The sequence below is a fragment of the Oncorhynchus mykiss genome, chromosome 6, assembly GCF_013265735.2.
Source record: "Oncorhynchus mykiss isolate Arlee chromosome 6, USDA_OmykA_1.1, whole genome shotgun sequence".
Taxonomy (NCBI): domain Eukaryota; kingdom Metazoa; phylum Chordata; class Actinopteri; order Salmoniformes; family Salmonidae; genus Oncorhynchus; species Oncorhynchus mykiss.
Window position 1 is genome coordinate 2,341,938 of NC_048570.1, and position 144,179 is coordinate 2,486,116.

The 144,179-nt window shown below is 44.8% G+C and overlaps 3 protein-coding genes across 12 annotated transcripts in view; all 3 read left to right on the plus strand.

The window, feature by feature from the left end:
* The first annotated feature begins 16,684 nt into the window (after nucleotides 1-16,684).
* Nucleotides 16,685-67,324, plus strand: zfr (zinc finger RNA binding protein). Of its 10 annotated transcripts, none has more exons than XM_036979200.1 (22): nucleotides 16,685-16,801; nucleotides 17,034-17,115; nucleotides 24,670-24,723; nucleotides 31,843-32,134; nucleotides 33,314-33,506; nucleotides 33,992-34,327; nucleotides 34,621-34,775; nucleotides 37,329-37,415; nucleotides 38,087-38,290; nucleotides 39,699-39,975; nucleotides 45,132-45,298; nucleotides 49,523-49,642; nucleotides 50,199-50,359; nucleotides 50,700-50,874; nucleotides 54,204-54,424; nucleotides 54,586-54,736; nucleotides 54,884-55,046; nucleotides 58,118-58,209; nucleotides 59,168-59,263; nucleotides 62,402-62,513; nucleotides 62,688-62,785; nucleotides 65,187-67,324. In XM_036979200.1, exons 1-22 carry the CDS (start codon nucleotides 16,765-16,767, stop codon nucleotides 65,388-65,390), a joined length of 3,477 nt encoding a protein of 1,158 aa, XP_036835095.1. In that variant the 5' UTR covers nucleotides 16,685-16,764; the 3' UTR covers nucleotides 65,391-67,324. The 10 variants fall into 10 exon arrangements, with proteins under 10 accessions (XP_036835095.1, XP_036835098.1, XP_036835097.1 ...); XM_036979203.1 differs by having other exon boundaries at nucleotides 65,245-67,324; XM_036979202.1 differs by having other exon boundaries at nucleotides 50,199-50,344.
* A 969-nt stretch (nucleotides 67,325-68,293) lies between these two features.
* On the plus strand, nucleotides 68,294-104,533 carry mtmr12 (myotubularin related protein 12). The gene is made up of 16 exons (XM_036979210.1): nucleotides 68,294-68,485; nucleotides 72,966-73,023; nucleotides 73,556-73,695; nucleotides 74,703-74,775; nucleotides 74,996-75,132; nucleotides 75,230-75,320; nucleotides 93,338-93,461; nucleotides 93,645-93,720; nucleotides 93,879-93,976; nucleotides 94,182-94,385; nucleotides 95,594-95,664; nucleotides 96,582-96,754; nucleotides 97,036-97,212; nucleotides 102,056-102,214; nucleotides 102,484-102,746; nucleotides 103,733-104,533. Exons 1-16 carry the CDS (start codon nucleotides 68,294-68,296, stop codon nucleotides 104,085-104,087), a joined length of 2,391 nt encoding a protein of 796 aa, XP_036835105.1. The 3' UTR covers nucleotides 104,088-104,533.
* A 20,003-nt stretch (nucleotides 104,534-124,536) lies between these two features.
* Nucleotides 124,537-144,179, plus strand: part of LOC110525158 (Golgi phosphoprotein 3) — a 22,766-nt gene continuing 3,123 nt past the window's right edge. Inside the window, exons 1-3 of the mRNA XM_036979211.1 lie at nucleotides 124,537-125,008; nucleotides 132,694-132,825; nucleotides 137,245-137,359. Coding sequence (XP_036835106.1) covers nucleotides 124,787-125,008; nucleotides 132,694-132,825; nucleotides 137,245-137,359 — 469 coding nt within the window. The 5' untranslated portion in view covers nucleotides 124,537-124,786. The remainder of the gene's footprint in view (nucleotides 125,009-132,693; nucleotides 132,826-137,244; nucleotides 137,360-144,179) is intronic.

Genomic DNA, 144,179 nt, shown 5'->3' on the forward strand with positions numbered 1-144,179 from the left:
AGCTTGGAAAGACAGTACCGTGTAGTATCGAAGAGCCCTCACTGCTGCTCCACCAAACTGGAAGTCTTCCGATTAGCTTGGAAAGACAGTGCAGTACCGAAGAGCCCTCACTGCTGCTTGATCATCCTATTTTTCCCATCTTCATTGAGGAAAATAAGAACAATCTGAAATTTCTTTTTGATACTGTCGCAAAGCTAACTAAAAAGCAGCATTCCCCAAGAGAGGATTACTTTCACTTCAGCAGTAATACATTCATGAACTTCTTTGAGGAAAAGATCATGATTATTAGAAAGCAAATTACAGACTCCTCTTTAAATCTGTGTTTTCCTTCAAAGCTCAGTTGTCCTGAGTCTGCACAACTCTGCCAGGACCTAGGATCAAGAGAGACACTCAAGTGTTTTAGTACTATATCACTTGATACAACGATGAAAATAATCATGGCCTCTAAACCTTCAAGCTGCATACTGGACCCTATTCCAACTAAACTACTTAAAGAGCTGCTTCCTGTGCTTGGCCCTCCTATGTTGAACATAATAAACGGCTCTCTATCATACTCACTGAAAGTGGCAGTAATAAAGACTCTCTTGAAAAAGCCAAACCGACCCAGAAAATATAAAAAACTATCGGCCTATATCTAATCTTCCATTCCTCTCAAAAATGTTTGAAAAGGCTGTTGAGCAGCAACTCACTGCCTTCCTGAAGACAAACAATGTATACAAAATGCTTCAGTCTGGTTTTCGACCCCATCATAGCACTGAGACGGCACTTGTGAATGTGGTAAATGACCTTTTAATGGAGTCAGACTGAGGCTCTGCATCTGTCCTCGTGCTCCTAGACCTTAGTGCTGCTTTTGATACCATCGATCACCACATTCTTTTGGAGAGATCGGAAACCCAAATTGGTCTACACGGACAAGTTCTGGCCTGGTTTAGATCTTATCTGTCGGAAAGATATCAGTTTGTCTCTGTGAATGGGTTGTCCTCTGCCAAATCAACTGTAAATGTTGGTGTTCCTCAAGGTTCCGTTTTAGGACCACTATTGTTTTCACTATATATTTTACCTCTTGGGGATGTCATTCGAAAACATAATGTTAACTTTCACTGCTATGCGGATGACACACAGCTGTACATTTCAATGAAACATGGTGAAGCCCCAAAATTGCCCTTGCTAGAAGCCTGTGTTTCAGACATAAGGAAGTGGATGGCTGCAAACCTTCTACTTTTAAACTCGGACAAAACAGAGATGCTTGTTCTAGGTCCCAAGAAACAAAGAAATCTTCTGTTGAATCTGACAATTAATCTTGATGGTTGTACAGTCGTCTCAAATAAAACTGTGAAGGACCTCGGCGTTACTCTGGACCCTGATCTCTCTTTTGACGAACATATCAAGACTGTTTCAAGGACAGCTTTTTTCCATCTACGTAACATTGCAAAAATCAGAAACTTTCTGTCCAAAAATGTTGCAGAAAAATTAATCCATGCTTTTGTTACTTCTAGGTTAGACTACTGCAATGCTCTACTTTCCGGCTACCTGGATAAAGCACTAAATTAACTTCAGTTAGTGCTAAACACGGCTGCTAGAATCCTGACTAGAACCAAAAAAATTTGATCATATTACTCCAGTGCTAGCCTCCCTACACTGGCTTCCTGTCAAGGCAAGGGCTGATTTCAAGGTTTTACTGCTAACCTACAAAGCATTACATGGGCTTGCTCCTACCTATCTCTCTGATTTGGTCCTGCCGTACATACCTACACGTACGCTACGGTCACAAGACGCAGGCCTCCTAGCGACATCTCAAGACATCAGTCAGAAAGTTAAAGCTTGGTCGCAAATGGGTCTTCCAAATGGATAATGACTCCAAGCATGCTTCCAAAGTTGTGGCAAAATGGCTAAGGACAACAAAGTCAAGGTATTGGAGTGGCCATCATAAAGCCTTGATCTCAATCCTATAGAATTTTTTTGGGTAGAACTGAAAAAGCATGTGCGAGCAAGGAGGCCTAAAAACCTGACTCAGTTACACCAGCTCTGTCAGGAGGAATGGGCTGAAATGTACCCAATTTATTGTGGGAAGCTTGTGGAAGGCTACCTGAAACGTTTGACCCAAGATAAACAATTTAAAGGCAATGCTACCAAATACTAATTGAGTGTATGTAAACTTCTGACCCACTGGGAATGTGATGAAAGAAATAAAAACTGAAATAAATCACTCTCTACTATTATTCTGACATTTCACATTCTTAAAATAAAGTGGTGATCCTAACTGACCTAAGACAGGGAATTTTTACTAGGATTAAATGTCAGAAATTGTGAAAAACTGAGTTTAAACGTATTTGGCTAAGGTGTATGTACACTTCCGACTTCAATTCTATCTGTAGTGTACTATGTGGTCTAATTCAATTCGCATCCAGACATTCAGTATGATGATGATGATGATGATGATGTTGATGACGTGTTGACGGGTTGCGTTTGACTGAAGAGCGTCAGTATGACTTCCGTATTCTGTCCAGATGTTGATACGTAAGGTCAAAGGGTAAAGTTAGCCGCCACACAAACACCTCAGGGCTTTTAACACCGCCATGCAACACTGAGACAAGCTCAGAGCTTCCGGGTCACACTAAATTAAACACTCCCAACACATCTGCAGTCAAACCAAGACTAAAGCTACATGAAGGCAGGAGATTTAAAGGCAGAACGAACACTCTGAAATGCCTCGGTTGGAATGATTACATACGCACATCCAATGTCTATGAATAGATATCAACAACAACAAAAAATCAATAAATGCTGAAAAAAGAGACTAACTGCAAACTACATTATATTCTTCCATTTGACCAGGGGCGTATTCATTATGTAAATTCTGTTGCAAAACGTTTCTAAAACGGAAGCAAACGGAACAAAACAGGGAGGGGCCAACTGAATTTGTTCACTCAGGTCTTCATTAACTCTTGAATCTCTTGAATCACTCAAGTTAGAATCAATCTCAGATGTTGTATTTCATCAACCGTTTTGGTCTTAGTTTCTTATGCATATGATTATTCTTTAAAAAAAAAAAAATACCCGGAGAGAGAGGCTTTAAGAGCAGTGCCAGGCTACATCCAGGGGGTCGGTCGGATGCCCTGGGGCATGTCATTCGGTAATCCGACCCTGTTTTAAGAGGTGTGATCAAACAGAATCATCCATCTGTGATTTTATTTTCAAAGTATCTGAACTAGCCGGGAACCAAGCAGCCTGCAGCTCATCATTACACTCAAACAGCATCTCATCATATCGTTAGGAGCTCTGCCATCTGCTCTCACAGCTTTAGAGGACATTGGTTTGTTTTGATCAGCTGCCCAATGCTGTACAGGCCTTCAACACATATACATACTACTATGATATCTCTCCCTCTCTCTGTGTGTGTGTCTCTCTCTCTCTCTCTCTCTCTCTCTCTCTCTCTCTCCCTCTCCCTCTCCCTCTCCCTCTCCCTCTCCCTCTCCCTCTCTCCCTCCCTCTCTCCCTCCCTCCCTTCCTCCCATAGCAACTTGTAAAAAAAGTTACTGTGCGTTCTTGCTTTTACGCACTACAATTTCCGCTGTTTAAAACCACAAAGGAATTGAATTGACAGAGAAGCGGTATTATATATATCAGATATACAGTATTTATCAAATATAACATATTATATAATATAATATAGATAATATAATAACATAATATAATATATATATGTAATATAATAATATATATAACATCATAATATAGTATAATACTATAATAATAACACTATTATAATAATATAATATATATAATAGAATAATAGAATGTATAAAATCATCGATGCGGTTAGAGCGTTGGGGAAGTAATCAAAAGGTCACTGGTTCGAATCCCCTAGTTCAAAAATCTGCTGATGTTCCCTTGAGCAAGGCACCCTTTTTTTATCCTGTAAGTCGCTCTGGATAAGAGCGTCTGCTAAATGACTAACATGTAAATGTGGTAAAGAGGTCAACGGAACTCAACCATGACAATGGAAATGCCATGGAAACGCAGTGGGGGAAAGATGCTGTGCGGGGAAAGTTCTCAAATCTCCCTGCACAATTAGCCTTGATTTAGGCTATTGTTTCTATGTGTATTTCCCACGATGTCGAGGTTAAAATCTGAGTATAATGGTATTGATGCCAACACCAACACAGGTTCATGTCATCATCACCAATCAACTGAATTACAGCTAAAATAACGACTTTGACTACCACCACCAATCTCTGTATGCTAGCTATGCTACCAGCTTCTACAAATGGGAGTTAGCATTTAGCAGTCACTTCTTCTATAACTGAGAAAGGGATTACTTCTAAATGTTATGCAGTGAAAACAGCCAATCAGGATGGATTTGGTCTGTGTTCCATTGACCTCTTTACTGCATCTATGCTTCCTGTTCTCTCTCTCTCTCTCTCCCTCTCTCCCTCTCTCTCTATCTATGCTTCCTGTTCTCTCTCCCTATCTCTCTCTCTCCATCTATGCTTCCTGTTCTCTATCTCTCTCTCTCTCCATCTATGCTTCCTGTTCTCAGTCTCTCACTCCATCTCTATTTCTCTTTCTCCCCCCCTCGCTTTCCGGCGAAGTGTTTTCGGGGCTGTAAACTTTCAGATATCATTTGTCCGTCACTAAGATAATAAAAGTGCAGACTTTTGTCGAGCCGGTGTGGCTAGTTAATAACTAAAGATGGTCGCGCCCGTAGCATCGGCGTCACAGACAGGAAACTGAAGTCCCATAATCAATATGCACTTCACATCTCAATGGACCAACACATTCCTTCCATGGAACCGGATCACTTACTGTACATTAGCAACCATTCTGAGAACAACACTCACCACAAATAAGAAACAGAACAAGGACCTTTCCTTTCTCTCTCCTTCCCTCATCCCTTTCTCCTTTCCTCTCTCTCTCTTCTCTCTCTCTCTCTCTCTCTCTCTCTCTCTCTCTCTCTCTCTCTCTCTCTCTCTCTCTCTCTCTCTCTCTCTCTCTCTCTCTCTCTCTCTCTCTCTCTCTCTCTCTCTCTCTCTCTCTCTCTCTCTCTCTCTCTCTCTCTCTCTCTCTCTCTCTCTCTCTCTCTCTCTCTCTCTCTCTCTCTCTCTCTCTCTCTCTCTCACTCACTCACTCACCTTAATGTCAGTTTGTGGTAAAATAATCAAGATGAGCGTTCCCATGCTCTTAGCAGGTTACCATCAGACGCCTGAGTCTAGGTCTGGAGTCAGAGTAGATCCTAACCTGGGTTTGATGTAGTGAGTCTATAGGTCTGGAGTCAGAGTAGACCCTAACCTGGGTTTGATGTATTGAGTCTATAGGTCTGGATTCAGAGTAGATCCTAACCTGGGTTTGATGTAGTGAGTCTATAGGTCTGGATTCAGAGTAGATCCTAACCTGGGTTTGATGTAGTGAGTCTATAGGTCTGGATTCAGAGTAGATCCTAACCTGGGTTTGATGTAGTGAGTCTATAGGTCTGGATTCAGAGTAGATCCTAACCTGGGTTTGATGTAGTGAGTCTATAGGTCTGGAGTCAGAGTAGATCCTAACCTGGGTTTGATGTAGTGAGTCTATAGGTCTGGATTCAAAGTAGATCCTAACCTGGGTTTGATGTAGTGAGTCTAGCTACTAGCAATGGAACACCAGTCATGGAGGGAATACTGGGGTCTCGAGTGACAGGAGCTTCCGTGTTTCAACAACCTCAAGGAAGCCTGTGGATGTTTCAGGGCTCGACGCACAGTATGTCAGTGCCCTGAAATATAAGCAGATGTCGAGCACACACCCTCTCTCTCTCTCTCTCTCTCACTCTCTCTTTTTCTCTCTCCCTCTCTCCTTCCCTCCCGTCTCTCCTCCTAGATTTTTGACAGGATATTCTTCACATGCTTCAATCCACCATAGAACCATCCGAGAACCGACTCATCTAGGTCCCAAGTGCTGGTTGCAGGATCAGCCGGTCCCTCCAAACTACTTCATGCTACCACTGGAAACAAACAATTCTCTGTTTATTAGCCACATGCTACCACTGGAAACAAACGATTCTCTATTTATTAGCCACATGCTACCACTGGAAACAAACGATTCTCTATTTATTAGCCACATGCTACCACTGGAAACAAACGATTCTCTATTTATTAGTCACATGCTACCACTGGAAACAAACAATTCTCTATTTATTAGCCACATGCTACCACTGGAAACAAACAATTCTCTATTTATTAGTCACATGCTACCACTGGAAACAAACGATTCTCTATTTATTAGAAACATGCTACCACCGGAAACAAACGACTCTATTTATTAGCCACATGCTACCAATGGAAACAAATGATTCTTTATTTATTAGCCACATGCTACCACTGGAAACAAACAATTCTTTATTTATTAGCCACATGCTATCACTGGAAACAAACGATTCTCTGTTTATTAGCCACATGCTACCACTGGAAACAAACAATTCTTTACTGTACTATGTGCTATTATTAGCATGATGGCTTCTGAAGCATGCAGCGTGTTTGAATTCCATTTGTTATCAAGTTTTGTGAAACAATCAACACCAGGTCATTATGACGAAAACTGCTTTGCCAAGAGATCTTTCAGACTCAAACCTGAATTCGTAGCACTTTTCGAAATGCCCATTAGCCCCCTGTTAATGGGTGGGATCCAGGTTCACAGTGAGTGAAAGGGATCCAGGTTCACAGTGAGTGAATGGGATCCTGGTTCAGTGTGAGTGAATGGGATCCTGGTTCAGTGTGAGTGAATGGGATCCTGGTTCAGTGTAATTGAATGGGATCCTGGTTCAGTGTGAGTGAATGGGATCCTGGTTCACAGTGAGTGAATGGGATCCTGGTTCACAGTGAGTGAATGGGATCCTGGTTCACAGTGGGTGAATGGGATCCTGGTTCACAGTGAGTGAATGGGATCCTGGCTCAGTGTGAGTGAATGGGATCCTGGTTCAGTGTGAGTGAATGGAATCCTGGTTCACAGTGAGTAGATGGGATCCTGGCTCAGTGTGAGTGAATGGGATCCTGGTTCACAGTGAGTAGATGGGATCCTGGTTCAGTGTGAGTGAATGGGATCCTGGTTCACAGTGAGTAGATGGGATCCTGGTTCAGTGTGAGTGAATGGGATCCTGGTTCACAGTGAGTGAATGGGATCCTGGTTCACAGTGAGTGAATGGGATCCTGGTTCACAGTGAGTGAATGGGATCCTGGTTCACAGTGAGTGAATGGGATCCTGGTTCACAGTGAGTGAATGGGATCCTGGTTCACAGTGAGTGAATGGGATCCTGGCTCACAGTGAGTGAATGGGATCCTGGTTCACAGTGAGTGAATCGGATCCTGGTTCACAGTGAGTGAATGGGATCCTGGTTCACAGTGAGTGAATGGGAATCTGGTTCACAGTGAGTGAATGGGATTCTGGTTCACAGTGAGTGAATGGGATCCTGGTTCACGGTGAGTGAATGGGATCCTGGTTCACAGTGAGTGAATGGGATCCTGGCTCAGTGTGAGTGGATGGGATCCTGGCTCAGTGTGAGTGAATGGGATCCTGGCTCAGTGTGAGTGAATGGGATCTTGGCTCAGTGTGAGTGGATGGGATCCTGGTTCAGTGTGAGTGAATGGGATCCTGGTTCAGTGTGAGTGAATGGGATCCTGGCTCAGTGTGAGTGGATGGGATCCTGGTTCACAGTTAGTGAATGGGATCCTGGCTCAGTGTGAGTGAATGGGATCCTGGCTCAGTGTGAGTGAATGGGATCCTGGTTCACAGTGAGTGAATGGGATCCTGGCTCAGTGTGAGTGAATGGGATCCTGGTTCACAGTGAGTGAATGGGATCCTGGCTCCGTGTGAGTGAATGGGATCCTGGCTCCATGTGAGTGAATGGGATCCTGGCTGAACGGGATCCACTCACACTGAGCCAGGATCCCATTCACTCACACTGAGCCAGGATCCCACCCACTCACACTGAGCCAGGATCCCATTCACTCACTGTGAACCAGGATCCCATTCACTCACCGTGAACCAGGATCCCATTCACTCACCGTGAACCAGGATCCCATTCACTCACACTGAACCAGGATCCCATTCACTCACACTGAACCAGGGTCCCATTCACTCACACTGATCCAGGATCCCATTCACTCACTGTGAACCAGGATCCCATTCACTCACTGTGAACCAGGATCCCATTCACTCACTGTGAGCCAGGATCCCATTCACTCACTGTGAACAAGGATCCCATTCACTCACTGTGAACCAGGATCCCATTCACTTACTGCGAACCAGGATCCAGGATCCCATTCACTCACACTGAACCAGGTTCAATTCCCGCAGGGATCACATGCTAAAAATGTATGCAGTCCCTGTCCTGTAAGTTGCTTTGGATATAAGTGTCTGCTCAATGGCATATATTGTTAAATGTTATCATCAATAATCATTATTGTTAAAAGGATTTTGAAAACAGTAATTTGCTGAAGAGTTAGTTGCCCCTGTTTGAGGATAGAACTGATCAAGCACTGCTGCCCACAATACTGATGTAGCAGCACTGAGCCAGGATCCCATCCACTCACACTGAGCCAGGATCTCATTCACTCACACTGAGCCAGGATCCCATTCACTCACACTGAGCCAGGATCCCATTCACTCACACTGAGCCAGGATCCCATCCACTCACACTGAGCCAGGATCCCATTCACTCACACTGAGCCAGGATCCCATCCACTCACACTGAGCCAGGATCCCATTCACTCACACTGAACCAGGATCCCATTCACTCACTGTGAACCAAGGATCCCATCCACTCACACTGAGCCAGGATCCCATTAACTCACACTGAGCCAGGATCCCATTAACTCACACTGAGCCAGGATCCCATTCACTCAATGTGAACCAGGATCCCATTCATTCACACTGAACCAGGATCCCATTCACTCACTGTGAACCAGGATCCCATTCACTCAATGTGAACCAGGATCCCATTCACTCACTGTGAACCAGGATCCCATTCACTCACTGTGAACCAGGATCCCATTCACTCACTGTGAGCCAGGATCCCATTCACTCACACTGAGCCAGGATCCCATTCACTCACACTGAGCCAGGATCCCATTCACTCACTGTGAACCAGGATCCTGGCTCAGTGTGAGTGGATGGGATCCTTGGTTCACAGTGAGTGAATGGGATCCTGGCTCAGTGTGAGTGAATGGGATCCTGGCTCACTGTGAGTGAATGGGATCCTGGTTCAGTGTGAGTGAATGGGATCCTGGCTCAGTGTGAGTGGATGGGATCCTGGCTCAGTGTGAGTGAATGGGATCCTGGCTCAGTGTGAGTGGATGGGATCCTGGCTCAGTGCTGCTACATCAGTATTGTGGGCAGCAGTGCTTGATCAGTTCTATCCTCAAACAGGGGCAACTAACTCTTCAGCAAATTACTGTTTTCAAAATCCTTTTAACAATAATGATTATTGATGATAACATTTAACAATATATGCCATTGAGCAGACACTTATATCCAAAGCAACTTACAGGACAGGGACTGCATACATTTTTAGCATGTGATCCCTGCGGGAATTGAACCTACGACTTCGGTGTTACCACCGCCACACTTGTGCCAACTGAGCTACACAGGAGAATGACAATGAAGGCCTACATGTATACAAGACAGTAAGCAGAGACCTCTCAGCCTAGCGTCTTCTAAAGCAGTGTACCTGTAGAGTGCACGGTGTTCCACAAATATTACGATGAGAGATCCACTCCGTAGTCTATACATCTGCATATTTAAGTGGTAATCTGGTCCCAATTGAAGAAAACTGTATTCAAGTAAACAGAAAGCAAAGATGAGCAGCTGGCGCCATCTGCTGATTTGGTACGTTCTCAATATTTGACTCTTGGTAGATGTAAAACGTTCTCAATATTTGACTCTCTTGGCAGGTGTAAAACGTTCTCAATATTTGACTCTCTTGGTAGATGTAAAACGTTCTCAATATTTGACTCTCTTGGCAGGTGTAAAACGTTCTCAATATTTGACTCTCTTGGTAGGTGTTAAACATTCTCAGTATTTGACTCTTGGTAGATGTAAAACGTTCTCAATATTTGACTCTCTTGGTAGATGTAAAACGTTCTCAATATTTGACTCTCTTGGTAGGTGTAAAACCTTCTCAATATTTGACTCTCTTGGTAGGTGTAAAACGTTCTCAATATTTGACTCTCTTGGTAGGTGTAAAACGTTCTCAATATTTGACTCTCTTGGTAGGTGTAAAACGTTCTCAATATTTGACTCTCTTGGTAGATGTAAAACGTTCTCAATATTTGACTCTCTTGGTAGGTGTAAAATGTTCTCAATATTTGACTCTCTTGGTAGGTGTAAAACGTTCAATATTTGACTCTCTTGGTAGATGTAAAACGTTCTCAATATTTGACTCTCTTGGCAGGTGTAAAACATTCTCAATATTTGACTCTCTTGGTAGATGTAAAACGTTCTCAATATTTGACTCTCTTGGTAGGTGTAAAACGTTCTCAATATTTGACTCTCTTGGTAGGTGTAAAATGTTCTCAATATTTGACTCTCTTGGTAGGTGTAAAACGTTCTCAATATTTGACTCTCTTGGTAGGTGTAAAACGTTCTCAATATTTGACTCTCTTGGTAGGTGTTAAACGTTCTCAATATTTGACTCTCTTGGTAGATGTAAAACGTTCTCAATATTTGACTCTCTTGGTAGGTGTAAAACGTTCTCAATATTTGACTCTCTTGGCAGGTGTAAAACGTTCTCAATATTTGACTCTCTTGGTAGGTGTAAAATGTTCTCAATATTTGACTCTCTTGGTAGGTGTAAAACCTTCTCAATATTTGACTCTCTTGGTAGATGTAAAACGTTCTCAATATTTGACTCTTGGTAGGTTTTAAACATTCTCAGTATTTGAATATTTTGGTAGGTGTAAAATGTTCTCAATATTTGACTCTTGGTAGGTGTAAAACGTTCTCAATATTTGACTCTCTTGGTAGGTGTAAAACGTTCTCAATATTTGACTCTCTTGGTAGATGTAAAATGTGTAATAATGTTTACTCCGTCAGCTTTGGGACAAATGGCGGAGGTGCGTGTGAACACTCAAATGGAGGGCCAAGGGAAAGGGGGTGATTTAGGATTCAGTCACACACACAAACTAGTGTCATGAAATGCATGCACCAGGAACAGGGTACACTGACTTATCAGATAAATATCAGCAAGCTAGGCTAGCTGTGAGCATCAAGCTAGCCTAGTTATGTGCAGCAAGCTAGGCTAGCTGTGAGCAACAAACTAGCCTAGCTAGGTGCAGCAAGCTAGACTAGCTATGTGCAGCAAGCTAGGCCAGCTATGTGCAGAAAAATGGCTAGCTAGCTGCTTGGCTAAACACAGAAAGTCAGCGCACTGTTCTCTGATTGCAAAAAAAAATGGATCTGTCTAGTCACAAGACTTTAGCTAAATATTTGACATGTTATTTCTTGACAATATGAGAGGTTTTAAAACTATATCGTTCAGATCAAACAAACTTTTTTTTCTAAAACTCCTGAAGACCGTGGAGTCTCATCTTATGTATTACAGGGCTGGGGAGGCCCGGGGCCGCCCGGGGAGGCCCGGGGAGGCCCAGAGACCTCACAATATGATATTATCATGAAACTTAGGTGCCGATACGATACACACTGAGTGTACAAAACATTAGGAACACCTTCCTAATATTGAGTTGCCCCCGCTTTTCCCCTCAGAACAGCCTCAATTCGTCAGGGCATGGACCTCAACAAGGTGTCTAAAGCGTTCCACAGGGATGCTGGCCCCATGTTGACTCTACAAGGTGTCTACAGCGTTCCACAGGGATGCTGGCCCCATGTTGACTCTACAAGGTGTCTACAGCGTTCCACAGGGATGCTGGCCCCATGTTGACTCTACAAGGTGTCTACAGCGTTCCACAGGGATGCTGGCCCCATGTTGACTCTACAAGGTGTCTACAGCGTTCCACAGGGATGCTGGCCCCATGTTGACTCTACAAGGTGTCTACAGCGTTCCACAGGGATGCTGGCCCCATGTTGACTCTACAAGGTGTCTAAAGCGTTCCACAGGGATGCTGGCCCACGTTGACTTCAATACTTCCCACAGTTGTGTCCAGTCGGCTGGATGTCCTTTTGTTGGTGGACAATTCTTGATACACACGTGAACGTGAAAAACCAAGCAGCGCTGCAGTTCTTGACACAAATCGGTGCTTCTGGCACCAATTACCGTACTCTATTCAAAGGCACTTAAATATTTTATCTTGCCCGGTTCGAGCCCAGGCTCTGTCGCAGCCGGGCCGAAAGCGGCGGCTGCGCAGCGGCGCACAATTGGCCTAGCGTCGTCCGGGTTAGGGAGGGTTTGTCCGGCAGGGATATCCTTGTCTCATCGCGCACTACGCATGGCTCTCGACCTTCGCCTCTCCCGAGTCTGTGTGGGAGCTGTAGAAATGAGACAAGACAGTAACTACCAGCAATTGGATACAACGAAAATTGGGGAGAAGAAAGGGTGTAAAATAAAAATATATATAAAACAATATTTTGTCTTGCCCATTCACCCTCTGAACGGCACACGTACACAATCCATGTCTCCATTGTCTCAAGGCTTAAAAATCCTTCTTCAACCCGTCTCCTCCCCTTCATCTACACTGATTGAAGTGGATTTAACAGGTGACATCAATAAGCGATCATAGCTTTCCCCTGGATTCCCCCAGCCAGTCTACAGTTATGGGAAAAGAGCAAGTGTTCTTCATGTTTTGTACAGTCAGTGTATATTGTGATTCTTACGATTCCATATTGTATTGCGATTCGATCCTGTGATTTTATTGCAATTTGATGTTCCAAACATATTGCTCACCATATGACCCCCCCCCCCCCCCGACCCCCCCATCACTATTATGCATCTGAACTGGGCTTAGCAGTACATGCCTGCCCTAACTGTCAATTTGCCAGGGTTAGAGGTGTCAAGGCCCTTTCTATGACTAACCTGGAACATGACCGTCGTCTGGCCGGCGGAACCGTCCTGCTCCAGGTGTAGAGATCTTCTCAGGTGGCGCACTGGGCTTCTTCTCCTCGGGATGAAACGTATGTTCAGTTAGGAATATTCACAACACACAGACCTTTATTTCTGCTTTACCTCAAGCTTTCAGACACAGACCGACAGGACTGCATACCTTGGTGTCCACCTCACTGTCAGAGTTTGCTGCCAGATGTGGACGACAACATTTCCTTTAATTTGGGCATTTTGCTGGGAAACATAGAAGGGCGTCAACATTACAGTAGCATATTAAGTACAACACTGCCACCAAGTGGCCACAATGTACATCATGTACAGTACCAGTCAACAGTTTGGACACACCTACTCATTCAAGGGTTTTTCTTTATTTTGTATTATGTTCTACGTTGTAGAATAATAGTGAAGACAACAAAACTATGAAATAACACACATGGAATCATGTAGTAACCAAAAAAGTGTTAAACAAATCCCCAAAATATTTTTGATTTGATATTCTTCAAAGTATCCAACCTTTGCCTTGATGACAGCTTTGCACACTCTTGGCATTCTCTCAACCAGCTTCATGAGGTAGTCACCTGGAATGCATTTCAATTAACAGGTGTGCCTTGTTAAAAGTTCATTTGTATAATTTCTTTCCTTCGTAATGCATTTGATCCAATCAGTTGTGTTGTGACAAGGTATGAGGTGGTATACAGAAGAAAGCCCTATTTGGTAAAATACCAAGTCCATATTATGGCAAGAACAGCTCAAATAAGCAAAGAGAAATGACAGTCCATCATTACTTTAAGACATGAAGGTCAGTCAATGCGGAAAATTGCAAGAACTTTGAAAGTTTCTTTAAGTTCAGTCGCAAAAACCATCACGCTCTATGATGAAACTGGCTCTCATGAGGACCGCCTCTGCTGCAGAGCAATAGGGAACTCAGACTGGGGCAAAAGTTCACCTTCCTACAGGACAACAACCCTAAACACACATCCAAGACAACGCAGGAGTTACTTGGGGACAAGTCTGAATGAGTGGCCAGCCAGAGCCCGGACTTGAACCCGATCGAACATCGAAGAGATTCAACGGCGGTTGGCATCCAATGTTCATTGTTCATTACGAAAGCTGAAGAACAGGTACTTTCCCGCAGGAAACTGAACTGCTGGAGGTCAGGGTCAGTAGTTGTAGACAAACTCATAGAAAACAGAAAGGAACACAAACCGGTGCCGACAGAGATGGCCGCCTCGCTTCGCGTTCTCATCCATATATTTATTTATTTTACCTTTATTTAACTAGGCAAGTCAGTTAAGAACAAATTCTAATTTACAATGACGGCCTAGGAACAGTGGGTTAACTCCCTTGTTCAGGGGCAGAACAATAGATTGGGGGTTTGAACTTGCAACCTTCCGGTTACTAGTCCAACTCTCTAACCATGCCTCCCCATGTACACATTCTTATTCACTCCTTTACACTTGTGTGTATAGGGTAGTTGTTGTGAAATTGTTCGATTACTCGTTAGATGTTACTGCACGGTCGGAAGTAGAAGCACAAGCATTTCGCTACACTAGCATTAACATCTGCTAACATCTGCTCACGCTCTTAGATTATATTTATGTAACATTTAGACCCTTAAGTCTTCCTCGGGCATCCATATCCCTGGTGGGGGGTGGAAGGTCCTACACATAGGGGCAGTACTCAGTGACATCACTTCCTGAAACACGTAAAAAAAGATTATATATAGCATAGTTTCACAATATTATCATTCAATGTATCAAAATATATGATCATACACAGGGAATGTGATCAATTTACAGTTGAAGTCGGAAGTTTACATACACTTAGGTTGGTGTCATTAAAACTCATTTTTCACCCCCTCCACAAATGATGTACACCTTAGCCAATGATGAATCGAGTCATGCTTCTTCAGTAGTGGAATAAAGACAATTAGCACTTGAATGTTGTATATAAATGCTGTGTGCAAATACTGGAGTGATCTATTATTATTATAGAATTGTTCATAGACCAATTTTTGACGCTGCATTCACGTGTAAAGGCTGCAAGTACACCGAAATTAAGTCGAACTGAACGTAGACGGAAGGAAGTCTTTGTATAGTTGTCTTTTCAACTACCTGAAAAATACATATTTTCAACTTTTACTTTCGACCGAAATAACATCGAATAACATTTTGTTAGGTGGGAAAGCATTAGCTTTGGTGAGGGGGAGCTAATGCAAGTCTTTAAAATCTCTGTCATGGTTCCTCACAGAAGTGTAGCTCAGAACTACAGTACTGCTACACTTCACCCCCATTTGACCTCCACCCTGTAGAGACAGATCACAGTCATGTCACCATTGTGACCAACTTGGGCTTCAAAACCTGAGTCTCCTGCTATTCACATGACTGTTGCCCACTGAGCTAAAGACAGTCTTCAGCACTGCAGGCAAGGGACACTCATCATCGTCATCATCATCATTCATAGCTCCGAACCACCAGTCATACGAGTGTCTGCTAAATTGAATATTGTTGCGACCTCATTCTGGAATTCTTGGCGTAGCGGTTAATTAAGGTGTTGGCTTGACAGTTGCTGGACCTGGGACGAGTCAGTGGAGGCTATTGAGGGAAGGAGGACGGCTCATAATAATGTCTGGAACGGAGCTAATGGAATGGCATCAAACACCTGGAAACCATGGAAACCATGTGTTTGATGTATTTGATACCGTTCCACTGATTCCACTGGATCCACTCCAGCCATTATCACCAGCCCGTCCTCTACAATTAAGTGCCTGCCAACCTCCTGTGGTACTAGCCCCAGTGGGGCTACCCCCTGAATTTGCTGTAATAGTTTTCTAAGAGAAAAAATATAACCACATTATGTTAATTTCCTTATAATAGTTCAACACAATGCATAGATACATTTCATATAAATAATCTATTTCTTTGCAGTGGTGCAAAGTACTTAAGTAAAAATACTTGAAAGAACCACTTAAGGAGTTTACTTTACTATCTATATTTTTTGACAATTTACTTTTACTTCACTACATTCCTAAAGAAAATAAAGTACTTTTTACAACATACATTTCCCTGACACCCATAAGTACTAGTTACATTTTGAATGCTGAGCAGGACAGGAACATGGTCCAATTAACACACTAATCAAGAGAACATCCCAAAATGCATCTGCCTCTGATCTGGCAGAGTAGACTCACTAAACACAAATGCTTCGTTTGTAAATTATGTCTGAGTGTTGGAGTGTGCCTCTGGTTATCCATTCATTAAAAAAAAAAAAAATGGTACCGTCTCGTTTGCGTAATATAAGGAATTTGAAATGATTCATGCTTTTACCTTTGATACTTAATATTTTAGAAATTAAATTTACTTTCGATACTGAAAAATCAAATCAAATGTTATTTGTCACATACACATGTTTAGCAGATGTTATTGCCGGTGTAGCGAAAATATCAAATACTTTTTTACTTTTACTCAAGTAATATTTTAATGGCTGACTTTCACATTTACTTGAGTCATTCTCTATTAAAGTATGACAACTGGGTACTTTTTCCACCCTGATAATTTGATATTATGGTTTGGCCAAGTCCGTCGACATCAGAAAAAAATAAAAATAATCAGAGGCCTAATAGAACTACAATTCCCATGTATATCTGCAGGCAGTGCGCATGTGCGCCTGGTCCATTTCCTGGTCCGACCTTCTCATATAAATACGCAGGGTTACAAGACAAGAGTTCGTCAGAAAATACGAACCCAATGATTCCTATATGTCCAGTGGTCTCCTTCACCTATGGTGAGTTAACGTTAATAAAAACGATTAAATTAGGTAACAAGACTTAACAATTAATAATTTATAACATTTACGAGGAAAGCTGGGGGTGGGTTTGTCGGTGTGTCCTTGAAGTGCTCTTTCTGCCTGTTTTAACGCCTCTGCAGTGTACTGTATGCGGGGGTCTTGCTTCAAACAGTAGCTAGCTACCTAACCCACCGTTCACCCTCGATGTATCTTTGTCCCCTTTCTGCAGTGCCCAGCCGGCTTGGTGAAGATGCCAAAATGGCTACCGGCAACTACTTTGGATTTACCCACGGTGGTGCTGCACAGTACAGGTAGGATATGACTCCTTGGAATTGGAAATATGCGATCCATCACTGCGGGAACCCAATTTTAAAGGACGGTCGGTGCTATCAGGGATCCTAGGGACCTTCACTACCTTTAACCCTAACCTAGCCAATAAAAAAATATATATACACTTCAATGGGGGGGAGGGCACACGTCCCAAGGATCCCGGACCTTTAAAGGATTCCCCAAAGGAAGTTGCGGCCTCCACTTTGCCGTAATATCCTGTCCTCGTTGGGAAATGCACGTTTTGGTTCCACCTCCGATTTAATTTGAAGGTTACTTATACATATTCAATAATTGGTTGTGGGAAATTAAGCATGGAGTTAATAATCAATCAAATTGTATAAAGCCCTTTTTTATATATATATATATATATAAGCAAAGAGAAATATATATATATTTTTACATCAGCTGATGTCACAGTGCTGTACAGACACCCAGCCTAAAACCCCAAACAGTAAGCAATGTAGAAGCATGGTGGCTAGGAATAAACATCAACAAATGGGGCACTGACAGCTGTCAGTGTAGCTAGCATGGTAACATTAGCAAACTAGCTATCTTGCTAACCATATCTAATTTAGCTAACTAGCTAATCAAATTCAAGTTTATTTGTCACATGCGCCGAACACAACAGGTGTAGTAGACCTTATAGTGAAATGCTTACTAACCAATAGTGATTTTCAAGTTTTAAAAAAAAGGTATTAGGTGAACAACATAAGTAAAGAAATAAAAACAGTGAAAAATAACAGTAGGGAGGCTATAATGTTATCTGTTGCTGTTAAAAAAAATTGACAAGATTAGGTTCTGGAGCTGGATTTGTTAAGTCTCTTTTTGGTAAAACGTCGTCACCGATGGAAACTACCGGCGTATCTTTTGAATTTGCCATCTATATTTATCTCAAGTTTTGTCATCTTCCATAAATTGGCAAATCTGCCAGTTTATGCTTGATCCAAAAATAGGGTCAGGGGCTTCGTCTGGAGGGGGTGAGCGGCGCATGCACAGGCCTAATTGATCTCCATACCCCACATTGTGTGACGGTGCAGCTCTGCTCTGTTAGCTCCACATTGACATGATTGGTTGATGGTAGGTGTGGGCGTCAGTTCCAGTATAAACACTCAACAGCTCTGCTCAGTATTCAGGACCTGACTTCTGTAGATACAGCAGAGCCTTCAACTTCGCAGCGGTTTCTGATTTAATAAACAATGGCTGGTAGGCGGTAACATTAAAATAAAACCCAGTCCTGAAACTAAATGCAGCTGGAAAAATAAAATACTTTTATTTTATTTAACTAGGCAAGTCGGTTAAGAACAAATTCTTATTTACAATGACGGCCTACCAAAAGACCTCCTGCGGGGAGTGCTGGGATAAAAAATTACTATATAAAACACGCATCATGACAAGACAGACAACACTACATAAAAAGAGACCTAAGATGGCAACACAGCATGGTGGCAACACAGCATGGTGGCAACACAGCATGGTGGCAACACAGCAACAGCACAAAGGGCAAGAAGGTAGAGACTACAATACGCAACGCAGCCACAACTGTCAGTGTCCATGATTGAGTCTTTGAATGAAGAGACTGAGATAAAACTGTCCAGTTTGAGTGTTTGTTGCAGCTCGTTCTAGTCGCTAGCTGCGGCGAACTGAAAAGAAGAGTGACCCAGGGATGTGTGTGCTTTGGGGACCTTTAACAGAATGTGACTGTCAGAACGGGTGTTGTATGTGAAGGATGAGGGCTGCAGTAGATATCTCAGATAGGGGGGGGGTTTATAAATAAGCATCAACCAGTGAGTCTTGCGACGGGTATACAGAGATGACCAGTTTACAGAGGAGTATAGAGTGCAGTGATGTGTCCTATAAGGAGCATTGGTGGCAAATCTGATGGCCGAATAGTGAAGAACATCTAGCCGTTCCAGAGCACCCTTACCTGCCGAGCTATAAATAATGTCATCTAGCATGGGTAGGATGGTCATCTGAATCAGGGTTAGTTTGGCAGCTGGGGTGAAAGAGGAGCGACTACGATAGAGGAAACCAAATCTAGATTTAACTTTAGCCTGCTTCTTTGATAAGTGCTGAGAGAAGGACAGTGTACCGTCTAGCCATACACCTAAGTACTTGTATGAGGTGACTACCTCGAGCTCTAAACCCTCAGAGGTAGGAATCACACCTGTGGGGAGAGGGGCATTCTTCTTACCAAAGAGAGAGCTTGTTGGACACTAAGAAAGCTTTGTAGAGCATTTAACACAAAATCCGGGGAGGGGCCAGCTTAGTATAAGACTATCTTCTGCATATACAGTTGACGTTGAAAGTTTAAGTGTTATTTGTTAGACTGTAACCTACAGTTGAAGTCGGAAGTTTACATACACCTTAGCCAAATACATTTAAACTCTGTTTTTCACAATTCGTGACATTTAATCCTAGTAAAAATTCCCTGTTTTAGGTCAGTTAGTCACCACTTTATTTTAAGAATGTGAAATGTCACAATAATAGTAGAGTGAATGATTTATATCAGCTTTTTTTTTTCATCACATTCCCAGTGGGTCAGAAGTTTACATACACTCAATTAATGTTTGGTAGCATTGCCTTTAAATTGTTTAACTTGGGTCAAACGTTTCGGGTAGCTTTCCACAAATTTCCCAGAATAAGTTGGGTGAATTTTGGCCCATTCCTCCTGACAGAGCTGGTGTAACCGAGTCAGGTTTGTAGGCCTCCTTGCTTGCACATGCTTTTTCAGTTCTGCCTACAAATGTTCTATAGGTGTGAGGTTATGGCTTTGTGATGGCCACTCCAATACCTTGACTTTGTCCTTAAGCCATTTTGACACAATTTTGGAAGTATGCTTGGGGTCATTGTCCATTTGGAAGACCCATTTGCAACCAAGCTTTAACTTCCTGACTGATGTCTTGAGATGCTGCTTCAATATATCCACATAGTTTTCCATCCTCATGAAGCCATCTATTTTGTGACGTGCACCACGGTTTTGATGGTGTCCTTTGGCTCGCAAGTCTCCCCCTTTTTCCTCCAAACATAACGATGGTCATTATGGCCAAACAGTTCTATTTTTGTTTAATCAGACCAGAGGACATTTCTCCAAAAAGTACGATCTTTGTCCCATGTGCAGTTGCAAACCGTAGTCAGGCTTTTTTATGGAGGATTTGGTGCAGTGGCTTCTTCCTTGCTGAGCGGCCTTTCAGGTTATGTCGATATAGGACTGGTTTTACTGTGGATATAGTTACTTTTGTACTTGTTTCCTCCAGCATCTTCACAAGGTCCTTTGCTGTTGTTCTGGGATTGATTTGCACTTTTCGCACCAAAGTACGTTCATCTCTAGGAGACAGAACGGGTCTCCTTCCTGAGCGGTATGACGGCTGCTTGGTCCCATGGTGTTTATACTTGTGTACTATTGTTTGTTCAGATGAACGTGGTACCTTTAGGCGTTTTGGAAATTGCTCCCAAGGATGAACCAGACTTGTGGAGGTCTACAATTTTGTTTCTGAGGTCTTGGCTGATTTTCTTTTGATTTTCCCATGATGTCAAGCAAAGAGGCACTGAGTTTGAAGGTAGGCCTTGAAATACATCCACAGGTACACCTCCAATTGACTCAAATTAAGTCAATTAGAATATCAGAAGCTTCTAATGACATAATCTTCTAGAATTTTCCAAGCTGTTTAAAGGCACAGCCAAGTTAGTGTATGTAAACTTCTGAACCACTGGAATTATGATACAGTGAGTTATAAGTTAAGTAATCTGTCTTTAAACAATTGTTGGAAAAATTACTTGTCATGCATACAGTAGATGTCCTATTGCCAAAACTATAGTTTGTTAAAAAGACATTTGTGGAGTGGTTGAAAAACGAGTTTTAATGACTCCAACCTAAGTGGATGTAAACCTCCGACTTCAACTGTAAATGGATGAGAGGTTCCTACTGCCTGCTATGTTGATGTAAATTGAGAAGAGCGTGGGGCCTAGGATCGAGCCTTGGTGTCCTCCCTTGGTGACAGGCAGTGGCTGAGACAACATATGTTCTGACTTTATACACTGCAGTCTTTGAGAGAGGTAGTTGGCAAACCAGGCCATAGACCCCTCCGAGACACCAATACTCGTTCGCCGGCCCACAAGAATGGAATGGTCTACCGTATCAAAAGCTTTGGCCAAGTCAATAAAAATAGCAGCACAACATTGCTTAGAATCAAGGGGCAATGGTGACATCATTGAGAACCTTTAAGGTTGCAGTGATACATCCTTAACCTGAGCGGAAACCTTCATGACTTGTGAACATCGACGTGATACGGTCACCACATCAGCCCCAATGACAGCCCACTTGGAGTTAGCCAAAAAAGCACTTATAGGTGTCTCAGACAAGATTCTCTGGTCTGATGAAACCAAGATGAAACAATTTGGCCTAAATGCCAAGCGTCACATCTGGAGGAAACCAGTCACCATCCCTACGGTGAAGCATGGTGCATGCTGTGGGATGTTTTTCAGCGTCAGGAACTGGGATACTAGTCCGGATCGAGGGATAGATGAACGGAGCAAAGTACAGAGAGATGGAATCCTGCCCCAGAGTGCTCAGGACCTCGGTCTGGGCGACAGTTCACCTTCCAAAAGAACAGTGACCCTAAGCACAAAGTCTCTGAATGTTCTTGAGTTGCCCAGCTAGAGCCCAGACTTGAACCTAATCGAACATCTCTGGAGAGACCTGAAAATAGCTGTGCAGCGACGCTCCCCATCCAACCTGACAGAGCTTGAGATGATCTGCAGAGAAGAATGGGAGAAACTCCCCAAATACAGCTGTGCCAAGCTTGTAGCGTCATACCCAAGAAGACTCGAGGCTGTAATCGCTGCCAAAAGTACTGACTAAAGGGTTTGAATACTTGTCATATTTCAGTGTTTTTTATTTGTAAAAATGTATCTATTGTGTGTAGGTTGACAAGGGGGAAAATTAAATGCATTTTAGAATAAGGCTGTAATGTTACAAAATGTGGAAAATGGTCTGAATTCTTTCCAAATGAACTGACTGAGTTATTTTATTTGTTTTAATCTTATTTTTTTTAATAGAATTTCTTCCACTTTGACATTTTAGCGTATTTTGTGTAGATTGTTGACACAAAATGAATTTTTTTTTTAAATCTCACTTTTTAACACAATGTCAAATCTAAGGGGTTTGAATACTTTTGCAAGACCCTGTATCTTGCTGTCACCTATCGTACACAAACCTACCAAAAGCACAGCTAATCTAGAGTCCTTTAGAATGATTTGGTTTTACTAGAACACAGCTGTAGTAGGCTACCCAATATTTCTATCCAAATCAACTTTAGTCGACAACTTAGATGGCTGTTGTCGTACCAAGAGGATTGTGCCATTTAACCCATAAACACACAACAGTATTTATGAGAAACAGTTCGGCCTATTAGGTGGTAATGTTTTAATGACCATTTTAGTTGTGGGGTGCTGTTTTAAATGTTTTTCAGGGCAATTTTCCTGCGTCTCTTTTTGAGAGCACGTTTCCTGTAGCAGCAGCTTAGAGCTCATTGATGGAAAGCCAAGACTATTCTTCATGGCATTAGCAGGCAGAGCATGGTGGCTCTTTCTGACCTGTCAGCATGCTGACCACTGGACAAAATGGCTCCCCCCCCCCTTCCCTCTGTTGTCAGAGAGACCAATGGTGTGAAATCATCCATTAGGAAATGAATGGGACAACGGTACACCATATCTTCAGTGATTTTAATTTGTGTAGAAAACTTTATTTTAATAACTTTTCAAATGAGACAAATCACTAATTTTAAGCATTTAATCTATCAATTTTTCCAGATATATTACACCAGAAAAGGAAATGTGCTATTTAGTTGTCTTACTGAGTTTGGTGCCAATTCCCTCGTAGTTAAAACCAAACTACTTTTGACTAATTCTGAGTGCGCATGTTTCTCGACAGAATTCTACTCTACCATTGTGTGGAATGGTCTGTTATGATATCTGGTTCATATATGACCAAAATGCTGCCTGTGACACTCAATGTTTCTGTTGCTTTGCAGTTGGCTGTTTTGGGTAGAGATCAGGTATAACTGAAATGTCTGCTTTTTATTTATTTATTTTTAAATGCTAAATCTACCTCTAAGTATTATTTGACATGGGCTAAAGCAGCGGGTGCTCTTCCTGGGGTCCACATTTAGATGTAGCTAAAGCAGCGGGTGCTCTTCCTGGGGTCCACATTTAGATGTTGCTAAAGCAGCGGGTGCTCTTCCTGGGGTCCACATTTAGATGTAGCTAAAGCAGCTGGTGCTCTTCCTGGGGTCCACATTTAGATGTTGCTAAAGCAGCGGGTGCTCTTCCTGGGATCCACATTTAGATGTAGCTAAAGCAGCGGGTGCTCTTCCTGGGGTCCACATTTAGATGTTGCTAAAGCAGCGGGTGCTCTTCCTGGGGTCCACATTTAGATGTAGCTAAAGCAGCGGGTGCTCTTCCTGGGGTCCACATTTAGATGTAGCTAAAGCAGCGGGTGCTCTTCCTGGGGTCCACATTTAGATGTTGCTAAAGCAGCGGGTGCTCTTCCTGGGGTCCACATTTAGATGTAGCTAAAGCAGCGGGTGCTCTTCCTGGGGATGAAACAGGACATAAAACAGAACATTAATAGACCAGAAAGGACAGAACTCCACAGAACAGAACTCCACAGAACAGAACTCCACAGAACTCCACAGAACAGAACTCCACAGAACAGAACTCCACAGAGCTCCGACAGGGACATTGACCCACGTTGTTGTTGTGACTCTGTACTGCAGCACTGTAATGATACAATGTGACTGAGGTTTAAGTGCAGATTGTCAGCTTTTTAATTTGAGGGTATTTTCATATCAGGTGAGCTGTTTAGAAAATTACAGCATGTCTCCCTATTTTTTTTATTTTTTAGGTGTAGTAAAAAGTTTAGTATTTGTTCACATTCATACCAATCGACGTCTACGTCAAGCTTGTGAGTACAAATGTTCTGTTTTTGTTTTGGTTATATTTCAGGTAAAAACATTTTTGTTGCACCGATATAAATAAATAGTTGATATTGTGTCGCTTTTAAAAAAATTGTAAATAAGAATATAATATATTTCTAAACACTTCATTTAAAGTGGCTGCTACCATGATTTACAGATAATCCTGACTGAATCACGAATACTGGAGTGAGGAAAGTTAGACGCACAAATATCATATGCCAGAGACATGTTACCCCCTCACCATTACAGTAACAGGGAATGCAATCCTTCCCATCTCAGAGGGATGTTAACCCCTCATACATTCCCTGTTACTGTAATGGTGAGGGGGTAACATCCCTCTGAGATGGGAAGGTTTGCTCTGAGTTAAGTTTTATTTAGGGAGAAAGTTAGAGGCATAAATATCATACAGCCAACAAATATACATTCCCTGTTACTGTAATGGTATTTGTTGGCTGTATGATATTTATGCCTCTAACTTTCTCCCTAAATAAACTTTAACTCGGAGCAAACCTTCCAGAGGGATGTTGGGGAATTTTATTTTATTTTTTTATTTTTTTACAGACACTTGACTGCTATTCAACCAGATTTTCCACATGGATCGAACTGTTGCTTCTGGTAAGGGTAACTAGGGTAACTAGCTGCTACCTCTAGCAGGCTTGTAACTGCATGTCACTAGTCGAACACTGAACTCATCACTGAAACAGGAAAAGCTGAAACATCAATCAATGGTCGAGTCATTTCCACTTTCAGTTTTTTTTTTGTTTTTTGCAGCAACATTTTTAAATGGGGGAAAAAGTTACTGCAAATTCAGCAGGGTAGCCTAGTGGTTAGAGTGTAGGGGCGGCAGGGTAGCCTAGTGGTTAGAGTGGAGGGGCGGCAGGGTAGCCTAGTGGTTAGAGTGGAGGGGCGGCAGGGTAGCCTAGTGGTTAGAGTGGAGGGGCGGCAGGGTAGCCTAGTGGTTAGAGTGTTGGACTAGTAACCGGAAGGCTCAGTGCAGTGGGCAGCTGGGAGGAGTTGCTCTTGTTCTCCATGGACTTTACAGTGTCCCAAAATGTTTTGGAGTTAGAGCTACAGGATGTGAATTTCTGCTTGAAAAAGCTAGCCTTTGACTGCGTGTATTGGTTCCTGACTTCCCTGAACAGGTGCATATCGTGGGGACTATTTGATGCTATTGCAGTCCACCACAGGATGTTTTTGTGCTGGTTGATGGCAGTTAGCACTGGAGTGAACCAAGAGCTATATCTGTTCTTAGTTTTGCATTTTTTGAACGGGGCATGCTTATCTAAGATAGTGAGGAAATTACTTTTTAAGGAATGACCAGGCATGCTCGACTGATGGGATGAGATCAGTATCCTTCCAGGATACCCGGGCCAGGTCGACTAGAAAGACCTGTTCGCTGAAGTGCAAAACAGCTCGAGCTCAGTGAGGTTGGATGGAGAGCATTTGTGAACAGCAGTTTTCAGTTCTTTCCACAGATTCTCGATTGGATTCAGGTCTGGACTTTGACTTGGCCATTCTAACACCTGGATATGTTTATTTTTGAACCATTCCATTGTAGATTTTGCTTTATGTTTTGGATCATTGTCTTGTTGGAAGACAAATCTCCGTCCCAGTCTCAGGTCTTTTGCAGACTCCATCAGGTTTTCTTCCAGAATGGTCCTGTATTTGGCTCCATCCAGCTTCCCATCAATTTTAACCATCTTCCCTGTCCCTGCTGAAGAAAAGCAGGCCCAAACCATGATGCTGCCACCACCATGTTTGACAGTGGGGATGGTGTGTTCAGCTGTGTTGCTTTTACGCCAAACATAACGTTTTGCATTGTTGCCAAAAAGTTCAATTTTGGTTTCATCTGACCAGAGCACCTTCTTCCACATGTTTGGTGTGTCTCCCAGGTGGCTTGTGGCAAACTTTAAACAACACTTTTTATGGATATCTTTAAGAAATGGCTTTCTTTTTGCCACTCTTCCATAAAGGCCAGATTTGTGCAATATACGACTGATTGTCGACTGATTGTTGTCCTATGGACAGAGTCTCCCACCTCAGCTGTAGATCTCTGCAGTTCATCCAGAGTGATCATGGGCCTCTTGGCTGCATCTCTGATCAGTCTTCTCCTTGTATGAGCTGAAAGTTTAGAGGGACGGCCAGGTCTTGGTAGATTTGCAGTGGTCTGATACTCCTTCCATTTCAATATTATCGCTTGCACAGTGCTCCTTGGGATGTTTAAAGCTTGGGAAATCTTTTTGTATCCAAATCCGGCTTTAAACTTCTTCACAACAGTATCTCGGACCTGCCTGGTGTGTTCCTTGTTCTTCATGATGCTCTCTGCGCTTTTAACGGACCTCTGAGACTATCACAGTGCAGGTGCATTTATACGGAGACTTGATTACACACAGGTGGATTGTATTTATCATCATTAATCATTTAGGTCAACATTGGATCATTCAGAGATCCTCACTGAACTTCTGGAGAGAGTTTGCTGCACTGAAAGTAAAGGGGCTGAATAATTTTGCACGCCCAATTTTTCAGTTTTTGATTTGTTAAAAAAGTTTGAAATATCCAATAAATGTCGTTCCACTTCATGATTGTGTCCCACTTGTTGTTGATTCTTCACAAAAAAATACAGTTTTATATCTTTATGTTTGAAGCCTGAAATGTGGCAAAAGATCGCAAAGTTCAAGGGGGCCGAATACTTTCGCGAGGCACTGTATATTGGAAGTTCACTGTCATTATGGTGTATTGTGTGTAAATTGGGTGATTGATTTAATTCACTTTAAATTCATGCTGTAATACAACATTGTGGGATAAATTTAATGGGTCTGAATACTTTCTGAAGGCTACAAATATGTGTGTAAAAAAAAAAAATCCGTCCCCCCCCTTCGGCCAATCAGATCACGTCTCTCGGTTCCTACTCTCCGCCTACAAGCAGCAACTTGAGGTAGTCACCAACACACAGAACTGTTAGGCGCTGGACAGAGGATGCAGACTTAATGCTGCAGGACTGTTTTTGAGAATACTGATTGGAGTAGGTTCAAAGATTCATCCACCCAGGACTCCTGAACGTCGTTAGTGACAGGCCTCATTAAGACATGTGTTTTTATGTACTAGGGCTGATCCTATCCAACGTAAGGCTGGGTGATATATCGATATCATGTTTTGAGGGCGACTATTCCTTTGCTTCTTCTGTGCTGTATGCAATGACTGTTGGCTGTGTGCGCCTTCCCATTTGTTTTATATAACACCAAGCCCCTCCCCTGCCACTCACAACAACAACAACAAAGATGAGAGATCACTTCTTCCTCGCTGACAAGCAGTTTCAACTCTATTTGAAGTTTGAGTTTTCGCCCAAACATAATGGGTCATATGGACACAAACACATTGAAACATGACTTTACTGTAATACAGAACTTAACTTTTCTAGCGATTTTAAAAAAACGATATTATATATTTATTTTATTTTTAATATATATATTATTATTTTAAATGTATTTCCCCCCCCCCTGTCTCAACTCCTCAAATCGCCAAGCAGACGCTACTAAAACGGGATTAGGAATGAACATTTTTGGTGGTTTCTTGTACCGCTAGCAACATTTCAGCCAAAGGCTGTTATACTAGCTGTCTGTTATACTAGCTGTCTGTTATACTAGCTGTCTGTTATACTAGCTGTCTGTTATACTAGCTGTCTGTTATACTAGCTGTCTGTGCTATACTAGCTGTCTGTGCTATACTAGCTGTCGGTGCTATACTAGCTGTCGATGCTATACTAGCTGAACCCTGGTGACCCAGTGACGCGTGACGATTACAAGGCAGGCAGGTACGACCTCTTTCAAAACCATTAGGGGCGCATAAAGACAATAGACTTGAATTGAAGTTTGACAACACACACTACGCATCTGCAAGGACTACAGACCCTATCACAGACGAGCTAAACACATTCTATTCCCGCTTCGAGGCAGACGATGCAGAGCCATCCAGGAAGACTCTCCGGACGACCAGGTGCTTCCGCCTTCCAAAATTCTATCTCTCGAGTGAATCACAAAGCCACGGGCCCAGATGGCATCCCTGGCCACGTCCTCCCGAGTAGTCCGTGCTGACCCTTTTGGCGGGCATCTTCTCTGACATATTCCAACGGTGTCCCTCTCCCAGGCTGTCGTCCCCACCTGTTTTCCAAGGACACCATCACAGTGTCCAATATGATCAATCAAGGTAACTGTCGCACTCACCTCGGTCATCATGAAGTGCTTTGAGAGGCTGGTCATTAAGGCCAGCATGTCAGGCCCACTGGACCCATTCCAATCAGCCTCCCGCTCCAGCAGATCCACGGAAGATGCTATTTCCATCACTATTCACACAGCCCTAACACACCTGGACAACAGGAACACCTATATGAGAATGTTGTTCATTGACTACAGTTCAGCATTCAACGCCATTGTTTCCCTCCAAGCTCAGAGCTCTGGACACCACCCTCTGCCACTGGGTCCTGTTCTTCCTGACGGGCAGACCACCGGCCGACGTGAAGATCGGCAAAACCTCCTCCACTCGTAACACAGAGGTGTACTCCTGGTTCACCCACGACTACGAGGTGATGCGTAACAAACTCCGTCAAGTGTGCTGACAACACCACTGTTATAGGCCTGATGATCAATGACGAGTCGGCCTATAGAAAGTAGGGGTCTACTTATCTCCCAGGACAAATTTTAGCTAACTAGCTAGCTAAATTTCCATTTTTATATATATATTTTTTTATATATATATTTTTTTTAGTTATAGTTGGTTCAGAGTGTTTTTTTTGATATTTCAACCTGCGTGTCCTGACCTCGTCTGGTGTGGATGGACAAAATCAACATGGCGTACGTGCCCGGTGTAGTCAGCATCGTCAAAGACCCCACACATCCCAGCCACGAGCTGTTCACTCCCTTAGCGCCTGCCCAACGGTATCAGAACATGATACCATTTAGGCTCTGAGTTTCTGTCTACAAGCCATCAGACTGCTGAACAGTTAAACTGGACTGACCTGCTCTGATTCCACACACACACACACACACACACACACACACATCACAACTGCTACTACTAACGTTTGGTTCTTCGTCTTCACAATTTTAAAAACTTGCTCCTTTTCCCAAAACGAGTGTAAATATTGGACTATAAATTGTGCCTTCCTGTGTTATACTTTATGCTAAAAATATTTGTTCTATTCTACCGAGACATTTTACTTTTATCTTTCATGAATGTATTGTTGCGTTGTCCAGAAGGAAGCGTTTCATTGGCTGGTGTATCCCGTACATACGATTTTAATAAAACATGAAGCGTGACCAGCCATTTTGAATTATTAAAACGGGCTCATTGAGACTGACATCAAGATGGATGCCCTTCTTCTTATAGACCAGACCTCTCTGCACATCTTGGAATTCAGAGGCAAGAGGAATTAGTTGGCATTTAGAAAGGCATTGTTTGTGGGCGCATGGTGACACGACTTACATGTGAACATTGTGTAGTTGATTTTATTCTGTGTTTTGAGGAATGGTCACGCAAGTGCGAGGCTATATGGGTAATAAAACCAAGGCTATATGGGTAATAAAACCAAGGCTATATGGGTAATAAATCCATACTGTGATTTAAATTGACTGAGTTGACGCATTAATGAATAAAAACTTGTAGACATTTTTTTTTTTTTAACTACTACCATACAAAAATTAACGCAACATGCAACAATTTCAATTTATTTTGTAATTTAACCTTTTTTTGTTTAGCTTGGCAAGTCTGTTATTAAGAACTAATTCTTATTGACAATGACTGCCTACTCCGGGCCAAACCCGGACGACGCTGGGCCAATTGTGTGCCGCCCTATGGACTCCCAATCACGGCCAGATGTGATACAGGCTGGATTTGAACCAGGGTCTGTCTAAGACACTGAGATGCAGTGTCTTAGATCTCCAATCGGGAGCCCACTAGACAGACCTGGTCAACGGTAGTGCTTAGTCTGTGTGTTGGAAGGAGTAGGCCAGGGGCTACACACTGCACTCTCCTCCACTCAGAGACCTCTTTTGGTCTGCTGCTCATCAGGGAAATAATCAAAGGACTTTCCTGAATACCTCCATTCTCTCGCCTCCGCTTTGCCTTGCTCGCTCGCTCTGTCGCTCGTTCTCTTTCCTGTTCTTTCTTTCCTTTCCTATTTCAACACCTGTCTCCCCATTTTTGATGCAGTGATTTGTCTCTTGCTCGCTCAGTGAGTGTTGTCAAATATTCAAGGCATTCCTTAAATCATTCTTCATTTTTAAACATGCCGACGGCCTGCCATCTTTCTACAGGGTAATTTTTAGAAACCTAAGGAAGCATACAAGGCTGACTTTCATTTCCTAAATTGATAAAACATTTATCTTATTAAATTGATGAATGATATAGGTCCTTCAAACTGGATGCCAGTGCATTTGTTTTCATTGTTCCCCTCTAAACAGGGACTCATTTAGACCTCCTGGGACACCAGAGGCGATTGCCCTCTAATTGTAGTTGACACATTGTGGTCTTTGACTCAACCGTCTTGAAGTGGGAGTTGAGCCAATCAGTGTACTTGTGGCGAGGAGAAACAACTATCTCGCTCTTCCCCCCCCCGTAGTACTATGACTATCAAAGATGGTGGATAAGAAGGTTACCATGGGGGGGGTGGTCTGTTCCTGTCTACTTAAAGGGGTGGCTCCCCTGTAGGCACCAATGCGATAGGTCGACTTACTAAATGGATTTGAATTTGAGCCAGAAAGACGGGAAAAAAAAGCAGTGAGTGGGGTGTCTCGCTTCCTCTTCCGAGCTTGATGGCAGCAGCCCACTTTGTCCTTTGATTCCATCTTATTTGAGGGAGGGTAGAGATAATTTTGCCAAAAGTGTATATTTGTCAAGCAAATAACCACTATTTTGTAGTTAGCTACAGTGTTTTTTTAGTTAAATAACACACATGCTTTGATATCATCGGTAAGTAGGCGTGTGAGCGTATTAACGAGCAGGGAAAAGTGCCCGCCGCGGCGTTGTGCTAGTTAGGGTGCCCGCCGCGGCGTTGCGCTAGTTAGGGTGCCCGCCGCGGCAGAGAGCTGTTCCGGCTAATACCTGTCCTTCACAGAAAGTTATGCTAGTCTGGATGTTTTAATCAGTTGTGGATCTTGACCTCTTCGTATAGCTTGGAGGTCAACAAGTAGGCCGCTAGTGATGTCATAATAGTCAAGTCACCGATGACGACAACAAGGCATGTCGTCAGATCTGATGGCTAAGGTCAGGGATGGCCATCTGAAACAAGCTCCATATAGCCCTAGTTGAGTTCAGTTTCCACATTTTCTACAGTAAAATGGACATTGACTCCAGTAATTAAATTATTCAGAACAAAATTTTAAGCAAGTTTACATTTTTCGCTAGATTATCCACATAAAGACACCGACTAATTTAGAATAATCATTAGCCCTAAATTTAACCCCCCAAAAATGTGTCTTTGAGACCATCTCAATTTAATTTAGGATTCACCATTGTTTAAGACTCTGTACTCTAGGTTTCAGGAAATGACAATTAAATGTAAAAAAAATAAATGCTCCAAATTCCTTAGGGGGAAGTTGACTCACACACTCCGGACCCCCCCTACCCATCCTTAGGCCTACATCAGCACCACCACAATGTTGCCACCGCCTCGATACTGACTTTCCTTCTCAGCAGAGTCAGACCTGATCTCTCTCTCTCTCTCTCTCTCTCCCTCTCCAGTCAGCAGCCAGCTGCGGGGGTGGCCTACACCCACCCTACCACCGTGGCCAGCTACACCGTACACCAGGCACCGATGGCGGCCCACTCCGTGGCAGCAGCCTACGCTCCCACCGGCGCCACAGTCGCCGTAGCCAGGCCTGCCCCTGTCGCCGTGGCAGCAGCAGCCACTGCCGCAGCCTACGGAGGGTACCAGGCGGCGCACGCCACCGCTGACTACGGCTACGCACGCCAGCCGGACGTCCCCCCGCCGCCCCCCCCTGTCACGTCCCAGAACTACCAGGTAGGATACCAGGTAACTAACGTCCCACCTCAATGTTATATTCAACATGTTAGTGTTTTGGAGTCCATTTCATCTTTAAAGCTTTCTTAAACCCGGGCTGGGCGGTGTTCTGAGGCAGTTTTAACACTAGCCCAAAAAGGGTTGCAAAACAGCATTGGGGAGAATTTGAAGCTTCAGGATTTGTTTTTGAGAACGTCTCCTCCATTTTTTTATTTTTTTAATGTTTTTTTTTAAAATATATATTTGTAAAATATTTAAAGTCACACAGAAGTTGTTATTCCTCACCCCAAGAATCCTCAAGTTGATTGAATCAAGGTGTTGGACCTCACATCTGCTTGTTTGTTATTCTGTGAAAGTCTGCGTCAATCTGGAGCCCAGATGCTGTTGGGCTGAACGATGGAGTGAACTACTTTGGTTTAAACTGCAGCTTGTGATTTTATTTTTTTAACCCCAGATAGATAACTCCTCTGTCAGTAGTGATCACAACTCTACTGATAGATGGTTTATTTTAATTACTATTCATTCATATGCTGTGATGACTAGACTAATGATGTATTTAATTAAGCACATTGTCTGTGTCTGCTAGTCTAAAGAAGTCCCCTAATGAACTCGTGACCTCTACCTAAAGGGTCCTTCGTACCTTCTCCTAGTGTGCAGCTGAACATTCCCCAGCATGGATTAAACAAAGTGAAATAATCAGGATGCTGAATGTACTGAAACAGCCCAACATCTCTGTGGTGTTTGTTTCCCCTCCTCCTCCGTGTTTATTTTCCCTGACTCCACTGTGTCTCTGTTTTACAGGACTCCTCCTCCTCCTCCGTGTTTCTTTTCCCTGACTCCACTGTCTCTGTTTTACAGGACTCCTCCTCCTCCTCCGTGTTTCTTTTCCCTGACTCCACTGTCTCTGTTTTACAGGACTCCTCCTCCTCCTCCGTGTTTCTTTTCCCTGACTCCACTGTGTCTCTGTTTTACAGGACTCCTCCTCCTCCTCCGTGTTTCTTTTCCCTGACTCCACTGTGTCTCTGTTTTACAGGACTCCTCCTCCGTGTTTCTTTTCCCTGACTCCACTGTCTCTGTTTTACAGCACTCCTCCTCCGTGCTTCTTTTCCCTGACTCCACTGTGTCTCTGTTTTACAGGACTCCTACTCCTCCGTGTTTCTTTTCCCTGACTCCACTCTCTCTGTTTTTCAGGACTCCTACTCCTACGTACGGTCCACGGCCCCAGCGGTAACCTACGACCCCAAGCAGTACTATCAGCAACCCGTAGCCAGCTCTGCAGTCGCCGCTGCGGTAGCCGTACAGCCCCAACCCACCGCTGAGTCCTATTACCAGGCCGCCTCCCTTAACACCTCCTGGGACACCACGTGGAAGAAATCCCTACCAGGTGATGGCGGTCAGATAGTTACTAGATCAATTAAATGTGTTTTTCCAGAAAGCCCCTTTTTTTTTTCGTCAACAGATGCCACAAAGTGCTTTACGGTCACCCTGCCTAAAACCCCAGAGCGAAAGCAATGCTCAGCTACACTCCTTTTCCTTTGTGATTTTTACACATTTCATTGAATAAATGTTGGTTGTACTGGAATGAAAATGATTCATTCCTTTATCCATAGTCACTTGGATGGAGACTATTATTTCAGTAACATTCTACTGTATTGTACCCATGTTTATCCAGTATTCTAATATTGTATCCAGTATTGTAGTACTGTACTTAACAGGTGAACTTTTGACCAACATCAAGCTCTCTCCTCCTGCAGCCCCTAAGACGGGCTACACAGCTTTTGACCAATTTCCTCCCTTCTGTAAGAGAGACGTACATTAAGAATAACCCAATTTTGTTTTTAAATGAATGTCTCTGCTTCTCCCCCTCAGCCCTTAAGACAGGCTACAGCCAGGCCAGTCTGACCCCCTACACCCAGACGCAACAGTCTCGTCAGGTGACGGCCATCAAGCCTGTCACTCCCTCCCCAGCTTCCTCCACATTCTCCATTTACCCCGTGTCCACCGTACAGCCCGTGGCTGCCGTCGCCTCCGTCGTCCCCTCCTACTCTCAGAGCCCCACCTACTCCACCAACGCGGTCACGTACTCTGGTAAGCACGACATGCAAGCCGTAACCAGCATGCACTACCTGCCAACTACCTACTCAACCAACGCAGTCACGTACTCCCAGAGTCCCACGTATAGTACCAACCCCGTCGCCTACTCTGGTAAGCATTCAAATACGAAATAGACTTATAAAATTCTCTTTAACTTTCCCATAGAATTCCCACCCAGGTTTTCCAGATATAGTTTTGGTTTCTGGAGGAATATGCTCCAACAAAGCCTTCTGGGAAACCTAATAGGAATCCTGGGATTGTTACTGGAAATGTGTAATTGCGCCACGCATTGCCTCCCCAACTGTCCGGCTCCTGGCCTGTGCAAAGTTGGAAGTTAGATGTGTGGGAATTAACACCCCCCCCCCCCCCCCCCCCTCTCTCTCTTCTCTCCGCCCCTCCCCAAGGTACGTCGTACTCGGGCTACGAGGCTGCGGTGTACTCTGCTGCCTCTACCTACTACCAGCAACAACAGCAGCAGCAGCAGAAACAGGCTGTGGCGGCTGTCGCAGCTTCAGCAGCCTGGACAGGCAGCTCCTTCACCAAGAAACCTCCCTTCCAGGTCCATATTTCTAACCCAATGTTTTCTGACTGCAGTGAGCTCCAAAAGTATTGGCACAGTGACGATGTTTTGAAGTTGTTTTTGGTTCTGTTTTCCAGCACTTTGGATTTTGAATTGATACTAATGAGGTTCAAAGACTGTCAGCTTTAATCTGAGGGGATTTTCATCCATATCGGGTGAACTGTTGTTTTTGTACGTAGTCCTCACTTTTGGTCCCCCTAAAAAGGATCGGAAAAATTCCCGTATGTGCGTTTTAAAGGAGTGAAACGTGGGGTATTTGGTCCCATATTCCAGTATTGGGTCCCATATTCCAGTATTGGGTCCCATATTCCAGTATTGGGTCCCATATTCTAGTATTGGGTCCCATATTCCAGTATTGGGTCCCATATTCCAGTATTGGGTCCCATATTCCAGTATTGGGTCCCATACTGGGGCGGCAGGGTAGCCTAGTGGTTAGAGCGTTGGACTAGTAACCGGAAGGTTGTGAGTTCAAACCCCCGAGCTGACAAGGTACAAATCTGTCGTTCTGCCCCTGAACAGGCAGTTAACCCACTGTTCCCAGGCCGTCATTGAAAATAAGAATTTGTTCTTAACTGACTTGCCTGGTTAAATAAAGGTAAAATAAAATAAAAAAAATAAATAAAAATTGGGTCCCATATTCTAGTATTGGGTCCCATATTCCAGTATTGGGTCCCATATTCCAGTATTGGGTCCCATATTCCAGTATTGGGTCCCATATTCTAGTATTGGGTCCCATATTCCAGAATTGGGTCCCATATTCCAGAATTGGGTCCCATATTCCAGAATTGGGTCCCATATTCCAGTATTGGGTCCCATATTCCAGTATTGGGTCCCATATTCCAGTATTGGGTCCCATATTCCATTATTGGGTCCCATATTCCAGTATTGGGTCCCATATTCCAGTATTGGGTCCCATATTTCAGTATTGGGTCCCATATTTCAGTATTGGGTCCCATATTTCTAGCACGCAGTCATTACATCAAACGTGTGATTCTACAGATGTGTTCAATGCATTTTCTGTTTGTTTTGGTTGTGTTTCAGATTATTTTGTGTCCAATAGAAATGAATAGTAAATTTAATGTATTTTGTGTCATTTTGGAGTCAATTGTATTGTAAATAAGAATATAATATGTTTCTAAACACACCTACATTAATGTGGATGCTACCGTGATTACAGATTATCCTGAATTAATCGTGAATAATGAGTGCTTTTGGTCCATTAAATTAGTTTGGTCTCTTAAAATTGGGGGACAATGTACATAAAGTTGTGTACTTCCTAAACGGTTCACCCCTATATGGATGAAAATACCGTAAAATTAAACTTCATTATTTTATTTAAAACCCAAAGTGCTGAACTATAGAGCCAAAACAAACTTAAGTGTGTGTGTGAATAAAATATCCCAGAAATGTTCCATACGCACAAAAAGCTTATTTCTCTCAAATGTTGTGCACAAATGTGTTTACATCCCTGTTAGTGATCATTTCTCATTTGCCAAAATAATCCATCCACCTGACAGGTGTGGCATATCAAGAAGCTGGTTAAACAGCTTAAAAATCAAAATATTCCTCATTTGCAACGCTCACAGAGTTCCTAACTGCCTCTGGAAGCAACGTCAATAACTGTTCGTCAAGAGCTTCATGAAATGGGTTTCCATGGCCGAGCAGCCGCATACAAGGTCTAAGATCACCATGCGCAATGCCAAGCGTCGGCTGGAGGGGTGTAAAACTCGAGGCAATTGGACTCTGGAGCAGTGGAAACACGTTCTCTGGAGGGGTGAATCACGCTTCACCATCTGGCAGTCCAGATGGACATATCTGGGTTTGGTTGATGCCAGGAGAACGCTACCTGCCCCAATGCACAGTGCCAACTGTAAAGTTTGGTGGATGAGGAATAATGGTCTGGGGCTGTTTTTCATGGTTCGGGCCCTTAGTTCCAGTGAAGGGAAATCTTAACGCTACAGAATACAATGACATTCTAGATGATTCTGTGCTTCCAACTTTGTGGCAACAGTTTGGAAGGCCCTTTCCTGTTTCAGCATGACAATGCCCCTGTGCACAAAGCGAGGTCCATACAGAAATGGTTTGTTGAGATCGGTGTGGAAGAATTTGACTGGCCTGCACAGAGCCCTGACCTCAACCTCGTCAAACACCTTTGGGGTGAATTGGACCTCTTGTGGCCTTTAACCTTTTCTTTATTTAACTAGGCAAGTCCGTTAAGAACTAATTATTGTTTACAATGCCAAACCAGACGACCCTGGGCCAATTGTGCGCTGCCCTATGGGACTCCCAATCCATGGCCGGATGTGATACAGCCTGGATTCGAACCAAGGACTGTAATTGACGCCTCATACAGTGCCTTGGACTGCTGCGCCACTCAGGGGCCCATTACACTGATTTTGAAGTGGATTTAACAAGTGACGTCAATAAGGGATCATATCTTTCAACTGGTCAGTCTTTGTCATGGAAAGAGCAGGTGTTCTTTGTTTTGTCCAGTCAGTATTTTATTATATTTTTACCCCCCCCCCCTTCCAGAGCAAGCAGCTGAAACCCAAGCAGCCCCCCAAACCACCACAGATCCACTACTGTGACGTCTGCAAGATCAGCTGTGCAGGACCCCAGGTGAGTTTAGGGAACACCTCTAGCCAGGACCCCAGGTGAGGTTAGAGAACACCTCTAGCCAGGACCCCAGGTGAGTTTAGAGAACACCTCTAGCCAGGACCCCAGAGACTCATGCTACCTGCCTGTCCTTACCTGTCTTTAGGTTAGCACAGAGACTCATACTACCTGCCTGTCCTTAGGTTAGCACAGAGACTCATGCTACCTGCCTGTCCTTAGGTTAGCACAGAGACTCATGCTACCTGCCTGTCCTTAGGTTAGCACAGAGACTCATACTACCTGCCTGTCCTTAGGTTAGCACAGAGACTCATGCTACCTGCCTGTCCTTAGGTTAGCACAGAGACTCATGCTACCTGCCTGTCCTTAGGTTAGCGCAGAGACTCATGCTACCTGCCTGTCCTTAGGTTAGCGCAGAGACTCATGCTACCTGCCTGTCCTTAGGTTAGCGCAGAGACTCATGCTACCTGCCTGTCCTTAGGTTAGCACAGAGACTCATACTACCTGCCTGTCCTTAGGTTAGCACAGAGACTCATGCTACCTGCCTGTCCTTAGGTTAGCGCAGAGACTCATGCTACCTGCCTGTCCTTAGGTTAGCGCAGAGACTCATGCTACCTGCCTGTCCTTAGCTTTAGCTCTATCTAGAGAGAACTGATTTCTCCCTCTCATCCACCCAGACCTACAAGGAGCACCTGGAGGGCCAGAAGCACAAGAAGAAGGAGGTGGCCCTGAAAGTCTCCCAGAGCAGCAGCAGCAGTAGTGGAGGTGGAGGAGGCTCAGCCCGGGGGACTCAGAACCAGCTCCGCTGTGAGCTCTGTGACGTCTCCTGCACTGGGGCAGATGCATACGCTGCACACATCCGAGGAGCCAAGCACCAGAAGGTAAGCTCCTTGGTCAAATGGATTTTATAAAGCCCCCTTTTCTCTTTTACATCCGTGGTTTAGAGTTACCCGGCCTAGCCCCCCCCCCCCCCCCCGCCCCGAAGAGGTCCAGGAATACTGAGTGTAATGGATATGGTTCTAGGCTTTACTTAGCTTTTTTTGTATTGTTCATGTCCGTTTGCATTAGGACAAACTCTTATCAAATACATCCAGGGCATGTCTCGGGGGGATGGGGTGGGAAAGGGAGGCTGTTTGGTCATTCACTTAGTCTATTATGACATCACTCTGCAGTGCCGTGTTGATTCCATAACATATGCTAATGTTAATGCTCATCAAGTGACATCAACGAGGGATCATAGCTTTCACCTGGTCAGTCAGTGTCATGGAAAGAGCAGGTGTTCCTGATGTTTTGTACACCACTGAGTGAGTGGAGAAAAAAAATGTAAATTTGACGAACTGACTTGCCACGTTGAAAGTCACTGTGCTCTTAAGTATGGGCCATTCTATTGCCAATGTTTGTCTATGGAGATTGCATGGCTGTGTGCTCTTTGTATACACGTCAGCAACGGGTGTGGCTGAAATGGCCGAATCCACTAAGTGTGTGTGTGTGTGTGTGTGTTTGGACACACCTACTCATTCAAGGGTTTTTCTTTATTTTTACTATTTTCTACATTGTAGAATAATACTGAAGACATCAAAACAATGAAATAACACATGAAATCATGTAGTAACCAAAAAAAGTGTTAAACAAATCAAAATGTATTTTAGATTCTTCAAAGTAGCCACCCTTTGCCTTGTTGACAGCTTTGTAAACTCTTGACTCTCTCAAGCAGCTTCATGAGGAATGCTTTTCCAACAGTCTTGAAGGAGTTCACACATATGCTGCGCCCTTGTTGGCTGCTTTTCCTTCAATCTGCGATCCAGCTCAACCTAAACAGTCTCAATTGGGTTGAGGTCGGGTAATTGCAGAGGCCAGGTCATCTGATGCAGTACTCCGTCACTCTCCTTCTTGGTCATATAGCCCTTACACAGCCTGGAGGTGTGTTGGGTCATTGTCCTGTTGAAAAACCGGGTGCATTGCACGCTGACACGATCGCCAGGTGTATGGTATTTCCTCCGACACATTGGTGCGGCTGGCTTCCGGTTTAAACAAGCAGTGTCAAGAAGCAGTGCGGCTTGGGTCGTCTCGACCTTCGTCTCTCCCGAGTCTGTACGGGAGTTGCAGCGACGGGACAAGACTGTAACCAATTGGGGAGAAAAAAGGGGGGGAAAAAAATAGTTTGGGAAACCTAGCTGCGTCACTACAGATCCTGGTTCAATCCCAGGCTGTGCTTTACATGTTGCGTTTTATGTTTTTGTTCCGTGTGTGTATATAACATTGTATTTTGTCTCTGTTTTGTCCTGTCAGGTGGTGAAGCTCCACACCAAGCTGGGGAAGCCCATCCCTTCCACAGAACCAAGTGTAGTGACCCAAACCTCCACGGCCTCCTCCAAGACTCCTGTCTCCTCCTCTACCACCCCTACAGGCTCCACCTCCAACTCCTCCTACCTGAAGCCGGTTAACATCGTGAGCCAGGGTGGTGCGGGGGCCGGACTGGGGAAGGGTCTAGTGGGGAACAACCTATCAGCAGCCAATGCCACCACAGCTGTCAAGAAGGTCAACACCCCCAAGATCAACTTTGTCGGTAAGGCTGTTCCAGTATATTCCTCCTAAATAAAGATCCAATAATTCACTGAAACTTGAATTTAGCTTTTTCAATTCGGAGAATGTATTTAAATGGAGTTTGTGTGTGGAACGTGGTCCATGATGAAATTCTAGAGGCCGAGACTGCTCTAGGCTAGTGGTTGAGCTGTGGGTGGTTGAGCTGTGTTGGCAGGACATGCCAATGGGGAGCTGAATCGCTGCCAGTCTCTGAGATTAAAGTCAGGCTGAGGCCAGCTTTCTCTGCCAATCTAGCTCGCTTAGGGATGTTAACGGTTAACCGTTAATCGGTTAACTGCCGAAAAATAAATTTGATAAATTCGATATCGGTCTATAGGTTAATTTGCATAATTTAGTGGAATTAAATTGTGGCGTGTATTTTCGTTAGTCGTCATGCAGAGCCGAGTTAGAGGAGAGCACTCCTCCCATTTTATGCAGGCGGTGTAGCGGGCGGCGTGAGCTGCAGGCGGTGTAGCGGGCGGCGTGAGCTGCAGGCGGTGTTTTTTTGAAAACTGAAAGTTTGACTTTAAGTAACTTTGCCAAAATCCATCCATAGAAACATGGAGGCAATTATTTTATAGACTTCCTTATGCCGCTAACAAGCATTTCTCTCCTGTTCTATTGGTTCTCATTAGCGGTCAACCAATTATGATTTTTCAATACCGATTATTGTAAGTCCAAAAAGAGTCGATACCAATGATTCGACCGAATGTTGTATTTTTATAAATATTTGTAATAATGACAATACACAATGAGCACTTTTTATTTTAACCTAATACATAAATTAAACATCTATTTAGTCTCAAATAAATAATGAAACCTGTTTAAATAATGCAAAAACAGTGTTGGAGAAGAAAGTAAAAGTGCAATATGTGCCATGTAAGAAAGCTAGCGTTTCAGTTCCTTGCTCAGAACATGAGAACATGAAAGCTGGTGGTTTGTTTTAACATGAGTCTTCAATATTCCCAGGTAAGAAGTTGTATGTTGAAGTTATTATAGGACTATTTCTCTCTATACCATTTGTATTTCATAGACCTTTTGACTATTGGATGTTCTTATTGGCACTATAGTATTGCCAGCCTCATCTCGGGAGTTGATGGGCTTGAAGTCATAAACAGCGCTGTGCTTCAAGCATTGCGAAGAGCTGCTGGCAAACGCAGGAAAGTGCTGTGTGAATGAATGCTTACGAGCCTGCTGCTGCCTACCACCGCTCAGTCAGACTGCTCTATCAAATCATAGACTTAATTATAACATAAGAACACACAGAAATACGAGCTTTAGGTCATTAATATGGTCAAACCGGAAACTATAATTTCGAAAACAAAACGTTTATTCTTTCAGTGAAATACGGAACCGTTCCATATTTTATCTGACGGGTGGCATCCCGAAGTCTAAATATTCCTGTTACCATGCACAACCTTCAATGTTATGTCATAATTATGTACATTTCTGGCAAATTTAATTACAGTCTTTTAGGAAGAAATGTCTTCACACAGTTCGCAACGAGCCAGGCGGCCCAAACTGCTGCATATACCCTGACTCTGCTTACACAGATTGCAAGAGAAGTGACAAGTTAATATTAATATTGCCCGCTAACATTAATTTATTTTAACAATATGCAGGTTAAAAAAATATATACTTGTGTGTTGATTTTTAAGAAAGGCGTTGATGTTCACGGTTAGGTACATTGGTGCAACAACGGTGCTTTTTTCACGAATGCCCTTTGGTGAAGTAGGCTGTGATTGGATGATAAAATTAACAGGCACCGCATTGATTATTTGCAACCCAGGACAAACTAGTTAAACTAGTAATATCATCAACCATATGTAGTTAACTAGTGATTATGTTAAGATTGATTTAAAAAAAAATAATTATAAGAGAAGTTTAATGCTAGCTAGCAACTTACCTTGGCTCATTGCTGCGCTCGCGTAACAGGTGGTCAGCCTGCCACGCAGTCTCCTCGTGGAGTAACGGGGGGTCAGCAGTCTCCTCGTGGAGTATCGGGCGGTCAGCAGTCTCCTCGTGGAGTATCGGGCGGTCAGCAGTCTCCTCGTGGAGTATCGGGGGGTCAGCAGTCTCCTCGTGGAGTATCGGGGGGTCAGCAGTCTCCTCGTGGAGTATCGGGCGGTCAGCAGTCTCCTCGTGGAGTATCGGGCGGTCAGCAGTCTCCTCGTGGAGTATCGGGGGGTCAGCAGTCTCCTCGTGGAGTATCGGGGGGTCAGCAGTCTCCTCGTGGAGTATCGGGGGGTCAGCAGTCTCCTCGTGGAGTATCGGGCGGTCAGCAGTCTCCTCGTGGAGTATCGGGCGGTCAGCAGTCTCCTCGTGGAGTATCGGGCGGTCAGCAGTCTCCTTGTGGAGTATCGGGCGGTCAGCAGTCTCCTTGTGGAGTATCGGGCGGTCAGCAGTCTCCTCGTGGAGTATCGGGGGGTCAGCAGTCTCCTCGTGGAGTATCGGGCGGTCAGCAGTCTCCTCGTGGAGTATCGGGGGGTCAGCAGTCTCCTCGTGGAGTATCGGGGGGTCAGCAGTCTCCTCGTGGAGTATCGGGCGGTCAGCAGTCTCCTCGTGGAGTATCGGGGGGTCAGCAGTCTCCTCGTGGAGTATCGGGCGGTCAGCCTGCCACGCAGTCTCCTCGTGGAGTAACGGGGGGTCAGCCTGCCACGCAGTCTCCTCGTGGAGTAACGGGGGGTCAGCCTGCCACGCAGTCTCCTCGTGGAGTAACGGGTGGTCAGCCTGCCACGCAGTCTCCTCGTGGAGTAACGGGCGGTCAGCCTGCCACGCAGTCTCCTCGTGGAGTAACGGGGGGTCAGCCTGCCACGCAGTCTCCTCGTGGAGTAACGGGGGGTCAGCCTGCCACGCAGTCTCCTCGTGGAGTAACGGGGGGTCAGCCTGCCACGCAGTCTCCTCGTGGAGTAACGGGGGGTCAGCCTGCCACGCAGTCTCCTCGTGGAGTATCGGGGGGTCAGCCTGCCACGCAGTCTCCTCGTGGAGTATCGGGGGGTCAGCCTGCCACGCAGTCTCCTCGTGGAGTAACGGGGGGTCAGCCTGCCACGCAGTCTCCTCGTGGAGTATCGGGCGGTCAGCAGTCTCCTCGTGGAGTATCGGGCGGTCAGCAGTCTCCTCGTGGAGTATCGGGCGGTCAGCAGTCTCCTCGTGGAGTATCGGGCGGTCAGCAGTCTCCTCGTGGAGTATCGGGCGGTCAGCAGTCTCCTCGTGGAGTATCGGGCGGTCAGCAGTCTCCTCGTGGAGTATCGGGCGGTCAGCAGTCTCCTCGTGGAGTATCGGGCGGTCAGCAGTCTCCTCGTGGAGTATCGGGCGGTCAGCAGTCTCCTCGTGGAGTATCGGGCGGTCAGCAGTCTCCTCGTGGAGTATCGGGCGGTCAGCAGTCTCCTCGTGGAGTATCGGGCGGTCAGCAGTCTCCTCGTGGAGTATCGGGCGGTCAGCAGTCTCCTCGTGGAGTATCGGGGGGTCAGCCTGCCACGCAGTCTCCTCGTGGAGTAACGGGGGGTCAGCCTGCCACGCAGTCTCCTCGTGGAGTAACGGGGGGTCAGCCTGCCACGCAGTCTCCTCGTGGAGTATCGGGCGGTCAGCAGTCTCCTCGTGGAGTATCGGGCGGTCAGCAGTCTCCTCGTGGAGTATCGGGGGGTCAGCAGTCTCCTCGTGGAGTATCGGGGGGGTCAGCAGTCTCCTCGTGGAGTATCGGGCGGTCAGCAGTCTCCTCGTGGAGTATCGGGCGGTCAGCAGTCTCCTCGTGGAGTATCGGGGGGTCAGCAGTCTCCTCGTGGAGTATCGGGGGGTCAGCCTGCCACGCAGTCTCCTCGTGGAGTAACGGGGGGTCAGCCTGCCACGCAGTCTCCTCGTGGAGTAACGGGGGGTCAGCCTGCCACGCAGTCTCCTCGTGGAGTAACGGGGGGTCAGCCTGCCACGCAGTCTCCTCGTGGAGTAACGGGGGGTCAGCCTGCCACGCAGTCTCCTCGTGGAGTAACGGGGGGTCAGCCTGCCACGCAGTCTCCTCGTGGAGTAACGGGGGGTCAGCCTGCCACGCAGTCTCCTCGTGGAGTAACGGGGGGTCAGCCTGCCACGCAGTCTCCTCGTGGAGTAACGGGGGGTCAGCCTGCCACGCAGTCTCCTCGTGGAGTAACGGGGGGTCAGCCTGCCACGCAGTCTCCTCGTGGAGTAACGGGGGGTCAGCAGTCTCCTCGTGGAGTAACGGGGGGGTCAGCAGTCTCCTCGTGGAGTATCGGGCGGTCAGCAGTCTCCTCGTGGAGTATCGGGCGGTCAGCAGTCTCCTCGTGGAGTATCGGGGGGTCAGCAGTCTCCTCGTGGAGTATCGGGGGGTCAGCAGTCTCCTCGTGGAGTATCGGGCGGTCAGCAGTCTCCTCGTGGAGTATCGGGCGGTCAGCAGTCTCCTCGTGGAGTATCGGGGGGTCAGCAGTCTCCTCGTGGAGTATCGGGCGGTCAGCAGTCTCCTCGTGGAGTATCGGGGGGTCAGCAGTCTCCTCGTGGAGTATCGGCGGTCAGCAGTCTCCTCGTGGAGTATCGGGCGGTCAGCAGTCTCCTCGTGGAGTATCGGGCGGTCAGCAGTCTCCTCGTGGAGTATCGGGCGGTCAGCAGTCTCCTCGTGGAGTATCGGGCGGTCAGCAGTCTCCTCGTGGAGTATCGGGTGGTCAGCAGTCTCCTCGTGGAGTAACGGGGGGTCAGCCTGCCTCCTCGTGGAGTAACGGGGGGTCAGCCTGCCACGCAGTCTCCTCGTGGAGTAACGGGTGGTCAGCCTGCCTCCTCGTGGAGTGTAAATGGCCATAATCTGCGTCCAAAAATGCAGATTACTGATTTGATGAACTTGATATCGACCCTGATTAGTCGGACGACCTCTAGTTTTCATATCGACTTTCTTTTGTTGTCCAGAAGCCAAAGGCACAGTCATAAGATCAACCCATCCTAGTTGCTATTAGATCCTAATTTAGATTTTTTATCTCTGTCATTGTGTTGTGTAACAAAACTACACATTTTAGAGTGGCCGTTTATTGTCCCCAGCACAAGGTGCACCTGTGTAATGATCATGCTGTTTAATCAGCTTCTTCTTCTTATTATTATTATTATTATATATTATTAACCAATCCTCATCAATTCTTCTGTCTCCAGGGGGAAACAAGCTCCAGACTACCGGGAAGGTGGAGACATCCAAGCCTCCTCCGCCCTCATTGGTCCCCCAACCTCAGGAGACAAAGAACGAGTCCTCTGATTCGCTGTCTACCCTGGCCGCCTTGCAGAATGACGTGCAGCCCGTTGGACACGACTATGTGGAAGAGGTCAGATCACATAGAACCAAAAACCTGAGTGAATGTCTTGCCACAGGTGTAGTAGAATATATATGATATATTTCTTGTAATTCTGAAGGACTGAGGGGTAACGAAGACCGATCAGGTCAGCCTCTATTTCACCTTTATTTAACCAGGTAGGCCAGTTGAGAACAAGTTCTCATTTGCAACTGCGACCTGGCCAAGATAAAGCAAAGCAGTGTGACACAGACAACAACACAGAGTTACACATGGAGTAAAACAAACAAGCCAATACCACAATAAACAAGTCAATGACACAGTAGAAAAAAAGTGTATATATACAGTATCCCACAGGTACCCCAAATCTGATTGACCTTTAGCCATGTCTTCAAGCCTTTTGTGAAAGTGTGAAATGTGGTGCAGTTATGTGTGTCTGATGGCAGTGTATTCCAGACATGGGAAGCTCTCACAGAGAATGCAGATTTACTAAAGGTGCTTTTCCTTAGGGGAACTATACAGTCACCTCTCATGGCAGACCTTGTGGATCTGCTGCCATATGTTTGGGTGTTCTGTTTAACAGAAGTACTGAGTGGAGGGGGAGGAGCCAGGCCATTTAGGATCTTGAATACAAGACATGCGTCGGTGTATTGCACAAGATTTTCCCAACTCAGGAGCTCATGCTTTCTGAGGATGTAACAGTGATGATGGCTATTGGGCTTCCTATCAAGCACTTTGAGAGCCTGTTTGTAGACAGACTGAATAGGTCTTAATGTTGTACAACAAGCTTGGGCCCAACTAGTCAAGCAGTATGTTAAGTGGGGGAGTATCATAGATTTGAAGTACAGTTTTGCTACCTCTGTAGTCAAACAATTTCGTGTGAATCGGAAATTAGCTAGGTTGAATTTGGTTATTTGAATTACCTTTTTCACATGCTTTTTAAAAGAAAGGTTGGAATCAAGTATGATGCCAAGGTACTTAAAATCTGAGACCACCTGGAGCTTCTCCCCCGACACACAGACATCTGGTTCAGTAGCATCTGTTGCCCTCTTTGTGAAGAACATGCAAACAGTTTTTTTCACATTGAGATGCAAACACGAGTCACTGAGCCACTTTGTAACCTGGACCATTACAGTAGTGAGTTCTGTGGTGACCGTGTTACCTAGCCTCAGTGCAGTGGGCAGCTGGGAGGAGGTGCTCTTGTTCTCCATGGACTTTACAGTGTCCCAAAACGTTTTGGAGTTAGAGCTACAGGATGTGAATTTCTGCTTGAAAAAGCTGGCCTTTGCTTTCCTGACTGACTGCGTGTATTGGTTCCTGACTTCCCTGAACAGTTGCATATCGCGGGGACCATTCGACGCTATTGCAGTCCGCCAAAGGATGTTTTTCGATGGCAGTTAGCTCTGGAGTGAACCAAGGGCTGTATCTGTTCTTAGTTTTGCATTTTTTGAACGGGGCATGCTTATCTAAGATGGTGAGGAAATTACTTTTAAGGAATGACCAGGCATCCTCGACTGACTGAATGAGGTCAATATCCTCCCAGGATACCCGGGCCAGGTCGACTAGAAAGACCTGTTCGCTGAAGTGTTTTATGGAGCGTTTGACATTGATGAGGGGTGGTCGTTTGACAGCGGATACAGGCAATGAGGTAGTGATCGCTGAGATCCTGATTGAAAACAGCGGCGGTGTATTTGGAGGGCAAGTTGGTCAGGATAATGTCAATGTGGGTGCCCATGTTTACGGATTTAGGGTTGTACCTGGTGGATTCCTTGATGATTTTGTGTGAGATTGAGGGCATCTAGTTTAGATTGTAGGACTGCTGGAGTGTTAAGCATATCCCAGTTTAGGTCACCTAACAGAACAAACTCTGAAGCTAGATGGGGGGCGATCAATTCCCAAATGGTGTCCAGGGCACAGCTGGGAGCTGAGGGGGTTCGATAGCAGGCGGCAACACTGAGAGACTTATTTCTGGAGAGTATCATTTTTTTAATTAGAAGTTCAAACTGTTTGGGTATGGACCTGGAAAGTATGACAGAACTTTGCAGGCTCTCTCTGCAGTAGATTGCAACTCCTCCCCCTTTGGCAGTTCTATCTTGACGGAAAATGTTGTAGCTGGGTATGGAAATCTCAGAATTGTTGGTGGCCTTCCTGAGCCAGGATTCAGCCACGGCAAGGACATCAGGGTTGGCGGAGTGTGCTAAAGCAGTGAGTAAAACAAACTTAGGGAGGAGGCTTCTGATGTTGACATGCATGAAACCAAGGTTTTTTCGATCACAGAAGTCAACAAATGAGGGTGCCTGGGGACATGCAGGGCCTGGGTTTACCTCCACCACCCGCGGAACAGAGGAGGAGTAGGATGAGGGTACGGCTAAAGGGTATCAAAACTGGTCACCTAGAGTGTTGGGGACAGAGAATAAAAGGAGCAGATTTCTGGGCATGGTGGAATAGATTCAGGGCATAATTTGCAGACAGGGGTATGGTGGGCTGTGGGTACAGCTGAGGTAAGCCCAGGCACTGAGTGATGATAAGAGGTTGTATCTCTGGATAAGCTGGTTATAATGGGTGAGGTCACCGCATGTATGGGAGGTGGGACAAAGGAGGTATCTGAGGCATGTTGAGTGGAACTAGGGGCTCCATTGTAAACTAAAACAATGATAACTAACCTGAACAACAGTATACAAGGCATATTGACATATGAGAGAGACATACAGCGAGGCATAAAGTAATCACAGGTGTTGATTTGGAGAGCTAGCTAAGACAACAACGGGTGAGACAACAACAGGTAAAATGGCGATGAATGGGCCAGAGGGTCGGTTAACTACACACAGAGCCGGAGTTCGGCGGCTGGGGCCGGCAGATAAACAAAAAAATATATATATAAACAGAATGGAGTACCGTGATAAATGAGCAGTCCAGCAGGCTTCAGTTATGTAGCCAAGTGATCATAGGGTCCAGGGGGCAGCAATAGATGACAGGGAAGCCGCGGACTAAAAGAGCCCGAAAAAGCCATTTTAAAGAAACTTCTTGTTCATCCAGCCACCAGTGTCCGATTTCAAAAAGGCTTTACTGCGAAAGCACACCATGCATGGATGTTAGGTCAGCACCTAGTCACAGAACTCCGTACAGCCATTTTTCCAACCAAAGAGAGGAGTCACAAAAATCAGAAATGGAGAAAATGAATCGCTAACCTTTGATCTTCATCAGATGACACTCATAGGACATCATGTTACACAATACATGTATGTTTTGTTCAATTATGTTCATATTTATATCCAAAAATTTGTTTACATTGGCGTGTTATGGTCAAATGCATTGTCTCAAACAAACATCCGGTGAAAGTGCAGAGAGCCACATCAAATTACAGAAATACTCATCATAAACATTGATAATCAATACAAGTGTTAACGTTAAACATACGAATACAGAAACTTCTCCTTAATGCAACCGCTGTGTCAGATTTCAAAAATGCTTTACGGCGAAAGCACACGTTGCGATTTTATGTTAGGTCAGTTCCTAGCCACAGAAGCCCTTGCAGCCATTTTCCAAACAAGGAGAGGTGTCACAAAAGTCAGAAATAGCATAAAAATTTGTTTTTAGAAAAAAGTTTTTAGAAAGTACAATAGAAGTTAGTAGAAACATGCCAAAAAGATGTTTAAAATCAATCCTCCGGTTGTTTTTGTCATAAATAATCAATAATATTTCAACCGGACAAAAGCTTCGTCAATGGGAAAGGAGAAACAAGAAAGGTGCGGTCCCGATCAGGGTGCATGGCTGATGAATGGAAATTTCCACTGGCCACTGATTGAAAGTGCTGTAGTCTCCCTCATTTTTCAGAGTAAAAGCCTGAAACAATGCCTAAAGACTGGTCACATGTTGAGGAAGCCCATGGAGTCTTTGTATGGTGGATAGGCTTTCAATGGAAAACAGCCTTTCAAAATAATAGTACTTCCTGGTTGGATTTTCCTCGGGTTTTGCCCGCCATACCAGTTCTGTTATACTCAGACATTATTTTAACAGTTTTGGTGTTTTCTATCCAAATCTACAAATTATATGCATATCCTATCTTATGGGCCTGAGTAGCAGGCAGTTTAATTCGGGCACGATTTTCATCCAAAATTCCGAATGCTGCCCCCTACCCTAGTGAAGTTAACCGTTCCATATTAACAATGGTATTTGAAACATTGCTTAGTTCTATTGTCAAATACCATCTTTTGTGTAGAAAAATACATTAATAAAACATTGATTTCTTCTCTGTAGGTGCGTAACGACGAAGGCAAGGTGATCCGGTTCCACTGTAAGCTGTGTGAATGTAGCTTCAACGATCCCAACGCCAAAGAGATGCATCTGAAGGGCAGGAGACACCGCCTGCAGTACAAGGTTAGTGGAGTCACTGAAGGGCAGGAGACACCGCCTGCAGTATAAAGTTAGTGGAGTCACTGAAGGGCAGGAGACACCGCCTGCAGTATAAGGTTAGTGGAGTCACTGAAGGGCAGGAGATACCGCCTGCAGTATAAAGTTAGTGGAGTCACTGAAGGGCAGGAGACACCGCCTGCGGTATAAAGTTAGTGGAGTCACTGAAGGGCAGGAGACACCGCCTGCACCGCCTGCGGTGTAAAGTTAGGAGACACCGCCTGCGGTGTAAAGTTAGGAGACACCGCCTGCGGTGTAAAGGTAGGAGACACCGCCTGCGGTGTAAAGGTAGGAGACACCGCCTGCGGTGTAAAGTTAGTGGAGTCACTGGAATGAAACTAATTCCATAGGAAACCATGGAGGTGTGTCCTAGCACTATACAGCTGACTCAAATAACCAACTCATCACCCAAAACATGCATCCGGGGGAGGGGGGGGGCAGGACTGAGGAAACCCTGGTCTCAGACCTGCGATTATGGACACACGCACACAATAACGCGTTCCCCCTACTTTGTTCCTTGTAGAAAAAGGTGAACCCGGAGCTACAGGTGGAGGTGAAGCCCTCTATCAGAGCCAGGAAGATCCAGGAAGAGAAGATGAGGAAACAGATGCAGAAGGAGGAGTACTGGAGGAGGAGAGAGGAAGAGGAGAGATGGAGGATGGAGATGAGGTACGGCGAGATAGGGTGGGTCACACACACACAGTATACTAATATCCACCAACTCTGTCTCTAGCTAATGCCAATTGAGTGAATACTTCCCAAAAATGAATGTGTGTCTCTCTCTCTCTCTCTCTCTCTGCCTTTGTGTGTGTCTCTCTCTCTGCCTTTGTGTGTGTCTCTCTCTCTGCCTTTGTGTGTCTCTCTCTCTCTCTCTCTCTCTCTCTGCCTGTGTGTGTGTGTCTCTCGCTCTCGCTCTGCCTGTGTGTGTGTCTCTCGCTCTCTCTCTGCCTGTGTGTGTGTCTCTCGCTCTCTCTCTGCCTGTGTGTGTGTCTCTCGCTCTCTCTCTGCCTGTGTGTGTGTCTAGACGTTATGAGGAGGAGATGTATTGGCGTCGTATGGAGGAGCAGCACCACTGGGACGAGAGACGTGGGGGCCCCAGGATGCCAGGGGACGGACCATACCTCCAGGGGACCCCTGGCCCACCTGGTCTACTGGGGGTTCGGCCTGGCATGCCCATCCCTCAGCCACAGGGACCTGTGGTAAGACAGCGGTTCTCACCACGTTCTGACTGGACACGTCCCAGAACCTCTGGCAAAGCAGCCGCTCTACACAAATTAACCCATTTTTTTAATCGGTTACCATATATTTCCACTCAAATCAACGGTTTTGTAAAATCGTGTTGGTTTTAGTGGTGGAAACGCAAACTTTTCAAACATGTGTTAGTAATTCTGGCCCCAAGGAACACTTCTTTCTCTGTCTCACCTCGCCTGCACCTGATTTGCAGATCAGAAACATCCTGTAATTAAAACATATTTTGCAGATCAGAGGCACAATGTAAAACCATTTAGAGATTCGTGGGGGGGGGGACAATTTACATGGCTGCTGATTTTTGCAACCATATCAGCCATAGCATTCCCCTTAGACAGGGTCAGATGCGTTTTAGTTTGAGCTTGACACTTGCAGACAGAAATGTAATGTTGGCAAGAGAATGGCTTCCAACAGGGTCGCTATCAGTTTTAGAGAAAATCATTAGTGAAATCATCTCACCAGATGAAGTAAAGAACACACAATGCTTCCACAACGTTACAGAATCGTGCACCAACACCGAAATGTGTATCTGCTATCAGTATAAATGCTAGCGGTTTTATCCTTAGCTAGAATTCACACCTTAGTCAGTGTAAACAATTCTGCAACCAGAGCTGAGAGATATGCGATGGCAGTTTTGGACTCTCTAGAGTGAGTATCTACAGCTGTAGCGACTGTCTTCTGTCTGCTCAGATAGGGTCTTATCCCCAATGGGGCCCACCAACGGGTGGCCTTTTGGATGGAGCCATGAACAAACAGCTCTCGGTCAGCATTCAGTAATGGGGGGGGGGGGGGGGGGTTATAGACCTGGTCTACAGGGGCGGCACGTAGGAGAGGTCAGGACGGGGGTTATAGACCTGGTCTACAGGGGGTGGCACGTAGGAGAGGTCAGGACGGGGTTTATAGACCTGGTCTACAGGGGACGGCACGTAGGAGAGGTCAGGACGGGGGTTATAGACCTGGTCTACAGGGGGTGGCACGTAGGAGAGGTCAGGACGGGGTTTATAGACCTGGTCTACAGGGGACGGCACGTAGGAGAGGTCAGGACGGGGTTTATAGACCTGGTCTACAGGGGACGGCACGTAGGAGAGGTCAGGACGGGGGTTATAGACCTGGTCTACAGGGGGTGGCACGTAGGAGAGGTCAGGACGGGGTTTATAGACCTGGTCTACAGGGGACGGCACGTAGGAGAGGTCAGGACGGGGTTTATAGACCTGGTCTACAGGGGACCACGTAGGAGAGGTCAGGACGGGGGTTATAGACCTGGTCTACAGGGGACAGCACGTAGGAGAGGTCAGGACGGGGTTTATAGACCTGGTCTACAGGGGATGGCACGTCTGAGTTCAGGACAGGGTTTAGTCATCATTGCAGTGGTCATCAGTCATTGGTTTAAACCCACTATGTTTACGGTAGCAGGTCTCCAGTCTGTCTGTAGTTTTCCAACGACTCTTTAGCTTTCTGCTGCCCAATCGGTCATGGGTGGGGTAATGTTATTTTATGAGATCACACATTGTAGCCAGTTGGGTCTGATAGGCTCCTCCCTCTCTTCCCATTGGTAGTTTTCATCAAAGCCTACAGGGGTATAAGGGTAGCCTAGTGGTTAGAGCATTGGACTAGTAACCGGAAGGTTGCAAGTTCAAACCCCCGAGCTGACAAGGTACAAATCTGTCGTTCTGCCCCTGAACAGGGACCCACTGTTCCTAGGCCGTCATTGAAAATAAGAGTTTGTTCACAACCTGTCGTGATCGGAAGTCCCATAGGGCGGTGCACAATTTTGGCCCAGCGTCATCCGGGTTAGGGGAGGGTTTAGCCTGGGTAGGCCCTCATTGTAAATAAGAATTTGTTCTTAACTGAGTTGCTTAGTAAAATAAATGTTAAAAAGTAATAATTCAAACGAGAGTCGTCGTCCCCCAAACACACACTTAAAAAAAATATATATATATATATTTTTTTTTTAATGTAATTTTAAATGTTATACCCACATGGTAGTTTCTCCTATGCAAATTCTAGGGCAAATTTCCCATGTAGGTTTTACATTTATAGCTGGTTTCCCAATCATAACCTACTGTTTTACCACACACTGATTTTAATACATTTTCTGTTTGTTTTTCTTAGCTGCAGAAATAGGAATCTTTTCTTCTCAGGATTGTACCCTGGGATCACAACTCATAACTGTGTCAGGTCATCCCATGACCACTTCTCTGGTTCAACAGAGAAACACAACCCCTAGTCTCTGACCAGGAGACTTCTGCTTCAACGAAAATATCCAAATTGGAGATCAACAGGATGTTTGCCCTAGAATTACTTATCTTTAATTAAAAATCTCTGTTTTTGTTACATGATTTCCTAATGAAAGATTCTAGGACTTCTGCTATTCAGAAATAACTCTGCTACAACCAAGTTTATAACTAGGGGTATCTTTTGATACAACAAAATACCTCATGTGCACAACTGTTCCCAGAACAGGATTTTCTGTGATGTTTAAAATAATATCGGTCTCACCTGTCCGAAAATGGCGTATCCACTCTTTGCCGGTCCGAGGCGGGTCCCTTTTTTCTGTTTTTAGTTGGTGTAGGCTCCCTTGCATCCCTTGCAGTTGGTGTGGGCTCCCTTTGCAATTTTGTCTCCTTGTGGAGCAATCAGCAAGCGAAGTTAGCCATCCCATCCTCGTCGCTAAATTGTCGTAGCAATTCTACAGGAAGAGAGAGACTGTAGATTCCTCTTACAACAACCTTTTAAGATTTGCAAAAATGAAGGAATTAACCACTGCCAAGAGTGATTCAGTTGAAAGCTTAACAAACACAGTCGGGTCTCTGCTTTAAAAAAAATAAAAAAGCACAACCTCTTGGCAGTTTAGCAGATGTGTGGAAACGGGCGGAACAGAGTTTTTGAAAGGCGGTTTGTTTGTGCATATTAAGAAGGTTTGACCGTATAACGGCGTTTTTGTCAGTTCACACTGCTCCTTCCTGCAAGGTACCACACAGCTGACTTCCTGCAGATAGTAAACCCACGGGATGTCACATGCTGCAGTCGCACCTAACAGATCTTAGCTACACGCCCAGTCTTATGGCTAAGTCCCACAAAGACAAGTTTGTATCAGGTTAGAAAAAACACTAGCATATAACAAGAGACAATTCTTTAAACAGTAAAACACAGGATTTTCCACGACACATACTTTAGCGATTGCCTTAGAATCCAGTGACTATATGGTAAGATCATTTCTAAACCCCCTTCCTTCCCACTGCTGTGGCATTGAGACCTTTCGTTGTGCTTTACCTCGCAGCCTCCCCGTCGGCCAGACTCATCAGACGACCGTTACGTGATGACGAAGCACGCGACCATCTACCCCTCTGAGGACGAGCTGCAGGCCATCCAGAAGATCGTCTCTATCACAGAGAGAGCCCTCAAACTGGTCTCAGACATCATCATCGACCAGGACAAGACCAAGGAGACTACTGGGGAGGACAAGGATACCAAAGAGGTTCCCAAGACTCCCCAAGACCGGTGAGGATGAGTGGGGGATAGATAGATGGAAGGTTGGGGAAACTCAACCCTGAATGTTTGTCTCCTCAGAGCTCTGAAAGGGGGTGATGAGGATGGGGGTGCTGCTCTGTTTCAGTCGGTTTTCTAACATTAGATACCTAATGAACGCCTCCCTCCTGTAGAGCTCTGAAGGGGGTGATGAGGGTGGGGGTCCTGGCTAAAGGACTGCTGCTCTGTGGAGACAACAATGTCAACCTGGTCCTGCTTTGCTCAGAGAAACCCACCAAGAACCTGCTAAGCCGCATAGTGGAGCATCTTCCCAAGCAGCTGACGGTACACACACACACACACACCAATGATACACACACACACCAATGATACACACACACACACCAATGATACACACACACACACACACACACACACACACCAATGATACCCACCCACTTACCTCTCTCGCTCTTCTTCCCTCCCCTCCAGGTGGTGACCCCAGAGAAGTACGAGGTGAAGGGTTCCATCGAGAACTGTTCCATCATCCTGACGTCTGGAGCCGACCCCAAAATGACAGTCACCATCACCCTGACCTCCCCCAGCATCCGAGAGGAGGAGGAGACCCCTACCACACCCCCGCCACGGGACGGAGGTTGGAAAGACATCGCCCACTCTCCTTCCTTTTTCTCTCTCGCTCTGCCACTTAGCTATGGGTGCATTAGTGTGTTCAGGGTGGGGTTTGCACATTTTGGGACTATTTCAATGGTCCTGTTTCTCCAATGGTCTTAAAGTTCACCGCTCACCCAGTACCTGAATGAATGCACCCTGTAAGATCCATTATCCGAGGAGACCTACCCTGGTGGCACTTCCAGCTGTATGGCACTAAGTTTCAGATTTGACCTGTTGAGCCTTTCTCACAGTTTTGTCATTTTTATAGACTCTCTAGTTATCATTTTCAACTTCAACCAATGAAGCGCTTGAGCTCTGTCATGACATGAGATGATTGGTCCTCGTAAAACGGTGTGCTTTCAAAAGGCCTTTAGGATTTCTAGGTCCAATAGTCAGTGATTTATTTTTATTTTTTAACGTTGGGATTAGAGAAGTACTAAATGGTCAATATTCTGTCGTTTTAATTCACAGAATATCATAAACCGTGTTTAAAGGGAAGTATGCAAAGAACTAAAGTTTTGGGGATCCGTTCAAATTGTCCAAGAGACCTGTTTTTGAAGCCATCTTTTTGACTTGTATTTTTGTATCTTAAAACCAACCTGAATGATATACCAAAGGCTCATCGTTGAAAAACGTATTTGTAGAAACTTGACTTTCTAGTCATGGTTAGAGCTCAGCAGTCCTGGTAAAGTCTTGACGGTTCCTCGTGCCACCAGTGTAGCTCTTACTCTATCTGGAACTCTCCTTCAGTGCGTCTTGTAATGCTGTCCCCTACAAAACAAAGCATGGACAGTGTTTGCATTTTCAGACTAGTTTTTAGTTCCCAGGTAAGATTTAATTTTTGTTTCCTGTATTCCCAGGGGCGTTTGTTCCACCGTCACACCACTACGATAAACCCTCCCACCCCGGGTCAATCGTTAGCGCTCTTAGATCAGAACTACATACATCAGAGGAACGTTATTCTCTACAGATATTAAAAAGAAATGAAAGACCCATTGGGAAGGGGAAGCGGAGAGGCACCGAATCCTGACTTACGAAACGTGCACACAACTCAGAGCTCTGCACAAATCGTGCGTAGATTGTTGTCGCTGGAGAGATTTTTTTTAGCGGAAGTTTGAGTTGAGCGGGCGTTTTGTCAGGTTAGGATTAGGCCAAATGAGAAGAGCAGAAAGAACAGGGTTACAGAAGACTGTTACAGAACACACACAGATGGTTCTAGAACACTGGCAGGCTGTTCTAGAACACAGACTGTTCTAGAACACAAAGACAAGAAATGGGTTGACACATCCCCACAGGAAACAAATCTTATGTTGGTCTGGTCGCGAGCAGGTGATCTGTTCTTACATGCTCCCTGAGTGAACTGGTGTCCCCCTCCACACAGAAGCCTATGCACAGACAGATCTGTCCTTTTTTTTTGTAGCTAATCATGCTCTTAACAAACCCCCCCAAAAAAAGATATGACGTGAAAGCCCTTTTTGATCAAGTGATCCATTCTCTGCATTCGTTGACAATGGAGGGGTGGGAGTGAGTGTTGCTAAGCTCCTGTATCTATCTAGCACGCCTCGTTTTGTTGTGCCAACTTTTTTTTCCTTTTTTTTCTCACCCTATTCCAGAAGTGTGCACTTGCACACTCTGTCAATGGATTTGAAAGCATAAGGATTGGAGTTGCCCAGAGAGGGTATCCATCCAGCATTTTGTTAAATCCAGTTTCAGAAAGTGGATTTGAAAGCATAAGGATTGGAGTTGCCCAGACAAGGGTATCCATCCACCATTTTGTTAAATCCAGTTTCAGGAAGTGGGCAAGTGCACACTTCAGCATAAAGGTGCAAAATGGGGACGCTGTGTGGCCAGCCTGCAGTAGACTTCAGTAGGCCAGGAATGAAGGCTTTGGCAGACTGTGGTAGGACCCGGGTACTGCAGAGCAGTATACAGTTAGTGTGATTTATCTGTCTGTTGGTTTCATGCCCAACCTACTGATTTTTAATCCAGCCAGTTATGCATGCAACGATGTCCGATCTAACCCTTCTTTTTTTTCTGCTGGGAGCTTCCATGTTTGTAGTTTTTCTGCTGCAACATAATTTGTAGTTTTCTTTACCAGTCCAGTCCCCAAAGTCCTCTGTTCTTTTTAATTGTTTTATCTTTCAAAAAAAATACGTCTCCAGTATGTGGGAGGGTTCAAACCTCGGCCCCCAGCCAACCAGCTCCTCCGGAAGGATTTTTGACCAAGGTTTCCCCCTCCCCCCCCCCCCCCCCACCACCACCCAAACACTTTGCCACACCTATCATTGCCATGCCACTGTTAGACATCAGCTCAGTTAACACTCCTGTTCTGACCCCTCTGTTATTAGTTACCAGGGCCCAGACTAATGCGCCAGGGCCCAGACTAACGACCCATTGGAATCCCCCTAGAGTATCCGTCCAGTGTCATCTCAGAAGATCTAAGACTGAAAGTGACAAATGATTGGCGTAGCGTTGCTTACTTGAACAAGCTAACATTATATCTCAGTTTTTTTTAGATTTGAAACTTCTCTGTTAAGGCTTACATTTCAGCACATGATAACAATAGGCCTACATACAGTTCAGTTACTTGACTATCTGATCAAATGAATAACTGTTGGTACCAGCCGACACTAGCTACTAGGTCAGCCTGAGTTAGATAATGATCAGGCTGTTGACGCTCTGGTGGTTCCCGTTCACTCATCCTGCTTCTATTCTCTCATTTTACGGCAGTCCCGTAATTCACCTTCCCTTTACCGAACACCGAACACCAACGTAGACCTAACGTTACATACATGACACTCTACATCTCCAAACCCTTGGTCATTTCAATGAGGTCAGGTTGCGCATTGGTTTATTTGGCAGCAACGCCAATCAGATTAGACCTTTTTTAATCTAGTTCACTTCCTGGTTCCCTACTGAAACCCTATCTTGGTATGTGTGGCAATGTGTTTGTATCTTCTTGTTAATGAGTCTTGCTCTACCTGGTCAAACACCCGTTCCTCCTCAACACCTCAACCGACCACCATTTTGACAATTGGACTCATCCGTTTTTAGATGTAACCTTGGTGAAAGACCCAGAGGACGTCTTGGACAGGCTAAAATGCCTTGCCGCTCTGGCGGCTCTGCGGCACGCTAAGTGGTTCCAGGTTCGGACACATCCATCTTACTTTCTTATTGTAGCCTTATGAGATGCATATTTTTTTGATTCCTTTGTTTTAATTTTGTTTTAATGAAGGAATTTTAATAATGAATTTTAACAACTTCCCACAACAACAACAAGAAACACACAGTAATACCTGATAACAGTTGAATTGTTGTTTGAAAAAGATAAATTCAATGATGCCACACGTAATGATAAAAAAAAATCTAACCAGATTGAATATTCAATCTTAATTTTTGTATATTTATTGTTGAACTTTAGTATGGTAATGATTTTTATAATTTAAAAAAAAAAAAAAAAACTGGCATCCTTGTATGATTTCATTATTTTCCCTTCCAGACTATATTGTCAGTTAAAACATGATTCCATAAGGCTGCAGAGATATCTTTGCATAAGATCTGATAAGAGCTTCCATGTTGAGCATTAGTATCTTGTGATTTTGTATTTATTTTTAATAGAAGAATAGGGATTGAGAGAAACGGGACATCTGATTTTTTTTTAGTTTCACTGTGTCGCTGCAATGGCAGAAAAAGCTAACGCACAGGTAAAGCAGATTCCCTCCCCTCTCACAGTCCCTAACCTTGATCTTCTTTACAAACACAAACTCTGTACCTGACGCTTCTGTCAAACACTTGATCAACTTGAGAAGTCAAGGTTTATAAGATGACAAGGAAATGTAAACCTTTTTTCTTGTTTCATCTTGCAAACTGTGAGCTCTCTTTTTTTTTTACTAATGTTATGAGGTGAAATACTCCTGGAAATGGCAGCTGATTCCAACCAATTACGGACAATTAATTAATTGAGTTTTCAATCAACCTATCACAAGCTTCCATTGTGTACAGTAGTGTTTGGCCCTCTATGACAGACCTGTTGTAATGTACCCTGTAATAGTCTGTCTGCTCCCGTCTGTTATCTCTAAACTAAACGTGTTGTTGCTCCACAAGGCTAGAGCGAACGGACTCCAATCCTGTGTGATTGTTATTCGTATCCTGCGTGACCTCTGTCAGAGGGTCCCCACATGGTCCGCCTTCCCCAGCTGGGTGAGTTCATCATCAGGCTAACGCTAGAGTCGACAACTGTCTCAAATGAGTTTATTTTTGTATATGTTGTTAGAGAAGTATTGGACTTTAATGGGACGGTTTATTGGACACAGAGGAAGCCCAGTCCATTGAATTGTTTCTCGTCCCGGACGAGGCATAATCTGTGTCTGGGAAACCGACCATATAGGTCAATTAAAGGGATAGTTGGGGATTTTAGCATTGAAGTATTTTATCTACTTCCCCAGAGTTGGATGAACTTGTTGATTCCATTTTTTTTTTGTCTTTGTTCAGTTTGAAGGAAGAGTCTAGCCTTAGTACAATGACTGTAAGTTGTTGGGAACAGCTAGCACGTTCGCTGTTCCTGTAGACTTCGTCTTTGCGCTGACGCTAGTTAGCATTGGCTCGCAGAACTGGTATCCTCCAGTGCATCTGACTCTGGGGAAGTAGACAAAAGGGCTTCATTGACAAAATCCTGATCTATCCCTTTAAGTTCATGCGTTCGAGTGTCGAACAGTAGATGTGTTAACTTGGGACGAACACACTGGCTGCAACTCAGTAGTAAAAAGTGTCTTCTTTCCCTGACGTGAGGTGGCAAGGACAGATCCAAAATACTTCTTTTAGATTCACTCAATGAGGAGTTTAAACGTCTCCATCCTCTCTGCTCCTCCACCATCCCCCTCTGCTCCTCCACCATCCCCCTCTGCTCCTCCACCATCCCCCTCTGCTCCTCCACCATCCCCCTCTGCTCCTCCACCATCCCCCTCTGCTCCTCCACCATCCCCCTCTGCTCCTCCACCATCCCCCTCTGCTCCTCCACCATCCCCCTCTGCTCCTCCTCCATCCCCTCTGCTCCTCCTCCATCCCCTCTGCTCCTCCTCCATCCCCTCTGCTCCTCCTCCCTCCCCTCTGCTCCTCCACCATCCCCCTCTGCTCCTCCTCCATCCCCTCTGCTCCTCCTCCATCCCCTCTGCTCCTCCTCTATCCCCTCTGCTCCTCCTCCATCCCCTCTGCTCCTCCTCCATCCCCTCTGCTCCTCCTCCATCCCCTCTGCTCCTCCTCCATCCCCTCTGCTCCTCTACCATCCCCTCTGCTCCTCCTCCATCCCCTCTGCTCCTCCTCCATCCCCTCTGCTCCTCTACCATCCCCCTCTGCTCCTCTACCATCCCCCTCTGCTCCTCCACCATCCCCTCTGCTCCTCCACCATCCCCTCTGCTCCTCCACCATCCCCTCTGCTTCTCCACCATCCCCTCTGCTCCTCCACCATCCCCTCTGCTCCTCCTCCACCATCCCCCTCTGCTCCTCCTCCACCATCCCCCTCTGCTCCTCCTCCACCATCCCCCTCTGCTCCTCCTCCACCATCCCCCTCTGCTCCTCCTCCACCATCCCCCTCTGCTCCTCCTCCACCATCCCCCTCTGCTCCTCCTCCACCATCCCCCTCTGCTCCTCCTCCACCATCCCCCTCTGCTCCTCCTCCACCATCCCCCTCTGCTCCTCCTCCACCATCCCCCTCTGCTCCTCCTCCACCATCCCCCTCTGCTCCTCCTCCACCATCCCCCTCTGCTCCTCCACCATCCCCCTCTGCTCCTCCACCATCCCCCTCTGCTCCTCCACCATCCCCCTCTGCTCCTCCACCATCCCCCTCTGCTCCTCCACCATCCCCCTCTGCTCCTCCACCATCCCCCTCTGCTCCTCCACCATCCCCCTCTGCTCCTCCACCATCCCCCTCTGCTCCTCCACCATCCCCTCTGCTCCTCCTCCATCCCCTCTGCTCCTCCTCTATCCCCTCTGCTCCTCCTCCATCCCCTCTGCTCCTCCTCCATCCCCTCTGCTCCTCCTCCATCCCCTCTGCTCCTCCTCCATCCCCCTCTGCTCCTCTACCATCCCCTCTGCTCCTCCTCCATCCCCTCTGCTCCTCCTCCATCCCCTCTGCTCCTCCTCCATCCCCTCTGCTCCTCTACCATCCCCCTCTGCTCCTCTACCATCCCCCTCTGCTCCTCCACCATCCCCTCTGCTCCTCCACCATCCCCTCTGCTCCTCCACCATCCCCTCTGCTCCTCCACCATCCCCCTCTGCTCCTCCACCATCCCCCTCTGCTCCTCCTCCACCATCCCCCTCTGCTCCTCCTCCACCATCCCCCTCTGCTCCTCCTCCACCATCCCCCTCTGCTCCTCCTCCACCATCCCCCTCTGCTCCTCCACCATCCCCCTCTGCTCCTCCTCCACCATCCCCCTCTGCTCCTCCTCCACCATCCCCCTCTGCTCCTCCTCCACCATCCCCCTCTGCTCCTCCACCATCCCCCTCTGCTCCTCCACCATCCCCCTCTGCTCCTCCACCATCCCCCTCTGCTCCTCCACCATCCCCCTCTGCTCCTCCACCATCCCCCTCTGCTCCTCCACCATCCCCCTCTGCTCCTCCACCATCCCCCTCTGCTCCTCCACCATCCCCCTCTGCTCCTCCACCATGCCCCTCTGCTCCTCCACCATGCCCCTCTGCTCCTCCACCATGCCCCTCTGCTCCTCCACCATGCCCCTCTGCTCCTCCACCATGCCCCTCTGCTCCTCCACCATCCCCCTCTGCTCCTCCACCATCCCCCTCTGCTCCTCCACCATCCCCCTCTGCTCCTCCACCATCCCCCTCTGCTCCTCCACCATCCCCCTCTGCTCCTCCACCATCCCCCTCTGCTCCTCCACCATCCCCCTCTGCTCCTCCACCATCCCCCTCTGCTCCTCCACCATCCCCCTCTGCTCCTCCACCATCCCCCTCTGCTCCTCCACCATCCCCCTCTGCTCCTCCACCATCCCCCTCTGCTCCTCCACCATCCCCCTCTGCTCCTCCACCATGCCCCTCTGCTCCTCCACCATGCCCCTCTGCTCCTCCACCATGCCCCTCTGCTCCTCCACCATGCCCCTCTGCTCCTCCACCATGCCCCTCTGCTCCTCCACCATGCCCCTCTGCTCCTCCACCATGCCCCTCTGCTCCTCCACCATGCCCCTCTGCTCCTCCACCATCCCCCTCTGATCCTCCACCATCCCCCTCTGCTCCTCCACCATCCCCCTCTGCTCCTCCTCCATCCCCCTCTGCTCCTCCTCCATCCCCCTCTGCTCCTCCATCATCCCCTCTCTTTCCCTTGTTCTCCAGGCCATGGAGCTGCTGGTAGAGAAGACCATTAGCAGTGCCTCTGGCCCCCTGAGCCCAGGCGACGCACTGAGACGAGTCTTTGAATGCATTTCCTCTGGGATTCTGCTCCCCGGTTAGTCTAACCGATTTATTTTCTGTACTCTTATAGCAGACTACTTCGCATATCATCGTGGGAGACATTTTTTGTTGTTGTTGATGATCGTATCAGACTTTCGCGTAGTTGGGTGTGGTTAATGGTGTGTTGGCATTAGCAGAGTGGTGATAGGTGTGTTTGGTTGTCCTCTAGGTGGCCCGGGATTGGTCGACCCGTGTGAGAAGAACCCCACTGATACCCTGACAGCCATGGAGGAGCAACACAGAGAGGACATCACCTCAAGTGCCCAGGTACTGACAGACACGTGTATAGAATGCACAGTACCAGTCAAAAGTTTGGACACGCCTACATGATTCCATGTGTGTTATTTCCTAGTTTTGATGTCTTCAGTATTATTCTACAATGTATAAAATAGTAAAAATAAAGAGACACTTTTGACTGGTACTTTAAATATAATGTATTAAATAAATTGAACAAAAATATAAAGGCAACATGTAAAGTTTCATGAGCTGAAATAAAAGATCCCAGAAATATTCTATACGCACAAATGTATTTCTCTCAAATTTGTTTACATCTCTGTTAGGGAGCATTTCTCCTTTGCCAAGATAATCCATCCACCTGACAGGTGTGGCATATCAGAAGCTGGTTAAACAGCATGATCATTACACAGGTGCACCTTGTGCTGGGGACAATAAAAGGTCACTCTAAAATGTGCAGTTTTGTCACACAACACAATGCCACAAAATGTCTCGACATTTGGCATGCTGACTGCAGGAATGTCCACCAGAGCTGTTGCCAGAAAATGTAATGTTAATTTCTCTACCATAAGCCGCCTCCAACGTCATTTCACAGAACTCCAACATCGTTTTAGAGAATTTGGTAATACGTCCAACTGGCCTCCCAACCGCAGACTGCATGTAACCACGCCAACCCAGGACCTCCACATCCGGCTTCTTCCCCTGCTGGCTCGTCTGAGACCAGCCACCAGGACAGCTGATGAAACTGTGGGTTTGCACAACCAAAGTATTTCTACACAAACTGTCAGAAAACTGTCTCAGGGAAGCTCGTCTGGGTGCTCGTCGTCCTCACCAGGGTTATTGACCTGACTGCAGTTCAGCTTCGTAACCAGACGAAAGCAAAGCAAATGCTTCAGCACGATGGCCACTGGCTGGAGAAGCTGTTCACGGCTGAATCCCAGTTGGTAGCTGTACCGGGCAGATGGCCACTGGCTGGAGAAGCTGTTCACGGCTGAATCCCAGTTGGTAGCTGTACCGGGCAGATGGCCACTGGCTGGAGAAGCTCTTCCCGGCTGAATCCCAGTTTTAGCTGTACCGGGCAGATAGCAAACAACTTGTATGGTGTCATGTGGCCGAGTGGTTTGCTGATGTCAGCGTTGTGAACATGGTGGCAGTGGGGTTATGGTATGGGCATGCATAAGCTACGGACAACGAACACAACTGCATTCTAGCAATGCCAATGCACAGAGATACCGTGACAAGATCCTGAGGCCCATTGTTGTGCCATTCATCTGCTGCCCTCACCTCATGTTTCAGCATGATAATGCACGGCCCCATGTAGCAAGGATCTGTACACAATTCCTGGAAGCTTAAAATGTCCCTGTTCTTCCATGGACTGCATAGTCACCAGACATGTCACCCATTGAGCATGTTTGGGATGCTCTGGATCTACGTGTATGACAGCCTGTTCCAGTTCCCACCAATATCCAGAAACCTCCACAGCCATTTAAGGAGGAGTGGGACAACATTCAACAGGCCACAATCAACAGCCTGATCAACTCTATGTGAAGGAGATGTGTAAAGTTTAATATATGATAATGGATGTACGGTACTGGCCATATGTAAAGTTTAATATATGATAATGGATGTACGGTACTGGCCATATGTAAAGTTTAATATATGATAATGGATGTACGGTACTGTCCATATGTAAAGTTTAATATATGATAATGGATGTACGGTACTGGCCATATGTAAAGTTTAATATATGATAATGGATGTACGGTACTGGCCATATGTAAAGTTTAATATATGATAATGGATGTACGGTACTGGCCATATGTAAAGTTTAATATATGATAATGGATGTACGGTACTGTCCATATGTAAAGTTTAATATATGATAATGGATGTACGGTACTGGCCATATGTAAAGTTTAATATATGATAATGGATGTACGGTACTGGCCATATGTAAAGTTTAATATATGATAATGGATGTACGGTACTGTCCATATGTAAAGTTTAATATATGATAATGGATGTACGGTACTGGCCATATGTAAAGTTTAATATATGATAATGGATGTACGGTACTGGCCATATGTAAAGTTTAATATATGATAATGGATGTACGGTACTGTCCATATGTAAAGTTTAATATATGATAATGGATGTACGGTACTGGCCATATGTAAAGTTTAATATATGATAATGGATGTACGGTACTGGCCATATGTAAAGTTTAATATATGATAATGGATGTACGGTACTGGCCACCATACCTACCTACCTTTTTTTCTTTTTTAAAGAAGGAAAAAAATGTATATTTCTTGAGGTTCTCCGTAAATATAAGGTGCTGTATGTAGTAATGTAAGGTGCTGTATGTAGTTAACTCTCCCTGTCCGTCTGCTAGAGGGAATGTCTTCTATTGACCAACTGTGTCTCTGTCCAGTTTGCTCTGCGGCTGCTAGAGGGAATGTCTTCTATTCACCAACTGTGTCTCTGTCCAGTTTGCTCTGCGGCTGCTAGCCTTCCGTCAGATCCACAAGGTGCTGGGCATGGACCCACTGCCCCTGATGAAACCCCGCTTCAACGTCTGCACCAACCGCAAGCGTCGCCGCGACAACAGCGACGGAACGGACGGATTCGAGGGTGAAGGGAAGAAGGACAAGAAGGATTTCGACAGCAGCTGCTAGGACCTGGCCCCCCTCCACCACCCCCCACCCCAATTAATTTAAAGTTGTGTGTGTGTGTGGCCACGTTTCATGCTGACTACATTGCATTCACCTGCCGGAATCTCACAACACCTGGATGTGTGTGTTCAAGATGAGCGCTAACCATAATCCATATAGCATTCTGATGATGGATTGGAGTCAATAACGTGGCGTGCAACCATTGGTTGATGCCTGCACTGCAATGTAGTCTGCCTGGAACGAGCCCTATGTACTTCTGTCACCTACTACAGGTGGGTTTGTGTAAATGCTCAAGGCCAACATCGGACGGGGCCTGGTCCTGTAAGCCATGAGTAAATCAGGGTTGTATTCATTTGGGCACGTAACAGAAAATGTTTTTAAACATTTTGCAATGGGGGCGGGGGGGGGGGAGAACTGAGCATTTCTATTGTCAGTCCGTTTTCTTCCTTTTGGTCCCAAATGAATACAACCCAGTCTTGACTGAATAGGCCTAATGCAGTACCCAGTTTGTCCACGATGTTCTGTTTTGGTAGCGATTGATATGACCTGTGGTTGGGACCTATAAACATCTCCTTCCTAGCTGATTCTTTTATTTCTCCAGTAGAAGTTACCACGACAACGGGGCTTCCTTTTCCCAACATTCTCCTTTTTAGACTTATTGTCTGTCTTTTTTGTTGTTGTTGTTGTTTTGTGTTACAGACTTTCCAGTCTTTTTCGAGTTACGAAAACGTAAACTAGAGTGAGATCTGTTTTTGTTCCAGTGGTTGATTTTTGGATCAGGAAGATCTACGCTAAATGTTGATGCATCACATGCATGTTATTTCCAGTTGCATATATTCAGTGTTGGCTGTTTTTTTTGTGTGAATTTAAATACCCATTTATGAAGCACATAATTCGATCAGTCACCAGTAAATGTTTTATTTTCCTATAAGCTGTAATTTTGAATATGATCTTCTTCTTTTTAAGTGTCATGATGCTTGTTAAAAGTAGCGTAAAAAGCTACGGTCTTGTTGTTTTGTTACGGCCAGACTGCAACGTGTTCTAGTGTTTAACACAGGCTCCTTAACTGTGATGGTGTTTGTACTACATTTCTGAGGGAAACACTGATTCCTAATTTGTTGTTTTGAACGTAGCTCTCTCTTATATATATATATATGAAAATATACCTATGATAATCTTGCAATGGATCAAAGTGTTTTAGTTTGGAAGAACTCACGGACGTGCTTTCAGATTTTGTTATTTGTATTATGGCTTTTAACATTTTGGTTTAACAGATTATAATGGGACATTTGTTGGCTTGCCCCACATCTTGGTTTAACGCTGCGTACATATAGTTCATTTGAATAATGTATAGAAGATGAAAAACCGATTTGGATTAAAAAAAGACGAGCGTAACGTTGTTGTTTAAACGTAGATCCATTTAATGTTTGACTGTCAGCCTGTCTCTGCCTGCCTCTCTCGGTCTGCCTGCCTCTCCCTCTCTGTCTGCCACTCTCTGCCTCTCCTTCTCGCTGCCTCTCTCTTGGTCTCTCTGCCTCTCCCTCTCTCTGCCTCTCTCTCGGTCTGTCTGCCTCTCTCTCAATTCAAGGTGTTTTATTGGCATGGGAAACATATGTTTACATTGCCAAAGCAAGTGAAATTGATAAACAAAAGTTCTCTCTTTGTCTGGCTGGCTCTCTCCTCCCTTCTCTGTCTGGCTCTCTCTCTCCCTTCTTGGTCGGTCTCTCTCTCTGTCTGGCTTTCTCTCTCTCTCTCTCTCCTCCCTTCTCGGTCGGTCTCTCTCGTGTGCTGCCTGTCAGTCAGCCTTTCGTGCTCGCTCTGTGCCTGTTTGTCTCTGTCTGTCTTAGTACCTCCACTTTACCATGGTCGGAATAAAGACATTTCCTGAAATGAAGGACTTCTGGACTAAGTGGGGTTTGTTGTTTGGGTCTCAGCTCCCTATTTCCAAGGATATACATACACATCCAATGTGTGGCGACACCACCTCAGCACTTTCTACATTTCATGTTCAGCTGTATGAAGTCCCCCAGTGGCTTTATGAAACAACATGAAACCATAGAGATTTCCCTCTGTGCAGAAGACAGTTTACTGACAGTGTCCCAACAGGATATGATGAGTGAGGTTAGACGGACAGTTATTTTATCCCTTCAAAACAGGAAGACCACACAATGCGATCTCCATAGCCTGCTTCCTCTGCTGACAGACCATGAAATCAGAGCACCACTTGCCACATCAAAGAAACAAAATGTTAATTTTGTTTTGTTTAAAAAATATATTTCAGCCCAAGATGAAGTTTTATAACCAAGCTATGACCACTAGACACTAGCAATGAGGCGTGTCGTATGTACTGTATTCAGATCAGCAAAAATTCAAGTGGATGGTTCATCAAAGATGACCTATGATATTGACCAGATTCCCGAGTGACCGCTCTAACACTAGAATCCATGTCCTCCATGATTTGAGTGCAAGTGAGATCAGGTGGGACCATTCTAGCCAATGAGAGGGCAGATACGCGTGTGCCCAACATGCACAACTAAGTCGTTTTTCTCAAAGTTGCCTGAATGCGAAACGCATCCACTTATTTCAGTACATTTGTAACAAACATTTTGCGAGACGTATATATGTGATCAAGTAAGCCTGAGTCAATTTGACCATTCTCATAGACCGCCATATAAAAAAATGTTTTAAAAGAGTTTGTCTCACTTAAACTGACAGATTTGTGGATGGATGAAATCCTCTCGCTTCGCCTCTGTCAGTATCGGCCCGTCCCAAACGGGGAATGGGAGGTGGCATAAATACAAGACCGACAGACGTTACATCCAATAGAATCACGAGAATCATTTTTGGCCTCCTTGGCACAAGGCCAATGCGGATGTTCGATGGGCGGGTTCTGTTAAAGCAGGTTATTCTTCTGTTTTGGCCCCTTATTTCCACCTGGGTTCAGGGGGCAGAGAAAATAGATAGTTGTCAACTACAAGTTCTAGAAATGTTGAGTAGTTTAGGGAGCGTTGGTGGGAAGTCTGCCAAACCTTCGTTTGTTTCTTATGTGACGCCCGAGGTAAGTTATATATTTTTTAATTAAATTGTGCTTTATTAGTGTACGCGATAATGCATGTTGGATGAGAGAGAGATAAAAAGCCTGTCTTTATTTGATACGGACTAGTTAGTATTACTGCTATCTGACTAACATGACTGGGGCGGGGTTGTGCTACTGGAAAGCCGTAGCCCGCTAAACATAGTTGAAGAAAAACAAGCATTGCCATCCGAAATGACTGTTTTGTCCTGGAACACAGTTCGTCTCCGGAGAATAGAGTGTCTCGTCATGTTTTGAATGAATATGAAATATCGTGCTTTATTTCCCCCGGTAATATTTGGGCAGCAGACACCCTGGCAACGGTAACAGTGTTTGTTTTTGTGTGACGAGTCTGTTAACAGTTAGTTCAAGATACATTGTTAACTCCTGTTTCTCAGCCTTTAAAAAACACTCATGTATTTTACATTGAGTTTGTGTGACATTTCATCTGTCAGATCTGCATGGAACAGTCAGTTAAACTAGAAAATATAGATGGTAAACATGCAATCTAATGTTTCTATTTCTCTATCCGTAAAACACCATCTGAAATCATTGTAGATTTAGTTATTATCCGGTGTGGGAATCGCAGTGACGATTGAGCACATTGTTGCCTACATCGTATCTGAAGTGTGGACATATGGGAACAGCACAACTTCCGTGGGAAGCCGTAGCAGAAAGTGCAGAAACCAACATGTTTTTTTTATAGGGCATTTAACATGGGCAAGATATATCTAATTATATTCAAGAACGTAACACAGTGTAGGCTACAGAACAGCAGTCATTCAGCAATGAATGATTAGTCAAAATCCCATGACAGAAACCGTAACATACTGTTATGCCACTGTCAGGAAGTCGTAGTTTTATGGACATCACATGACGGACCCAGTAGTCCATATTCGTGTGGCTAAGTAATGGCTGATGGGCTGCAGTTTGATTCCCAAACACTTAATAACCCAGCTAAGTAATGACTGATGGGCTGCAGTTTGATTCCCAAACACTTAATAACCCAGCTAAGTAATGGCTGGTGGGCTGCAGTTTGACTCCCAAACACTTAATAACCCAGCTAAGTAATGGCTGGTGGGCTGCAGTTTGACCCCCAAACACTTAATAACCCAGCTAAGTAATGGCTGGTGGGCTGCAGTTTGACTCCCAAACACTTAATAACCCAGCTAAGTAATGACTGGTGGGCTGCAGTTTGATTCCCAAACACTTAATAACCCAGCTAAGTAATGACTGGTGGGCTGCAGTTTGACTCCCAAACACTTAATAACCCAGCTAAGTAATGACTGGTGGGCTGCAGTTTGACTCCCAAACACTTAATAACCCAGCTAAGTAATGGCTGATGGGCTGCAGTTTGACTCCCAAACACTTAATAACCCAGCTAAGTAATGACTGGTGGGCTGCAGTTTGACTCCCAAACACTTAATAACCCAGCTAAGTAATGACTGGTGGGCTGCAGTTTGACTCCCAAACACTTAATAACTCAGCTACATAATAAACTTAGGTGGTAAGCAGAGCAGGCAAGTTCGGAGTCGTGTGTGTGTGTCCTCTGAATGACATCCTAGCTTACAGGAAGCTGCCTTTTTAATGTAATGCTAACAGGAGAAACGTGGACATGCACAGGATTAAAGCAGTGGCTCTACAAGAGTTAGTGAATGTTTGAACAGCTTCGGTGACACAGTATCTCCTAATAAGAAATCCCTGATGTTTTCAACGCTGTTTAGAGAGCAGTGGCTGCTCTTATCAAGCTCTCCAATGGCTTGTGTTTTATTTATTTTTTATTTAACAAGGCAAGTCAGTTAAGAACAAATGTGTGTTTTCAATGACGGTCTAGGAACAGTGGGTTAACTGCCTGTTCAGGGGCAGAACGAAAGATTTGTACCAGGTCAGCTCGGGGATTCAATCCACCAACCTTTCGGTTACTAGTCCAATGCTCTACCCGCTAGGCTACGTGCTGGTTACTAGTCTAATGCTCTACCCGGTCAGGCTACCTGACCACTAGGCTACCTGCTGGTTACTAGTCCAACACTCTAACCACTAGGCTACCTGCCCACTAGGCTACCTGCTGGTTTCTGACCCAACGCTCTAACCACTAGGCTACCTGCTGGTTACTAGTCCAATGCTCTAACCACTAGGCTACCTGCTGGTTACTGGCCCAACACTAACCACTAGGCTACCTGCTGGTTACTGGCCCAATGCTCTAACCACTAGGCTACTGGGCTGCCTGCTGGTTACTGACCCAACGCTCTAACCACTAGGCTACCTGCTGGTTACTGCCCCAACACTCTAACCACTAGGCTACCTACTGGTTACTGACCCAACGCTCTAACCACTAGGCTACTGGGCTGCCTGCTGGTTACTGGCCCAACGCTCTAACCACTGGGCTGCCTGCTGGTTACTGGCCCAATGCTCTAACCACTAGGCTACCTGCTGGTTACTGGCCCAATGCTCTAACCACTAGGCTACTGGGCTGCCTGCTGGTTACTGGCCCAACGCTCTAACCACTAGGCTACTGGGCTGCCTGCTGGTTACTGGCCCAACGCTCTAACCACTAGGCTACTGGGCTGCCTGCTACGCCAACTACCGTTTTGATTATGACGAAGAGCAGCCAGTACATGATGGGGGTTCAAAGTTCAGACGAAGAGCTGATTTACACTCTCTCACATCTTGATAACATGAGGCAAAATGTTGTAGTCAACAGAATACGTTTGTAGTGTTTATCTTCCAAGTCATCTATTGCCTTGATGTTGTTGTTCCCTAATACTGCTTTCACATAGTATTTACTGGTGTTTTGGGCAATGTTAATTACACCACATTACCAAAAGTATGTGGACACTGGCTCATCTCAACCTCTCATTCCAAAATCATGGGCATTACTATGAAGTTGGTCCCCCTTTGCTGATATAACAGCCTCCACTCTTATGGGAAGGCTTTCCACTAGATGTTGGAACATTGCTGCTATAACAGCCTCCACTCTTCTGGGAAGGATTTCCACTAGATGTTGGAACATTGCTGCAGGGACTTGCTTCCATTCAGCCACAAGGGTATTAGTGAGGTCAGGCACTGATGTTGAGTGATTAGGCCTGGCTCACAGTCAGCATTCCAATTCATCCTAAAGGTGTTCAATGAGGTTGAGGTCAGGGCTCTGTGCAGGCCAGTCAAATTCTTCCACACCGATTTCGACAAATCCTTTCTTTATGGACCTCGCTTTTTGCATGGCTGCATTGTCATGCTGAAACAGGAAAGGGCTTTCCCCAAACAACTGTTGCCACAAAGTTGGAAGTGCAGAATCGTCTAGAATGTCATTGTATGCTGTAGTGTTGAGATTTCCTTTTACTGGTGCCTAGCCCAAACCGTGAACAACAGCCCAAGACCATTATTCCGCTACGTTTGGTGGAAAGAAAGTTGTCAGAAAAACAACATGTTAACATGAAAGGGATGTAACTGAATATAGGGCTATTACTAATGGCACTCTGTTTTACTACAAAGAGGAGTAGCCTACTTTCTGGCCAGGCTCCAAGCTGAATAAGGGCCAGTATGTTGTAGGCTCGTTTGTTATCGCTGACTGAATATAGGGCTATATATGACTCTCACATTAGCTAGGCCTAGCTGTGACTTTAGATACAAATGGGAGGGTTGCCGTTACTAATACAGAAATAGTTGACTTCCTCTGTGAGGCCAGAAGTGTCAGATGTATGAGGAAACCAGTAGCCCATAGCTTTAAAAGGATCCTTATCTATGGTGACAGCTTTAAAATGATCCTTATCTATGGTCACTGCTTTACAGTGAGCCTTATCTATGGTCACTGCTTTACAGTGAGCCTTATCTATGGTCACTGCTTTACAGTGAGCCTTATCTATGGTCACTGCTTTACAGTGAGCCTTATCTATGGTCACTGCTTTACAGTGAGCCTCATCTATGGTCACTGCTTTAACAGTGAGCCTTATCTATGGTCACTGCTTTACAGTGAGCCTCATCTATGGTCACTGCTTTACAGTGAGCCTCATCTATGGTCACTGCTTTAACAGTGAGCCTTATCTATGGTCACTGCTTTACAGTGAGCCTTATCTATGGTCACTGCTTTACAGTGAGCCTCATCTATGGTCACTGCTTTAACAGTGAGCCTTATCTATGGTCACTGCTTTACAGTGAGCCTCATCTATGGTCACTGCTTTAACAGTGAGCCTTATCTATGGTCACTGCTTTACAGTGAGCCTCGTCTATGGTCAATGCTTTACACAGAACCAGAAGCTAGCTAGAAGGCATGTCAAAACCAGACTTTCCCTGTTTGTTGTCAAGAGAAAATAACATAAACATGTCATCACATTTAGTCTTTCTCATTCTCCTGGTTAATTGTATACATTTAAAGGACATCCTTTTGAATGAGTGAGTTAGTTTGTTTTCTTATATTTGAACATTATTGAGGTAGTAAAGTGATAAATGTTTTTGTCGTCATTTCACACAGGAAATCAAGTCAGAGAAGGAACCTTCCAGAAAAGAGAAACATCCAGACTTGTTACCAGGTGCATCTGGAAAAGTTCCTCCTCTCTCCAGAACCTGGAGTTTCCTTCATGATTGAAACATTTGGCATCAAGTTGATTTGCTCAAAACTCCTGTTGTCTGTCTTGTTGTCTCCTGTTGTCTGTCTTGTTTTCTGTCTTGTTTTCTGTCTTGTTTTCTGTCTTGTTGTCTGTCTTGTTGTCTGTCTTGTTGTCTGTCTTGTTGTCTCCTGTCGTCTGTCGTCTCTGTCTCCTGTCGTCTCTGTCTCCTGTCGTCTCTGTCTCCTGTCGTCTCTGTCTCCTGTCGTCTCTGTCTCCTGTCGTCTCTGTCTCCTGTCGTCTCTGTCTCCTGTCGTCTCTGTCTCCTGTCGTCTCTGTCTCCTGTCGTCTCTGTCTCCTGTCGTCTCTGTCTCCTGTCGTCTCTGTCTCCTGTCGTCTCTGTCTCCTGTCGTCTCTGTCTCCTGTCGTCTCTGTCTCCTGTCGTCTCTGTCTCCTGTCGTCTCTGTCTCCTGTCGTCTCTGTCTCCTGTCGTCTCCGTCTCCTGTCCCATCTACAGGTGAGGTAGTGTTCTGCAGTGCCAGCACAGTGTTGAAATACACTCAGGATGACCTGTCACAGCGAGGCGTCTTCGGGGCGCTGCTCTGCACCAACTTCAGAGTGTCCTTTGTCAGCGACGAGGCGCCCACTGAGGAGATGGTGAGGACCGCCGTCACGTTGAATAACGGACCGTTTTGATAGGGCACTTCGTCATGGACCGATTTGGTGCGTCTCAATAGAATATGTTTTTTAAAGCGGCTTCTCTGCCTCTTGTATCAATGGGTGTTGCTGAACTTGCTGTCAGCTTCTCTGCCTCTTGTATCAATGGGTGTTGCTGAACTTGCTGTCAGCTTCTCTGCCTCTTGTATCAATGGGTGTTGCTGAACTTGCTGTCAGCTTCTCTGCCTCTTGTATCAATGGGTGTTGCTGAACTTGCTGTCAGCTTCTCTGCCTCTTGTATCAATGGGTGTTGCTGAACTTGCTGTCAGCTTCTCTGCCTCTTGTATCAATGGGTGTTGCTGAACTTGCTGTCAGCTTCTCTACGGTTATTTTAAGACCAGTTCAGGGAGAGGATGTCAGACCTCGGAGATCCAGACGAATGGCTCTTCTCATTACCACCCTGTGGGCAGTTCCTCTGAACTAGAAACATCAAGTAACTGATGCAAGCAGTAAAATTATATATATAAAAAAAAATAACTTCTGGAACAACGGGAACTGTGAAGCAACAGACACACACGCGATAGCATACACACTACACACACACACACACACACACGCGATAGCATACGCACTACACACACGTACACATGGATTCTGTACTGTATATATGTGGTAGTGGTGGAGTAGTGGCCTGAGGTCACAGTCGTGAATATATTGTAATGTTTTAAATACATTTTTCTGGACACCCAGGAAGAGTAGCTGCTTCCTTGTCAGCAGGTAATGAGGATCTATAATAAAAAACATACACACTCAGATGGTGATGAGGAACTACTCCGATGAGAGAAAGTAAACACACACTTTCTTTATTACAGAAGCCATTTGAGGAACTGAGTACGTGACTCATGAGAAGTGTTGGTTTTGATTAGAGCTCAGACTTGCTGTTTATCCTCGGAAGTGTCTGAATGGAGATGTGTATATATATTCTAATAATGTCCTTCCTTACGTAGGGCCAGCTCTTCAAAAATAAACTCTACGGAGAAAACGACATCCCTCTTTCGTGTGTGGATAACATCTATGGAGGTGAAGCTTACTGAAATCATGTTCTACATCGTTTTGTTTCACGTAGTTTTGAATATTTCATAGTTTTCTTCCAGTCTTCATTCATTTTGTAATTCAGTGTTGACTAGTCATTTTAAAGTCTTGGAATGAATAGATTGGTAGAGGGGGGGGGGGGGGGGGGGGGTTTCATTCCCTTTTTGAAAGAATATCACTGGTGTCTTGATCATTTTTGTGGCTTCAGGTTCTGAAGACAAGAGGAAGCTGATAACAGGAGGCCTGGTGAAGAACAAGTATCCATCAAAGATTATCATCCATTGTAAAGACCTACGGGTGTTTCAGTTCTCTCTGTCCTTCTCTAAAGAGGAAGATGCCAAAAAGGTGCAGCTCCTGACTCACAAAAATCACCACAAATGTATTATATCTTGTTGGTTGGTTGATTTGATTGATTGATTGGAAACATACTTTGTCTTGTTAGATCTTCCAAGGGATTGTCCACCACTGTCTGGAGCCCAAGTCCCTGAGATGTCTCTTTGCCTTCTCCTACTGCGAGAACACCTCGTATCCAGGTAGCTATAGTTACTGTAGAGAACACCTCGTATCCAGGTAGCTATAGTTACTGTGGAGAACACCTCGTATCCAGGTAGCTATAGTTACTGTGGAGAACACCTCGTATCCAGGTAGCTATAGTTACTGTAGAGAACACCTCGTATCCAGGTAGCTATAGTTACTGTAGAGAACACCTCGTATCCAGGTAGCTATAGTTACTGTGGAGAACACCTCGTATCCAGGTAGCTATAGTTACTGTGGAGAACACCTCGTATCCAGGTAGCTATAGTTACTGTAGAGAACACCTCGTATCCGGGTGGCTATAGTTACTGTGGAGAACACCTCGTATCCAGGTAGCTATAGTTACTGTGGAGAACACCTCGTATCCAGGTAGCTATAGTTACTGTGGAGAACACCTCGTATCCAGGTAGCTATAGTTACTGTGGAGAACACCTCGTATCCAGGTAGCTATAGTTACCGAGGAGAACACCTCGTATCCGGGTAGCTATAGTTACCGTGGAGAACACCTCGTATCCGGATAGCTATAGTTACCGTGGAGAACACCTCTTATCCGGGTAGCTCTAGTTACGGTGGAGAACACCTCGTATCCAGGTAGCTATAGTTACTGTTGAGAACACCTCGTATCCAGGTAGCTATAGTTACTGTTGAGAACACCTCGTATCCAGGTAGCTATAGTTACTGTTGAGAACACCTCGTATCCAGGTAGCTATAGTTACTGTGGAGAACACCTCGTATCCGGGTAGCTATAGTTACGGTGGAGAACACCTCGTATCCAGGTAGCTATAGTTACGGTGGAGAACACCTCGTATCCGGGTAGCTATAGTTACGGTGGAGAACACCTCGTATCCGGGTAGCTATAGTTACTGTTGAGAACACCTCGTATCCAGGTAGCTATAGTTACGGTGGAGAACACCTCGTATCCGGGTAGCTATAGTTACGGTGGAGAACACCTCGTATCCGGGTAGCTATAGTTACGGTGGAGAACACCTCGTATCCGGGTAGCTATAGTTACGGTGGAGAACACCTCGTATCCGGGTAGCTATAGTTACTGTTGAGAACACCTCGTATCCAGGTAGCTATAGTTACGGTGGAGAACACCTCGTATCCAGGTAGCTATAGTTACGGTGGAGAACACCTCGTATCCAGGTAGCTATAGTTACTGTAGAGAACACCTCGTATCCAGGTAGCTATAGTTACTGTGGAGAACACCTCGTATCCAGGTAGCTATAGTTACTGTGGAGAACACCTCGTATCCAGGTAGCTATAGTTACGGTGGAGAACACCTCGTATCCAGGTAGCTATAGTTACGGTGGAGAACACCTCGTATCCGGGTAGCTATAGTTACTGTTGAGAACACCTCGCATCCAGGTAGCTATAGTTACGGTGGAGAACACCTCGTATCCGGGTAGCTATAGTTACGGTGGAGAACACCTCGTATCCGGGTAGCTATAGTTACGGTGGAGAACACCTCGTATCCGGGTAGCTATAGTTACTGTTGAGAACACCTCGCATCCAGGTAGCTATAGTTACGGTGGAGAACACCTCGTATCCGGGTAGCTATAGTTACGGTGGAGAACACCTCGTATCCGGGTAGCTATAGTTACGGTGGAGAACACCTCGTATCCGGGTGGCTATAGTGAATGTCCTGATGTGTCACCGCAAAAAGAAAATGTGTGGAAGCCTCCGTTCTAGTTGTCTCTCAGTAATATTTCTGCATGTTTTCTGTGAGCAGAAGGCTGAGGTAGTGAGAGAAGCCCTAAATCAGCTTCCTGGAATGTGGGGGTGTTACTATGGTTACCCATGATGGGTTCCAGCCCTAACAGGACGTGTGTTGGAGGGCTTTTTACAGAGCTGTTGGTGAGATAAAGGATCCCCGTAGTGGCCCACTGTCACATCCCCTCTCATCGTCAGGCAGGACTCCACAGGGCCTTTGTCTGTCCCGGCCAGGAGATGTCTGCTGTGACATTCCTCAAAGCTCCTCTGTCAGGGTCTCTCCTCTCTCTTCCTTGTGGTCATGGACTGGTAACTTGCATTGACAGAGTATGACGAGCAGCTATGAAGCTGTCCCACAACATTGTTTAGTGTGGTGTTAAATTCCGGTCTCTCTCGGTCTCCTCTCATTGCTTGCCGCATGTTCACAGAGCGGTGACTTGACAGGGCTGGTATTAACACAGATCTACTAGCCTGCCTTCCCCAGACAGGGCTGGTATTAACACAGATCTACTAGCCTGCCTGCCCCAGACAGGGCTGGTATTAACACAGATCTACTAGCCTGCCTGCCCCAGACAGGGCTGGTATTAACACAGATCTACTAGCCTGCCTGCCCCAGACAGGGCTGGTATTAACACAGATCTACTAGCCTGCCTGCCCCAGACAGGGCTGGTATTAACACAGATCTACTAGCCTGCATGCCCCAGACAGGGCTGGTATTAACACAGATCTACTAGCCTGCCTGCCCCAGACAGGGCTGGTATTAACACAGATCTACTAGCCTGCCTGCCCCAGACAGGGCTGGTATTAACACAGATCTACTAGCCTGCCTGCCCCAGACAGGGCTGGTATTAACACAGATCTACTAGCCTGCCTGCCCCAGACAGGGCTGGTATTAACACAGATCTACTAGCCTGCCTGCCCCAGACAGGGCTGGTATTAACACAGATCTACTAGCCTGCCTGCCCCAGACAGGGCTGGTATTAACACAGATCTACTAGCATGCATGCCCCAGACAGGGCTGGTATTAACACAGATCTACTAGCCTGCCTGCCCCAGACAGGGCTGGTATTAACACAGATCGACTAGCCTGCCTGCCCCAGACAGGGCTGGTATTAACACAGATCTACTAGCCTGCCTGCCCCAGACAGGGCTGGTATTAACACAGATCTACTAGCCTGCCTGCCCCAGACAGGGCTGGTATTAACACAGATCTACTAGCCTGCATGCCCCAGACAGGGCTGGTATTAACACAGATCTACTAGCCTGCCTGCCCCAGACAGGGCTGGTATTAACACAGATCTACTAGCCTGCCTGCCCCAGACAGGGCTGGTATTAACACAGATCTACTAGCCTGCCTGCCCCAGACAGGGCTGGTATTAACACAGATCTACTAGCCTGCCTGCCCCAGACAGGGCTGGTATTAACACAGATCTACTAGCCTGCCTGCCCCAGACAGGGCTGGTATTAACACAGATCTACTAGCCTGCCTGCCCCAGACAGGGCTGGTATTAACACAGATCTACTAGCATGCATGCCCCAGACAGGGCTGGTATTAACACAGATCTACTAGCCTGCCTGCCCCAGACAGGGCTGGTATTAACACAGATCGACTAGCCTGCCTGCCCCAGACAGGGCTGGTATTAACACAGATCTACTAGCCTGCCTGCCCCAGACAGGGCTGGTATTAACACAGATCTACTAGCCTGCCTGCCCCAGACAGGGCTGGTATTAACACAGATCTACTAGCCTGCCTGCCCCAGACAGGGCTGGTATTAACACAGATCTACTAGCCTGCCTGCCCCAGACAGGGCTGGTATTAACACAGATCTACTAGCCTGCCTCCCCCAGACAGGGCTGGTATTAACACAGATCTACTAGCCTGCCTCCCCCAGACAGGGCTGGTATTAACACAGATCTACTAGCCTGCATGCCCCAGACAGGGCTGGTATTAACACAGATCTACTAGCCTGCCTGCCCCAGACAGGGCTGGTATTAACACAGATCTACTAGTCTCTATGCCCCAGACAGGGCTGGTATTAACACAGATCTACTAGCCTGCATGCCCCAGACAGGGCTGGTATTAACACAGATCTACTAGCCTGCCTGCCCCAGACAGGGCTGGTATTAACACAGATCTACTAGCCTGCATGCCCCAGACAGGGCTGGTATTAACACAGATCTACTAGCCTGCCTGCCCCAGACAGGGCTGGTATTAACACAGATCTACTAGCCTGCATGCCCCAGACAGGGCTGGTATTAACACAGATCTACTAGCCTGCCTGCCCCAGACAGGGCTGGTATTAACACAGATCTACTAGCCTGCCTGCCCCAGACAGGGCTGGTATTAACACAGATCTACTAGCCTGCATTCCCCAGACAGGGCTGGTATTAACACAGATCTACTAGCCTGCATGCCCCAGACAGGGCTGGTATTAACACAGATCTACTAGCCTGCCTGCCCCAGACAGGGCTGGTATTAACACAGATCTACTAGCCTGCCTGCCCCAGACAGGGCTGGTATTAACACAGATCTACTAGCCTGCCTGCCCCAGACAGGGCTGGTATTAACACAGATCTACTAGCCTGCATGCCCCAGACAGGGCTGGTATTAACACAGATCTACTAGCCTGCCTGCCCCAGACAGGGCTGGTATTAACACAGATCTACTAGCCTGCATTCCCCAGACAGGGCTGGTATTAACACAGATCTACTAGCCTGCATGCCCCAGACAGGGCTGGTATTAACACAGATCTACTAGCCTGCCTGCCCCAGACAGGGCTGGTATTAACACAGATCTACTAGCCTGCATTCCCCAGACAGGGCTGGTATTAACACAGATCTACTAGCCTGCCTCCCCCAGACAGGGCTGGTATTAACACAGATCTACTAGCCTGCCTCCCCCAGACAGGGCTGGTATTAACACAGATCTACTAGCCTGCCTCCCCCAGACAGGGCTGGTATTAACACAGATCTACTAGCCTGCCTCCCCCAGACAGGGCTGGTATTACCACAGATCTACTAGCCTGCCTGCCCCAGACAGGGCTGGTATTAACACAGATCTACTAGCCTGCCTGCCCCAGACAGGGCTGGTATTAACACAGATCTACTAGCCTGCATTCCCCAGACAGGGCTGGTATTAACACAGATCTACTAGCCTGCCTGCCCCAGACAGGGCTGGTATTAACACAGATCTACTAGCCTGCATTCCCCAGACAGGGCTGGTATTAACACAGATCTACTAGCCTGCCTGCCCCAGACAGGGCTGGTATTAACACAGATCTACTAGCCTGCCTGCCCCAGATAGGGCTGGTATTAACACAGATCTACTAGCCTGCCTGCCCCAGACAGGGCTGGTATTAACACAGATCTACTAGCCTGCCTGCCCCAGACAGGGCTGGTATTAACACAGATCTACTAGCCTGCATGCCCCAGACAGGGCTGGTATTAACACAGATCTACTAGCCTGCCTGCCCCAGACAGGGCTGGTATTAACACAGATCTACTAGCCTGCATTCCCCAGACAGGGCTGGTATTAACACAGATCTACTAGCCTGCATGCCCCAGACAGGGCTGGTATTAACACAGATCTACTAGCCTGCCTGCCCCAGACAGGGCTGGTATTAACACAGATCTACTAGCCTGCATTCCCCAGACAGGGCTGGTATTAACACAGATCTACTAGCCTGCCTCCCCCAGACAGGGCTGGTATTAACACAGATCTACTAGCCTGCCTCCCCCAGACAGGGCTGGTATTAACACAGATCTACTAGCCTGCCTCCCCCAGACAGGGCTGGTATTAACACAGATCTACTAGCCTGCCTCCCCCAGACAGGGCTGGTATTACCACAGATCTACTAGCCTGCCTGCCCCAGACAGGGCTGGTATTAACACAGATCTACTAGCCTGCCTGCCCCAGACAGGGCTGGTATTAACACAGATCTACTAGCCTGCATTCCCCAGACAGGGCTGGTATTAACACAGATCTACTAGCCTGCCTGCCCCAGACAGGGCTGGTATTAACACAGATCTACTAGCCTGCATTCCCCAGACAGGGCTGGTATTAACACAGATCTACTAGCCTGCCTCCCCCAGACAGGGCTGGTATTAACACAGATCTACTAGCCTGCCTCCCCCAGACAGGGCTGGTATTAACACAGATCTACTAGCCTGCCTCCCCCAGACAGGGCTGGTATTAACACAGATCTACTAGCCTGCCTGCCCCAGACAGGGCTGGTATTAACACAGATCTACTAGTCTCTATGCCCCAGACAGGGCTGGTATTAACACAGATCTACTAGCCTGCATGCCCCAGACAGGGCTGGTATTAACACAGATCTACTAGCCTGCCTGCCCCAGACAGGGCTGGTATTAACACAGATCTACTAGCCTGCATGCCCCAGACAGGGCTGGTATTAACACAGATCTACTAGCCTGCCTGCCCCAGACAGGGCTGGTATTAACACAGATCTACTAGCCTGCCTGCCCCAGACAGGGCTGGTATTAACACAGATCTACTAGCCTGCATTCCCCAGACAGGGCTGGTATTAACACAGATCTACTAGCCTGCATGCCCCAGACAGGGCTGGTATTAACACAGATCTACTAGCCTGCCTGCCCCAGACAGGGCTGGTATTAACACAGATCTACTAGCCTGCCTGCCCCAGACAGGGCTGGTATTAACACAGATCTACTAGCCTGCCTGCCCCAGACAGGGCTGGTATTAACACAGATCTACTAGCCTGCCTGCCCCAGACAGGGCTGGTATTAACACAGATCTACTAGCCTGCCTGCCCCAGACAGGGCTGGTATTAACACAGATCTACTAGCCTGCCTGCCCCAGACAGGGCTGGTATTAACACAGATCTACTAGCCTGCATGCCCCAGACAGGGCTGGTATTAACACAGATCTACTAGCCTGCCTGCCCCAGACAGGGCTGGTATTAACACAGATCTACTAGCCTGCATTCCCCAGACAGGGCTGGTATTAACACAGATCTACTAGCCTGCCTGCCCCAGACAGGGCTGGTATTAACACAGATCTACTAGCCTGCATGCCCCAGACAGGGCTGGTATTAACACAGATCTACTAGCCTGCATGCCCCAGACAGGGCTGGTATTAACACAGATCTACTAGCCTGCCTGCCCCAGACAGGGCTGGTATTAACACAGATCTACTAGCCTGCCTGCCCCAGACAGGGCTGGTATTAACACAGATCTACTAGCCTGCCTGCCCCAGACAGGGCTGGTATTAACACAGATCTACTAGCCTGCCTGCCCCAGACAGGGCTGGTATTAACACAGATCTACTAGCCTGCATGCCCCAGACAGGGCTGGTATTAACACAGATCTACTAGCCTGCATGCCCCAGACAGGGCTGGTATTAACACAGATCTACTAGCCTGCCTGCCCCAGACAGGGCTGGTATTAACACAGATCTACTAGCCTGCCTGCCCCAGACAGGGCTGGTATTAACACAGATCTACTAGCCTGCAAGCCCCAGACAGGGCTGGTATTAACACAGATCTACTAGCCTGCCTGCCCCAGACAGGGCTGGTATTAACACAGATCTACTAGCCTGCAAGCCCCAGACGGGGCTGGTATTAACACAGATCTACTAGCCTGCCTGCCCCAGACAGGGCTGGTATTAACACAGATCTACTAGCCTGCATGCCCCAGACAGGGCTGGTATTAACACAGATCTACTAGCCTGCCTGCCCCAGACAGGGCTGGTATTAACACAGATCTACTAGCCTGCATGCCCCAGACAGGGCTGGTATTACAGTTTTTGTTCAATCGCTAACAAACGTCGGTCAACACTGAAACCACTTTTTCAAAACTCTTCACACAGTATGCATTACCAACAAGAATCTGAGGCCAAACGGTTCATCTCCCCTCCAAAACTCACTCAAACCACCAAAACACTTCAGTCATCTCAAAATCAATTGGTTGGACCAGAACACTGGCAACAATTCTCACTCAGAAAGCATAACATTGTCCCTCGTAACACACCGATCTAAAAAACACTAACAAGGGGCATTACATAAATGATGAACTTTTCTCTTTTGAAGTTTGTATGATTTTTCACATAAATCAGTATTTCATTATAGAATAAGAATAACACCTTTTCAGTTGATTGACTAAATTATATGTAACAAGAATGAATCAGAAATGCAACAATTTGCTTCAATAGCCTCTTTGTTTTAAATATATATATATATCTTTGCATATGGTAATGTACTTGTAAATAAAACTAATTCCTGAAATTCCAGGACGGCAATAATAATTACAAAAAACCATCAACATGTATAGTATAATCACTCATACTGTACAGTACTGTGAGGGTTCTAGTTCTCATCAACATGTATAGTATAATCACTCATACTGTACAGTACTGTGAGGGTTCTAGTTCTCATCAACATGTATAATCACTCATACTGTACAGTACTGTGAGGGTTCTAGTTCTCATCAACATGTATAGTATAATCACTCATACTGTACAGGGTTCTAGTTCTCATCAACATGTATAATATAATCACTCATACTGTACAGTACTGTGAGGGTTCTAGTTCTCATCAACATGTATAGTATAATCACTCATACTGTACAGTACTGTGAGGGTTCTAGTTCTCATCAACATGTATAGTATAATCACTCATACTGTACAGTACTGTGAGGGTTCTAGTTCTCATCAACATGTCTAGTATAATCACTCATACTGTACAGTACTGTGAGGGTTCTAGTTCTCATCAACATGTATAATCACTCATACTGTACAGTACTGTGAGGGTTCTAGTTCTCATCAACATGTATAGTATAATCACTCATACTGTACAGTACTGTGAGGGTTCTAGTTCTCATCAACATGTCTAGTATAATCACTCATACTGTACAGTACTGTGAGGGTTCTAGTTCTCATCAACATGTATAGTATAATCACTCATACTGTACAGTACTGTGAGGGTTCTAGTTCTCATCAACATGTATAGTATAATCACTCATACTGTACAGGGTTCTAGTTCTCATCAACATGTATAGTATAATCACTCATACTGTACAGTACTGTGAGGGTTCTAGTTCTCATCAACATGTATAGTATAATCACTCATACTGTACAGTACTGTGAGGGTTCTAGTTCTCATCAACATGTATAGTATAATCACTCATACTGTACAGTACTGTGAGGGTTCTAGTTCTCATCAACATGTATAGTATAATCACTCATACTGTACAGGGTTCTAGTTCTCATCAACATGTATAGTATAATCACTCATACTGTACAGTACTGTGAGGGTTCTAGTTCTCATCAACATGTATAATATAATCACTCATACTGTACAGTACTGTGAGGGTTCTGGTTCTCATCAACATGTATAATATAATCACTCATACTGTACGGTACTGTGAGGGTTCTAGTTCTCATCAACATGTGTAGTATAATCACTCATACTGTACGGTACTGTGAGGGTTCTAGTTCTCATCAACATGTGTAGTATAATCACTCATACTGTACGTTACTGTGAGGGTTCTATTTCTCATCAACATGTGTAGTATAATCACTCCTACTGTACAGTACTGTGAGGGTTCTAGTTCTCATCAACATGTGTAGTATAATCACTCATACTGTACGGTACTGTGAGGGTTCTAGTTCTCATCAACATGTGTAGTATAATCACTCATACTGTACAGTACTGTGAGGGTTCTAGTTCTCATCAACATGTATAATATAATCACTCATACTGTATAGTACTGAGGGTTCTAGTTCTCATCAACATGTGTAGTATAATCACTCATACTGTACAGTACTGTGAGGGTTCTAGTTCTCATCAACATGTATAGTATAATCACTCATACTGTACGGTACTGTGAGGGTTCTATTTCTCATCAACATGTATAGTATAATCACTCATATTGTACAGTACTGTGAGGGTTCTAGTTCTCATCAACATGTATAATCACTCATACTGTACAGTACTGTGAGGGTTCTAGTTCTCATCAACATGTATAGTATAATCACTCATACTGTACAGTACTGTGAGGGTTCTGGTTCTCATCAACATGTATAGTATAATCACTCATACTGTACAGTACTGTGAGGGTTCTAGTTCTCATCAACATGTATAATATAATCACTCATACTGTAAGGTACTGTGAGGGTTCTAGTTCTCATCAACATGTATAGTATAATCACTCATACTGTACGGTACTGTGAGGGTTCTAGTTCTCATCAACGTGTATAATATAATCACTCATACTGTACAGTACTGTGAGGGTTCTAGTTCTCATCAACATGTATAGTATAATCACTCATACTGTACAGTACTGTGAGGGTTCTGGTTCTCATCAACATGTATAATCACTCCTACTGTACAGTACTGTGAGGGTTCTAGTTCTCATCAACATGTATAATCACTCCTACTGTACAGTACTGTGAGGGTTCTAGTTCTCATCAACATGTATAATCACTCATACTGTACAGTACTGTGAGGGTTCTAGTTCTCATCAACATGTATAGTATAATCACTCATACTGTACGGTACTGTGAGGGTTCTAGTTCTCATCAACATGTATAATCACTCCTACTGTACAGTACTGTGAGGGTTCTAGTTCTCATCAACATGTCTAGTATAATCACTCATACTGTACAGTACTGTGAGGGTTCTGGTTCTCATCAACATGTATAGTATAATCACTCATACTGTACAGTACTGTGAGGGTTCTAGTTCTCATCAACATGTATAGTATAATCACTCATACTGTACAGTACTGTGAGGGTTCTAGTTCTCATCAACATGTATAGTATAATCACTCATACTGTACAGTACTGTGAGGGTTCTAGTTCTCATCAACATGTATAATCACTCATACTGTACAGTACTGTGAGGGTTCTAGTTCTCATCAACATGTCTAGTATAATCACTCATACTGTACAGTACTGTGAGGGTTCTAGTTCTCATCAACATGTCTAGTATAATCACTCATACTGTACAGGGTTCTAGTTCTCATCAACATGTATAGTATAATCACTCATACTGTACAGTACTGTGAGGGTTCTAGTTCTCATCAACATGTATAATCACTCATACTGTACAGTACTGTGAGGGTTCTAGTTCTCATCAACATGTATAGTATAATCACTCATACTGTACAGTACTGTGAGGGTTCTAGTTCTCATCAACATGTCTAGTATAATCACTCATACTGTACAGTACTGTGAGGGTTCTAGTTCTCATCAACATGTATAGTATAATCACTCATACTGTACGGTACTGTGAGGGTTCTAGTTCTCATCAACATGTCTAGTATAATCACTCATACTGTACAGTACTGTGAGGGTTCTAGTTCTCATCAACATGTATAGTATAATCACTCATACTGTACAGTACTGTGAGGGTTCTGGTTCTCATCAACATGTATAGTATAATCACTCATACTGTACAGTACTGTGAGGGTTCTGGTTCTCAACATGTATAATCACTCATACTGTACAGTACTGTGAGGGTTCTAGTTCTCATCAACATGTATAATCACTCATACTGTACAGTACTGTGAGGGTTCTAGTTCTCATCAACATGTATAGTATAATCACTCATACTGTATGGTACTGTGAGGGTTCTAGTTCTCATCAACATGTATAATCACTCATACTGTACAGTACTGTGAGGGTTCTAGTTCTCATCAACATGTATAGTATAATCACTCATACTGTACAGGGTTCTAGTTCTCATCAACATGTATAGTATAATCACTCATACTGTACAGGGTTCTAGTTCTCATCAACATGTATAGTATAATCACTCATACTGTACAGGGTTCTGGTTCTCATCAACATGTATAGTATAATCACTCATACTGTACAGGGTTCTGGTTCTCATCAACATGTATTGTATAATCACTCATACTGTACAGGGTTCTAGTTCTCATCAACATGTATAGTATAATCACTCATACTGTACAGGGTTCTAGTTCTCATCAACATGTATAGTATAATCACTCATACTGTACAGTACTGTGAGGGTTCTGGTTCTCATCAACATGTATAGTATAATCACTCATACTGTACGGTACTGTGAGGGTTCTAGTTCTCATCAACATGTATAGTATAATCACTCATACTGTACAGGGTTCTAGTTCTCATCAACATGTATAGTATAATCACTCATACTGTACGGTACTGTGAGGGTTCTAGTTCTCATCAACATGTATAGTATAATCACTCATACTGTACGGTACTGTGAGGGTTCTAGTTCTCATCAACATGTATAGTATAATCACTCATACTGTACAGTACTGTGAGGGTTCTAGTTATCATCAACATGTATAGTATAATCACTCATACTGTACAGTACTGTGAGGGTTCTGGTTCTCATCAACATGTTTAATCACTCATACTGTACAGTACTGTGAGGGTTCTGGTTCTCATCAACATGTATAGTATAATCACTCATACTTTACAGTACTGTGAGGGTTCTAGTTCTTATCAACATGTATAGTATAATCACTCATACTGTACAGTACTGTGAGGGTTCTGGTTCTCATCAACATGTATAGTATAATCACTCATACTGTACAGTACTGTGAGGGTTCTGGTTCTCATCAACATGTTTAATCACTCATACTGTACAGTACTGTGAGGGTTCTGGTTCTCATCAACATGTTTAATCACTCATACTGTACAGTACTGTGAGGGTTCTAGTTCTCATCAACATGTATAGTATAATCACTCATACTGTACAGTACTGTGAGTGTTCTAGTTCTCATCAACATGTATAATCACTCATACTGTACAGTACTGTGAGGGTTCTAGTTCTCATCAACATGTATAGTATAATCACTCATACTGTACAGTACTGTGAGGGTTCTAGTTCTCATCAACATGTATAGTATAATCACTCATACTGTATGGTACTGTGAGGGTTCTAGTTCTCATCAACATGTATAGTATAATCACTCATACTGTACAGTACTGTGAGGGTTCTAGTTCTCATCAACATGTATAGTATAATCACTCATACTGTACAGTATTGTGAGGGTTCTAGTTCTCATCAACATGTATAATCACTCATACTGTACAGTACTGTGAGGGTTCTGGTTCTCATCAACATGTATAGTATAATCACTCATACTGTACAGTACTGTGAGGGTTCTAGTTCTCATCAACATGTATAGTATAATCACTCATACTGTACAGTACTGTGAGGGTTCTAGTTCTCATCAACATGTATAGTATAATCACTCATACTGTACAGTACTGTGAGGGTTCTGGTTCTCATCAACATGTATAGTATAATCACTCATACTGTACAGTACTGTGAGGGTTCTAGTTCTCATCAACATGTATAGTATAATCACTCATACTGTACAGTACTGTGAGGGTTCTAGTTCTCATCAACATGTATAGTATAATCACTCATACTGTACAGTACTGTGAGGGTTCTAGTTCTCATCAACATGTATAGTATAATCACTCATACTGTACAGTACTGTGAGGGTTCTAGTTCTCATCAACATGTATAGTATAATCACTCATACTGTACATTACTGTGAGGGTTCTGGTTCTCATCAACATGTATAGTATAATCACTCATACTGTAAGGTACTGTGAGGGTTCTGGTTCTCCCTCTCTCCTGCATTTGACCACAAGTTCTCATCAACATCACATCTTATTTCTTCTCTGCTGATGCATCATGGAAAGTATCTCCTGGAATGTCTAATCCAACCCTGGCAGTCTTCAGGAGAAGGGTCTCCTCACAATGGGCAGTCTTCAGGAGAAGTGTCTCCTCACAATGGGCAGTCTTCAGGAGAAGTGTCTCCTCACAATGGGCAGTCTTCAGGAGAAGTGTCTCCTCACAATGGGCAGTCTTCAGGAGAAGTGTCTCCTCACAATGGGCAGTCTTCAGGAGAAGTGTCTCCTCACAATGGGCAGTCTTCAGGAGAAGTGTCTCCACACCCTGCCAGTCTTCAGGAGAAGTGTCTCCTCACAATGGGCAGTCTTCAGGAGAAGTGTCTCCACACCCTGCATTCATAGCTTCCAGTAAGGACATCTGGTCATGTGGATGGTGGTCATAAACCTTCCTCCTCCACACAGAGAAAAACTCCTCTATGGGGTTTAGGAAGGGGGAGTATGGAGGCAGGAATAGTACTGATATCCTTGGATGTGTCGTAAACCAGTCTGACTGCAGCAGAGTGGTGGAATGCCACATTACCCCACACAACAACGAAGGCAGTGCAGCAGAGCGGTGGAATGCCACATTATCCCACACAACAACGAAGGCAGTGCAGCAGAGTGGTGGAATGCCACATTATCCCACACAACAACGAAGGTAGTGCAGCAGAGTGGTGGAATGCCACATTACCCCACACAACAACGAAGGCAGTGCAGCAGAGTGGTGGAATGCCACATTATCCCACACAACAACGAAGGCAGTGCAGCAGAGTGGTGGAATGCCACATTACCCCACACAACAATGAAGGCAGTGCAGCAGAGTGGTGGAATGCCACATTACCCCACACAACAACGAAGGCAGTGCAGCAGAGTGGTGGAATGCCACATTATCCCACACAACAACGAAGGCAGTGCAGCAGAGTGGTGGAATGTCACATTATCCCACACAACAACGAAGGCAGCGCAGCAGAGGGGTGGAATGCCACATTATCCCACACAACAACGAAGGCAGTGCAGCAGAGTGGTGGAATGCCACATTACCCCACACAACAACGAAGGCAGTGCAGCAGAGTGGTGGAATGCCACATTACCCCACACAACAACGAAGGCAGTGCAGCAGAGTGGTGGAATGCCACATTACCCCACACAACAACGAAGGCAGCGCAGCAGAGTGGTGGAATGCCACATTATCCCACACAACAACGAAGGCAGTGCAGCAGAGCGGTGGAATGCCACATTACCCCACACAACAACGAAGGCAGTGCAGCAGAGTGGTGGAATGCCCCATTACCCCACACAACAACGAAGGCAGTGCAGCAGAGTGGTGGAATGCCACATTACCCCACACAACAACGAAGGCAGTGCAGCAGAGTGGTGGAATGCCACATTATCCCACACAACAACGAAGGTAGAGGGGAGTTTCATGCCCCTCTCTTCTCCGCTGGCACAAGTCGATTATGCAGATTCATCCAGGAAATAAATGAGCCTCTCTGTGTTGTAGGGGGGTCAATGAGTGGTTTGCAAACCATCGTTGCACAGTGCTGCACACATTGTGAAGTTAGCTCCTCTCTGGCCTGAGACATCCACGGTTGCCCTCTATCCAATCACATGTCTTCCCCTGCGGGCGTGTTGAATCCAGCGTATCTTTGTGGATGATGTGCTGTTCGCCTGGCTTCTCCATTACTCTCTGAAATACAGTAAATCCACAGTTTTACAGTACTTTACATTATGCATAGCTGTGTATGTACCCTGTTTGGTTATTGAGCAGACATCTTAGCTGGACATATTGATACTGGAGTTCTTTCACACGTTCCCCGTTTCTCTTAAAGGGTACAACTGCTTCATCCTTGTTTCATGTTTCTCTAGGACTCTGGCAACTGTCGTTGTGCTGACCGTATTCACATTCCCAACAGTGATATTTTCTGCCAGCACTCTGTCCCGAACTTCCTGCAGTTTTATTGCATTGTTGCCAATTACCATGGCAACCATGGCAATTTCCTGCGCATCGGATAATATTCTGCCTCTCCTTCCTGTGGAAGGCAACCTTTTGGATCCTACTGAAAAACACAAAACAAATCAATATATTTCTAGATGTCAGTACATGTAAAAATGTGAACACACTGTTATTGTACTGTAATATGTAGTTCAGTTATCATTGGAAGGAAGCACATCTCAACATGTTGTTTTGCCGGTAAATTCGTACTATTGATGCAACTGCTGAACGCTGGTTGGTTGAACCTTTAAACCGTCCTCTCTGAGACACCACCGACCAACCTGTCTCCCTCTCCCTGCCACTCTCCTTCCCCCACCAACCCGTCTCTCTCTGAGAGACCATGGTTTACAATGGTCAGTAATTATGTCCCTCATCTCATCAGAGACTACTTCTCTTGGTCTTCCTCTCCTTTGTCCTCCACGCTGTCTCCCTCTCCCTGCCTCTCCTCCTTCCCTCACCAACCTGTCTCCCTCTCCCTGCCACTCTCCTTCCCCCACCAACCTGTCTCTCTCTGAGAGACCATGGTTTACAATGGTCAGTAATTATGTCCCTCATCTCATCAGAGACTACTTCTCTTGGTCTTCCTCTCCTTTGTCCTCCACGCTGTCTCCCTCTCCCTGCCTCTCCTCCTTCCCTCACCAACCTGTCTCCCTCTCCCTGCCACTCTCCTTCCCCCACCAACCCGTCTCTCTCTGAGAGACCATGGTTTACAATGGTCAGTAATTATGTCCGTCATCTCATCAGAGACTACTTCTCTTGGTCTTCCTCTCCTTTGTCCTCCACGCTGTCTCCCTCTCCCTGCCTCTCCTCCTTCCCTCACCAACCTGTCTCCTTCTCCCTGCCACTCTTCTTTCCCCCACCAACCTGTCTCCCTCTCCCTGCCACTCTTCTTCCCCCACCAACCTGTCTCCCTCTCCCTGCCACTCTTCTTCCCCCACCAACCTGTCTCCCTCTCCCTGCCACTCTTCTTCCCCCACCAACCTGTCTCCCTCTCCCTGCCACTCTTCTTCCCCCACCAACCTGTCTCCCTCTCCCTGCCACTCTTCTTCCCCCACCAACCTGTCTCCCTCTCCCTGCCACTCTTCTTCCCCCACCAACCTGTCTCCCTCTCCCTGCCACTCTTCTTTCCTCACCAACCTGTCTCCCTCTCCCTGCCACTCTTCTTTCCTCACCAACCTGTCTCCCTCTCCCTGCCACTCTTCTATCCCCCACCAACATGTCTCCCTCTCCCTGCCTCTCTTCTTTCCCCCACCAACCTGTCTCCCTCTCCCTGTCACTCTTCTTTCCCCCACCAACCTGTCTCCCTGCCACTCTTCTTCCCCCACCAACCTGTCTCTCTCTCCCTGTCACTCTTCTTCCCCCACCAACCTGACTCCCTGCGACTCTTCTTCCCTCACCAACCTGTCTCCCTCTCCCTGCCACTCTTCCCCCACCAACCTGTCTCCCTCTTCTTCCCCCACCAACCTGTCTCCCTCTCCCTGCCACTCTTCTTCCCCCACCAACCTGTCTCCCTTGATCCATGTTTCCAAACTAAATCATCCCGAAGCAGTCCTCTTTTTGTCTGTTTGGTAACGAGACTAAAAACATGACTCGTGGGTCGGCTTTCAGATGTGTTTGGAATGATTAAATATCCTGCTGAGATTTTCTATAGGTTTCAGTCTGGTTCCTGCAGAAATTCACGACATTTGCCATCATTCTGTGTTGAATGTGTTTTTAACAGTTTTGGAAACGGTGTGTTAGCATTTGAAAACGTGTGCTGCAAATACATAGTTTTGCAGGTGGCGGAGTATGAATGAGAACAGAGTTGATGGATTTTGGAGAATGTGGTCATTTGAATGCATTTTGTGTGAAAGCAATGAAAAATGATCCACAGTTTGGTCCACAGACACTTCTGTTTCGCTGACTGTGTGAAGAGTTTTGACAATGTGACTTCAGTTTTGACCAATGCATGTTGTTATTTTTTATTCTCTAACTCTGAGATCTGCTAGCCTGCATGCCAGAGCTCTGTTTACGCTGTCTTACCACTGTCATTATCACCAACCTGTTACAGAATGTCTATGCACAAGGCCTCCCGAGTGGCACAGGGGCCTAAGGCATCGCAGCGCTAGAGGCGTCACTACAGACCCAGGCTGTATCACAACCGGCTGTGATCGGGAGTCCCATAGGGCGGCGCACAGTTGGCGTCGTCCGGGTTTGGCCCGGGGGGGGGGGGGGGGGCTTTTACTTAGCTCATCGTTCTCTAACCTGGCTAGCTTCCAGGGTTAAGCGGGGCGGGTGTTAAGAATCGCGGTTTGGCGTTTCGGAGGACGCATGATTCAACCTTCGCCTCCCGAGCCCGTTGGGGAGTTGTAGCGAGGAGACAATAAAAATAAACGTCATTCTAGAATGTTGACCGGAAACCATGACGATGACTAATACAGATGTAGTCTCAGATCTGTCTCGGATCTGTAGGATCTGTAGGATCTGTAGGATCTGTAGAGAGCCATTGTAAGTAACACTGACTTGTGTGTGTTTTCCAGAGATGCAGAGAAGTGCAGATTACATAGATAGAAATGCTGTCTAGCGTGGTGACTGTGACCTGTTCACACAGTGAGGAGGGAGGGGGGGGGACACAGACATAAAAAATGACAGTACCTTGTGTTTTCCAGAGGCGCAGAGGAAAAAGCAGACTGTGATGTTTGACTCCGTGGAGGACTGGACTCAAGACATGAAGAGAACTAAAGGAAACTGTAGAGTGGTGTCGGAGAACAGCAACTTCGAGCTCTCTCCAAAGTACGGACATTTTATTTAAACAGCTGACCAATGCCGTGGGAAATATAACTGCTGTAACATGCTAGTTACATATCAAGACGTTGAATCCTGATCAACATGCTTTTGGTTGAAGTCGTTCTCTTGGATTCCTCTATTTCCTGTTGTATCATGTTATGAGTAAACCAAAACGTCTATTTCCTGCAGGTTGCCTCAGTATTTTATAGTCCCAACAAACGTCTCGGACGAAGACTTGACTAAGTACCAGGGAAAGGGATTACCGGTATGTGTTGGGGTTTTTATTTAAGTCGTTTTGTGTCTGGTACTTGATTAATATTGAATATATCACATTTGAATTATATGACCGTAACTCTTCACTTGCTGTATTGGGGTCAGTATACAAATAAATGAATGAATGTATTTGATAATGTCTGTTTTCAGATGTGGTGCTGGTCTCATCATAGCGGCTGTGCCTTGTTTAAAACCGCCTCAATACCCCTGGTACAAGAGGACAACGTCCCACAAACCTACATGGAGAAGTAAAAGACATCCTGATTGGTTACATCGTATTGTCTGTGTTTTTAATAGTAATTAATGCTTATGTATGTATTGATTTTGATAAGTTGTGATTTTATGGCTTTTTTTCCAGTCCTACCTTTTTAAATGTTTATATATATATATATATTTTTTTAAATGTTTATGAAATGTACCGACTGTTGTGTAACACTGTGAGGTGTGTTGCAGAATGTTGACGGCGGTGGCTCACAACCACCTGTACTCCGTAAAGACAGAAGACCTGTCCGACACACTGCCGACCGTTCAGGACATCCTGTTGTCTTACAACAAATTCAAACAGTTCTTCCTGATCGACAATACAACAGAGTTCTGGATGTCCGATATGAAATGGTTCTCCTCACTGGACAACTGTGGATGGCTGGACATCATCAGGTGAGATTTGAAAACCAAACTACTGTTTTTTATAATGTTTATTAGGTTTATAAGTTTATTTACCACGCCGTTTGCTCCTACAGACAGTGAGCCAGGTGGTTTGCACTATAAAACAGGCCTCGCTACTGTTCGGTTGAACGTAAAACTAGTGACCTAAGAGACTTTGAGCGTGGTATGATCGTCGGTGCCAAGGCGAGCCAGATTCAGTATCTCAGAAACGGCCGGCCTCCTGGTTCTTTCAACGCACCACAGTGTCTAGGGTTTACGGAGAACGGTGTGACAAACAAAACATCCAGTCAGCGGCAGTCGTGTGGGTGAAAACAGCTCGTTGATGACAGAAGTCGAATGGGAAGAATCGTGCAACCTAACAGGCGGGCCACAACTGCAGTACAACAGTGGTGTGCAGAACAGCATCCCAGAACACACAACTTGTCGCTCCTTGTCACTGATTGGCTATTGCAGCAGACGACCACACTGGGCTTCCTCCTATCAGCTAAAAACAAGAAGAAGCTGCTCCAGTGGACACGACATCATCAACACTGGACCATTGAAGAGTGGGGAGAAACATCGCCTGGTCCGACGAATCCCGGTTCCTGTTGCATCATTCTGATGGCAGTCAGGATTTGGCGTGCATGGACCCATCCTGCCTGGTGTCACCGGTACCGGCTGGTGGCGGTGGTGTACCCGTGTGGGGAATGTTTTCCTTGCTAAAGTTAGGTCCCTAGATACCAATCGAAATGTTTTTGAATGCCATACCTTGTAGAATCCATACTCCTGAATAATTCCGGCTGTTCTGGAGACGGGGGAAGGGGGGGTCTGACTCAATACTAGATGGGTGTGCCTAATCAAATGGCCACTGAGTATTTGACCAGTGTTACCAATGTATTTGTTTAGGATCATGTCTCACGTGCGGAGAGCCAATGTCTTGTCTCACGCGCGGCGAGCCAATGTCTTGTCTCACGCGCGGCGAGCCAATGTCTTGTCTCACGCGCGGCGAGCCAATGTCTTGTCTCACGCGCGGCGAGCCAATTTCTTGTCTCATGCGCGGCGAGCCAATGTCTTGTCTCACGCACGGCGAGCCAATGTCTTGTCTCACGCACGGCGAGCCAATGTCTTGTCTCACGCGCGGCGAGCCAATGTCTTGTCTCACGCGCGGCGAGCCAATGTCTTGTCTCACGCGCGGCGAGCCAATGTCTTGTGTGTTGCAGACAGTGTCTCCAGAAGGCCGTGGAGGTAGTTGAGAGCCTGGAAAAGGAAAACACCAATGTTCTCATTATGGGTAAGGACCATTTGAGGAAGCTTGTATTTTATTTAACAAGGGGTTTGGCCAAACAGATCCTGTGTCCTGACATGTTGTTTGACATATTTTTATTTGCTTAACATTTGTCCCACAATGATACTCAGGTGAGGATGTTGCTGAGTTGACTATCCTCCTGGTTCTATAAAAACAATGACATGAATTGAAGGTAGACTCCGCTAAATGACATTGCCACGAGCAGCTCCGGTGATATTGAGATAAGCGAGATGCAAGACATTGCTCTCAGTCACACACAGTATATGCTGTTTACAGTGTGGTACCCAGGGTACCAAAACAACAAGAGATGTTGACCCTCGCGCTTCAATGCTCTTAGTCGTTGAAGAAATTGACCCCCTATGCTGTGTCTACGTCATGTTGCTGAGTCTACAGTTAAATATGTGTTTGTGTTGCAGAGGAGGCTGGTAAGGACCTGTACTGGGTCCTACCTCTATATTGTATAGTATCAGAGGAGGCTGGTTAGGACCTGTACTGGGTCCTACCTCTATATTGTATAGTATCAGAGGAGGCTGGTTAGGACCTGTACTGGGTCCTACCTCTATATTATATAGTATCAGAGGAGGCTGGTTAGGACCTGTACTGGGTCCTACCTCTATATTGTATAGTATCAGAGGAGGCTGGTTAGGACCTGTACTGGGTCCTACCTCTATATTATATAGTATCAGAGGAGGCTGGTTAGGACCTGTACTGGGTCCTACCTCTATATTGTATAGTATCAGAGGAGGCTGGTTAGGACCTGTACTGGGTCCTACCTCCTATATTGTATAGTATCAGAGGAGGCTGGTTAGGACCTGTACTGGGTCCTACCTCTATATCGTATAGTATCAGAGGAGGCTGGTTAGGACCTGTACTGGGTGTTAGATTGTGTTGTATTTTTCCAGAGGAGGGCGGTTCAGACCTGTGCTGTGTGGTCTCCAGCCTGGTCCAGTTGATGTTGGACCCCTACTACAGAACTCTTCTGGGCTTCCAGAGTCTGGTACAGAAGGAGTGGGTAGCAGGAGGACATGCTTTCCTGGATCGCTCCAACCATCTACACCTCAAGGACAAGGTGGAGGTAAGATCCGGGTGTCCTGTTTTTGTTTATTCTGTCGTCTGACAATTTAAACTAGCCATCAAAACCTTGATTCTTCCGCCTCCCTCTCAGAGCTTATTGGAGGAAAGGCTCAAGTCCCTCCCCTTGACATCCTCCTCCAATGAGCTTTGAGAAGGAGAGGAATTTTTAAGAATCAAGGACTGTAGGGGAATCAAGGATTTGAGACCAGCGGTATGTTTAAAAATAAAACACACAACTGTGGTGTATAGGTGACAACCGTGTCCCTCTGTCCGTCCTCTCAGAGCCAGTCTCCAGTGTTCCTGCTCTTCCTGGAGTGTGTGTGGCAGCTACAGCAGCAGCATGGTCCGGCCTTCCAGTTCTCAGAGACCTACCTGACCGTGCTGTCTGACAGCGTCCATGTTCCGGTCTTCACCACCTTCCTCTTTAACAACGACAGCCACAGAGACAGCTTACTCAGGGTAAAGACACATGCAGGCACACTACCAATACAGCAGCTTACTCAGGGTAAAGACATATGCAGGCACACTACCAATACAGCAGCTTACTCAGGGTAAAGACACATGCAGGCAGGCACACTACCAATACAGCAGCTTACTCAGGGTAAAGACACATGCAGGCACACTACCAATACAGCAGCTTACTCAGGGTAAAGACACATGCAGGCAGGTACACACATTACCAATACAGCAGCTTACTCAGGGTAAAGACACATGCAGGCAGGCACACTACCAATACAGCAGCTTACTCAGGGTAAAGACACATGCAGGCACACTACCAATACAGCAGCTTACTCAGGGTAAAGACACATGCAGGCAGGCACACTACCAATACAGCAGCTTACTCAGGGTAAAGACACATGCAGGCAGGCAGGCACATTACCAATACAGCAGCTTACTCAGGGTAAAGACACATGCAGGCAGGCACACTACCAATACAGCAGCTTACTCAGGGTAAAGACACATGCAGGCAGGCACACTACCAATACAGCAGCTTACTCAGGGTAAAGACACATGCAGGCAGGCACACTACCAATACAGCATGTTTTCTCTAGGCTGTCTACAAACCGCTCTGCAGTAGTTAGACCAACAAACCGCTCTGCAGTAGTTAGACCTACAAACCGCTCTGCAGTAGTTAGACCAACAAACCGCTCTGCAGTAGTTAGACCAACAAACCGCTCTGCAGTAGTTAGACCTACAAACCGCTCTGCAGTAGTTAGACCTACAAACCGCTCTGCAGTAGTTAGACCAACAAACCGCTCTGCAGTAGTTAGGCCTACAAACCGCTCTGCAGTAGTTAGGCCTACAAACCGCTCTGCAGTAGTTAGGCCTACAAACCGCTCTGCAGTAGTTAGGCCTACAAACCGCTCTGCAGTAGTTAGGCCTACAAACCGCTCTGCAGTAGTTAGGCCTACAAACCGCTCTGCAGTAGTTAGGCCTACAAACCGCTCTGCAGTAGTTAGGCCTACAAACCGCTCTGCAGTAGTTAGGCCTACAAACCGCTCTGCAGTAGTTAGGCCTACAAACCGCTCTGCAGTAGTTAGGCCTACAAACCGCTCTGCAGTAGTTAGGCCTACAAACCGCTCTGCAGTAGTTAGGCCTACAAACCGCTCTGCAGTAGTTAGGCCTACAAACCGCTCTGCAGTAGTTAGGCCTACAAACCGCTCTGCAGTAGTTAGACCAACAAACCGCTCTGCAGTAGTTAGACCTACAAACCGCTCTGCAGTAGTTAGGCCTACAAACCGCTCTGCAGTAGTTAGGCCTACAAACCGCTCTGCAGTAGTTAGACCTACAAACCGCTCTGCAGTAGTTAGGCCTACAAACCGCTCATCTGTAGATGCATGCCAGCACATAACATTTGGCCTGCTTCTACTGAACCCCTGGTGTGGACTGGATGAACCCCTGGTGTGGACTGGATGAACCCCTGGTGTGGATTGGATGTTCCTTTTCTTTAAGACTGTATACTGGAACAGTCACTACATTTATAATAGTGTTATCAAATACCAACCTTTTACTAATGATACCAGGCCAAGTTATCACATCGCTTTGAGGCAAGCAACACTGAAGCATGCATGAGCGCATCAGCTGTTCCGGATGACTGTGTGATCATGTTCTCCGTAGCCGATGTGAGTAAGACCTTTAAACAGGTCAACATTCACAAGTTCTGCAGGGCCAGATGGATTACCCGGATGTGTAATCTGAGCATGCGCTTACCTACTGGCAATTTCAAGCTGTCCCAAGTTCCTTGGTGTCCACATACCAATAAACTATCATGGTCCAAACACTCCAAGACAGTCTTGAAGAGGGCACGACAACGCCTATTCCCCCTCAGAAGACTGAAAAGATTTGACATGAGTCCTCAGATCCTCAAAAAGTTATACAGCTGCACCATCGAGAGCATCACCACCTGGTATGGCAACTGATCGGCATCCGACCGCAAGGCACTACAGAGGGTAGTGCGTATGGCCCAGTATATCACTGGGGCCAAGCTTCCTGCCATCCAGGACCTCTATACCAGGCGGTGTCAGAGGAAGCCCAAAAAATGGTCAAAGACTCCAGGCACCAAGTAATATACTGTTCTCTCTGCTACCGTACGGCAAATGGTACCGGAGGTCCAAGTTGAGGTTCAAAAGGCTTCTTAACAGCTTCTACCCCCAAGCCATAAGACTCCTGAACAGCTAATCAAATGGCTACCTGGACTATTTGCACGCCCCCACCCCCCATTTTTACTCTGCTGCTACTCTATCTGTGCATAGTCACTTTAATAACTATCTGCATGTACATGTTACCTCAATTACTTCAACTAACCGGTGCGCCTGCACATTGACTCTGTACCAGTACCCCCTGTATATATCCTCACTACTGTTGTTTTGTTGCTCTATAATTCTTTTTTATTTGTTTATTACATTTTTTACTTCAGTTTATTTTTAGTAAGTACTTCACTTTTTTTTCTCTTTTTTTTCTTGACTGCATTATTAAGGGCCTGTCAGTGAGCATTTCACTGTGAGAACACTGTAACAGGTTGTAACACGGCAACAGGTTGTAACCGGTTGTAACACGGCAACAGGTTGTAACCGGTTGTAACACGGCAACAGGTTGTAACCGGTTGTAACACGGCAACAGGTTGTAACCGGTTGTAACACGGCAACAGGTTGTAACCGGTTGTAACACGGCAACAGGTTGTAACCGGTTGTAACACGGCAACAGGTTGTAACCGGTTGTAACACGGCAACAGGTTGTAACCGGTTGTAACACGGAAACAGGTTGTAACCGGTTGTAACAACGGAAACAGGTTGTAACAACGGTAACAGGTTGTAACAACGGCAACAGGTTGTAACAGGTTGTAACAACGGCAACAGGTTGTAACAGGTTGTAACACAGTAACAGGTTGTAACACGGCAACAGGTTGTAACAGGTTGCAACACGGCAACAGGTTGCAACACGGCAACAGGTTGCAACACGGCAACAGGTTGTCACAGGTTGTCACAGGTTGTAACAGGTTGTAACACGTAACACGGCAACAGGTTGTAACAGGTTGTAACACGGTAACAGGTTGTAACCGGTTGTAACAACGGCAACACGTTGTAACAGGTTGTAACACGGCAACAGGTTGTAACAGGTTGTAACACGGCAACAGGTTGTAACACGGCAACAGGTTGTAACAGGTTGTAACACGGCAACAGGTTGTAACCGGTTGTAACAACGGCAACAGGTTGTAACCGGTTGTAACAACGGCAACAGGTTGCAACAGGTTGTAACACGTAACACGGCAACAGGTTGTAACAGGTTGCAACACTGCAACAGGTTGCAATGCTGCAACAGGTTGCAACGCTGCAACAGGTTGCAACGCGGCAACAGGTTGCAACGCGGCAACAGGTTGCAACGCGGCAACAGGTTGCAACGCGGCAACAGGTTGCAACGCGGCAACAGGTTGCAACGCGGCAACAGGTTGCAACGCGGCAACAGGTTGTAACCTGTTATTTTTGGCACATGTGATTTGTACTCAGATACTCTGAAGGCCTGTAGTGTAGATGACTAGACACCAGACTCTTCCGGCTGTGTTGTACCAGAATGTCCATGGGCCAGGGGAGGCTGGTGTCACTTTAAATCAGAGGACGAGCTCATTGTAACGTCTGGAATTGAATTAATGTAACAGTGACCACCGTTCCATTACCGTGCCGTACCATTACCGCGCCGTTCCATTACCATTACCGCGCCGTTCCATTACCGTGCCGTTCCATTAACGTGCCGTTCCGTTACCGTGCCGTACCGTTACCGTTACCGTGCCGTTCCATTACCGTGCCGTTCCATTACCGTGCCGTTCCATTACCGCGCCGTTCCATTACCGTGCCGTTCCATTGCCATTACCGTGCCGTTCCATTACCATTACCGCACCGTTACATTACCGTGCCGTTCCATTACCGTGCCGTTCCAATACCGTGCCGTTCCATTACCGTGCCGTTCCATTACCGCGCCGTTCCATTACCGTGCCGTTCCATTGCCATTACCGTGCCGTTCCATTACCGTGCCGTTCCATTAGGGGGCGGCAGGGTAGCCTAGTGGTTAGAGCGTTGGACTAGTGACCGGAAGGTTGTGAGTTCAAACCCCCGAGCTGACAAGGTACAAATCTGTCGTTCTGCCCCTGAACAGGCAGTTAACCCACTGTTCCCAGGCCGTCATTGAAAATAAGAATTTGTTCTTAACTGACTTGCCTGGTTAAATAAAGGTAAAATAAAAAAAATTAAAAAATTACCATTACCGCGCCGTTCCATTACCGTGCCGTTCCATTACCATTACCGTGCCGTTCCGTTACCGTGCCGTTCCGTTACCGTGCCGTTCCATTACCGCGCCGTTCCATTACCGCGCCGTTCCATTACCGTGCCGTTCCATTACCGTTACCGTGCCGTTCCATTACCGTTACCGTGCCGTTCCGTTACCGTGCCGTTCCATTACCATTACCGTGCCGTTCCGTTACCGTTACCGTGCCGTTCCGTTACCGTGCCGTTCCATTACCGTGCCGTTCCATTACCGCGCCGTTCCATTACCGTGCCGTTCCATTGCCATTACTGCGCCGTTCCATTACCGCGCCGTTCCATTGCCATTACCGCGCCGTTCCATTGCCATTACCGCGCCGTTCCATTGCCGCGCCGGTCCATTACTGCGCCGGTCCATTAACATGCTGTTACAGTGAGCCCGTCCTCCCTCCACCAGGCTCCACTTCTTCTGTGTACAGTAGGGTAAACAGCCTGTACCATATACAGTATGCCCACATACGCCCAGCCTGACTGTTTGCTTGTCTTGGCAGGCCGAGTCGCCCCACACACAAAGAAGCCCATTGAACTGCCCTACAGTGTGGGACTGGTCGGTGCAGTTTGACTGCAAGGCACAGGATCTCTTCACTAACCCTTTGTATACTGAGAAGCCCAAGCAGGACACGTCTGTGAGGAAATCATACAGGCCCAGGGTACTCTCTCTTTCTGTCTCTCGCTCTCTCTGTCTCCCGCTCTCTCTCTGTCTGTGTCTCTCGCTCTCTCTCTGTCTGTGTCTCTCGCTCTCTCTCTGTCTGTGTCTCTCGCTCTCTCTCTGTCTGTGTCTCTCGCTCTCTCTCTGTCTGTGTCTCTCGCTCTCTCTCGCTCTCTCTCGCACTCCATTCAACTGTAATAGTCAGTTTACTATATTCCAACATTATGCTGATCAAAATGTCTCTAATGTTCTTCTATATCTGCCTTCCAGCACCTGCGTCAGCTGTCCCTGCCAAGCTCAGCCTTCAAGACCCCCCCTAAGAAGGGCTTCTTTAAAGACGAGGCGGACAACCTGAAGAAAATCCTCGGCGTAAAGAGGCTCAGTCGCTGGATGCTGTCTCCTTCCTCAGATTCCCCTCAGACCTCGTCTTCAGTCAGGGAGTTCTACGAGGCGTGGCAGACTAAACCATTGGACTACCACGGTCTGCTGCTGCCCTGCCTGGACGGTCCCTCCATACGCGTCTGGATGCAGAGGTACCTGCCCGTAGAGATAGACTTCCCCCTAAAAATATACTTTTCCTTTTTGAAAACGGCCTAATTTGCATTGATATGAGTCAAACATTTTTTATTTTAGTGTCAAAAATTTACCTCAACATGTAAATGGGATCATTTTGGTCATAAAGTCCAAAAACTGAGATTTGCAATATGATATGAAAACATTATGTTGAAATGAAGCGTTGGGGTAAAAGTTTTTGTTGGGTTTGTTTCAGTCCTGCCCACAGCTGGCAGTACCCAAGTCATCATCAATTCAGAGCACAGCTGATTGTTCAATTCAGTTATGGACCATCAATAAATTACACAATGTACATCCGACAATATTTTAAAAGGTCAATAGCAAAAAAAAAAGAAAGAAAAGTGAACAATATAAATTGTTAAAAATACAAAAAATATAAATATTGAAAGCATTTAATTAGACAACTAAAAGATGTGCAACATGGACATATTGTCTCATTTACATTAATGTAATTAATTAACGGTCCATAACTCTTCCTGGAGATCGGCTATCCAAAGTCAAACCAACTTTTCCATGCTCACCAGCCTGCTGAAGCTAATTGGTGAAACGATTTGGTTAACCACCTATGAACACACACGACCCACATCAACCCCCTCCCCAAAAACCAACTCACGTTTACGTTTGAATTCAGTCATGGCCGCAATCATTTCTTAACGAACGAAGTCTAAGACGAAATCAGGAAGTGCAGCGTTTTAACCTTTATTCCACCAGGAAAAGACCCTTGAACTTAGAAACCTATTTTGTGACATATATATTGTGACATATATTTATACTTGTTATATCTACAAATGAATTGTTTTATAATAATAATAATAATAATATACCATATTTGACTGTAGTTGATAGGTTTCTAGAATGAAAAATTCCCTGACCAAGATGGCTGCGATTTGAGTCACATTACTGGGATGTCCAATCACTATTCTAGTGTTCTGTCTTTCTATGAAAGGTACCTGCGCTGGATCCACGACGTCCAGATCCTAGGAGGGGGTCCAGTGGCCATGCTGAGTAAAGTCTCTGAGATACTGGGGGAGGTTCAGGAGCTGCAGAGACAGCTTGATCGCCACGGCTGCACTTTAACCTCCAACCACAAGGGGGCGAGGCCAAGGGCCAAGACAGCGGCGGCGGTGATCGCAGCCAGGTCTTCGGTGAGGCTGTCGTCGTCGTTCCCCTTCGTGACGTCGAGGAACTGGTCGTTCAAACCGGCCATACCGACCAGCCTGCTTCAGAGTCTCATGGTGACCGGGATACCAGGAAACCTGGCCGATAGAGAGGATGATGGTGGCCCGGAGTCTCTGGTCTAGGATACACACAGTCCCCCTGTCTATCACAAACCCAATGGGGAGGTTTGGTTGGAGGCCTGTTACTGTACCTACGTACACTGGGACCTAAAGTGTTGGACCTGTCATGGTGCTCACTGCTCAAAGCCATCGTTGACAGGATCATCATTTTCCTGCTTTAGACAGAGAAGGCCAAAGCTATATATCCTAATACCATTTGTGCACTACTGTGGCGAGCAAAATTTTTTTTAACCGGTTGCTTACAAACAAAACTGTGACTGTATATGTCCCGTCTCTTGCTTAAAGGAAATGGCATCTTTAAAGAATTCCTAATTATCCATAGTTGACTACTGTCCTGTTAAGAACCATAGAGCTGTCCGGTCTAAAATACATAACTACTGTAAAGCACTGAATAATGAATTACCATTTGTATGCTCTTTTTTTAATTAAATAAAAAATGCTAGTCTCTCGATGGAATGCCAGAGGTTGCTTAATGGTTTAGAAGCCGATTTTCAAGCCAAAATCACATGAATCTATGCCCTAAGTGTACAGTATGTGTTAACCAATGATGCCAGCTGTACGTTTTATACTGCAAAAAGGAAGCTTATTTTTGTTTTGTTTTACCTTACAACTTCTATACTGTTTTATTCCTAATCTCTGTGGAATGGAATCCAAAGCCAATATCGTACTGTACTTTTAACTGGCTGTAATGTGATGGTAGTAAGAATCAGCAAATGAGAAGGTGGGAAAAGAGAGGAAAAGAGTAGGAATAGAAGGCGGGGAAAGAGTAGGAATAGAAGGCGGGAAAAGAGTAGGAATAGAAGGCGGGAAAAGAGTAGGAATAGAAGGCGGGGAAAGAGTAGGAATAGAAGGCGGGGAAAGAGTAGGAATAGAAGGCGGGAAAAGAGTAGGAATAGAAGGCGGGAAAAGAGTAGGAATAGAAGGCGGGAAAAGAGTAGGAATAGAAGGCGGGGAAAGAGTAGGAATAGAAGGCGGGAAAAGAGTAGGAATAGAAGGCGGGGAAAGAGTAGGAATAGAAGGCGGGAAAAGAGTAGGAATAGAAGGCGGGAAAAGAGTAGGAATAGAAGGCGGGGAAAGAGTAGGAATAGAAGGCGGGGAAAGAGTAGGAATAGAAGGCGGGGAAAGAGTAGGAATAGAAGGCGGGGAAAGAGTAGGAATAGAAGGCGGGGAAAGAGTAGGAATAGAAGGCGGGAAAAGAGTAGGAATAGAAGGCGGGGAAAGAGTAGGAATAGAAGGCGGGGAAAGAGTAGGAATAGAAGGCGGGGAAAGAGTAGGAATAGAAGGCGGGGAAAGAGTAGGAATAGAAGGCGGGGAAAGAGTAGGAATAGAAGGCGGGAAAAGAGTAGGAATAGAAGGCGGGAAAAGAGTAGGAATAGAAGGCGGGAAAAGAGTAGGAATAGAAGGCGGGGAAAGAGTAGGAATAGAAGGCGGGGAAAGAGTAGGAATAGAAGGCGGGGAAAGAGTAGGAATAGAAGGCGGGAAAAGAGTAGGAATAGAAGGCGGGAAAAGAGTAGGAATAGAAGGCGGGGAAAGAGTAGGAATAGAAGGCGGGGAAAGAGTAGGAATAGAAGGCGGGAAAAGAGTAGGAATAGAAGGCGGGGAAAGAGTAGGAATAGAAGGCGGGGAAAGAGTAGGAATAGAAGGCGGGGAAAGAGTAGGAATAGAAGGCGGGAAAAGAGTAGGAATAGAAGGCGGGGAAAGAGTAGGAATAGAAGGCGGGGAAAGAGTAGGAATAGAAGGCGGGAAAAGAGTAGGAATAGAAGGCGGGGAAAGAGTAGGAATAGAAGGCGGGAAAAGAGTAGGAATAGAAGGCGGGAAAAGAGTAGGAATAGAAGGCGGGGAAAGAGTAGGAATAGAAGGCGGGGAAAGAGTAGGAATAGAAGGCGGGAAAAGAGTAGGAATAGAAGGCGGGAAAAGAGTAGGAATAGAAGGCGGGAAAAGAGTAGGAATAGAAGGCGGGAAAAGAGTAGGAATAGAAGGCGGGGAAAGAGTAGGAATAGAAGGCGGGAAAAGAGTAGGAATAGAAGGCGGGAAAAGAGTAGGAATTGAAGGCGGGAAAAGAGTAGGAATAGAAGGCGGGGAAAGAGTGGGAATAGAAGGCGGGGAAAGAGTGGGAATAGAAGGCGGGGAAAGAGTGGGAATAGAAGGCGGGAAAAGAGTGGGAATAGAAGGCGGGGAAAGAGTAGGAATAGAAGGCGGGAAAAGAGTAGGAATAGAAGGCGGGGAAAGAGTAGGAATAGAAGGCGGGAAAAGAGTGGGAATAGAAGGCGGGGAAAGAGTGGGAATAGAAGGCGGGGAAAGAGTGGGAATAGAAGGCGGGAAAAGAGTGGGAATAGAAGGCGGGAAAAGAGTAGGAATAGAAGGCGGGAAAAGAGTAGGAATAGAAGGCGGGAAAAGAGTAGGAATAGAAGGCGGGGAAAGAGTAGGAATAGAAGGCGGGGAAAGAGTAGGAATAGAAGGCGGGAAAAGAGTAGGAATAGAAGGCGGGAAAAGAGTAGGAATAGAAGGCGGGGAAAGAGTAGGAATAGAAGGCGGGGAAAGAGTAGGAATAGAAGGCGGGAAAAGAGTAGGAATAGAAGGCGGGAAAAGAGTAGGAATAGAAGGCGGGGAAAGAGTAGGAATAGAAGGCGGGAAAAGAGTAGGAATAGAAGGCGGGGAAAGAGTAGGAATAGAAGGCGGGAAAAGAGAGGAAAAGGCGAAGCGAGATTTGGAACTCACGACAAAATCTGTCCAAATTTAGCACAATGGGCTCAACTTGTTGCCTGCATTCCCGCCTTTGGTACAGCGACTCCCATTGTAAGGGCGGAGACATGGGCTTTGGGACAGCGACTCCCATTGTAAGGGCGGAGACATGGGCTTTGGGACAGCGACTCCCATTGTTAGGGAGGAGACATGGGCATCTCGTCATTATATACAGATCTCTGGATGGATATACTTTAACACCTGCTACGTTAGGATAGGTACACACAGACCACACACAACACAACGATGAGGGACCGAGACCGTTCGTGAAAGTAGGTCTTATCTACTTTGAAGAACTAGTCAAATGATTGTCAGACAGCAGCATACTTAGGCAGGCTAGCTAAATAGGATGACAACAGACAGTACAGTATGGGGAGAACATAGATAACTGTCTGGCTGACCGCTACTGCCTGGGCAGAGATGAGATGATGACTTTAAGGAATTAAAAATGTAAAAGTCATAAAATCAGACCTAAATAATATGTACATTTTATTTGTCACGTGGCGAATACAGTGAAATGCTTACTTTACAAGCCCTTAACCAAAAATGCAGTTAAGAAAATACCCCCCAAAAAAGTAAGATACGAATAACATAATTAAAGAGCAGCAGTAATTAACAATAGTGGGGATTTATACAGGGGGTACCGGTGTCAAGGTAGTTGAGGTAATATTGTACACACTATGAAAAATGTTATTTCATAGTAATTTACTATAATTATATGGATGTCTACCCAAGGTGGACCCGACGGAGACAATATCATATTTTCAAAGTTTTGGCAATTGAATGTTCACTATTTTTGACTTTGGTATTTTAATTAAAAAGCTCTAAAATCATTGTAATGTCAATATTTAATGTTTTTATTTTTTTTATTGAAATCTAAAACACCATTTAAAAAAAAATAAGAACAATCGAACCGACCTCCAAAAAGCACTGATCGCTCGGCACTAATGCTAGGCTGGTTCGATGACTGGAATGCTAGGCTGGTTCGATGACTAGAATGCTAGGCTGGTTCGATGACTGGAATGCTAGGCTGGTTCGATGACTGGAATGCTAGGCTGGTTCGATGACTGGAATGCTAGGCTGGTTCGATGACTGGATTGCTAGGCTGGTTCGATGACTGGAATGCTAGGCTGGTTCGATGACTGGATTGCTAGGCTGGTTCGATGACTGGATTGCTAAACTGGTTCGATGACTGGAATGCTAGGCTGGTTCGATGACTGGAATGCTAGGCTGGTTCGATGGCTGGTTCGATGACTGGGTTGCTAGGCTGGTTCGATGGCTGGTTCGATGGCTGGTTCGATGACTGGAATGCTAGGCTGGTTCGATGACTGGAATGCTAGGCTGGTTCGATGACTGGAATGCTAGGCTGGTTCGATGATTGGAATGCTAGGCTGGTTCGATGACTGGAATGCTAGGCTGGTTCGATGACTGGATTGCTAGGCTGGTTCGATGACTGGAATGCTAGGCTGGTTCGATGACTGGATTGCTAGGCTGGTTCGATGACTGGAATGCTAGGCTGGTTCGATGACTGGAATGCTAGGCTGGTTCGATGACTGGATTGCTAAGCTGGTTCGATGACTGGATTGCTAGGCTGGTTCGATGACTGGTTCGATGACTGGAATGCTAGGCTGGTTCGATGACTGGAATGCTAGCCTGGTTCGATGACTGGAATGCTAGGCTGGTTCGATGACTGGAATGCTAGGCTGGTTCGATGACTGGATTGCTAGGCTGGTTCGATGACTGGAATGCTAGGCTGGTTCGATGACTGGAATGCTAGGCTGGTTCGATGACTGGAATGCTAGGCTGGTTCGATGACTGGAATGCTAGGCTAGTTTGATTATTTCCGCTTCAGGAAACTGTACAGTATGTTTGTTTATTATTTCAATGCAGAGCCCTCTGCTGGTGACAGGAAACTGTACTCAGGAGGAGGGTGCGTAACAATGAGTGTACAAAACATTAAGAACACTTTCCTAGTATTGAGTTGCACCCGCTTTTGCCCTCAGAACAGCCTCAATTGGTCAGGATATGGACTCTACAAGGTGTCAAGCGTTCCACAGGGATGCTGGCCCACGTTGACTCCAATACTTCCTGCAGTTGTGTCAAGTCGACTGGATGTCCTTTGCCTGATGGGCTATTCTTGATTCATACGGGAAACTGTTGAGTGTGGGAAAACCCAGCAGCGTTGCAGTTCTTGATACAAACCGGTGCATCTGGCACCTACTACCATACCCCGTCCAAAGGCATTTCAATATTTTGGCTTGCCCATTCACTCTCTGAATGGCACACATACACAATCCATGTCTCAATTGTCTGAAGGCTTAAAAATCCTTATTTAACCTGTCTCCTCCCTTTCATCTACAATGATTGAAGTGGATTTAACAAGTGACATCAATAAGGGATCATAGCTTTCACCTGGATTCACTTGGTCAGTCTGTCACGGAAAGAGCCGGTGTTCCTAATGTTTTGTCCACACAATAGATAAGCTTGCCTGGTCCCAGATCTGTTTGTGTTGTCACCTTTTTGAGTTGGTAAGACAGCATAGATCTGGGAACCAGGCTATAAATGAGCTGATGACTCTAATGGTTCAGTTTGGAGAAAACGCTAGTCTAGTGGCACAACTGAGATGAGTGTCATGACAGTTTATGCCAAACTTTGTTCCCTTATGTTTAGAAACAGTGCATTTGGAAAGTATTCAGACTCCTTCCCTTTATCCACATTTTGTTACATTATATACATATACACTGCTCAAAAAAATAAAGGGAACACTAAAATAACACATCCTAGATCTGAATGAATGAAATATTCTTATTAAATACTTTTTTCTTTACATAGTTGAATGTGCTGACAACAAAATCACACAAAAATGATCAATGGAAATCAAATTTATCAACCCATGGAGGTCTGGATTTGGAGTCACACTCAAAATCAAAGTGGAAAACCACACTACAGGCTGATCCAACTTTGATGTAATGTCCTTAAAACAAGTCAAAATGAGGCTCAGTAGTGTGTGTGCTCTCCACGTGCCTGTATGACCTCCCTACAACGCCTGGGCATGCTCCTGATGAGGTGGCGGATGGTCTCCTGAGGGATCTCCTCCCAGACCTAGACTAAAGCATCCGCCAACTCCTGGACAGTCTGTGGTGCAGACTGGAGCGAGACATGATGTCCCAGATGTGCTCAATTGGATTCAGGTCTGGGGAACAGGCGGGCCAGTCCATAGCATACAATTTTTTTTTATTAAATGTTATAATGCTATCAAAGTTGTCTTTGAACTCACAAACTTGAGCCCAATATAACCATGACCAATTATCAATATTTTTTCAGGCTCACACGTAAGATGCTCATCTGTCACTTCGCAATAGAAACCTTCTCCATTTGAAAAATAGACTCTAATTAACCCCTCAGCCGTCTAACCCCTCAGCCGTCTAACCCCTCAGCCGTCTAACCCCTCAGCCGTCTAACCCCTCAGCCGTCTAACCCCTCAGCCGTCAAACCCCTCAGCCGTCAAGTCCCCTCAGCCGTCAAGTCCCCTCAGCCGTCTAACCCCCTCAGCCGTCTAACCCCCTCAGCCGGCAAGTCCCCTCAGCCGTCTAACCCCCTCAAGTCACCCCCCCCCCCATCCCATCTACTTCTTATCCCCCCACCTCCTTAGCTTTGCCTTCAACACAATCATTTTGGACCTTCTACAGCACGAACTCACCCAGCTGAAGAAATCTGGTTACTATCTTTCTGTGGATCACCGACTTCCTGACCAACCTGGCACATTAAGATAGGAAAACATATTTCAGACTTCCTCTCTCTCAACTGGGTGCCGCAGGGTTGGTGCTCTCCTCTAGTTCCTCTCCACCAATGACTGCACCTCAAACTACTCACGTTGACTTAATGACACCACCCTGGTCGGTCTCATCTCCGAAGTACCGTAGAGCGGTTGACCGCCTGGTCAAGTCACAACAACCTGGAACTCAACACAGTCAAATCACCCCCCCCCCCAACCCTCTCTCCTCCTCGATTGGTGGCAGTCGTCAGCACCAATCGAGACCTACATTTAAACCTATATTGAGACCTATATTGAGACCTCCCCCTTTTTACTCCAAACATAACGATGGTCATTATGGCCAAACAGTTCTATTTTTGTTGCATCAGACCAGAGGACATTTCTCCAAAAAGTACGATCTTTGTCCCCATGTGCAGTTGCAAACAGTAGTCTGGCTTTTTTATGGCGGTTTTGGAGCAGTGTCTTCTTCCTTGCTGAGCGGCCTTTCAGGTTGTGTCGATATAGGACTCGTTTTACTGTGGATATAGACACTTTTGTACCTGTTTCCTCCAGCATCTTCACAAGGTCCTTTGCTGTTGTTCTGGGATTGATTTGCACTTTTCGGACCAAAGTACGTTTATCTCTAGGAGACAGAACGGGTCTCCTTCCTGAGCGGGATGACGGCTGCGTGGTTCTATGGTGTTTATACTTGCGTACTATTGTTTGTACAATGAACGTGGTACCTTCAGGCGTTTGGAAATTGCTCCCAAGGATGAACCAGACTTGTGGAGGTCTCCAATTTTGTTTCTGAGGTCTTGGCTGATTTCTTTTGATTTTCCCATGATGTCAAGCAGAGGCACTGAGTTTGAAGGTAGGCCTTGAAATATATCCACAGGTACACCTCCAATTGACTCAAATGTTGTCAAATAGCCTATCAGAAGCTTCTAAAGCCATGACATCATTTTCTGGAATTTTCAAAGCTGTTTAAAGGCACAGTCAACTTAGTGTTTGGAAACTTCTGACCCACTGGAATTGTGATACAGTGAATTATAAGTGAAATAATCTGTCTGTAAACAATTGGTGGAAAAATTATTTGTGTCATGCACAAAGTAGATGTCCTAACCGACTTGCCGAAACTAGGGGTGATCAGTCCTTTATTCCAAATATTGGGGAAGATGCCAGAGCTAAGGATGATGTTAAAGAGTTTTAGTATAGCCAATTGGAATTTGTTGCCTGTATATTTGCTCATTTCACTGAGAATACCATCAACACCCCATGCCTTTTTGGGTTGAAGGGTTTTTATTTTTCCCTGTAGTTCATTGAATGTAATTGGAGAATCCAGTGGGTTCTGGTAGTCTTTAATAGTTGATTCTAAGATTTGTATTTGATCATGTATATGTTTTTGCTGTTTGTTCTTTGTTATGGAGCCAAAAAGATTGGAGAAGTGGTTTACCCATACATCTCCATTTTGGATAGATAATTCTTCGTGTTGTTGTTTGTTTAGTGTTTTCCAATTTTCCCAGAAGTGGTTAGAGTCTATGGATTATTCAATTACATTGAGCTGATTTCTGACATGCTGTTCCTTCTTTTTCCGTAGTGTATTTCTGTATTGTTTTAGTGATTCACCATAGTGAAGGCGTAGAATCAGGTTTTCTGGGTCTCTTGGTTGTTGGTTGGACAGGTTTCTCAATTTCTTCACAATTACAGTGAAACGTTTTGTCCAGGAAGTTGTCTAAAAGGGATTGAGTTTGTTGTTGCCTAATTGTTTTTTTTGGTAAGTTTTCCACACTACATTCCTTCCATCTATAGCATTTCTTAATATCACTCAGTTCCTTTGGCTTTGATGCCTCATGATTGAGTATTGCTCTGTTCAAGTAGACTGTGATTTTGCTGTGATCCGATAGGGATGTCAGTGGGCTGACTGTGAACGCTCTGAGAGACTCTGGGTAGAGGTCAGTGATAAAGTAATCTACAATACTACTGCCAAGAGATGAGCTATAGGTGTACCTACCAGAATCTCTCTCCTTTTTGAGTTTTGATTCTGTTCGTTAACTTATAGGGTGTCTAATTGTTGCCGGATAAAAAAGCAACGCTTGGGGAAAAAAAATGGGTATGTGGGTGAAGGTCATGCTTAGGCGAATAAACTCTAAAGGAAAATAAATTGCTATAGTTTACACTTTATTTTTTATTTTTTGTTATTTCATTAAATCTTTTTAGAAAAGTGTTTTTTGTGTTGTTTTTTTTCAAAGGTACCATGGAATAGTGTTACAAGTGTGTTAAAGTCCATTTAAATCAGGTTGATTTAGCAATTCTTTAGCAAGTAATACTTATAAGACAAGTCTAGTTGTCTTATTTGCACGATTTAAATAAAATATGAGGTGGGAAAGGTGTTGCACATTAATCACCATTAATATTCTCACTGAGGAGATTTGGCGTAAAGTCATCTGCTTCACTCACCGACACATTCATTTTCTCTGTTCTTTGTTGTTTCTTTGCCATACATTCCATGATGTACAATTGCACTAAATATAGATTTGAATAATGCAAAATCTTAAATCTCGGCAGTCTTTAAAACAGCTTTTTTTTTATTTATGTATTTTACATCAGACGATCTGGTAATAAATAAGGTTGCTAGCTAGTACTCCAATGAGCTTAAGATAACCAGCATTTACTGCTAGTGAAGTTGCTAGCTAGCATGAACTAGCGCTAACTGGGCTAGTCATTGTCTAAATGACAGGTAGAAACACATTCATAACCCCCCAGGGGCCAGTTACCCCCCAGGGGCCAGTTACCCCCAACACACTCATCCAATATATTACTACTCTAGAGAGAAAAAATATTATTATTATTTTATTAAACAACTGGATTAAGGCTTTCCTAGAGTGTCAAAACAACAACAAAACCAAAGTATTTATCTGTTTTAATCAATCAATCTTATGTTACAGTGATGAGTGTAAACTTTTATACTAACATCTCCAATCTGAGGACAAAAGGATGTGTAATTCCACTACATTTTATGGGATGAAAATGCAAGCTTGTATTGTACTGCTTTCACAAATAGTATTTACTGTACTTTAGCCTATAAAAACACATTGGCTAATGTTATATGACCCCCTTATAAACAGGCCCATTTTTACCACATTCTTGCACAAGAGATTCCTAGATGTGAGAAGTGTGCTCGAGGGCAGCTGCAGAGAAGTACGAGATTTTACTGCAGAAGAGTTACAAGACATTTTGAATGACAGTGTGCCCTCCTCCCAGGCTGCTGACCTGGAGTAGAATCAGATGGGGCCAAAGTAGTGGAATAGTGGTGAGCTTTTAATGGAAGCAGGGTTAGTTGGTAGGGCAATAGAGAATTCATAATAGAGAACAGTAGGCTGATACATAGCCAATGCAGTAGGTGGCGGTATGCACCTATAAAAACAATTTGCAGACCGCCATAATACTAAAGAAGAAGAGGCAGAAGAATCCGAAGTTGAAACTCCATGCGTGCGGACCAAACACTTAAAAGACACACCCTCTCCCCTCAGCTCTAAAATTAAGTGGACACTTCTCATGACGTCTGACGAGTTGACACTTGCAGGGCAAGGAGCGAGGGAGGACAGGACTGGCCAAGATGGCGGCTTGAACAGACGCTTTTTTACCGAGCTCCGTACCAAACTTCAGAAAGATTGTGAAAAAGAAAAGAAAACAAGTTTACAGTCATTACTATTTTTATTTGTTCAAGATATAAGACCTTTCCTGTGACTGGAATGATAATTGGATCATTTATTTCAGCATGCCCATGCAAAGTCGTGACAAAACAAGAAAGGAAGAAGTTAACCGTTCTATTGCTAATCAACAAGAAAGAAACGTGCTTATAGACAACTGCCATAACTACGCTTCGCCTATGGATAATATCATGCTTTTGAATGCTGTTGAAGATGACGAATTCCCCTCTTTACCGGTTACTCCGTGCAAACCTCCACCCTCCAAAAACCCCAACATGAACTCTGACATCGTGGCTACCCTCTCCTTACTCATCAACTCCAGGTGTGACGCCATTGAGAAAATGGTAGGCGCGAACACCGTGGTTATCGAAGGCTTGAAGAAGACTGTGGAGTTTGCATGTGGTGAAATTCCTCCCTAAAATCTCACCAGAATGAACAGGTTGATGGTTTCAGACATGGTATTCTCATTTTCCTTATGTTGTTTACCTAACAGGCATCAGGTGACTATTTTTCAGGAATACTCAGGTATTTCAATTTATTAGTTTGTTCTTGTATGACCAGAAGACCTATTTTGTTTACAAATTTACGAAGAAGCCTGAACGCTGTATTTATGTTTTTATGTATACAGTAACTAAGATACTGTTTTAAAGGGCATACAGGTCTGCTCTGAATTTACACGGTTATTGATCTATTTAGTTATTAATACTTATTTCCAAAAAACGTCTTAGGAACGTTTATATGTAAAACATTTTGTTATTTTATGATCAGTTTTCATGTGTACTTAAAATAGTAGGTACCCTTTTATTAAAATTATTATTTGTTGTTTTATTTCTCAGAATAGTTCCTGATTAAACTAAAGAGGGTTTTTAGTCTCTCTTACTACAAGAACCCTTGGTTTGGTCTTGAACATAATTTCCAGTTGAGTTGAATTTCAAAGCCAGATAACGTCCAGCTCAAAGGTTATGCAATAATCTATTTTCACTATAAATTGACTTGAATCTCGGTTCCTTATCGTTTACGTTCACTGCTCCTACAGTCTTTGACTCATCCCACTACAGTTTATACTTTTATATAATCTTTGTTGTTTTGTCTTTGTCTATATTATCTCTTAATGCTAGGGGGTTACGAAACGATGTGAAGCGCAAGGCCTTGTTTTTATTTGCTAAACAATTTCGAACAGATTTTTGCTTTTTTCAAGAGTCTCACTCAAATTTGGCTGATGCCAACTTCTGGAGGTCACAGTGGGGCAACGATATCTGGCTTTCCCATGGAGCTGAACGCTCCGCTGGTGTCACTACAATGAAAAATACCTCTGGTGGTAATATTCTACACTGTGACCCCTCTGGTGGTAATATTCTACACTCTGGGACCCCTTTGGTGGTAATATTCTATACTCTGTGACCCCTCTGGTGGTAATATTCTACACTGTGACCCCTCTGGTGGTAATATTCTACACTCTGTGACCCCTCTGGTGGTAATATTCTATACTCTGTGACCCCTCTGGTGGTAATATTCTACACTCTGTGACCCCTTTGGTGGTAATATTCTATACTCTGTGACCCCTCTGGTGGTAATATTCTACACTGTGACCCCTCTGGTGGTAATATTCTACACTCTGTGACCCCTCTGGTGGTAATATTCTATACTCTGTGACCCCTCTGGTGGTAATATTCTACACTCTGTGACCCCTCTGGTGGTAATATTCTATACTCTGTGACCCCTCTGGTGGTAATATTCTACACTGTGACCCCTCTGGTGGTAATATTCTACACTCTGTGACCCCTCTGGTGGTAATATTCTACACTCTGTGACCCCTCTGGTGGTAATATTTAATACTCTGTGACCCCTCTGGTGGTAATATTCTACACTCTGTGACCCCTTTGGTCACTTTATTTGTCTTGTGATCAGTTACAATGACATTACACATTACATAATATATATAAATTAAAAGCAGAAGGAGCCTTTATTAGATCTAGGAAAAAATGGATTGAGGAGGGAGAACAGAATTCATCCTATTTATTTAGACTCGAGACATTCCACTCTAACAATAACACTATCCATAAGTTAAACATTGACGGTGTTATTACAGATGACCAAAAATCAATCGCTAAATACTGTAGCAATTTTTACAGAAAATTGTATAGCTCAACGTACTGTCAGGTATCCACAGATGTGTTTTTTTTAACTCACTGAATAATGTTCACTCTATCAGTGATATAGAATCTAAACAGTGTGATGAACCCATCAAAGTTGAAGAGATTATAGAGTCTATCAAACATCTAAAGAACAATAAATCACCAGGTGTTGATGGAATTACATCAGAATTTTACAAATTATTTTCTCAACAAGTAGCTCCCTTCTTATTTGAAATCTTTTTTAGAGAGTATTAAAAACAATGTTCTCCCTCCTACAATGAGTCAGGGGTTAATAACACTGATACCTAAGCCTAAAAAATAAGTGCTGCTCATCGATAACTGCCGTCCAATTTGTCTTCTTAATAATGACTATAAGATATTAGCCTCACTACTTGCAAAAATAATTAAAGAAGTCCTGGATGCAATTATTGATGAAACACAGTCTGGCTTCATGAGGAACAGACATATTTCTAAAAATGTCAGACTAGTATTAGACATAATTGACTACTCAGACCTAATAACTGAGGATAGCTTCATATTATTTTTAGATTTTTATAAAGCATTTGACACAGTAGAGCATCAGTTTCTCTTCCACTCCCCTGTTAGACTTGGCTTTGGGGATTTTTTTCTGTAAGGCTATTAAGACTCTCTATGCAAATGGTAACAGCTCTATCAAATTGAAATATGGCACCTCACCTAGATTTGAGTTAAAGAGAGGAATTAGGCAAGGTTGTCCTATCTCTCCGTACCTGTTTTTATTAATCACCCAACTTCTTGCAAATTCTTTAAATAATAGTCCTGTACAAGGTATCTCCATAGCTGGTAAAGAAATGATTATAAGCCAGCTGGCTGACGATACTACACTTTTTTCTGAAAGACGCTAACCAAATTCCCATATGGATCCATGTGATACAATCCTTTTCCAAAGCGTCTGGTCTATATCTTAACATTAAGAAATGTGAACTCATGGCTGTTAAAGATTGTGTGACACCTTCATATTATGGTATTCCAGTAAAAGAAGAACTTACATATTTAGGCATAACCATTACAAAGGATCAGAAGTCTAGAGGCTTACTAAATTTTAACCCTCTTATTAAAAAAACCCAGAAGAAACTAAATCAATGGCTACAGAGGGACTTAAAAGGAAGATACCTTCAGCCTTGGTTATTAGGAATCTCTAGACCAACATATGGTGCTCTATCTTTATATCTTGACCGTAAAATAAGCAAGGAGATAGACCAGATGCTTTTCAACTTTCTTTGGAGAAACCGTACCCATTACATTAGGACAACTGTTGTAATGAACACTTATGAGAATGGTGGACAGAATTTTCTGTACTTTACTACTTTAAATAATACTTTTAAGATCAGTTGGATAAAACAATTCCTAAGAAGACCCACTTCTATCTGGAATTTTATTCCTCATCATGTCTTCTCTACTTTTGGTGGCCTTAACTTCATCTTGTTTTGCAATTATAATATTGACAAAGTTCCAGTGAAACTTTCTGCTTTTCATCGGCAGGTTTTCTTGTCATGGTCCTTAATTTATAAACACAATTTTTTTCCACACAGATATTATATATGGAATAATCGGGATATATTATATAAAAATACCTCTCTGTTTTTAGAATATTGGTTCCGAAATAATATCCTATTGGTGAGCCAACTGGTAAATGCAGAGGGTCTTTTACTCAGTTATAAAGAATTCTTATCACTTTAGAAGGTCCCTGTAACACCTAAAGATTTTGCAATTGTTTTAGACGCCATTCCCTCAGGTGTTGCTATGTTATTCAGGAACGTGTCAAGACCTGACCCTCAGAGCCTACCTTCTGTTGACCCTGTTGACTCATCAGTAGGAAAGACCTGACCCTCAGAGCCTACCTTCTGTTGACCCTGTTGACTCATCAGTAGGAAAGACCTGACCCTCAGAGCCTACCTTCTGTTGACCCTGTTGACTCATCAGTAGGAAAGACCTGACCCTCAGAGCCTACCTTCTGTTGACCCTGTTGACTCATCAGTAGGAAAGACCTGACCCTCAGAGCCTACCTTCTGTTGACCCTGTTGACTCATCAGTAGGAAAGACCTGACCCTCAGAGCCTACCTTCTGTTGACCCTGTTGACTCATCAGTAGGAAAGATTTGTTTCTATTTTGGTCCATTCAACAACAGAGCGATACGATCCTTGTTTCAGCAGGATGTTGTATCTATACCTCATGTCATGCCTTATTGGAATGGATTTATTAATAATATCTGTTGGAAAACAGTTTGGATGTTGCCACACACATACCTACTTGTTAACACAATTAAGGAAGTTTCCTTTAAAATTATTCATAAATATTATCCTGCCAACCGCTATATGAAGAAGTTTAAGGAAAACATCAACTCAAATTGCTCCTTTTGTAATGACCACCCAGAAACAGTGTTGCATCTTTTTTGGCATCGTGTTCATGTAAGAAAACTGTGGCAAGACATCAGTAGGTTTATAATTGAACACATTTATGAAGATTTTACACTATTGTGGAGAGATGTACTGTTTGGATTCTTTACATACAATAGAAATAAGCTGAAACATTTTTATGTAATTAATTTCATTATTCTTTTGGCCAAATGTCATATACACAAATGTACATTTACAAACAGAAAACCACATTTTCGTACCCTACAAAAAGAAACGGAACTGTATTTTAAGACGGTTAAATGCTCTACTAACAAAAAAGCTGTTAGAATTGTAAGTATATGCATGTCCTTTAAGGTCCTTGTGTAATTGTAATGTGATATTGTACCCCCTAGCTCGATTGTCCATTGTTTGTAATCTATGTATGCTTGTGTTCCCTCATGTGCTTTATGTATTGATTTGTTGTTGATAAAATAAAAAATAAAATTTAAAACATTTTTAAAAAGGGGGCGAGGGAGGAAGGAAGGATTTTTAAATGGACTGCCCTTGGTCGGAAATTCGTCACTCGTTCATCCCACAATGATTGTGTTTCCAGCCACCGGTAGCTTGTGGGTGCTTTATATGAGCTACAGTGAATTATGAGTGCATGTCTACTTCTATTAAATATATAATTATTAATATACACCTACTGTATGATAGCTAGTAAATGAATTAGCTAACTAACGTTAGCCTGCCTACTGTATGATAGCTAGTAAATTAATTAGCTAGCTAATGTTAGCCTGCCTACTGTATGATAGCTAGTAAATGTATTAGCTAGCTAATGTTAGCCTGCCTACTGTATGATAGCTAGTAAATTTATTAGCTAGCTAATGTTAGCCTGCCTACTGTATGATAGCTAGTAAATGTATTAGCTAGCTAATGTTAGCCTGCCTACTGTATGATAGCTAGTAAATTTATTAGCTAGCTAATGTTAGCCTGCCTACTGTATGATAGCTAGTAAATGTATTAGCTAGCTAATGTTAGCCTGCCTACTGTATGATAGCTAGTAAATTTATTAGCTAGCTAATGTTAGCCTGCCTACTGTATGATAGCTAGTAAATGTATTAGCTAGCTAATGTTAGCCTGCCTACTGTATGATAGCTAGTAAATTTATTAGCTAGCTAATGTTAGCCTGCCTACTGTATGATAGCTAGTAAATGTATTAGCTAGCTAATGTTAGCCTGCCTACTGTATGATAGCTAGTAAATTTATTAGCTAGCTAATGTTAGCCTGCCTACTGTATGATAGCTAGTAAATGTATTAGCTAGCTAATGTTAGCCTGCCTACTGAATGATAGCTAGTAAATTTATTAGCTAGCTAATGTTAGCCTGCCTACTGTATGATAGCTAGTAAATGTATTACCTAGCTAATGTTAGCCTGCCTACTGTATGATAGCTAGTAAATTTATTAGCTAGCTAATGTTAGCCTGTCGACTGTATGATAGCTAGTAAATTTATTAGCTAACTAATGTTAGCTTGCCCAGCTGGAACTTCTGAAGAAGGAAAATGTTTTATTTCTACAATTTCCAAAAGAAAACCAAACCAAAAACATTGTTACTTTTAATGAGACGTGTTTGAGCCGCCATGTGCATTAATAGCACAACATGTTAACTTATTTGCATTCGTTTTTTACTTACACTTGTATGTTGACTTCTCCATTGATGTTGTTTTTAAGTTTTCTCAGACTTTTCTTAGCGGATGTACAGTCGTCGCAAACTGAATTATGGGGAGTGTCAGGCTCCGCATTAAACATAATTGTACACTCGCAAAGTCGAATAAGAACGAGGGCTGAGGGGCTTACGTTTCAAACTTCCCTTGCTTGGCTAATCATTTGGACCGACAACAAAGATGGCCTCGGGGATTCTCCCAAGGGCATAAGGTGAAGGTAAGTAGACAAGGATGTGTCTTTTAAGTGTTTGGACCACAGCCCATCTCTACATTTTCCTCCCTGGCTTTACCTGTGGGATGCTCTAGCCCAGTGGTTCCCAAACCATTTATAGTCCCTTACCCCTTCAAATATTCAGCCTCCAGCTGCGATTCCCCCCCCCCCCCACCCCTCCCTTCTAGCACCAGGGTCAGTGCACTTAGGTCAGTAAAGAAAACATTAAGCTTCTCAATTCAAAAACACGTGTCAATACTTTGCCCCTTGATAACCAACACACTTCTGTATGTTGTAAAAGCGTTGCATGGTCCCTGCCCATGTCATTGCATAGTGAATAAAATACACGAGAGTTCAGGGGCCTTGCTTTAACAAAGTTAACCATTTTCACTGTAGTGTCCAAAACGTCTTTCAAGATGTCAGATGGTGGATGCTGCAGTGTACCCAAGTGGTATCGACTGCTTGCACGCGCGTTACCACTCCACTATGTCTCACTGTCATGGCTTTTGTGCCATCAGTACAGATACCAACACATCTTGACCACCAAAAACCATTTGTCACAAAGCTGTCCAGTACTTTAAAAATATCCTCTCATGTTGTCCTGGTTTCCAGTGGTTTGCAGAAGAGAATGTCTTCCTTAATTGACCCCCCATGAACGTAACGGACAAATACCAGGAGCTGTGCCAGGCCATGTCTGGTGACTCATCCAGCTGTAACAGACATATACCAGGAGATGTGCCAGGCCACGTCTGTTGACTCATCCAGCTGTAACAGACATATACCAGGAGCTGTGCCAGTCTGTTGACTCATCCAGCTGTAACCATATAATTCACTGGTATGTGAAGTGGTAATTGTTTCAAAACATCTACTGCCATGTCACTAATGCGTTGTGAAATAGTGTTGTTTGATGAAGGCTGTATAGTTTGTTTGGCCTTTTCCCCCAGCATTGTCCCAGACATATCTGCGGCAGCAGGAAGAATTACGTCCTCCACAAGAATTTGGGGCTTGTCTGTCCAAGCCACTCCTCCACAAGAGTTTGGGGCTTGTCTGTCCAAGCCACTCCTCCACAAGAGTTTGGGGCTTGTCTGTCCAAGCCACTCCTCCACAAGAGTTTGGTGCTTGTCTGTCCAAGCCACTCCTCCACAAGAGTTTGGTGCTTGTCTGTCCTAGCCACTCCTCCACAAGAGTTTGGGGCTTGTCTGTCCTAGCCACTCCTCCACAAGAGTTTGGGGCTTGTCTGTCCAAGCCACTCCTCCACAATAGTATGGGGCTTGTCTGTCCAAGCCACTCCTCCACAATAGTATGGGGCTTGTCTGTCCTAGCCACTCCTCCACAATAGTATGGGGCTTGTCTGTCCTAGCCACTCCTCCACAATAGTATGGGGCTTGTCTGTCCTAGCCACTCCTCCACAATAGTATGGGGCTTGTCTGTCCTAGCCACTCCTCCACAATAGTATGGGGCTTGTCTGTCCAAGCCAGTCCTCCACAATAGTATGGGGCTTGTCTGTCCAAGCCAGTCCTCCACAATAGTATGGGGCTTGTCTGTCCAAGCCAGTCCTCCACAAGAGTTTGGGGCTTGTCTGTCCAAGCCAGTCCTCCACAATAGTATGGGGCTTGTCTGTCAAATCAAATCCAATTTTATTTGTCACATACACATGGTTAGCAGATGTTAATGCGAGTGTAGCGAAATGCTTGTGCTTCTAGTTCTGACAATGCAGTAATAACAAGTAATCTAACTAACAATTCCAAAACTACTGTCTTGTACACAGTGTAAGGGGATAAAGAATATGTACATAAGGATATATGAATGAGTGATGGTACAGAGCAGCATAGGCAAGATACAGTAGATGGTATCAAGTACAGTATGTACAAATGAGATGAGTATGTAAACAAAGTGGCATAGTTTAAAGTGGCTAGTGATACATGTATTACATAAGGATACAGTCGATGATATAGAGTACAGTATATACGTATGCATATGAGATGAATAATGTAGGGTAAGTAACATTATATAAGGTAGCATTGTTTAAAGTGGCTAGTGATATATTTACATAATTTCCCATCAATTCCCATTATTAAAGTGGCTGGAGTTGAGTCAGTGTCAGTGTGTTGGCAGCAGCCACTCAGTGCTAGTGGTGGCTGTTTAACAGTCTGATGGCCTTGAGATAGAAGCTGTTTTTCAGTCTCTCGGTCCCAGCTTTGATGCACCTGTACTGACCTCGCCTTCTGGATGATAGCGGGGTGAACAGGCAGTGGCTCGGGTGGTTGATGTCCTTGATGATCTTTATGGCCTTCCTGTGACATCGGGTGGTGTAGGTGTCCTGGAGGGCAGGTAGTTTGCCCCCGGTGATGCGTTGTGCAGACCTCACTACCCTCTGGAGAACCTTACGGTTGAGGGCGGTGCAGTTGCCATACCAGGCGGTGATACAGCCCGCCAGGATGCTCTCGATTGTGCATCTGTAGAAGTTTGTGAGTGCTTTTGGTGACAAGCCAAATTTCTTCAGCCTCCTGAGGTTGAAGAGGCGCTGCTGCGCCTTCTTTACAATGCTGTCTGTGTGTGTGGACCAATTCAGTTTGTCTGTGATGTGTATGCAGAGGAACTTAAAACTTGCTACCCTCTCCACTACTGTTCCATCGATGTGGATAGGGGGGTGTTCCCTCTGCTGTTTCCTGAAGTCCACAATCATCTCATTAGTTTTGTTGACTGCTACTTAGTCCAAGCCACTCCTCCACAATAGTATGGGGCTTGTCTGTCCTAGCCACTCCTCCACAATAGTATGGGGCTTGTCTGTCCAAGCCAATCCTGCACAATGGTATGGGGCTTGTCTGTCCAAGCCAGTCCTCCACAATAGTATGGGGCTTGTCTGTCCAAGCCAGTCCTCCACAATAGTATGGGGCTTGTCTGTCCAAGCCAGTCCTCCACAATAGTTTGGGGCTTGTCTGTCCAAGCCACTCGGTAGCTCACCATAGAAGACGTTTCTAGACCCTGCTTATTAATGGTGTCTGTTGATTTTATACATGTCTAACTACTCGGAAGTAATCTTAATTCTCGCTCAAAAAACTCCTGTGGCTTATTTTTCAAATTGGCATGTTTTTTTTCTAAATGTTTGCGCAAGAGTGAAGGTTTCATCGAGTTGTGTGAGAGTACTTTTGCACATATAACAAACACACTGTGGCTGAGGAAAGGCACTACTCTGAATATTAAGTGAACCCCAAATCAATGTAGTTCTCATCATATTTGAGTGGCTAGGACAGACAAGCCCCATACTATTGTGGAGGACTGGCTTGGACAGACAAGCCCCATACTATTGTGGAGGACTGGCTTGGACAGACAAGCCCCATACTATTGTGGAGGACTGGCTTGGACAGACAAGCCCCATACTATGGTGGAGGACTTGGGTCCAACGTCCCTGTCTGTTGTTAGGTGCTCTCCCGGGTAAGGGGGCAGTAGCTCTTCCGCTGCATCAGATTCACAACCGTCAGTGTCTATGCTAGCTGGGCTAACAACAAATGTAGAATGACTAATGCTAGCATTGGATGTGCTCTGGGAAGCAGAATAACTTGTGTCGTCGACAGGTACAGTAGCAGTACTACCAGTAGAGCTGGTATGCGTCTCTATGGACGCGGGCCTAACTCTATGGACGCGGGACTGTTTGAAAATATATTTTTTTTTTACAAAGAAATACAACTTTTTTGTGTTTTTTTTGTGTAAATGTGAATCACATTTTTTGTTGTTGTAGTTTTTCATTTTTTATCGTACCCCGAACGGCATTGCCTACCCCAGTTTGGGAATACCTGCCACATTCACTGCTCTCGTTATCACCTGCCGCCATATTGGATCAATTCCCAGCGGAAGAGGAAGACAACTGAAAATATTATGTCTCCTCCTATTCGTTGTAGGATAGTTAAAACCACGGTTAAAAACCAGACGTCCGTAGCTGTATGTATCGGGATAAACATTTGAAGTGGTTTATAATATCGGTCAGTGAGAGTACGAAGCGAAGGGTTTCGTCTTTTTGACGGTTTTATTTATTTTAGGACTTGTTGTAAATATGACTTCCCTGACACAGCGGAGTTCGGGCCTAGTGCAGAGGCGGACCGAGGCCTCTCGTAGCTCTGCCGCCGACAAGGACCGAGGAACCGGGGATGAGGACTTCGAGACCCGCCGCCGCGGAGGAGAGGAAGAGGATGAAGAAGAGGATAAGGCAGACTCCAAAGAAACTCGACTCACATTGATGGAAGAAGTGTTACTCTTGGGATTGAAGGACCGCGAGGTATAACTTAATAACATGTATTATATTATTTTATTAGTTTTTTTTACAGCTAACACCATATAGTATTTAGCTGGTTAGGTAACGTAAGTTAACGCTACTCAAAGATCTCATAAAATGTACTAACAGGTGCTATCTTCATTTTGTCAACATCGAATGAATGCTAATGTCAGCTAGCTACAATTTTTTATTTATTTCACCTTTATTTAACCAGGTAGGCCAGTTGAGAACAAGTTCTCATTTACAACTGCGACCTGGCCAAGATAAAGCAAAGCAGTGTAACACAGACAACACAGTTACACATGGAGTAAACAATAAACAAGCCAATAACACAAACAAGTCAATGACACAGTAGAAAAAATAAAGTCTATATACAGTGTGTGCAGAAGGCACGAGGAGGTAGGCAATAAATAGTAACTTGAGGGGGTATCCCATGAAGGAAGCTAAATCTACTCTGGGGAGGTTTTCTAAAGTTAACCAGTTTCTCTTAGCTTCACAGCTCAGGCATCTATCTGCCTTACTATGATGGTGTATGTTGTTCGGCTTGTAATATATAGGGCAAACCCCGTTTTGGTCATTTCTGGTAGCTATGTAGCATACCACCCTGCATACCACTGCTGGCTTGCTTCTGAAGCTAAGCAGGGTTGGTCCTGGTCAGTCCCTGGATGGGAGAGCAGATGCTGCTGGAAGTGGTGTTGGAGGGCCAGTAGGAGGCACTATTTTTCCTCTGGTATAAAAAATATCCAAATGCCCCAGGGCAGTGATTGGGGACATTGCCCTGTGTAGGGTGCTGTCTTTCGGATGGGACGTTAAATGGGTGTCCTGACTCTCTGAGGTCATTAAAGATCCCATGGCACTTATTGTAAGAGTAGGGGTGTTAACCCCGGTGTCCTGGCTAAATTCACAATCTGGCCCTCAAACCATCACGGTCACCTAATAATCCCCAGTAACTATTCCCCAGGTTGTTGCTGTAAATGAAAACGTGTTCTCAGTCAATTTACCTGGTAAAATAACGGAGAAATAAAATAAAAAATGTCTTACAAATTTAATCGCAGCACGTTTTTGGACTCATTTAGCAGTTTTTACTTGCTTAAGTACAAAATTAATGTTGACTGTATATTCCTTTAAACTTAAAATTGGAATTGATGCTTCCTGTTGACAAGACATTTTGATAAATATACCCAATCCAAACACAGTTTTAATGTGTCCGAATCAATAACCAATATGCACAAACAGTTTGTTTATTGAAAACCTAGAACATAGTGTATCTACATGTAACGGATGTGAAACGGCTAGCTTAGTTAGCGGTGGTGCTAGTGTAACGGATGTGAAACGGCTAGCTTAGTTAGCGGTGATGCTAGTGTAACGGATGTGAAACGGCTAGCTTAGTTTCAATCGGTGACGTCACTCGCTCTGAGACCTTGAAGTAGTAGTTCCCGTTGCTCTGCAAGGGCCGCGGCTTTTGTGGAGCGATGGGTAACGATGCTTCGAGGGTGACTGTTGATGATGTGTGCAGAGGGTCCCTGGTTCGAGCCCGGGTAGGGGCGAGGGGACAGTCTAAAGTTATACTGTTACTTACACTCTTTCTAACAATGCAGCATTCAATATCAGTAGTAGTTATACTGTTACCAACACATGCATGTGCAACAATAGTAATCATATTTAATCATTAAGGGAGCGCCTTAGAACCCACACATGCAGGAAAACCCTGTTGATGATATCGATTAGGGGGGGGGGGGGGATCGGGTTGTATACGCTGTTAAAACGAACACAACATCGGGTTGTACACGCTGTTAAAACGAACACAACATCGGGTTGTACACGCTGTTAAAACGAACACAACATCGGGTTGTACACGCTGTTAAAACGAACACAACATCGGGTTGTACACGCTGTTAAAACGAACACAACATCGGGTTGTACACGCTGTTAAAACGAACACAACATCGGGTTGTACACGCTGTTAAAACGAACACAACATCGGGTTGTACACGCTGTTAAAACGAACACAACATCGGGTTGTACACGCTGTTAAAACGAACACAACATCGGGTTGTACACGCTGTTAAAACGAACACAACATCGGGGTTGTACACGCTGTTAAAACGAACACAACATCGGGTTGTACACGCTGTTAAAACGAACACAACATCGGGGTTGTACACGCTGTTAAAACGAACACAACATCGGGTTGTACACGCTGTTAAAACGAACACAACATCGGGGTTGTACACGCTGTTAAAACGAACACAACATCGGGTTGTACACGCTGTTAAAACGAACACAACATCGGGTTGTACACGCTGTTAAAACGAACACATCGGGTTGTACACGCTGTTAAAACGAACACAACATCGGGTTGTACACGCTGTTAAAACGAACACAACATCGGGGTTGTACACGCTGTTAAAACGAACACAACATCGGGGTTGTACACGCTGTTAAAACGAACACAACATCGGGGTTGTACACGCTGTTAAAACGAACACAACATCGGGGTTGTACACGCTGTTAAAACGAACACAACATCGGGGTTGTACACGCTGTTAAAACGAACACAACATCGGGGTTGTACACGCTGTTAAAACGAACACAACATCGGGGTTGTACACGCTGTTAAAACGAACACAACATCGGGGTTGTACACGCTGTTAAAACGAACACAACATCGGGGTTGTACACGCTGTTAAAACGAACACAACATCGGGGTTGTACACGCTGTTAAAACGAACACAACATCGGGGTTGTACACGCTGTTAAAACGAACACAACATCCCTGGTTAGAGCACAACCTGCTGAAGACATCTAGCCACATTTTGAAGTGTTGCGTTTTGATTCAAGTAAGTGTAACGCAATATATATATTTTTTTGTTAATCACTTCCATCGATGTCACACTGAAATCAATAGAACGGGGGGAGGGGGGGCAAACGTTTGTGGGGTAGTGCTGTTTAAACTAACGCTATTCAAAGGCTACACGGGAATGTGGAATAACCTATACTATTCAAAGGCTGCACGGGAATGTGGAATAACCTATACTATTCAAAGGCTGCACGGGAATGTGGAATAACCTATACTATTCAAAGGCTGCACGGGAATGTGGAATAACCTATACTATTCAAAGGCTGCACGGGAATGTGGAATAACCTATACTATTCAAAGGCTGCACAGGAATGTGGAATAACCTATACATGGTTGGTTTGATGAGAATTTACATTAGGCTTATATCTATATTTAGGAAGGTGGATTTGTTTTGGGGGGGCTGTCATCACGGAAAGGGTAACAATCCACTTTTTGTCTGTTAATTAACCTAACCTATATGTCACGTTGTGATTCGTTTATCAACAGTGACTAGTTTGGCTGCTATTTTAAGTGATAGTTTGATTGTCAAATCCATGTATTGGTGTGTGGCCAATTTACTTTTATAGAGAGACAATTTTCCATGCCATTTCATTAACTCTACGTTCTGAGTGTGTGACGAAGTGGATCTGAGTGTGTGATGAAAATCAATGGTACAAAAAAAAACCAAATATATTTCTGTTTTAATCAATCAATCTTATGTTACAGTGATGAGTATAAACTTTTTATACTAACATCTCCAATCTGAGGACAAAAGGATGTGTAATTCCACTACATTTTATGGGATGAAAATGCAAGTTTGTTCTGTACGTTTTAAATGACCCCGCTTTTACAAACAGGCCCATTTTTTTACCACGTTCTTGCCTGCATACATCTTTCACACATCTCGTGTGCATGCCGGCGTGCGGGGATGAGTGGTGGTGGTAGTAGTGGTGTAGGTGTGGTGTGGTGGTAGTGGTGGTAGTAGACTAGACTGTAAACTCTCCTTCCAGACTCATATCAAACATCTCCAATCGGAAATCAAATCTAGAGTCGGCTTTCTATTCCGCCACAAAGCCTCCTTCACTCACGCCGCCAAACTTACCCTAGTAAAACTGACTATCCTACCGATCCTCGATTTCGGCGATGTCATCTACAAAATTGCTGTGATAAACTGGATGCAGTTTATCACAGTGCCATCCGTTTTGTTACTAAAGCACCTTATACCACCCACCACTGCGACCTGTATGCTCTAGTCGGCTGGCCCTCGCTACATATTCGTCGCCAGACCCACTGGCTCCAGGTCATCTACAAGTCCATGCTAGGTAAAGCTCCGCCTTATCTCAGTTCACTGGTTACGATGGCAACACCCATCCATTGCACGCGCTCCAGCAGGTGTATCTCACTGATCATCCCTAAAGCCAACACCTCATTTGGCCGCCTTTCGTTCCAGTTCTCTGCTGCCTGTGACTGGAACGAATTGCAAAAATCGCTGAAGTTGGAGACTTTTATCTCCCTCACCAACTTCAAACATCTGCTATCTGAGCAGCTAACCGATCGCTGCAGCTGTACATAGTCTATCGGTAAATAGCCCACCCATTTTTACCTACCTCATCCCCATACTGTTTTTATTTATTTACTTTTCTGCTCTTTTGCACACCAATATCTCTACCTGTACATGACCATCTGATCATTTATCACTCCAGTGTTAATCTGCAAAATTGTAATTATTCGCCTACCTCCTCATGCCTTTTGCACACAATGTATATAGACTCTCCTTTTTTTCTACTGTATTATTGACTTGTTAATTGTTTACTCCATGTGTAACTCTGTGTTGTCTGTTCACACTGCTATGCTTTATCTTGGCCAGGTCGCAGTTGCAAATGAGAACTTGTTCTCAACTAGCCTACCTGGTTAAATAAAAGTGTTCTCAACTAGCCTACCTGGTTAAACAAAGGTGTTCTCAACTAGCCTACCTGGTTAAATAAAAGTGTTCTCAACTAGCCTACCTGGTTAAATAAAGGTGTTCTCAACTAGCCTACCTGGTTAAATAAAGGTGTTCTCAACTAGCCTACCTGGTTAAACAAAGGTGTTCTCAACTAGCCTACCTGGTTAAATAAAGGTGTTCTCAACTAGCCTACCTGGTTAAATAAAGGTGTTCTCAACTGGCCTACCTGGTTAAATAAAAGTGTTCTCAACTAGCCTACCTGGTTAAATAAAGGTGTTCTCAACTAGCCTACCTGGTTAAATAAAGGTGTTCTCAACTAGCCTACCTGGTTAAATAAAAGTGTTCTCAACTAGCCTACCTGGTTAAATAAAAGTGTTCTCAACTAGCCTACCTGGTTAAATAAAGGTGTTCTCAACTAGCCTACCTGGTTAAATAAAGGTGTTCTCAACTAGCCTACCTGGTTAAATAAAGGTGTTCTCAACTAGCCTACCTGGTTAAATAAAGGTGTTCTCAACTAGCCTACCTGGTTAAATAAAAGTGTTCTCAACTAGCCTACCTGGTTAAATAAAAGTGTTCTCAACTAGCCTACCTGGTTAAATAAAGGTGTTCTCAACTAGCCTACCTGGTTAAATAAAGGTGTTCTCAACTAGCCTACCTGGTTAAATAAAAGTGTTCTCAACTAGCCTACCTGGTTAAATAAAGGTGTTCTCAACTAGCCTACCTGGTTAAATAAAGGTGTTCTCAACTAGCCTACCTGGTTAAATAAAGGTGTTCTCAACTGGCCTACCTGGTTAAATAAAGGTGTTCTCAACTAGCCTACCTGGTTAAATAAAAGTGTTCTCAACTAGCCTACCTGGTTAAATACAGGTGTTCTCAACTAGCCTACCTGGTTAAATAAAGGTGTTCTCAACTAGCCTACCTGGTTAAATAAAGGTGTTCTCAACTAGCCTACCTGGTTAAATAAAGGTGTTCTCAACTAGCCTACCTGGTTAAATAAAGGTGTTCTCAACTAGCCTACCTGGTTAAATAAAGGTGTTCTCAACTAGCCCACCTGGTTAAATAAAGGTGTTCTCAACTAGCCTACCTGGTTAAATAAAGGTGTTCTCAACTAGCCTACCTGGTTAAATAAAGGTGTTCTCAACTAGCCTACCTGGTTAAATAAAGGTGTTCTCAACTAGCCTACCTGGTTAAATAAAGGTGTTCTCAACTAGCCTACCTGGTTAAATAAAGGTGTTCTCAACTAGCCTACCTGGTTAAATAAAGGTGTTCTCAACTAGCCTACCTGGTTAAATAAAGGTGTTCTCAACTGGCCTACCTGGTTAAATAAAGGTGAAATAAATAAATAAATAAAAGTAGTAGTGGTGCAGTTGTGGGTCTATTTTAATAAATCCATTAAAGAGACAGCATGAAATAAATCTTTTAAAGATTCAGCATGAAAAATAAATCCATTCATAATTTGTTTCGGGAGGTCCTAAGAAACATAAGATTAATGTATTTAATTAAAATAAAAAAATAGAATAGCATATTTTAGAGTTTTATTTATTTATTATTATTTATGTTTTCCGAGTCTGTACAGCCATGGCTGCGCCATCCAAATGAAATCAATATTTTGTTATTTTGTTCATTAAACAGACCAGGCACACCTACACGATCAAAGTCAAGACACTAGGGCTGTCCCTGACCTACATCTTAGTCGATCGAAAGTTGTCAATTCTCGGTCGAAATGTTTTAAGCTTGTTTTTAATAAAATCAACAATATATGCATTAAGCTTTTCTGATGCTTTAAAGACTAACAATGAAATAGACAACACTTTATTTTAACGGTGATGCATAATTCAAAACATCAATACGCATATTAGAGCTCATTATCCCGTTGGTTACACAATGCATAGCCTATTGCATATTAAGCACGGCCGGAAAAAAAACAAAAATAACTGATTTTAAGATGTCTTTTCATTGGTCTAGCCTATATTCCAAAATTAAACTAATTCTAGTAATTGCCTTTTTTGAGTGTAGACTGTTATTATTATGCATTACTGGACGGACTTGATTACCTTGTGTTACGCTCCACGTTCTATCCACGGGTCTGGGAGAGAACGTATAGGCCCTGGTGATGCTGTTGGTTCATTGATTGTGCATGGAGGTTTACAGAGTTAACCTAGAATTAGTGAATTTGTATTTGAATAGGACTTCTAAGCATATCTAGTCTGCTAAATGAACAAGCCTACAGCCTATGGCAAGGAGCATAGCTAGATAACATTCAGTAAGTAGGATAAATGTTTTTATTCTGAAATCCTGAAATACATTTTCATCATATCCTGTTTCTTTACACCTACCTAAAATAAATAATGGGTTTAATGTTATGGTTTATATTAAATAGATTTATTAGACTTGTTAAAATGTAGATTTTCCAGAGGCTTCTATGTGTGGAGGCCTGGAGATACTACACGTTGTTTGTTAATTTGACGGTCAATTAGACCGGCAGTCAGACAATAGCCGACGGACAAAATGTAATTACCGCCACAGCCCTACACTCATAGAATAAATGCTGGATCTGGGGTCTCAGTCAGCAGTCACATGGGCCACATAGTCTTCCTAAGCAGCAAGCTGACCGCTGCCCTTTCTGTCTCCTGACCTGCTCAGTTGCCGTTTCGGACCACCTGATGGTACCACTAAACAACTATTGATTTTAGAACCAGAGAGAGAGAAGGCCACAGGATGGTTCGGTGATCTGCATGCACACACACACACACACACACACACACACACACACACAGTGTCTTCTCTGTGTTCAGGACTACATGTTGTTCTTGAACAACCATCTCGTGTTGCAGGCCTGTGTTGCAGCTTGCTTACACACACACACACACACACACACACTCACCCCCTTTCCTCCTCTCTCAGGGCTACACGTCGTTCTGGAACGACTGCATCTCGTCGGGGCTGCGTGGCTGCATGCTCATAGAGCTGGCCATCAGAGGACGACTACAGCTGGAGACCTGTGGCATGAGGAGGAAAAGCCTGCTCGCCAGGAAGGTAAGGGATCCTGACCAACTGACCTCTCTTAAGTGGTGTCAGGTAGTCTAGTGGTTAGAGCGTTGGACTAGTAACCGGAAGGTTGCAAGATCGAATCCCCAAGCTGACAAGGTACAAATGTGTCGTTCTGCCCCTGAACAGGCAGTTAATCCACTGTTCCTAGACCAGTTAACCCACTGTTCCTAGACCAGTTAACCCACTGTTCCTAGACCAGTTAACCCACTGTTCCTAGACCAGTTAACCCACTGTTCCTAGACCAGTTAACCCACTGTTCCTAGACCAGTTAACCCACTGTTCCTAGACCAGTTAATCCACTGTTCCTAGACCAGTTAACCCACTGTTCCTAGACCAGTTAACCCACTGTTCCTAGACCAGTTAACCCACTAGGCCAGTTAACCCACTGTTCCTAGACCAGTTAACCCACTGTTCCTAGGCCAGTTAACCCACTAGGCCAGTTAACCCACTGTTCCTAGGCCAGTTAACCCACTGTTCCTAGGCCAGTTAACCCACTGTTCCTAGGCCAGTTAACCCACTGTTCCTAGGCCAGTTAACCCACTGTTCCTAGGCCAGTTAACCCACTGTTCCACCAAACAGAGGTTCACTACTAACAGAGTGGTCTCAGCCACCAGACAGAAGTCCCTACTAACAGAGTGGTCTCAGCCACCAGACAGAAGTCCCTACTAACAGAGTGGTCTCAGCCACCAGACAGAAGTCCCTACTAACAGAGTGGTCTCAGCCACCAGACAGAAGTCCCTACTAACAGAGTGGTCTCAGCCACCAGACAGAGGTCCCTACTAACAGAGTGGTCTCAGCCACCAGACAGAGGTCCCTGTTCCTAGGCCAGTTAACCCACTGTTCCTAGACCAGTTAACCCACTGTTCCTAGGCCAGTTAACCCACTGTTCCTAGGCCAGTTAACCCACTGTTCCTAGACCAGTTAACCCGCTAGACCAGTTAACCCACTGTTCCTAGGCCAGTTAACCCACTGTTCCTAGGCCAGTTAACCCACTGTTCCTAGGCCAGTTAACCCACTGTTCCACCAAACAGAGGTTCACTACTAACAGAGTGGTCTCAGCCACCAGACAGAAGTCCCTACTAACAGAGTGGTCTCAGCCACCAGACAGAGGTCCCTACTAACAGAGTGGTCTCAGCCACCAGACAGAGGTCACTACTAACAGAGTGGTCTCAGCCACCAGACAGAAGTCCCTACTAACAGAGTGGTCTCAGCCACCAGACAGAGGTTCACTACTAACAGAGTGGTCTCAGCCACCAGACAGAGGTCCCTACTAACAGAGTGGTCTCAGCCACCAGACAGAAGTCCCTACTAACAGAGTGGTCTCAGCCACCAGACAGAAGTCCCTACTAACAGAGTGGTCTCAGCCACCAGACAGAGGTCCCTACTAACAGAGTGGTCTCAGCCACCAGACAGAGGTCCCTGTTCCTAGGCCAGTTAACCCACTGTTCCTAGACCAGTTAACCCACTGTTCCTAGGCCAGTTAACCCACTGTTCCTAGGCCAGTTAACCCACTGTTCCTAGACCAGTTAACCCGCTAGACCAGTTAACCCACTGTTCCTAGGCCAGTTAACCCACTGTTCCTAGGCCAGTTAACCCACTGTTCCTAGGCCAGTTAACCCACTGTTCCTAGGCCAGTTAACCCACTGTTCCTAGGCCAGTTAACCCACTGTTCCACCAAACAGAGGTTCACTACTAACAGAGTTGTCTCAGCCACCAGACAGAAGTCCCTACTAACAGAGTGGTCTCAGCCACCAGACAGAGGTCCCTACTAACAGAGTGGTCTCAGCCACCAGACAGAGGTCACTACTAACAGAGTGGTCTCAGCCACCAGACAGAAGTCCCTACTAACAGAGTGGTCTCAGCCACCAGACAGAGGTTCACTACTAACAGAGTGGTCTCAGCCACCAGACAGAGGTCCCTACTAACAGAGTGGTCTCAGCCACCAGACAGAAGTCCCTACTAACAGAGTGGTCTCAGCCACCAGACAGAAGTCCCTACTAACAGAGTGGTCTCAGCCACCAGACAGAAGTCCCTACTAACAGAGTGGTCTCAGCCACCAGACAGAGGTCCCTACTAACAGAGTGGTCTCAGCCACCAGACAGAGGTCCCTGTTCCTAGGCCAGTTAACCCACTGTTCCTAGACCAGTTAACCCACTGTTCCTAGGCCAGTTAACCCACTGTTCCTAGGCCAGTTAACCCACTGTTCCTAGACCAGTTAACCCGCTAGACCAGTTAACCCACTGTTCCTAGGCCAGTTAACCCACTGTTCCTAGGCCAGTTAACCCACTGTTCCTAGGCCAGTTAACCCACTGTTCCTAGGCCAGTTAACCCACTGTTCCACCAAACAGAGGTTCACTACTAACAGAGTGGTCTCAGCCACCAGACAGAAGTCCCTACTAACAGAGTGGTCTCAGCCACCAGACAGAGGTCCCTACTAACAGAGTGGTCTCAGCCACCAGACAGAGGTCACTACTAACAGAGTGGTCTCAGCCACCAGACAGAAGTCCCTACTAACAGAGTGGTCTCAGCCACCAGACAGAAGTCCCTACTAACAGAGTGGTCTCAGCCACCAGACAGAAGTCCCTACTAACAGATTTATAATTTATAGGGAGACTCACAGAAGGTGGGCTCTAATGGACGGATAGTACCATTTGGTACCTCCGCGTTGATTGTAAGGATTCGGCATGGCAAAACCTGAGACTTTTATAAGTGTTCACAGTATATGTTATTATTATTTTTGCCCGGGAGACGGTTACACATTCCCCATGATGAAGAACGAAGCCTGTAAGGTACAGACATGACCATGGTTCCTTTACACACTCTGTATGCTACAGTAAAACCACCATTAAACCCTCTTTTAATGACAGGATTATCAGAAGAAAGATATTAAAGTAATATCAACCGTTTTAATAGTGAAGATTTTAAAATATATATATATATATATATATATATATATTTACCTTTTTATTTTACTAGGCAAGTCAGTTAAGAACAAATTCTTATTTCCAATGACGGCCAAATCCGGACGACACTGGGCCAATTGTAAGCCGCCCTATGGGACTCGGCCGGATGTGATACAGCCTGGAATTCGAACCAGGGACTGTAGTGACGCCTCTTGCACTGAGATGCAGTGCCTTAGACCACTGCGCCACTCGGGAGCCCAAGAAAAGAGTGTTTAAATGTCCTTTTGTGCTCTTGGCGCCATTTTTCTCTTTGTTACGAAGAGTAAAAATTCCTGACTTTCCTCTTAGGGTACACGTGTAGCTCACCAGGCGCTCTGCGGACTCTGCAGTGGTTTCTGTCTCCTGACCTGCTCAGTTCCCGAAATAAAGAGCCATTTCGGACCACCTGAACTATTGATTTAGAACCAGAGAGAGAAAGAGATACCGCAAGTCGCAAAGAGAACACGAGCTGCTTCCACTATTCCAGCACCACGTCAACATCAACGTGACAACTAAAAGATACCAAAAACTATTTAGTCCTATCGACATACGCTAAATATGATGTGGCTGTCCATGGTTCTGCTTTCTGTTTGTAGAGTGACGCCAATGCCATTCTCTCTTTCATGTTTCTGTTAGTGATGTGTGCTCTCAAAACAATTTGATAGGAGAGAAGCCAAATCCAGTGATGTGTGCTCTCAAAACAATTGATAGGAGAGAAGCCAAATCCACTAATGTATGCTCTCAAAACAATTTGATAGGAGAGAAGCCAAATCCACTAATGTATGCTCTCAAAACAATTTGATAGGAGAGAAGCCAAATCCACTAATGTATGCTCTCAAAACAATTTGATAGGAGAGAAGCCAAATCCACTAATGTATGCTCACAAAACAATTTGATAGGAGAGAAGCCAAATCCAGTGATGTATGCTCTCAAAACAATTTGATAGGAGAGAAGCCAAATCCAGTGATGTATCCTCTCAAAACAATTTGATAGGAGAGAAGCCAAATCCAGTGATGTATGCTCTCAAAACAATTTGAAAGGAGAGAAGCCAAATTCAAGCTAGCTTCCATTGACACGTCTTTTTTTTCCCCTCCCCCACCAGGACCAATCATTTGAGCTTGCTCGGTTTAGCTGAAAGATGATTAGGAATATGTGTTTTTTTTTGTTGTTGTCAAGGGAGGCCAGATGCTCACTGGCTTCCCTTGACCAATAAAAAGACAAGTATTCTTCTACTGATTCTGACATGTATTTAGTCTAGAAGTTGTGCTCTGTGTGGTTGTCTCATCTCCAGGGGATCTAAAAAGGTCATTGAGTGGCAGTATTGTTTTGTTCTGACTGTGTTCTGTATACAGTCGACTAAAGCTGTTGTGGTTTTTGTATTGTGTGTCTAGGTGTTCTGTAAGTCATTGAATGGCGGTACAGGTTGTGTTTTCATTCTGTCTCGTTCAATTGTGTCTCCTAGGTGATCTGTAAGTCAGATGCTCCGACGGGAGACGTGCTATTGGACGAGGCTCTGAAACATGTGAAGGAGACCCAGCCCCCAGAGACGGTGCAGAGCTGGATTGAGCTGCTCAGCGGTGAGTGTGTTAGAACCACACTTTAACATAGAGGTTCACTACTAACAGAGTGGTCTCAGCCACCAGACAGAGGTTCACTACTAACAGAGTGGTCTCAGCCACCAGACAGAGATTCACTACTAACAGAGTGGTCTCAGCCACCAGACAGAGGTTCACTACTAACAGAGTGGTCTCAGCCACCAAACAGAGGTTCACTACTAACAGAGTGGTCTCAGCCACCAAACAGAGGTTCACTACTAACAGAGTGGTCTCAGCCACCAGACAGAGGTTCACTACTAACAGAGTGGTCTCAGCCACCAGACAGAGGTTCACTACTAACAGAGTGGTCTCAGCCACCAGACAGAGGTTCACTACTAACAGAGTGGTCTCAGCCACCAGACAGAGGTTCACTACTAACAGAGTGGTCTCAGCCACCAGACAGAGGTTCACTACTAACAGAGTGGTCTCAGCCACCAGACAGAGGTTCACTACTAACAGAGTGGTCTCAGCCACCAGACAGAGGTTCACTACTAACAGAGTGGTCTCAGCCACCAAACAGAGGTTCACTACTAACAGAGTGGTCTCAGCCACCAGACAGAGGTTCACTACTAACAGAGTGGTCTCAGCCACCAGACAGAGGTTCACTACTAACAGAGTGGTCTCAGCCACCAGACAGAGGTTCACTACTAACAGAGTGGTCTCAGCCACCAGACAGAGGTTCACTACTAACAGACTGGGTTCACTACTAACAGAGTGGTCTCAGCCACCAGACAGAGGTCCCTACTAACAGAGTGGTCTCAGCCACCAGACAGAGGTCACTACTAACAGAGTGGTCTCAGCCACCAGACAGAGGTTCACTACTAACAGAGTGGTCTCAGCCACCAGACAGAGGTTCACTACTAACAGAGTGGTCTCAGCCACCAGACAGAGGTCCCTACTAACAGAGTGGTCTCAGCCACCAGACAGAGGTCACTACTAACAGAGTGGTCTCAGCCACCAGACAGAGGTTCACTACTAACAGAGTGGTCTCAGCCACCAGACAGAGGTTCACTACTAACAGAGTGGTCTCAGCCACCAAACAGAGGTTCACTACTAACAGAGTGGTCTCAGCCACCAGACAGAGGTTCACTACTAACAGAGTGGTCTCAGCCACCAGACAGAGGTTCACTACTAACAGAGTGGTCTCAGCCACCAGACAGAGGTTCACTACTAACAGAGTGGTCTCAGCCACCAGACAGAGGTCCCTACTAACAGAGTGGTCTCAGCCACCAGACAGAGGTCACTACTAACAGAGTGGTCTCAGCCACCAGACAGAGGTTCACTACTAACAGAGTGGTCTCAGCCACCAGACAGAGGTTCACTACTAACAGAGTGGTCTCAGCCACCAGACAGAGGTCCCTACTAACAGAGTGGTCTCAGCCACCAGACAGAGGTCACTACTAACAGAGTGGTCTCAGCCACCAGACAGAGGTTCACTACTAACAGAGTGGTCTCAGCCACCAGACAGAGGTTCACTACTAACAGAGTGGTCTCAGCCACCAAACAGAGGTTCACTACTAACAGAGTGGTCTCAGCCACCAGACAGAGGTTCACTACTAACAGAGTGGTCTCAGCCACCAGACAGAGGTTCACTACTAACAGAGTGGTCTCAGCCACCAGACAGAGGTTCACTACTAACAGAGTGGTCTCAGCCACCAGACAGAGGTCCCTACTAACAGAGTGGTCTCAGCCACCAGACAGAGGTTCACTACTAACAGAGTGGTCTCAGCCACCAGGTGGCAGTATGGTTGTTTTGATTCTGACAGTGATTGTATTGGATATATGTGTTTAGTTATTACAGTTGTATTATAAAAAAACAAAACACAAAGCCTGTAACACCTTCCCCCTTAAGACAACAAATATCCTATATTTTTTTGGACAAGTTTGCTCACAACCAACAGAACTTCCATTTCACAACATGATCAAGTTAAATTGTTACTTTCTCCAATGTCAACATGGTGTCTACTGGCTGTGAATATTTTATATATATATATATATATATATATATATATATATATATATATATATATATATATATATATATATATATATATATATATATATATATATTTAGTTAGTTAGTTAGTTAGTATGTTACGTTCCCCAGCAAGAAACCAGTAATGTTAATCAAACAGAAGGGGAATTAACAAAGACTCTCTAACCTGTGCTGGCCCAGGTGCTATTTTAACAGTGGCTGACCAAGTTACACAGCTTAGTGAGTTACCACACAGACAGCATCAGTAACACAGCTTAGTGAGTTACCACACAGACAGCATCAGTAACACAGCTTAGTGAGTTACCACACAGACAGCATCAGTAACACAGCTTAGTGAGTTACCACACAGACAGCATCAGTAACGCAGCTTAGTGAGTTACCACACAGACAGCATCAGTAACACAGCTTAGTGAGTTACCACACAGACAGCATCAGTAACACAGCTTGGTGAGTTACCACACAGACAGCATCAGTAACACAGCTTAGTGAGTTACCACACAGACAGCATCAGTAACACAGCTTGGTGAGTTACCACACAGAGAGCATCAGTAACGCAGCTTAGTGAGTTACCACACAGACAGCATCAGTAACACAGCTTGGTGAGTTACCACAGAGAGCATCAGTAACACAGCTTAGTGAGTTACCACACAGAGAGCATCAGTAACACAGCTTAGTGAGTTACCACACAGAGAGCATCAGTAACACAGCTTAGTGAGTTACCACACAGAGAGCATCAGTAACGCAGCTTAGTGAGTTACCACACAGAGAGCATCAGTAACACAGCTTAGTGAGTTACCACACAGAGAGCATCAGTAACACAGCTTAGTGAGTTACCACACAGAGAGCATCAGTAACACAGCTTAGTGAGTTACCACACAGAGAGCATCAGTAACGCAGCTTAGTGAGTTACCACACAGAGAGCATCAGTAACACAGCTTAGTGAGTTACCACACAGAGAGCATCAGTAACACAGCTTAGTGAGTTACCACACAGAGAGCATCAGTAACACAGCTTAGTGAGTTACTACACAGAGAGCATCAGTAACACAGCTTAGTGAGTTACCACACAGAGAGCATAAGTAACACAGCTTAGTGAGTTACTACACAGAGAGCATCAGTAACACAGCTTAGTGAGTTACCACACAGAGAGCATCAGTAACACAGCTTAGTGAGTTACCACAGAGAGCATCAGTAACACAGCTTAGTGAGTTACCACACAGACAGCATCAGTAACACAGCTTAGTGAGTTACCACACAGAGAGCATCAGTAACACAGCTTAGTGAGTTACCACAGAGAGAGCATCGGTAACACAGCTTAGTGAGTTACCACACAGAGAGCATCGGTAACACAGCTTAGTGAGTTACCACACAGAGAGCATCGGTAACACAGCTTAGTGAGTTACCACACAGAGAGCATCGGTAACACAGCTTAGTGAGTTACCACACAGAGAGCATCGGTAACACAGCTTAGTGAGTTATTATTCCAACTGGTAACCGACACGGATTTTACATCTGAAATGTCATGGTGTTTTACCTGTTAGTGCAGTGATGTAGTCACTAAACCTTGTCTTAGTTCAGTCCCTAGTGTTTCAAGCCAGAGTCTTGAACTCGACTGCTACAACTCTGTTTTGGTACAGACCTATTTTCCATCTGTGCTAGTAAACTATATTCAGTTGTTATAGTCTCTCTGGCAGGTCTGTGTTATGTCTGAAGCTAGACGTTAACTAATGTCTGAAACTATCGCTTTTCTATTGTTTCATTTCACAACTTGCAAGTATGTTGTTTTGGCTGTTTTGGCTGTCGTTCTGTTTTGGCTGTTTTGGCTGTCGTTCTGTTTTGGCTGTCGTTCTGTTTTGGCTGTTGTTTTGGCTGTCGTTCTGTTGTTTTGGCTGTCGTTCTGTTGTTTTGGCTGTCGTTCTGTTTTGGCTGTCGTTCTGTTTTGGCTGTCGTTCTGTTTTGGCTGTTGTTTTGGCTGTTGTTTTGGTTGTCGTTCTGTTTTTGGCTGTCGTTCTGTCGTTTTGGCTGTTGTTTTGGCTGTCGTTCTGTTGTTTTGGCTGTCATTTTGGCTGTTCTGTTTTGGCTGTCGTTTTGGCTGTTGTTTTGGCTGCCGTTCTGTCATTTTGGCTGTTGTTTTGGCTGTTGTTCTGTTGTTTTGGCTGTCGTTCTGTTGTTTTGGCTGTCGTTCTGTTGTTTTGGCTGTCGTTCTGTTTTGGCTGTCGTTCTGTTTTGGCTGTTGTTTTGGCTGTTGTTTTGGTTGTCGTTCTGTTTTTGGCTGTCGTTCTGTCGTTTTGGCTGTTGTTTTGGCTGTCGTTCTGTTGTTTTGGCTGTCATTTTGGCTGTTCTGTTTTGGCTGTCGTTTTGGCTGCCGTTCTGTTGTTCTGTTGAGTCATAGTCACAGCAAACATTCAAAGCCCCGATTGTGTGGCAGACAGCTGTATCCTAGTTACTGTCTTAACCGTAACCTGTTCTCAATTTGCAATCTGTTTTCACTCGTTTATTTCACACACAGCTGTTAGCCTCTCGCCTAAATCAAATTAAACCTGAATTTATATGTTTAACATCGCAAGACACTTAAACAACAAATAAATGAAATAAGCAGCCATGCCGGGGTTCAACCATCAGTACAAATTGGACACATCGCTCTAGGATGCCAAATATCAGAACTTAAAATCAAACCGATGATGCAATATGCTTTCAATGTATTTTTGGACCATTGTTTTTAATCATGTTGACTACTTTTTAAACATCTCGAACTGCTGGACTGATCGGCATCAAGTTTGGTATAGCATTTATGGATGGACATCGTAAAAGGCCATGTTTTCCAAGACTCTAGCTGAAACAATATGGCCACTATAAAGCCAGTGAGCTTGCATGAATGGTTTTTCCTTTCTGACAGCGCCACCATGCAGCCAAACTGAACCGTACTTTACAGATTAGTTAGACTCATATCCCTGAGCATGTGTGCCAAATTTCATCACTCTTGAGTCAAACTGATCGAGAGAGAGAGAGATGGAAGATGTGCCCGTTATAGTGCCACAGAATGGGCCATCTTAATATGCCTTAAGTGTACCAAGGTTTGTTACAATACAAAAATCCATGTCCAACTCATGTGCCAGACCACGTGAATGTTTATTGGTCAGGAGCGGCCATGTTTGAGATGCTAGCCTTTGAAAATAGTGCGTTGAGGCGGGATGCCATATATCAAGTTTTGTGCAGATTGGTCGTTTGTTGCCAGAAGAGTAGCGTTTTGCGTTCTTCACAAATTCAAAATGGTTGACAATCCATCATGGCGGACCTTTACGGGTCCCTGAGGTAAATGTGTTCCTTGTGAGGAGAGGAACCTAATGTACAGAATGTCATGACTCTAGGTCACATGGCATGAGGGGCGTGAGCTTTCAAGGTTTGGATTTTCAATAGTTTGTTAGTGCCCCCGTGTGGCCAATTGGCATGGCATTGCATGAGAAGGTTTGGCCCATGGTCCTTTACCATGTCTACCATCATCCAATCCTCCTAATGTGTATTATCTCACAGGAATTAGCATTTTTTCACCAAATTGATTGAAACATTAATACTAATGAACTGGTATAATACTAATGAACTGGTATTATAATACTACAAATGAACTGGTATTATAATACTACTAATGACCCGGTATTATAATACTAATGAACCTGTATATAATACTAATGATCTGGTATAGTACGAATGAACCGGTATTATAATACTAATGAACTGGTATTATAATACTAATGAACTGGTATTATAATACTACTAATGACCCGATATTATAATACTAATGAACTGATATTATAATACTAATGAACCGGTATTATAATACTACTAATGAACCGGTATTATAATACTAATGAACTGGCAGGTATAATACTAATGAACCGGTATTATAATAGTAATGAACCGGTATTATACTACTAATGAACCGGTATTATAGTACTAATGAACCGGTATTATAGTACTAATGAACCGGTATTATAATACTAATGAACTGGTATAAAAATAATAATGATCTGGTATTGTACTAATGAACCGGTATTATAATAATAATGATCTGGTATTGTACTAATGAACCGGTATTATAATACTAATGATCTGGTATTGTACTAATGAACCGGTATTATAATACTAATGAACCGGTATTATAATACTAATGAACTGGTATTATAATACTAATGAACTGGTATTATAATACTAATGATCTGGTATTTTAATACTAATGAACCGGTATTATAATACTAATGATCTGGTATTTTAATACTAATGAACCGGTAGTATAATACTAATGAACTGGTATAATACTAATGAACCGGTATATAATACTAATGAACCGGTATATAATACTAATGAACCGGTATAATAATACTAATGAACTGGTATCATAATACTAATGAACTGGTATCATAATACTAATGAACTGGTATCATAATACTAATGAACTGGTATCATAATACTAATGAACTGGTATTATAATACTACTAATGACCCGGTATTATAATACTAATGAACCGGTATTATAATACTAATGAACCGGTATTATAATACTAATGCACTGGTATTATAATACTAATGAACCGGTATTATAATACTAATGAACCTGTATTATAATACTAATGAACCGGTATTATAATACTAATGAACTGGTATTATAATATTAATGAACCGGTATATAATACTACTAATGACCCGGTATTATAATACTAATGAACTGGTATTATAATACTAATGAACTGGTATTATAATACTAATGAACTGGTATTATAATACTAATGAACCGGTATTATAATACTAATGA

Coding starts and splice junctions, on each gene's coding strand:
- mtmr12 (XM_036979210.1), top strand. CDS start 68,294: ATGCGGATGTTCGATGGGCGGGTTCTGTTAAAGCAGGTTATTCTTCTG. Junction 93,977..94,181: donor CCACAAACCTACATGGAGAA/GTAAAAGACATC, acceptor GGTGTGTTGCAG/AATGTTGACGGCGGTGGCTC. Junction 96,755..97,035: donor ACCTCAAGGACAAGGTGGAG/GTAAGATCCGGG, acceptor CCGTCCTCTCAG/AGCCAGTCTCCAGTGTTCCT.
- zfr (XM_036979200.1), top strand. CDS start 16,765: ATGATTCCTATATGTCCAGTGGTCTCCTTCACCTATG. Junction 34,776..37,328: donor CCAAGAAACCTCCCTTCCAG/GTCCATATTTCT, acceptor CCCCCCTTCCAG/AGCAAGCAGCTGAAACCCAA. Junction 37,416..38,086: donor TCAGCTGTGCAGGACCCCAG/GTGAGTTTAGGG, acceptor TCATCCACCCAG/ACCTACAAGGAGCACCTGGA.